At 41.5% G+C, this 116,163-nt stretch overlaps 3 protein-coding genes across 8 annotated transcripts in view; all 3 read left to right on the top strand.

Moving 5' to 3' along the window:
• Positions 1 to 20,268, top strand: part of LOC100467314 — a 47,777-nt gene extending 27,509 nt beyond the window's left edge. The window contains exons 9-12 of one of the 2 annotated variants that reach the window (XR_004625931.1): positions 4,444 to 4,579; positions 9,029 to 9,135; positions 13,270 to 13,436; positions 19,567 to 19,643. Coding sequence is in view for 1 of the 2 variants with exons in the window: in XM_034661763.1 (XP_034517654.1) it covers positions 4,444 to 4,579; positions 9,029 to 9,135; positions 19,567 to 19,679; positions 20,123 to 20,134 (368 nt within the window). In the remaining variant the exon portion in view is untranslated. Of the gene's footprint in view, positions 1 to 4,443; positions 4,580 to 9,028; positions 9,136 to 13,269; positions 13,437 to 19,566; positions 19,680 to 20,122 lie in introns of those variants that run through there. The other variant, XM_034661763.1, reaches the window with a different exon arrangement.
• Positions 20,269 to 25,219: 4,951 nt separating this feature from the next.
• Positions 25,220 to 31,865, top strand: RNF7 (ring finger protein 7). 3 transcript variants are annotated; one of them, XM_034661891.1, is made up of 4 exons: positions 25,220 to 25,489; positions 29,297 to 29,344; positions 30,620 to 30,739; positions 30,910 to 31,865. In XM_034661891.1, the coding sequence occupies exons 1-4, from the start codon at positions 25,315 to 25,317 to the stop codon at positions 31,026 to 31,028; spliced, it is 462 nt and encodes a 153-aa protein (XP_034517782.1). In that variant the 5' UTR covers positions 25,220 to 25,314; the 3' UTR covers positions 31,029 to 31,865. The 3 variants fall into 3 exon arrangements, with proteins under 3 accessions (XP_034517782.1, XP_034517784.1, XP_034517783.1); XM_034661893.1 differs by lacking the exon at positions 30,620 to 30,739 and having other exon boundaries at positions 25,221 to 25,482; XM_034661892.1 differs by lacking the exon at positions 30,620 to 30,739 and having other exon boundaries at positions 25,230 to 25,489.
• Positions 31,866 to 38,043: 6,178 nt separating this feature from the next.
• On the top strand, positions 38,044 to 88,322 carry GRK7 (G protein-coupled receptor kinase 7). Of its 3 annotated transcripts, none has more exons than XM_034661889.1 (5): positions 38,044 to 38,084; positions 58,339 to 59,690; positions 61,287 to 61,724; positions 79,761 to 80,035; positions 87,351 to 88,322. In XM_034661889.1, exons 2-5 carry the CDS (start codon positions 59,079 to 59,081, stop codon positions 87,682 to 87,684), a joined length of 1,659 nt encoding a protein of 552 aa, XP_034517780.1. In that variant the 5' UTR covers positions 38,044 to 38,084; positions 58,339 to 59,078; the 3' UTR covers positions 87,685 to 88,322. The 3 variants fall into 3 exon arrangements, 2 of the variants coding, with proteins under 2 accessions (XP_034517780.1, XP_002916905.1); XR_004625989.1 differs by lacking the exon at positions 38,044 to 38,084 and adding an exon at positions 81,821 to 82,477 and having other exon boundaries at positions 56,314 to 59,690; positions 87,351 to 87,467; XM_002916859.4 differs by lacking the exon at positions 38,044 to 38,084 and having other exon boundaries at positions 56,314 to 59,690.
• The last annotated feature ends 27,841 nt before the right edge of the window (positions 88,323 to 116,163 follow it).

Below are 116,163 nucleotides of genomic sequence, written 5' to 3'. Positions count from 1 at the left end.
GGGGGTGGGGGAATGGGATAGACTGGTGATGGGTAGTAAGGAGGGCACGTATTGCATGGTGCACTGGGTGTTATACGCAACTAATGAAGCATCAAACTTTACATCGGAATCTGGGGATGTACTGTATGGTGATTAACATAATATAATAAAATAAAATTAAAAAAAAAAAAAAAGAAGGTCCTACCAGGACGTGGCATTCACAGTTGAACATTTGAGTAGTCCTTAAGCAGAATAATCTGATGTCCAACAGAATGTGTGATGCCCACCTGTCCTGGGGGTCCCAGGGAGACCAGAAAGTGAGGGAGAAGATGAGGAACCTTTCCGGGGGGACTTCTAGTTCCATGAAAATTTACCCTTGACCTTTGAGCGCTGGCCCACACAGGAAATAGGGCTCTCTCTGGAAGGACTGAGAAGAGGTTCATCAACTGAGAAGGAGAGGGCGTTCTAGGCAAAGGGGATCACATGAGCAAAGGCTCCGTGGGTGAAAGTGCCCAGAATGTTCAGTGTATGGGGAGGTTGACGCTCACTGCAGAGTGGTCATTGGGAGAGTGGCAGAGGTGAAACTGAAAAGGCCAGTGGACCCACATGGCCCAAAGCCATGAATGCTGTTGAGTTAGGCTTTCTCATGTGCGCAAAGCGGGAGCCATGATTCCTCTGAAGCAAGACAGTGACATGATGAGAATGGGATTTTTGAGAAGAACCTTGGGCAGCATTGCAGAATATGTCTTAGAAAGAATGACATCTGGATGATGGGAGAACAGTTTGGAGGCTATTACAGTAGCTCAGACAAGACAAAAGGCAGAACGCAGAGTGCGGTGATAGGAAGATAGTCCAGGGGCGCCTGGGTGGCTCAGCCGTTAAGCGTCTGCCTTCGGCTCAGGGTGTGATCCCAGCGTGCTGGGATTGAGCCCCACATCGGGCTCCTCCGCTGGGAGCTTGCTTCTTCCTCTCCCACTCCCCCTGCTTGTGTTCCCTCTCTTGCTGGCTGTCCCTCTCTCTCCATCAAATAAATAAATAAAATCTTAAAAAGAAAGAAAGAAAGAAAGAAAGTCAGTCCAGATATATTTAGGAGGGAAATTTCAACAGATCCAGATAGCCGGTTCAATGAGGGTAGTAAGAGGGTTCTAAAGTTAGGGACAATTGGGGGATCTTGGCAACTAACCAATGAGAAAATGGGAAGAAACACAAGGATTTGTGGGTCCATATGGATCTGTAGAGGGGCTTCTAGGAGGTGTGCAGTTGTCAGAAATATGTACCTGATTCTCGGGAGGCAGTGGCAGAAGGGGAGCTTACACAGGAGGTCTTCCCCAGGGCGCTCTCATTCGAGTGTCTCAGTGACCTACAATATCCAGAAATGAAGCTGAGAAGATAGGCAATAATATTTATTGTGTACTAAGTTCCTCCACACCCTCATTTCACCATGCTTCCCAGTTGATCTTCACAGTGCATCTTGGGAAATGAGTATTATGACCTCTATTATACCAATGAGGAAATTTGGGTTCAGATAAGTTAAGTGACCTTCTGGGGAGTCACACAGCATTTTTTAGAGATTTTACACCCAGAGATTCTGCTTTCTCTACACCATCCTGCCCCTTAGGCACAACCAAGTTCTCTGAGACAGGGGGGTCAATTAAAGTAGTCAGGGACTACTGGGACGCCTGGGAAGCTCAGTCAGTTAAACATTGGACTCTTGATTTCAGCTCAGGTCCTGATCTCAGGGTTGTGAGGTAGAGCCCCACACTGGGCCCCAAGTCTGGCTCTGCGCTGGGTGTGGAGCTTGCTTAAGATTCTCTCTGCCCTTCCCTGTGTCTCTCTCCCTCTCTCTTAAAAAAAAAAAAAAAGTAGTCATTGTCATTGAGTTTGTTTTTGTTTTAAAGATATGTTAAGATTAAGTAAAAGGTTGGGGTGAATACAGCTGGGGTGGATCAAGTGTTACCAGGGCTGAGCATGTATTCACCCTTACTCTGAGGAATTTGTTTTCCATTCAGAGGAAAGAATTTGGTTCTGTTTGAATTTTGGTTGAAGGCCCAAAGCAGGAAATCCCTGTACTAAGCAGCATCAGCCTTCCTACCATCTAACAGGGCACTGTGACTCACTAAATTCTACAGAATGGTTTGGACTTGCCCTTTCCAAACTGGTTCTTTTTCATGGGCAAAGATGACATTTCAACCTTACTTACCACCAGTTGGAAGGAGATTTGGATTGTTTCTCCCCATGGGGATGCAAGTTGTACCAGGCCAATCACAGACCGGACGCTCCCTTCCTCTCCAGTGCACACATTTGTGCTATGCTGGCTAACTCGGTGGGTGGCAGGGGTAGACTGGCAAAAACCGTTTCTTTCCTTGCAGAGCTCAGCAACTGCACAGGAATGTGGACCGTGGCCTTAGCCCCACTGGCCTCATATGTCATCACCTCTGCTTTCTGGCAAAAAGGGGGCAAAAAGAAACTAGTGCCACATGCAATCAGTGTCCACGTCATTAATCATTCTGAGCAGCAAAAACTTTTCAAAGGCATTTATATTGGTAAAGAGATTTTATAAGTAGAAAAGACATATTCCATTCGTGTTCATGAATGGTCTCAAGGCAATATTAGGTACACTGTACATGGAAAAACAACAAACAGTGAGATGAAAGTTTCCACAATATGATTGCATCCGGCATCGATTATTCACGGATTCATTCATTTATTCAACAGTTATTAAACACCCACAATGTGCCAGATACTGTTCTAATCTATTAGCACTGTCAAATTATTCGTAACAGCTGTCATTTGTCATCATTCCCATGTCCTGGATGTAAGAACAAATACATTTGGACAAGTTAGGTTTATTCCCAATGAAACTAAATGATGGACTAGTTTTCCTCCCTCCAGCTGTGTTTTGAAGGAAAATAAATCCTGTCTATTTTATTCAGCAATCCAGCAGATTAGATTTGTAACCAAAGAAACCAATCGAATCTCTTTTTAAAGCATACTTAAAAAAAAAAAAAACTGGCAAACTAGAATGGCCCAAAGTCCAGATTTATCACCTTTCCCTAAAAAGTCAGTTCTCTTTCATGACTTGAAAACATACTTGGTTATCATTGACTCTTCTCTCTTTCTTGCGCTTCCTATACACTAGTTAACATTCTCTTCATGTCAGCTTCGAGAAGGGCAGGAAGTTTTGTTTCTTTTCTTCCCTGTTAGGTTCCCAGCACCTAGGACAGTGCCTGGCATATAGTAGAGCTCGAAAGTATTTGTTGAATGCTGAGTGAATTCAAGTACAAAAGAGTCCTATCTACCCCTTGGGATTAGGTTCGAAAGTCAGCCTATTAGGCGAAATTAGCATATAGCCCAGTGATTCTTCACAGTCCCTTAAACTGCCCACACAATAAACGTATAGGTCTGTGATGGCTAAGTCCCATGCAGCTTCTTGCCAGCTTTGGAATAGATCATTGTTTGTCAGTTAAGCCCCAGATGAAGTAGTCAGCTAGTGTTTAGGGGGTTATATTGCACACAAAGCATATGACTTCGAATACTTGGAGGATTTGGGGAAGCCATATGGCTTTGGGACCAGATTCAGATCTCTCATCTCACACTTACTGAGTGGATGAACTGGCATTATGTCCACAGGGGTTTCTCCTTCTCCATCCCCTTCCTGTCTTTTTCTTTGTCAAACTCCTAAACTTGAACTGGTATAAATTAAATGTGTACGTATGCCATGCCATAGCACTGTCACTGAACTTCATGAAAGCTGAATAGACCAATAGGGGTGAATCAGACTCCAGGACCACTGACCTCAGTCGGAAAGTCTGCAAATGCGAGATGGTTCTTCCTCCTTCAAATTTGCCCTTCTAGAGCTCAAAAAATCTGAGAACTTTGCAGGTTTTTTTAAAGAGCTGAATCCCTGGATAAGGACTATGACTTCCCCAGGATCAGTGGACAACTCATTTATTTCTACCAGGAAATTTCTAAAGACATTGATTTTCCTCTTTAGCCAACAATCTAAATCTTTTTTTTTTTTAAGATTTTATTTATTTATTTGACAGAGATAGAGACAGCCAGCGAGAGAAGGAACACAAGCAGGGGGAGTGGGAGAGGAAGAAGCAGGTTCATAGCGGAGGAGCCTGATGTGGGGCTCCATCCCATAACGCCGGATCACGCCCTGAGCCGAAGGCAGATGCTTAACTGCTGTGCCACCCAGGTGCCCCATAACAATCTAAATCTTAAGTGAGATTCCCTTTCACACAGAGCAATTTGGGGCTTGCTATTGTAAAGAATAAAGGATGTACTAAGTGCTTTTTTAAAGGACTTCTTAAAGTGTATGTATTTCCTTCACTATATTGCAAAATGCATCTACTCACACAAGTCAAATAAGTACAATCTTAAAAAATAAAATCAACTTAGCTGGTAGCAAATGAGGGAGCTGTTGTCTAAAAATAATAAAATACTATTATTTTCTTATAGGAATCAAGAAAAAAATAAAAGATTTGACTGAAGCTGGCCCATGGTTAGTGAAATTGTATTTGGCAGATAATGGCATAGACAGAAAAGGAAAAGAAGGAGAAAATGGCTTATTGGAATTCACTCAAATTTTAACATGGTGAGTAGAAAAGAGGTTTTATTCGTTCACCTCTTAAACTAGGTGCTTGGGTTAAGTCGTAGGGACAATGATTTGATTGCAATTTATTAACAGTGCCAAGTGAGGTTTTCCAGTTCTGAGAGGGAAGCAGTGACTTACCGTGGTCTTGGTATGTGATCTTAAGGAAAGGCCTGAACTCATAAAAATGACATGACAGACAGGTGTATATGAGCCCAGAAAGAGGCCCCAAAGATCTCACTAGAAACCCCATTTAATGAAGTTGGCAACCAAGGAAAGGCAGGAGTTATGACCTCCAGATTTTTCTTCCCTGAAGTCAGCTATGTGACTATGTAACCTAAGGAAGAAAGGCAGTCTACTCAAAAGTGAACACTGTTTTGTTTTTGATTGCAAAGTTGTCTTAACCTACTTAGGCAGAAAGAGCTTTTCTCAAAAGCTTCTGGAAAACAGAATATTTCCTTGCCATATTTATGCTACAACCTTGGACATCTCTTTGTCCAGCTCTCCTGAATCCCATACCCAGTGGGCCAAACCACAAGTGAGCATTTGCAGCACTGTAGGTAAGCTTGCTCAGTGAGGGCTCCAGGTTATACCATCTTAGACATCAGTACTTATACCACCTTAGGGTAATCAAGGGCAACAGAACATAGCTAAGATTTGAGACTGAGAGTTTGATTGATGGCTATTTATTATTTTAGAAGAAAAAGATTCTTTTTCTAATGTATTTATTTATTTAGGGAAATTGGGAATTTTCAACTTGGATAGCTTGGCTGCTATTTTTATAATATTAATAAATTTCATTTTATTACTCTTTTAATATATTGCTAGATTTAATACATTGCTGATATATTATCCTTTTAGTATATTGCTAACATTTTGTTAAGGGTTTTCACATCTGTGTTTATCAGGGATATTGGTCCCTACTTTTCTTTTCTTATAATGTTTTCCTCTGGTATTGGGATCAAGGTGATTTTGGCCTTACAGAACGAGTTAGGGAGAATTTCCTCGTTTTCTATTTTATGAAAGAACTTGTGTAGAATTAGCATTATTTTATCTTTAAGTATTTGGTAGAATTCACCAGTGAAGACATGTGGACCTGGAGTTTTCTTTAGGGGAAGATTTTTTAACTACAAATTCAATTTCTTTAATAGACAGAAGGCTATTCTGGTTATTTTGGGAGGGGGGGTGTTACGATTTGGTAGTTTATTTCTTTCAAGCAATTTGTTCATTTTGGCTAAGTTTTCATATTTATTGTCTTAAAGTTATAATATTTCCTTCTCATCCTTTTCCTATCTGGAGGATCTGTAGTGATGTCTCCTCTTTTGTGCTTAATATTGATAATTTGTTTTCTCTCTTTTTTTTCCCCAATGAATGTGATTAGAATTCTATCAATTTTGATCTTCTCAAAGAACTTGCTTTTGGTTATCTCTATTTTAATTTTTTCAATTTCATTGATTTATACTCTCATTTTTACTATTTCCTTTATTATGTTTACCTTTAGTTTAATATGCTCTTCTCTTTCTAGTTTATTAAGGTAGAAGCTTAAGTTATTGATTTTAAACTTTTTGTTTTCCTAATGTAAACGGTTATATTAACAATAAGCACTTTTTTATCACATTCTGCAAATTTTGACGTCATATTTTTATTGTAATTCAATTCAAACTATTTTCTAATTTCCCTTTTGATTCCTTTGACCTATGGGTTATTTAGAAGAGTGCTGTTTAGTTTCCACGTATCTGTAAATTTTTCAGCCATTTTTCTCTGGTTGATTTCTTTTTTTTTTTTTTTTTAAGATTTTATTTATTTATGTGACAGAGAGACAGCCAGCGAGAGAGGGAACACAGCAGGGGGAGTGGGAGAGGAAGAAGCAGGCTCCCAGCAGAGGAGGCCGATGTGGGACTCGATCCCGGAATGCCGGGATCATGCCCTGAGCCGAAGGCAGACGCTTAACGACTGCGCTACCCAGGCGCCCCTCTCTGGTTGATTTCTAATGAAATTATGCTGTAATTAGAGAACATACTTGTTTTATGGTCCAGATTATGATCTGTCTTGGTAAATGTTCCATGTGCACTTGAGAAGAATGTGTATTCTGCTATTTTTGGATGGAACGTTAAGAAATGTCAGTTAGGTCCAGTTGGTTGGCAGCATTGTTATGGTTTTCTATATCTTTACAAATTTTCTGTTTCCTTGTTCTGTCAATTATTGAAAGAGGGATAATTGTGACTTTGTTTCTCCTTGCAGTTTAATCAGTTTTGCTTCATGGTTTTTTTAAGATTTATTTTATTTATTTTTTAGACAGAAAAAGAGCGAGGGGGTGAGGGGAGCATGCAAGCAGGGGAGGCGGCAGAGGGAGAGAGAGAATCTCAAGCAGACTCCCTGCTGAGTGTGGAGCCCAATGTGGGGCTCAACCCCAGGACCCCTAGATCATGACTGAGCCAAAATCAAGGGTCGGACGTTCAACCAACTGAGCCACCAGGTGCCCCTTGCTTCATATATTTTTAAGATCCATTGTTAGGTGCAAAACATTTAAGATTAAATCACTTGATGAATTGACCCTTATCATCATTATGAAATCCCCAGTAATATTTTTCTCTTATCTCTGGTAATGTTCCCTTCTCTGAAATATACTTTGATGAATATTAATATAGCTACTTCAGCTTTCTTTGGATTAACATTAGCATGGTATATCTGTTTTTGTCCTTTTACTTTTAACCTATATGTATTTTTATAGTAACTTCTCTATAACTCAGTTTCCTCATTTGTAAAAATGGGGATAATAATAGTGTCTAACTCAAGAGATTGTTATAGGGTTAAATTAGATCATATATGTATGTGCTATATGTAGTGCATAGGACTCCAGCTAGCACCTTTATACAAATTAGAAAAAGAACCCCTCCGGACAGATAAATTAAGACACATCACCTCTGGCCAGTGAGCCAGAGGAGGTTACCCTTTCTAGGTAATGCTTCAGGTCCCAGAACTTGACAAACAAAGCTTGGCAGATTTCAGCCGCACTCACACCTTTGGAGGGCCCATTTGTGCTAGGCACGAGTGCTTAAGCATGTGGGTGGCCCTGATCACATCTGATGCATAGTGAATGCTCCATAAAACCTTAGCTCATGTGAGGCTGTGTAGTGTAGTGATTAAATCCATCGCCTCTGAAATCAGACTTAGATGTAGAATTGTCGAGTTGGGAAGTTTGTCTTCAACACTCTCCCTTCTCCTTCTAGAACCTCTGGTTCCTCCTCAAGCATCCCTGCTCTCACCCATCTTATCTGAAGGAATGGGACACAGACAGGCAGCTCAGGAAGCCGAAGCCAGACAAGTCCTGATTAGATAGGCTATTTCCTTGGGAGCAAGACCTTTGAGAGGGAGAGTCTGGCAGAACCATTGAGCCCCAACCTTGAATGCTAGCTGCTGAATCAACAGAAAGTGTGTACAGGGAGAATGACCTTGTATTTACTACTGGTCTTAACTGCGATTTCACATCCCCAGTGCATGGTAAGGACTCAAAATTGTTTTATTGAAAGTCATATGATAATTTCTTTCAGAGCAGAGGCCATGTGTTCAATTCCTTTCATCTCTGCAATGTTAGACATATCTATGCATTTAGTCAGCATGCACTCAACATAATAACGTTATTGGTACTGCATTTTGCAAGATACTTTCATAGGAACTGCTTCATTCTGTTTTCACCACAACCGTGTGAAACAGACAGAAAAGCCAGTTTGGGGTCCAGTGTTACAGATGAGGAAGATGAGACCCAAGAGGGCACATGCATGGTCTGCCCATGATTACACGGTTGACAGGAGGTAGAAGCTGACCAGGAGCCCAGGCCTTCACCCAGATTCCACGTCCAGTCATGATGCCAGAGATTCTCAAAGACCAGTTGGTAGGCCAGTGCTAGGACATGAAGAAATTTTCAATAATCCTCAAAGAGATTAGAAAAAGAAGATAGTTGGAGTGTTCATTTTTCATAAAGCTAAGCTTACTTAATTTTAAAAGCTATCCTTTATTTTGAGACTATGCCCTTTCTAATTTTGTGTAAAAGTATTTGTTCTTTTATAGTGTTGCTAGATGAGAATTGTTATTTGACATACTAAGAGTTGTCAAGCCAGTCCCCCAAGCTTTTTGACATTTTACTGGTGTGTAAAATCTAAAAGGCTGGGAATCCCTGCACAATACTACACCATATCTTCTGAATAAATAGATGAATGGAAGATTTAAGGCAACTAAAAGTCTTACTTAGGAGAGGCATCCAAACTAGGGATTAAATTGGAAAATTCTGGATTCAATTTCAAATTGGGTCAGTGCATCATCTTTGGAAGGGGGGTCAAAGAGAGTGTTGAGGACCTAAGAAGAGAGATCAGACTCCAGAATAAGTGGATTGAGTTTCTTTGAGTAACCATGCTCGGTACAATGCCATTTTGATTTGTCATTTTCTTTGGCCAGCTTGATCACATACTCCGCTCACTTAAGGGAAATTGACCTCGGAAACAATGCCCTGGGAGAAATGGCTGCTGCTGACATACTTGAAGCACTGAGAGCCAGAAAGACAGGTAGAGTGTTTGTGGTTTGTGTTCCCCTCCACTTGTCCACATCTACTTACCCCTAAATGCTATACTGCTCACAGCGTGCTTTACTTTTCTCATTAAATAACTGGCCTGACCTAAGTGACGACCAGCAGCACTGTCTTAAGCCACCTACCCTTGTGTCCATTTGCTCAGTGATTTGCACAGAGTTCAAGAACTTTTATGATGTCATATGTCGTCTTTGACCTAAGCACAGTAGTTTCCTCTTATGCATGGGGGACATGTTCCAAGACCCCCAGTGGATGCCTGAAACTGCAGATAGGACCAAACCCTATATATATTGGGGCTTTTTTTTCCTATGCAAACATACCTATGAGAGTTTAATTTATAAATAGGCACAGTAGGAGATTAACAATAATAACTATTAGTAAACTGGAATACTTATGACAGTACACTGTAACAAAAATTATGTGAATGTGGTCTCTCTCTTTCAAATATCTTACTGTACCGTACTCGCTCTTCTTCTTGTGATGATGTACGATGACAAAACCTGCGGGAGGAGATGAAGTGAGGGGAATGACGCAGTAGCATTAGGCTGCTATTGATCTGCTGATGATTCCTCGGAAGGAAGACCATCTGCTTCCTGACCATGAGTAACTGGAGCTGTGGAAAGAGAAAGTGCAGATTAAAGGAGGGCTACTGTAAGGAATATTCTCTGAAGACCCTCTCCTAGTCTCTATTCTCCCCCACAACCCAACCTGCGGATATTTCTCCAGACAGCAATTGGAAAACTCAAGCAACACCCCTTATAAGATTCTGACATGCTTGCTGGACCCTCAAAGATTGCTTAAATTGTGATTGACGTTGGGGAGAGCATGAAGGGCTCTTTAAGACCATATAATCCTTTGAAAATGAGAGAATCACATAAGGAATGAGTTATTTATTTAACATTGGCCAACTCTGCCCTCCTCCTTTCATTAATATGCATGACCAGAATTAACGATAGCCATTCTTACTGCTAACAGAGAAGAAGAGAGAGTGGCATTTAAAATAAAGCTCAATGAGGGGCGCCTGGGTGGCACAGTGGTTAGGCGTCTGCCTTCGGCTCAGGGCATGATCCCGGCGTTCTGGGATTGGGCCCCGCATCAGGCTCCTCTGCTACGAGCCTGCTTCTTCCTCTCCCACTCCCCCTGCTTGTGTTCCCTCTCTCGCTGGCTGTCTCTATCTCTGTCAAATAAATAAATAAAATCTTTAAAAAAAAAATAAAGCTCAATGAAAGACATTGTAAACACATGTAAACATCCAAATTCAGTGTTTAAAAAGGGGGAAAGAGCGCCTCGGTGGCTCAGTTGGTTAAGCGTCTGCCTTTGGCTCAGGTCATGATCCTGGGATCCTGGGATCGAGCCCCACAACAGGCTCCCTGCTCAGCGCGGGGAGGCTGCTTCTCCCTCTGCCTGCCGCTCCCCCTGCTTGTGCTCTCTCTCTGTCAAATAAATAAATAAATAAAATCTTTAAAAATAATAAATAAATAAATAAATAGGGGGAAAGACTTCTGTAAGACTGATGAGTCACAGACCTGTACCCCTGAAACTAATAATACATTACATGTTAATTAATTGAATTTAAATTTTAAAAAGTGGGGGAAAGAAGTCTAGGTGCAGTATCTGGCAGGTTACATGAAGAAAATTAAGTAGTGCAAGCATTGGCCTTTATCATTTCTTCGATAAAATTACCTTAGAGACATGGCATAGTTTTACATTGCCCTTTTTCCCTCACCCTGGCAGTTCTAGAGAGAAGAGTTACAGCATTACTGTCTACCGTGCTGCCATTTTTATACTGAAACCACTGCATTGTCATTTCTTCACAGCCAACCAAATGATCCCAAGATTTTTGAATTATCCCTTCATTTTGGAGAAACAGAACATCTACTTCCTAGTCCATTTGAGTTGAATTCAAATGCAATGGAATTATTCTTTTAAAATGAATTTAAATTGAACTTTAAGCTTAATAAGCTGAAAGCAGGTTAATGACTCCATTTGGTTTTCCTTAGCACCGAGGTCACTTTCTCACTATAGGCTGTGGCAGAAGACATTATTAAAGGCTGCAGGCAGTCTTCGGATCATTACTGTAGTGAGTGCTAATGATGGACAGTCTCAGCTGATTTGACAGAAAATTATCCTCATCGAGTACTCACTTGGAGCTGCGGAATATTGTGCTTGCTTAGTAAATGGTTCAGTTTGCATAAATGGGGAAGGTAATGAGGAAATAACCACCTGAAAATACAGATTCTCATTTAAAAAGCATTAAAAAACAATTTTCTAGCTCAAGAAAGCATTTTTTCCCCAAATATAGTAATATATATCATGAGTAGCTTGAATGCATCCACATTTTGAACCAAAATAATTATGGCATGTTTCTGATGGAGCACTTCAGGTTGTTAGTTTGAACGCCAAGAAAGACTTCTCAGCAGGGTTAGCTGGTTGGATTCTATAGGGAAATCTCTTGCCATTTAGCCTTAATGGCATCCTTTTAAACATTAAAAGCAAATAATATCACTGATTATAGAACTAATGTTCTTCTTTTGATTACTTGTGCCTTCTTATCATTTGCAAGTTAACAAGCTAATTTCTAATCCTAATTCTACTCTAACAGGCTAAAGTCATTTACTTGTCTACCAAGGAATTCTTAACAAACTACCTTTAATGATGGAACACACAGTGAAAGGTTTCTCAGAAACATCAGCAACGTCACTTGTTACCAAAAAAGAAAAAGGTTAGCAGAGGGAGAAACTGCTATCTACATCTTATAAGGTTGGTTTTTTTTTTTTTAAGATTTTATTTATTTATTTGAGAGAGAGTGAGAGCTAGAGAGAGAGAGCACACACAGAGGGAGAGGGAGGGAGAGAAGCAGACTTCCCACTGAGCAGGAAGCCTGGGCACAGGGCTCAATCCCAGGACCCTGGGATCATGACCTGAGCTGAAGGCAGACCCTTAACCAACTGAGCCACCCAGGTGCCCCAGGGTTGCTTTTTTACTAACTAAAACAAACAAACAGAAGACTTCAGGATAATTTCATTTATCCATTCTTATTTATCTGTTTATTTCAACATAAATTTATTAAATGCTATAGAACAAGGCAAAATGGCCCACAGACCACTGAGCCAAATGCAAACAGGCTCATTAAGTGACCCACCTTGAAATAGCCATAGGCCCTAACTGACCAATTACAACCAGGCACAATTCCTGAGATTACCAAGAAAAGGAAAATTCCATACATTCCCTGCCTCCTCACTCTGCCCTATAACTGTGGTCCCTACCACTGCCTCTTACCAGACAGTCTCTCCTTTGCTGTCCTGTCCACTACTCCCTTGCAGTGTATTCAGTAAACTTTTATCTCTTTTGTTCTGCCTTGAGTGAATTCTTTCACCACCCATGCTGCCAGCCTGCGGAGCACCCCATATTTGGTGGCCTGCACATCTGATCGGGACACCCCACAAATGCCAGGCCTTGTTCGAGTTGAGCAGTGAATCCCTACTTTCATGGGTCTTACTTCCTAGTGAATGACAGACGGTAAAACAACTATAAAGAGAAATAAAATATATTTTATTGTATGTCAGATGGGGATCATACTTAAGGGAAAAATAAAGCAAGAAAAGGAGATAACACATGTATGTCAGGGGATGGGGAGTTTATTTAGGCTAGCCAGAGAAGGCTGTATTAAGAAGAAACATTTGAGGAAAGACCAGAAGATGTGTGGCAGCAAGCCATATAGATATCTGGGAAAAGAGTGGTCCAGGTAAGCAGAACAGCAAGTGCAAAGGCCTATGGCAGGAGGCTGGCTGGTGTGTTCTAAAAGCAGTATGGAAGCCAGCATGGCTGGAGTGGAGTGAGAAAGAATGGGAGAGGAACAGGACAAAAAATACCAAGAAGTAAGCATGGAGGGAAGAGGGACTTCCAGGCAGCTATGAGGACTTTAGTTTTTAACTTTACTGAGGTGGAGAGGCATTTGAGAATTTTGAGAGGAGTGACCCAATCTGACCCACATCTTAACAGGATTATTTCAGCTCTAAGTTGAAAATAGATTTGAGGAGAGGTGAGGACAAAAGAAGGAAGACCAGTTGGGGAGTTGTCTCTGGAAAAATTAAACAGAAACTTTCCGCAGACCCAGGACACCCAGCATGGTGGAGAATGAGGGTGATGTAAGAAGCTGAAATGAAGAGGATTAGGGAAAATTCTACACACTGAACACTTGGGACTCCGCCTCTGCCGTTACCAGAGCCACTTTGTCTGCCCTGTTTCTGGAGCCTGATAGCCGTGTAGAAGACTGGGGTATTCTTTTTTTTTTTTTTTTTTNAGAGAGCGTGCATGCAAGAGCAGGGGCAGAGGGGGTGGGCAGAGAGAGAAGGGAGAGAGAATCTTAAGCAGGCTCCACACACAGCACAGAGCCTGACACAGGGCTTGATCTCACAACCCTGAGACCATGACCTGAGCCAAAATCAAGAGTCAGATGCTTAACTGACTGAGCCATCCAGGTGCCTGTGGGGTATTCTTTGATAGACTGAATAGCCCCAGAGAAAGGAGCAACAGGTGCTGACTCCTGGCCATGCCCTCATCATTCAAAAAAGCCCAGCAGGTAAGCAAGCCCTGCTCATACAGAAAGAGCTTCCCATCAGCATTTGGATGCCTCATGCTTCACTGTGAACAGAAATCTGAGAACTTCCCCCAGTAAAACAGAAGATAATGCTTCTGTAAAACAAGAACAGGATGCTATGAAAAAAGAATAATTGGGAAAATAAGAAAAAGTTCTTTGCAAATAAAAATGGTAGCCAAAATAAAAATTTCAAAACAAATGTTGAAAGATGAAGTCAAGCAAGTCTTTAAAAAGTAGAACAAAAAATTGATGAGAATATATAGAGAGGATCAGTCTGTGGACACCAGCATTTATTTAACTCATAGTTCAGAAAGAGAGGAGAGAAAAGTGGGGAGAGGGCATTATCAAATAATTATCAAATAAATCAAGAACTTTCCCTGAACCAACAGACATAAATCTGCATATTGAAAGAGTCCATTGAGTGCCCAGCAACAGTGAATGATAAAAGCTATATCACCATGGCATTTAGAACACTAGGAACAAAGGGGAGAATCTAACAACTTAGAGATAAATACTGTATATTCCATTGGAAGGACTGAGAATCAGAATGACATCAGACTTCTAACTGGAAGCTAGAAACTATGGGCACTGACATGACAACTCTGTGAGAACTCTATACATTCCCAACTCTTAACCAAGTATGACAATAAAGTAAAGATGTTTTTAGCACACAAGAACTCACACTGGGCCTCCTCTGTTTCCTAGGAAGCTCCCAGAGAACACACTTGAGCAAAATGAGAGTGAACCACAAAGATGAAGAATGCAGAACCCAGAAATCAGGAGAGTCAATATAGAAAAGTAGAAAAGGAAATCCCAGATGATGGTTGAGGGCCAGAACTAGTCCAAATTGGAGCCGAAAAATAGAAGACTTTGGAAAGGAGGAATACTGCAGTAAAAACTGAGTAGAGCATTGGAAATACTTAAGTATTTTGCAAGAAATATGGGTATATGACAAATAAAAGAAATTGGGGGAAATACTTAAAATAGGTACACAGAAAACAACGCAAAGGAAAAATTGAGACAATTATTAACTCAAACAGAAGAAAATTATATAAGTGGGGCACCTGGCTGGGTCAGTCAGCAGTGTGTGACTCCTGATGTTGGGGCTGTACATTCAAGTTGGGTGTAAAGATTACTTGAAATAAAATCTTAAAAAAGAATTATATAAGAAAGGGAAACACTGTGAACAAAATGTATATGACCATCCCAGTCAACATACCAAGTGTTGATTTAACTAAAAATTGTGAAATGTCACTATTGGGAGGTTTGGTGAGAGGAAATGATAACAGTTAATATGTAAAATTTTTACTGGAAATATCAAATAATATAAAAAGCAGTTTGTTTGAAATAAGGCAGTAAATCTCATGAAAAACAGCTGAGTGAGTTAAAAGTGGTTGTCTCTGGAGAAGAAGACTGGGGGTGTCGAGGGGAAAGGCAAGGTTCTGTTGTTTTTCATTAGGAACTTTTTAGCTCTGTTTAATTTTTTAGCTATATGTACACATTACTTTGATTATATTTTTAGAGAATTGAAAAGTGGATCTCTTTCTACCATGTGACTCATTGTTATATAATTCCATGTCAATATCTAATACTATCTCTTTTTTTTAGATTTTATTTATTTGAGAGAGAGAGCACTCGCACAAGCATGAGTTGGGGGAGGGGCAGAGGGACAAGCAGACTCCCCACTGAGTGCAGAGCCTGACTTGGGGATCGATCCCAGTGCCCCGAGATCATGACCTGAGCTGAAGTCAGACGCTGAATGACTGAGCCACCCAGGCAGCCCAGTATCTAATACTATCTTTAATCACCTCAGCTTCCACTAAGGGGTTGGAGGCCTCACACACTATATAGAACATTGACAAATGGCTAGAGTTTTATAAAGAGATAAAAAGGATGACCAAAAGTGTGATGTTCAGGGAATATGACAGTCTTTTGTGGGTGTGGCTGTCTCATGAATCCTCTGAGACCTCAAGCTGGCCCCCATACCACACTGCTGGCCCCATTTCAAGTGGTTTCTAGCCCCAACACTCCTCACAGCCTGAGCCATGCATCTCCCTCCTGACCTTCACACTGGTCAAGATGTTGGGCCTTGTTTTCTTATTGAAACTCCTGTCTTCCTCTACGTTTGAGCCTGTCTTCTTTTTTTTTTCAACCCTGAGGTTTGTTTTTCTCCCTGACGATGATTTCTTCCTATTTGCTATTAAATTCTGCATCAGTTAGAGATGATATTTGGCTGCATGGAATAGGACCAGCTATAGTGGCTTAATCAGGAAGAGGAAGACAGAGTGGGTACAGATACGCCCCAACATCATTCCTTTCTCTTTCTCCACTGTCAGCCTTAGCAGGTGGTTTTATCCTCATAGCTGTAAGGTGGCTGCTTCACTGAGAGCCTCCCATCTCTCTTCCAGACCAGAAGAAGGGGGAAGGGACAAGGAGGAAGTACTGGTACCTCTACGAGGAAATGGCAGAAGTCCCCAGCATACTTATGCTTTTTTCCATTTGGTCAGAAGTATGTCACATGCCCATCCCTAATTTTTAGCTGAGCACATTGCTGCCCTAAGAAAAATCTGAGCTCTGTTAGAAAATAAGCTCAGAAAAGTTATTAGTCGGGAAACTTGAAGTATTTGCCTCAAGCTCCTTTAGATGATGATTGGTAGGTCAGCTGGTCTACACTAGACCTGGTCAAAGGCCTTGAACGCAGTGACCCCTCCGGAGTGGCCCAAGTGAGACAGCAGGGTCTTTATTAGACATTCCACATGGCCCCTCAAGTCACCTAGCAGACCTACATCTGTAAAACCTGCTGCTCTGTAAGGAAACATGGAAGACACTGGGCCGAAATTAGACCTAGGAAGCATGAGTGCCTCTCAACCTAGGCACACCCCTGGGAGATGATTGCCTTAGATTTTATTATGGCCCAGCCCCACCCTGCAGTATCAGAGCAATGTTCTCCCTACCACCACACCTTTTTTTGTGATGACCCACAGGATGGAATGTCCCATAGGATAGAATGACCACACCAAGTACCAATAAGCACTGCTCACCAGAGGAAAACATCCAAGTAGGATGCTGAGGGGCGCCTGGGTGGCACAGCCGTTGGGCGTCTGCCTTCAGCTCAGGGCGTGATCCCGGCATTATGGGATCGAGCCCCACATCAGGCTATGAGCCTGCTTCTTCCTCTCCCACTCCCCCTGCTTGTGTTCCCTCTCTCGCTGGCTGTCTCTGTCTCTGTCAAATAAATAAATAAAATCTTTAAAAACAAAAAAACAAAAAAAAACAAATAGGATGCTGATGTTGCTTATCTTCCAGGCACATATGTACCACCAAAGGAAGCCCTCAGTGACACCGTTTCTGGCCCTTTATAAGTCCTGAAATTAAAAACTATATTGTCTTATACCTCCAGGTCCCTTATCCATATTCATCCACCTTACCCCCCACTTTGCTGTGCCCGGCCTGGTTTGTTCCCACACCCTGCCAACCATTTTCATGTTTCAACCTCAGCTGACCCTCTGGAGGGTCATGCAGTACTATTTTTAAGTACTTATTTTTAAGTACTTATTTATAGTACATACAACACTATTTTTAAGGTTCTTTTTTTTCCTCTCAACCATATTTCCTACCTACCTTTCTGCTTCTGGCCTCTTCCTGGTGTATCCTGACCTCCAGAAACTACAGCTTGCAGGGCCACAGAGGCCCTGCAAAAAGGATCCCAGACATCTGGCTAGATGAGAAACAAGAAGGGGGAGAAGGGCAGGTGCCATGGGAAATACCAGAAGGATGGGTTGACACAGGCTCTCCAAGTGGCATGCTAGGTATTTAAGTCTTATTATTCTGACCCCAATTTTGATGTGTGGGAGTCGGTTTTTCCACACACCACCAAGCAATTCCCAAATACTAGCTGGGTGGCCTACAGTTCAACTCAATTCTGACCCTACCTACCTGGAGATTAGCAGCAGAATCCACAGGTTAAGGGCTCAGTCCCACAAAACTGTCCCTTCCCCACCACCACCACTTCAGACATCAATAGCAAGTCCAGATTGTTACGTGGGCTTTCTGACTGACTGGCTATAAATCTCAGGTTCTCATGACCCACTCCTCGGGTTTGATTAATTGGCTAGAATAGCTAATATGACTCAGGAAACCAGTTTATTCACTAGATTGCTGGGTTATTACAAAGGATATTAAAGGATACAAATCAATAGCCAGGTGAAGAGATACAGAGGGCGAGGTCTTGAACAAAGCAGCTCTGTCCTCATGGAGTTTGGAGCCCAGCATGGTGGCACGTGGAAGCATTCTGGTTTCCCAACCTGGAAGCTCTTTGAATTCTGTCCTTTGGATTTTTATTACATAGGCATGATTGATTAAATCATTGGCCATTGGTGATTGATTCAACCTCTGGCCCCTTTCCCCTCCCTGGAGAATCAGGGGTTAAGACTGAAAGTTCTAACCCTCCATTTATGGTTGGTTCCCCTGGCAACCAGCCCCATCCTCAGGTGCTGTCCAAAAGTCTCCTCATTAACATAAACTCAGGTGTGGTGGAAAGGGGCTCCTTATGAATTACAAGGTACCCATTTCAACCTTTATGGCTCTAAGGCATTTTCAGGAACTGAGAACAAGGGATCCAGTGTAGTTAACAGGGAGTGTTATATTGGTGTCAAGTGTACAATATAGTGATTGAACAATTGTGTATCTTACTCAGTGCTCATCGTGCTAAATGTACTCTTTAATCACCATCACCTACTTTACCCATCCCCCCACACACCTAAGAAACCAAAAGATGCGCCCATTTCTCTTATTGTTCAGGAAATTCCAAAGGTTTTGGGAGCCATGAACCATGAACAAAGACCAAATATATATGAGAAATCTGAATAATCTAAATGTAATTTTCTTATAAATCACAATATTGCTGGTCTTTATAGGAAAATCAATGAGAAATCTTGGTTTCGAGTGATACAAGACCAACTCAAACTGATCTAAGTACAGACATACGAAATTGTTGCCCCATATAACTAGAAGTCCAGGGGTGATTCTAGGTACAGGGCCAGCTGGATTTAGGGGTTCAAGTAATACTACCTACCTTCATCTCCTGGAAGTTCTGCTTGTGTTGACTTTATTCTCAGACAGGTTCTTCCTACAAAGTAGCATTTTGGGCAGCACTGGCCATAAGTTTACATTGTACCCATTTAATCTCAAGAAAGAGTCTTTCTGCTGATTTCAATGGACCATCATGAGTCACATGCATACCTGTTAACCATTCACTGTGCCAGGGAGAATAAATCCACTAATTGGCCAGATCTGTGTTATGTGCCCATCTACCCCTGGAGGACAGGGGAGTGGAACCCCAAAGTAAACCCAAGATTCTGTTCCAGAAAGAAGCTAAAATGCAAGCTGGACAAGCAAAACCAAGAGAGGTCCACTAAACATGAAGAGCCAATAAAGTATTAGAGGTGATGAATGACAAGATCAGAATTTCACTTTCAGATGATTAATCTGGAAGTAGATTCCAGGATGAATTTGGGGGTGGGGAAGTCTGAAGCTAGGAAGACCAGTTGGAAGGCTACTACAATTATCCAGGTAAGCGTATGATAGTAGGAATGGAAAAGAAAGGACTAGAGTGAGAAGTTACTACAGAAATAAATTGTTACGGATCACTCACATCAAGAAGATATAAGGAAAAGGTATTAGGTGAGAGGAAAATTGCCCCGTTAATAAGAATGTGGGAGAATGCCCCTCTCAGAAGCTAAGACCCAATCCATCCAATGGAGTTGTGAGAGATCCTGCCTATTTACTATTATGTTCTTCCCCTTTCAGGTAAACTCCCAGTCTTAAAAATTATAATCACTCCTCAAGTCTCTTCAGACATCTTCAGATCTGTTTGGAAAAATAGCAAGAAATCTAGTATTACCCGTAAAAAGAAGAAAGAGGTATGCTCTTGGATGTCTGTGTCTGCGAGTTACAGCCCCCAGGGGAGCAGGTGTGTGGAGCCTGGGCGCTACATTGGGGTAGATGCTACCCTCAGCAGATTTTGCACTTGATAAAGTCATGAGCATTTTGGTTCTAGGTAACAGTATCCTAAACCATCAGTCCATTCTGATGGATGATGACTGTACCAAAGGACGAGTAGTAGGATTCCCTCAAATGTTAGTGCAAACCTTGCCTCCTGTCTTCAGCTTTCCCACTTCCCCCCAAATCCTGGTTCCTGTTAGCTTATTGTGGGTTTGAAATGGTGAATTTAACTAAACTATTTATGAAACATGTGGGATCTATTAGGTAGGTAATGCTTTACATATGTTTACTCTCTGTTGTATGAAGTTGAACTTCCTTTTTTCTTTTTATAATTTATGATTTTTTGTTCATTATTTCACAGGTTAAAAACTGAATATGGATGCCATTTATCTTTATGGATGCTATCTATTACCATGGCCAACCAGACATGTGTAAAAAGATATTGCTTGTTCTATAATAATAGTTTTCACTGGAACCAAGCCCCTTTCAAGTTCTAAAATTTGATGACTGATTTATGTAAGTTCAAAGTAGTGTTAATCCTATTATGCTTGTCATTTTCTAAAATGAGGGTTTCAGGGGCGCCTGGGTGGCACAGCGGTTAAGCGTCTGCCTTCGGCTCAGGGCGTGATCCTGGCGTTGCGGGATCGAGCCCCACATCAGGCTCCTCTGCTATGAGCCTGCTTCTTCCTCTCCCACTCCCCCTGCTTGTGTTCCCTCTCTCGCTGGCTGTCTCTCTGTCAAATAAGTAAATAAAATCTTTAAAAAAAAAATAAAATAAAATAAATAAATAAATAAAATAAAATGAGGGTTTCAGAAGCTGGCCTTAGTAAAAATAGGTAGGATTCTTCTCTGGTGCTTCTCATGTGCATGTGAAATTTATAACTTGAAGGAAGTCACGATCTTTATCTAAGAAAGAAAGAATTTTCTTTTGTAAGTATATCTATAATTGGGGACAATAGGCATATTTGGAAATAATCACTTTCTGAAAGACAACATCCCCCAAAATGGGGATCTTCCCCAAATGAGGTAATTTCTAATCACTTTAACCGCCCCCCCCAATGAAGATGTCTGCTCCATGGGAAAGAGAAGAGGTGTGGTTGACCAACGTATGGATGATAAATTGGATTAGTTCTAAGTTATATGGCATTACAATATGATGCAGGGACGAAAAGTGTGGACTGGGGAATGAAGTGGACTGGAATTCTCGGTGGAAAACTGCTGCTTTCCAGTTGTGTGACATTGGCCAAGTGAGGTTTCACTGAGCCTCAGTTTTCCCTGATAAGATACAGATAAGAATAGCACCTGTCTCATTTGGTGAGCTCTGAATGAGATGACACATGTCAAGAATTTTTGAACAATACTTGTTTCATAGTACATGCTCAAATATAAATGTTAGTGGCAGTTATTATTGTTGATGTTAGAATTGAATGATTCAGTTATTTCACTTGGAAAAGCTACACAAAAAAAATAAAAAAGAAGAAAAACAGACTTAAGACCTTTCCATTTTGAAGGAAAAAACAAAACAAAAAAACCCCCACAAAAAGCAAGTCTGGTGGGGCATCTGGCTGGCTTAGTCGGTAGAGCATATGACTCTTGATCTCAGGGTTGTGAGTTCAAGCCCCACATTGGGTGTGGAGCCTACTCAAAATAAAAAATAGAGAAAGAAAGAAATGAATGCACATAAAAAAAGGCAAGACTTATTCAACTATGTACAAATCAAGTTCTGGCAAGTCTGTGGAACCAAACTATGTGAAGGTGAGGGTGTTTATAGTCAATTATGTTCACCCTTAAATATCTTAGCATCTAGCTAGGAAGATAAGATCCTCATATGTTAAAAGTACGTAATTAACAGAGTGTGAGAGTTGAAATAATATAACAGATCTTCAGAACTTATATATCCAGTATATGAGGCCTCCTAAGAAATTGTACCTGCTTTTAAAAAAAAAAAAAAAAAAGATGATTTTCAGATTTGCCACTGACATCCACTGGGTGGGAGTATAAGATCTGTGTGCCTCTTTAGAAGCCTTTTTTTTTTTTTTAAGATTTTATTTATTTATTTGAGAGAGAGAGAGCATGGGGGGGGTGGCGGGGAGGCAGAGGGAGAGGGAGAAACAGACCCCTTGCCGAGCAGGGAGCCTGATGCGGGGCTTGATCCCAGGGCTCTGGGATCATGTTCTGAGCCAAAGGCAGATGCTTAACCATCTGAGCCACCCAGGCGCCCCTTGAATTCTTTTGACATTGTCCATCAAAATGAAAAATATATAACTTTTGACCTAGTTATTCTAGAAATATATTTTACAAAGATGCTCTCAAACATGTATAAGGAAATATTTATAATGATGTTTGATGTATCACTGTTTATTATACATTGGAAATAGTTTAATGTCTCTCAAAGGATTTTCAGAGAAATAAATCACAGGAAATGTATGTGGTGGAATACCATGCAGACATCAAGAATAATGTGGATAAGGAAGTATTTATGTGAAAAGCTGTCCCACTCATACTGTTAAACAAAAAGAGCAGGCTAGAGGGGCACCTGGCTGGCTCAGTGAGTGGAGCATCCAACTCTTGACCTCAGGGTTGTGAGTTTGAGACCCATGTTGGATGTGGAGATTACTTTAAAAAAAAAAATTTTTTTTAAAAAGCAGGCTAGAGAATAATATGTGTAAAAAACTCATATGAAAAATGAATTGATGTAATATGAGCCAGCTATCCCACTTCTGGGTATATACCCAAAAGAAATGAAAGCAGAATTATGAAGAGATATTGTATACTCATGTTCATAGTGGCATTATTCACAGTAGTCAAAAGGTGCATGCAACCCGGATATCCATTGACAGATGCATGGATCAGCAAAATGTGGTCTATCCATACAGTGTAATATTATTTTGCCTTAAAAAGGAAGGAAATTCTGACACATGCTGCAACATGGATGAACCTTCAAGGCATTGTGCTAAAGTGAAATAAGCCAGTCGCAAAAAGACAAATACTGTATGATTCTACTCATATGAGGTACATAGGGTAATCAGACTCAGAAACAAAGAATGCTGGTTGCCGGTGGAAGAAGGGGAGATAGAAGGTTGTTTAAGGAGTATAGTTTTGGTTTTGGAAGATGAAAAAGTTTTGGAAAGTGTTTGTATAACAGTGTAAGTGTCCTGGAGCACCTGGGTGGCTTGGTCGGTTAGGTGTCTGACTCTTGATCTCAGCTCAAGTCTTGATCTCAGAGTCATGAGTTCATTCCCTGCATTGGGCTCCATGCTGGGTGTGGAGTCTACTTTAAAACAAAACAAAACAAAAACAACATAAATGTACTTAAATACTACTGAACTCTACACTTAAAATGGTGGCAAACTTCATTATGTATATTTATCTCAATTAAAAAATTTTAGGGGCACCTGACTGGCTCAGTTGGTAGAGTGTGTGACTCTTGGTCTCAAGGTTGTAAGTTCAAGCCCCACTTTGGGTGTAGAGATTACTTAAAAGTAAAATATTTTTTAAAAAATTTTAATGAGTTGTATTATGTGTCTGTACATATGTAGGAATTTCTGGAGAGTCTATTAACAGCACTTGTTTTTTTTCATTGTATACTCATTTTACTATTTTAAAATTTTTATCATTTATGAGCTGTCAATTTTAAAAACTTGAAATTGTTCTATAAACATCAGTAACAGCACTTTTTGCTTACTATGTGACCCAGTGCCAAAAGAGTGGAAGAAACACAGTAAGTGCTGTGATTTCCTGGGAGTATATGAATATATGTTGGCAGAGAGCGAAGACGAGTAAGATTTCTCTAAGTGCAGAGAGCAATCCAGCTGGAGCAGGTAGGGGGAAGTTTTGTCCAGTTTCAGAGATGTTAAAGTGTAAAAGAAAAGAGGCCATCCTCTCGGCTTACATCCTCTCGTCTGACTTTCTCTTCTTTTCTCTTTCAAACTGGCTGGTTCCCAACAACTTAGTGCATTTTATCCTCATCTGATTCCGGCCTTCCTCCTTCGTTAGATATCTCGCATTTAGAACCATCTCTAGTCAGATGTGTGGTCGTTTAATATGAACAGAACATGTTCATCTGGGTTTGTTTATAGGCATTTTTATCTGGCTCATAAAGTTAGTGTGGTGAGTTTAACATCTGCCATCACCACTACTGCTCTGCTCTGGCTGACAGCTTGGAGAGGTGTGCTCTCTTCACTCATATCCTGGCCTTGAGGGCCTCCCATCTCCCCCCAGTTCAAACTTGACTTCTTCCATGAGGCTTTTCCTCATGGTGTCAGTCCTCAGGGATATCTCTGTTCCTCACAGCATTTAATATTTCACTCAACAAGCAGCACGCATAGCATCTAGCCAAATGTGACCCGGTGTCCATATTTCTATTTTTACATATTTATGCATTCTTGTGTCCTCTGCCTGACTGCTGGAGTTTGGTTAGCCTCCGTCCAGACACAAGGCCTGGCATGAGGGGACCAGAGGAGACTGAGAGTAAGAAGACGTGGGAGGCTTGGAATCCCAAACCCGACACTACAGGTGTCCACCACTAGGTGGTGGTGGTAATCAGTCATCTCCTTAGGCATTCTATGCCTCAACTTTCTTATCTTTCAAAATGAAGATGTCTGCTTGGCTTGAGAGAACAGTAGAACATGACCCCAGGCTAGCAATAGAAGAACCCAAGTTTCATAATTGTCACCTTCACGTAATAGCGGTGTTACTTGTACATATAAAAGGAGGAGGTTAAGCTACATCAGGTTCTCAGAGCGTGGGCCCCAGAGTTCTTGGCATCCTTTCAGGGTACCAACAGGTCAAAACTATTTGCATGCCAATATTCAGAGCTTTTTCCCTCTTTTCACTCTTTAGGAGTGTACAGTGGAGTTTTCCAGAAGCTACATTGTATGTGGCACCATTGCTCTAATAATTTGTGATCAGTTTATTACTGTTACTTTAAATCTTCCCCTCAATTTAAGTTGCTTAAAAAGCAAACATAAATCTTACATAAAGACTCTTTAAGGTCCTGTGGTTTTTAAGTATAACGGGGTGCTGAGCCCAAAAAGTTTGAGAACCACTGAACCAGGTTTCTCACAAGACCTGAGGCCAGACGTTTCCTAGATACCGAGGACAAGGTATCTTGTATAAAGACATGGTCCCTGCTTTGATGGGGTTTACATGGGGGGCGGGGAACAGTTACATTAACAAGATGATTTGTGAGAGTGTTAAGTTTCTTGGAGGCACACATCAGGACACCTGGTGCCTGCGCAGAGTGCTCCGGGTCGCGGGAAAGGAACACTCAGCAGCGAAGCGTCCAGGCTTCACACCGCAATCGCCCTGAAGGCCCTAAGCGCTCTCGGCTGCCCCAGCGAGCGGGGGTGCAGGGGGGACAAGCGGTCCGGCGCTAGCGTAAGATGACGTCACTGGGCCGCGCCAGCCAATCGGGGCGGCCCCTGTCGTAGGCGCTGCGGTGTTCCGTGGCCTGCAGGCGGCGCTGTGGCCCGCCGGGCGGCGCCACAGAGCCGCCATAGCCGCCCGCCTCCGCCGACTTAACGTCTCCGCTGCCGGCCCCGCGTCGCCGCCATGGCCGACGTGGAAGACGGCGAGGAGCCCTGCGCCCTGTCTTCTCACTCCGGGAGCGCAGGCTCCAAGTCGGGAGGCGACAAAATGTTCTCTCTCAAAAAGTGGAATGCGGTGGCCATGTGGAGCTGGGACGTGGAGTGCGATACGTGCGCCATCTGCAGGGTCCAGGTGATGGGTAAGCGCTGCACGCGAGGCCCGGGCCGCGCTACGGCCTCCGCGGGGCCGACTCTGGGCGTGCGGGACGGGGGAGCAAGGCTCGGAGAGACTCGGGTCGAGAGGAGTGGGGGCAGGGGCGCCGGGGGCCAACAGTGCTGCTTCTGGCCTGAGGGCTGCTGCCTCCGCCTGGAGATCAGCAGGCGCCCGGCGCCGGGAGCTGGTCTTCTCTAGGGAGAGAAACGGGCTGTGAGTAGAGGAATTAAGGTAATTTCAGGTAGTGATGGGTGTGGCCAAGGAAATAAAACTGGGTCATTTGATGGCAGCTAGGAGAAACCACTTCGGTTTGTGTGGCCAGCTCCATCTCTAAAAGCAAACCGCAACGGGGTCAGAGTAAAGGCCCTGAATAAGTAGGGCACTTTAATGGTTGTGGTCATCCACCAAAGTGATGCTCTGGAGTCCTCTTCCACAAAAAACGACACCCTCAGTTCGCTCCTGAGAGGCGAAGGGAAGAGTGTTCTAGCCATTGCATTTCTGGGTTAGCTACTGCTGTTCCGCAGGCTTTTGAATCTGCATGCCTCAGGATGGGTCAGATGGCACTCTCTTGTCTTGATGGGGATACAGTGTGGTTCAAGAATATTTAAGGTTCGAAGAATGTAAGCCCTTTATTCAGAAACATAAAATTTCATCTTCTCTGGCCCCTCCCTATCATAGGATGCCATTTCCTGAAGAAGATCCTGCCCTTCTCTGAGTCGGGCCTTTGTGAAGAACCCTCTTGTACAAAATAAAGTCTTAACTTCTGTGATATTTCGAATAAAAATACTGGACCAAGCGGAAACCTTTCAGAGCAGCTTCATCCTGTTACATTTTATATGCTTTCTGTTTTAAGATCTCAGACCACCTTGCAAAAGAGATGCTATCTAAATGCAAGTTGTATTTCTAAATAGAGCATTTAAAATACTGAGAGAGGATCTTAATGTTTCTTGGGGGTAGGTGGAAAAAACTGAGGTTCTATAGTTGAAAACTTTGTGTTTTGCTCAGAAAAATGAGAGAATTGGAGAAAATACAGAATTGATCTCTCAAGGGATGAAATTTAAACCTACCAGAATCAAGATTGATTCTCAATTTACACTCTCTTTAGTAACTACACTCTTGGTTTTTGTTCATCAGGACTTGTTTCAAAGAGGATTTACAAAAATGGGATCCAAATATTTTTTGTTTTTTACCTTTGAAGGAACTTAATTTCAGACATGATCCACTTATTTTGCGTATTAGGTCTTAAAGTGCCTAGTTTATTGGCCTGCAGTAAATCCCCCTTGCCCCACCCCTTACTTAAACTACAATCATAATTTCCAGTTTGTGTGGCATTGTTTACTTATCCAGGCAACTTAATCTTTTCTTCTTTTGCAAGACAAGCTTTGCTAAATATTTTATCCTCTAAATTTTCTTTAGTTTAAAAAGAAGAGTGTTCCAGAAAGTTTGTTTTGTATTTCTCCCCAAAGAAAAATTTTAGATTTGTAAGTAGAAATGCAGAATTCAAAGTAATAGTTAAAATCTTGCAACAAATAAACTTTACTGGGATATTTAGAGTAAGTCAGAGTATGGGCTATAAATGGTTCACATTCATATTAACCTTCTAATTATAGCAAGTATTCTGCTACTGTGGATTAATTTTGCAGATTTACAACAGCTGTCCTTTGAGTTCAGAAAAGTATTCTGGACTAGACCTCTGTATTTTGTTTATGAGGTGTTAAAATCCATTTAGTGGTCAGGTGACAGCAGAAGGAAGTTTGTTTTTCAGACTTCGCAAGCCTTACCCTAGTAGCATCATTCTAAAAGGTGTTACTGTTACGGTATTCCTTAGAAATGTTCTGTTTTAGATCTTAGGAATATCATGAAAAGAATTTTTTTCCTTTTATCTAAAACTTCAGGAATTTTTAGATTTAGGTTGGGTTTTGATAATGAGTCTAAATCAAAGCTCAATCAAAATTGTAATCAGATTTCTAGATTGTGCAAAAGAGCCCACTTAATTCCATTTCCTTAATATTTTGAATTCATTTCATACACCTAAATGATTTATTACGACTTCTTGATCCAAGATTTGCCTGTCAGCCTGTTCTGGTGTGGTTAACACTCTCTTCTTTGGTTTTCGCTCTTCTCCCTTCATTCTGAAAGGGGTAGATGGCACAATGAACAAATATTGAAGAAGGGGAAAATAGGTTTGCTAGTTCTGTTGAGTTCTAAAGAGCCAGAGTAACCCTTCGTGGCTATTTATGTTAACTTGGACATTTGACATACCTTTTGGAGTCTTGTTTTCCTAATTTGTGAAAGAGGTAGTTGGGATCACAGACTATAATTCTGTGATTATACAGAACAAGAGCCATGTCTTCACCCTTATATCATGATCCTTATGATATTTAGTTGTTTGCCTGCCTACCTTCCCATTTCCTGGTGAGACCAGGGACCCAGACTCGGTCATTATGGTGTCCCCAGTGCATAACTCTTTATACAGAGTAGATACTCAGTAATTGTGGGATTGAAGAAAGCCTCAGGAGGCAGTGGTTGTTTTTAATCCACACGGAAGAGGCTAGGGTGGTGTGTTTTTTTAGGGTAAGAGCATGCAGAGAGGAGCAAACAAACGCCTGAGCATAATCCATTGTAAGAAGAGGAGCAGGCTTCAGCTCTACCGTGTGTCTATTTTTACAGAATTCTTTTTCTCCAATTTATGTTAAAAACTTTTTTTTTCTTCTGTTGCTTTGAACTTCCTTTTTCCCATCTTGGACTCCTCTTCCAGCTAGTCAGTGAACCCATTTTATTGGTCCCTAAAATATTCTATATTAGTTCCTTCATCAAGCAAATAGTACAGAGTGAATTTTGAAAACTTCTAGTATATCCTTTAGGTTCCCATTCGTAGAATTTACTCCCAAGTAAATTATTAAAATACTTTGTCATTGTTGGATAAATGCTTTGGACTCAGACATATTTGTAAAGGGAGCGTTTTGTTTTTCTTATCTTTTCTTTTTTTTTTTCAAAGATTTTATTTATTTGAGAGAGAGAGCAAGAGAGCACGCGAGCACAAGCAGCGGAGAGGGAGAAGCAGGCTGACCATTGAGCAGGGAGCCTGATGCGGGGGTCCATCCCAGGACCCTGGGATCATGACCTGAGCCGAAGGCAGACTTTTGACTGACTGAGCCACCCAGGCGCCCTAAGGGAGCATTTTCTTAAAATAGAAAAAAAAAGAGAGAACCTACAAGTTCTTTAAAAATTAATTTTAATTTTTATGTAGATCATACAGTCACATAATTCCGAATTTTAAGAAAATATACAATGAAAACTCCTTCCCATTCCATCCCCTCTTTGGTAAACTTTATTATTAGTTACTTGGGTATTCTTCTAGAGTTTCTGTATGTGTGTATAAGCAAATACCAATATATATGCATGGCTTACTTAAAACGGTATCTTGAAAATAAACTGCCCCTAACATTGAACCATGTGAGCATGCCCAATCCATATGAACTTCTAATATATAATGGGGTATGGCATATTTTTCTCTAGTGGTTGCATGCACCTTTGGGACATCTTTTCATCAGAGTTTGTAAAAGTAGAGGGTCAGTAACCGTTGTGAAATTGCTCCTGGTCATAAGTAAATGAGTAGAGTGCCTTGTACTTTATTCATCTTTAAACAGTTATGTTCAGATGAGAAATTAATAATATGAGTCTCTTATCTCCATCTCTAACCCTTTGGGCTTTTATTTGACTTTGAAGTGTCTGGGTTTTAAAAATTGCATTCTGAGCATCAGAATGAGAATTGCTATTTGTTTACTTTTAGATGCCTGCCTTAGATGTCAAGCTGAAAACAAACAGGAGGATTGTGTTGGTATGTTGTAATTTCATTCTCTTGCTTTCTCAACTGAAGGTTTTCTCTCAGTGGGGATGTTTGAATTTGCAATTAAGATTGACTTTATCAATACACAAAAATAAACTGTAAAGCAGTGATCCATTATTAATATAAAATGTGTTCTCTAAAGGCCTTAGTGGAATTAATCTGCAAGTCTTTTTATTGCCTGTAATTAAGAATTGATTATACATTCTAGGCATGGGCATAGTAAATATTTGATATTCAAAAAAGAAATCACTCTTTTTTATTAAGAAAATTATAAAGTAAGGAATTTGCCAAAATATCATTTAAATTTAACTGTATTATAGGTCAGATGTGGTAGGGTTTTATTCTAATAAAGCACGTCAGTTTTCAGTACTCCTGTGATACAGTATTTAACTTTTCAACTAACGCAGAAAAAATTCTAAGTCTTAAGATTTTTTCCAATATCGTTTGTATATGGAAATCTATTAAATTTTGCTAATCGTCTGGGACTACAAGAGTTGTCTAAGGCTAAACGTTTTAAGCAGTTCAGAGGTTTTTATGTCCTAGTTCTTGAGGTCATCAGTTCTAGATTGCTATATATAAAAGCTTTTCTGAAGATGAGAGATTAACTTTGTACTTTGTGTCTGCATGGTTTACATATAGCTTCTTAATGATTTATATGGTATTTATCAAATCCTGTTTCTTTGTCCTGAAACACTTAGAATGATTTCCCCTTGCTTCCTACTTCCTATAGCTAATTTTCATAAGAAGATGTGGGGTTTTTTCATGGTTTTTTTTCTTTTTTTTTTCCTATTTCTTTCATTGTTTGTTATCATATAGGTCAAGCAAAGGACAAATAAAGCCCTCATTTGAGACTGTATTTCAGATTATGGGTGACTTCCCTTGGTTTAAAAAATATTAACGGAAATTGTGAGGCTCAGGCCACCTTTCTTTGATCACAAGGAGACCTCTCTTTCCAGCCAGCCACTTTGAAAAGTTAATGTGTTTGTCACATGAGGAATTGCACTGTTTATGGATGACTTAACACAGTTTATCACCACTTCCAGAAAATAACTCAGTAGATGTACAGCTGATAATGTTGAGAAGCATGTCATCTATTTATAATAGACTACTATGAACTGAAAACATTTAAAACTCATTATCTTGGTAAATAAAAATCAGGAGGATATTTTTCAATAAAATAAAGCATAGAAGGTCTCCAGGTCAGTGTATGACTGAGAAGGTCTGGGATCTAAGGAAGGCTCAAGTTCTTTAATCTCCTAACTTCAGGAAGACAGCATGTGGAGCTGTGTAGGGACTGGGGGCCACCACATCACCCACAGATTCTAAACAATGATGGAAAGTCCCCTAATCACAGCGCCTCATCTCACTTAAGTGTAATTTATACAGGTAAGTTTTTATTTCTTTATAGATAGAAAAAATGTCGACCAATTAGCCATCTTGATTCAAGATTATGAACCATGATTATTCCTTATAATATAAAGTAACCTATGATTTAAGTTCAGTAATTTAAATTAAAATATATAAATCAAATAATCTTTTTTTTCTTCCCCTTTCAGTGGTCTGGGGAGAATGTAATCATTCCTTTCACAACTGCTGCATGTCCCTGTGGGTGAAACAGAACAATCGCTGCCCTCTCTGCCAACAAGATTGGGTGGTCCAAAGAATCGGCAAATGAGAGTGGTGGAAGGCTTTCTCAGTACATTTGTTTGGAGCCCTGGTGGATCTTGCTATCAAGAGCCCTACAAAGGCCAGAACACTCCAGGGAACTAATTCTTCAAATAGGAGGAGATGGCTCTGTGGTATTTTGGTACTCATCAGAGGCATGATTTAGCATTTTGTTAGTTTTATTTTCAGAAATTCTCTACAATTAAGAAGATAATTTATTCAAGATGGTCTTTCCTACCTCTGTGGTATGTGTCACACACACTGCTTAGAAGTGCTTTAAAGGAGAGAGAACTACGAATTGAATGACTTTATAATTTACTTATTGATATCCAAGAGGCTGTGGAAGCAGTTCCATTCGGAAGAGAACTTGTTGCATGCTTATAGTTGATCAGTTAAAAAAAAAAAAAAAAAGACAATGTTATAGTAACAAATAAAGTGCCGTTTAAAACCCAATTCTTATCCTTAATTTGTTCCTGATATTTATTTTTGGCTGGGAGAGGGTGGTTCATGAGATCGTTATTTAATATAATGAAAATTTTAAGTTTGGACCAGTGAACAGGGTAAATAAAATTTGACCTTTGGACATATGGAATATCGATTGTCTTTTAGGCTATCATCCTCTGTTTTTGGCTCATCAAGACAACCTAAATCTACACTCACCTCGCAGTTCAATCATTAAGCGGTAAAGAACAGAAGTATTTTCAAGTTCTGGCCCAGATTATGTTGTAATTAAACTGTGTTTTAGGTGGAATGTTAATGAGGGAAAATGTTTACCACTGTAGCATTGGATCAAAAAGTTTATTTTATTACACGATGTTTTAATAAATGGTTTATTCTTTTTACTTCATTTGAATTGTCATTATTACAATTTTATGCACAACCTTAAACTTCATATTAATAAACTAATATGTCAAGTGAATGATTTTACTTAACTTGAAAAAAATATTCATATACTCTTATTTTGTAATAATAAAACTTAAAGTTTATTACCTGGAAACATTAAGTGTGAGAAAATACTTAAATTTTATTAAACTCATTCACACATAATGGAAGATATTTTGTAACAGTTTATGGACCACCAGTTTATTTTGTATTTTTCTGTAATAAAGGCCACAGCTATGAATTTTTTTTATTTATTTATTTTAAGATTTTATTTATTAATTTGACAGAGAGACAGACGGTGAGAGGGAACATAAGCAGGGGAAGTGGGAGTGGAAGAAGCAGGCTTCTCAGCGGAGGAGGGAGCCCAGTGCAGGACTCGATCCCAGGACTCTGGGATCACGCCTGGAGCCGAAGGCAGACGCTTAACAACTGCGCCACCCAGGCGCCCCCACAGCTATGAATTTTAAAAACTAAAATCTTAAGGGGCGCCTGGGTGGCGCAGTTGTTAAGCGTCTGCCTTCGGCTCAGGGCATGATCCCAGCAATCTGGGATTGAGCCCCACATCGGGCTCCTCCACTGGGAGCCTGCTTCTTCCTCTCCCACTCCCCCTGCTTGTGTTCCCCCTCTTGCTGGCTGTCTCTGTCAAATTAATAAAAATTTTTAAAAAATCTTAAAAAAAATAAAACTAAAATCTTAAAAATTTTATCATCCACTTCTGCAGTTGTCAATCTGAATCTTTGTATCTAAGGAATGCAGATACGTAAAAGAATGTTAAACACTAGAATTCATAGGCTTTCATATTGGCTACTATTAATCTGATTTCTCTGGGAATTACTGCTTTATTATGTATTTTTTCACAATTTACTGAAAAAATTACAATGTGGGGGTCAAGCACCTTTTTATCATATAATATCAAGGGTAATATTATCGACATGATTTATTGAAGTTCATGTTGACCTAGATTACTTGGCTAGATTGTCAAGCTTATTTTTTTAAGATTTTATTTTATTTTTAATATTTTTTATTTATTTGAGAGAGAATGCATGGTGGGGAGGGGCAGAGAGAGAGAAAAGCAGACTCCCCACTGAGCAGGGAGCCTAGTGTGGGGCTCAATCCCAGGACCTGGAGACCATGACCTGATCTGAAGGCAGATGCTTAACCGACTGACCCACCCAGGCACCCCAATTTTATTTTAGAGAGCACACAAACAGGGAAGGAGCAGAGTGGGAGGGAGATACTCTCCAGCAGACTCCGTGCTGAGCACAGAGCGCAGCACTGAGCTGGGGCTCAGTCTCGGGTCCCTAAGATCATGATGAGCTGAAACCAAGAGTTGACTGCTTGTCTGACTGAGACACGCAGGCATCCCAGTCAGGTTTCTTAACTGTAGTTACTCTTTCCCTTTTTCCATACTGCATTCTTTGGGAGAAAGTCACTAAGTGCAGATAACACTTAGGGAGGGGGAGTTAGGCTTCTACTTTTTGAGAGTAGAGTATTCTATTATTTGGAATTCTTTAGTATAGGATATTTATCTTCTCTCTATTTAATCACTTATCTATATCAGTAAATAGTGATGAGTCCTTTTGGAAAGATTAAAACTTACCAGTTCCATGGAAATGACTGGTTCTTAGACTACTCTGGATAGAACACCATTTATCTAATGATACCTGTGTAAGGAAGGATAGGGGGATAAAAAAGAAATACAAGGAAAACAGTTTAAGCAGCATATTCCAAATACATTACAGATTAAATCCCAAAGTTCAATCACACTTTCAACATCTCATTTTGAGGTCTCCAAAAATTCTTAGGATATGCATGCCAGAATTTCTTTCCTAACATACTAATATACACAAAATTGAACATTAGAAGGAAGTTCTAGGTGGTTGCTTTTCAAGCTATAATCTTTTACAGTTCAGACCTTCAAAATAGATTTTTGTTTGCCTTAGGTAAACCTAAACAAACATTAAATTGATGCAAAACACATGATGTTAATAAAAAAATGGTTTGGGGTTTTGTTTGTTTTTGGTTGGTTGGTTTTTTTAGAAAACAGCCATGTGATTAACATCATATCTTACAGAAAACTGAGACCTATAAGCATATTACTAGCAAAGACTTTTAAGAAGTTATTACATGAGTTTACATATGGTAAATGTGCCTTCATTGAACATCTGAAACCTTAGAATTGAGCAGATTTGAGGGTAAATAAGGAGGTAAAGACCTAGAGGAATGACAAAGTGGGAAAATCCCCCTACAGAGATGTAGTTATTTCAAGCCAGTATCCCTGTCCCAAACCATATATCACAACACATTCTACATACCCTTATTTTTTCAGGGATTTCCAATTGAAGAATCAATATAAAGAGAAGAATGAAAATAAAGCAAAATATAACATTAATGATTAGGCAACCAAGAAAAACACAGTAATGCATCATAAAAGATTAGAAAATATTACCTAAGGGCACCTGTATGGCTCAGTCGTTGAGCATCTGCCTTCGGCTCAGGTCATGATCCCAGGGTCCTGGGATAGAGCCCCATGTCGGGCTCCCTGTCAGTGGAGAGCCTGCTTCTCACTCTCCCTCTACTGCTCCCCCTGTTTGTGCTGTCTCTCAAATAAATAAAATCTTTAAAAAAAAAGAGAGAAAGAAAAATATTACCTAAAGATGTTTAATTTACTAAATGTGAAAGAGGGACAAAATTTGTTAAGCATGATGTATTGCATTCCTCTTTAGAGTATTAATAATTTAGAGTAGGTAGCACATAAAATGTTTGCAATATAGTGTAGTGTATACTATACACAGAATATAGATTTTATACTTTTAGTACAGATTTGTAATTTTATAGGTAGTAAATTTTATGTAGTACAATATATAGTACAATGAATTATAAGTAAAGGTAGATAGATAGATAGTATTGGTTTTTCCTTGAGATAGGACCTATTGCTTAGAGAAAAATTGAAGCTGATATGTCTATTCTTGACATTTGGCATTTTTTCAAAGATTAATGGCCCTGTGTTAACTGTTGAGACTTATGCTAAGAAAATGAACACTAAATAAGATGTTACATTGCATCTGAAATGAGGAATACATTTAGAGAGTAAAAACTGAATACATTTGTTTGTTTGTTTGTTTTTAAGATTTTATTTATTTATTTAACAGAGCACAAGCAGGGGGAGTGGCAGGCAGAGGGAGAGGGAGAAGCAAACTTCCTGCAGAGCAGGGGGAGCCCGATGTGGAACTCAATCCCAGGATCCTGGGACCATGACCTAAGCCCAAGGCAGACGCTTAACCAACTGAGCCACCTAGGCGCCCCTGAATGTGTTTTTTAAAATTGGCATTGTGTACTGCTGTTTCTTTTTCCCCTCTGAAGAAGTCGTTAGTCATGCTGTTTCCTCCTAGTAGACTTATGTTGACATTGACCATTCTGTTTTAGGCACATGTTCTGAAGATGCAGAGGAAGATTTAGGATGTGTACTAGTCAAGCAGCTCAGAAATTACTCTCACACAGATGAATGAGGACCAATACAGATAGCTTAGTGATCAGCCTTATATTTCCATCGTAGTAATTTGCCAGGGAGACAGTCCAGGATACTCTTTTCTCTGTATCTAGAAAAAAAATAAGTATTAGCTTTTCTTAACAGGATTCATTCTTTTTGCAGTGACTGAAATTTTTTTAGAAATCTCCACAAAAGCCAGTTATTACTGTTATAAACATTGGTTCACAATGGGAAAATAAAATTCCATTTCAGCCCCCCCCCCGAAAAACAAGGAACATTTTGATTCAAATTTTTTGAACTTAGATTTGGCTTACTTCAAGCACATGTGTGTGTATGGATAGGTAAGTGTAATATGACACATGTATACATCCATTCATTAATGTGCTTTTAACTCATTGCTCTCATTGTTCAGGTATGTAAAAGAATCAGAAAAGTAATTTCCTGGAGGATATTTTTGTTTTGTAAGAAGATGCTGGAGCTGCAACTAGAAAATGTGTGTACCCTATGCAGCAATCAGAAAACTTACATTTGCAGACGGGACAGTAAAGAGTTTTCAGATAGTGAAGTGACTGAGTAGAAATTGATGAGAAAGCCACTGAGACATAATATCTGTTTCTAGAAGAACAATGATAAGTAACCTGGGAAGGTTGAATGGATGGAAAGCTTGAGGAAAGCCCTGTGAGCCAAAGAGTGGGGAAGAATGACATCCTTTACCATGTAGTAGACATTGAGAAATCAGATATCTATAATTAATAATTCTTTACAAAAATTACATATGCAGAAATGTGTTCAAACAGAATACCTAATCTAACAAGACTAGTGTGATAGTTACATAGGAGTTGGGCATTTACAGTAACATTAGTAGAACTGTATTGAACAAATAAGGTACTGTAAATGGGTAAAAATAGTAATTATGGAAGAGTTTGTATAAATTATTTTATATTTATATTTAATTCCCTTTAGTGTGCCTAATTTAGACATCATGCCTCACTTTTATGTTTTTTAAATGGATTTGACTATTTTGTATTTATAACACACTTTTGAATTACAAGTTATTACTGCCCTTATTTGAAAGTCAAGAAAGCTGAAATGTCAAGAGAACTGACTTAGGAACATTTTAACAGATTCCAACCAAAATCCTTGTTTCAAATTTTTAGGGGCATCTTGTTTCAGCTTAGAGTGACAGCTGGAAATAGTGTTGCTCTCTTAATTTATCTGGCTTGTTTTTCTTTTTTGTGAATTAATGACAACACTTCCAAATAATTTTTTTCAGTTTTTCTTTAAAATTACATTTTTAGTTTGGGGTGTGTGTGTGCATATGTGTACGTGTGTCCTTTTTCAAGTTCTGTTATTGAAGATGCTTTTCCAGGTCATATTTAATGTAATAACTTTGCTTATATGGTTGATTTTGTAAAGTATATTGAAACATTTGTATATTGATTAGAAATGAATTTTCTTTCATGTTTTTAATAATCCTGGTTATGTAGTACATCCATATGAAATAACAATAGATTTTTTAAAATTAATTACAATACACAAATATGTTTGACCAATTGAATGTTTATCATTGTACAGTGAGCTATTCGAGTAGCTTTTTGCTTGTTGTTTTCAAAAGGATGTATTCATAAAATGTGAACCGACTATTTGGATTTACAGTGAAGAGAGAAATAGTAAGAATATCAAGTTATTTTAGTCGGTATGACAGTATATAATTGAAATGTGAAGGATGGTGGTAATAAGTAGATTTTCCACACAATAAAACCACAGGCCCACCATCTAACAAAGCTCTGTTTCTTCTACACATCAGCATCTGAAGGTAGAAAAGGAGGAGGGGCTGGGACAAAGCAGCACTGATCTACCCAACCAGGGATGATATCAGCTCATCTGCATAGCCATCTGAAAGTTTAGTACATATTATTTCATCAGAAAGAACACACTGTGACATTTAATTATGAGTGCCAAAGCAAAAAATTAAGCATTGAACAGATTTTTCTTTCCATTTCATTAAACGATGTTGAATTTTATTTTACTAGTATATTGGAAATACGTTCGTCATCTTTAGCTCTTTAATATTCCGTCTATGCAAGGTGCATTCTTCTATTACAGCTGACATCCAAAAGTAAATTGTACCCCATCAAACCCATTACTTCTTATACAATCCTGTTACTATTCCTGAAGTGCAATTCATAAATGTCACCACACATAATTAAAATANTTTTTCTTTCCATTTCATTAAACGATGTTGAATTTTATTTTACCTAGTATATTGGAAATACGTTCGTCATCTTTAGCTCTTTAATATTCCGTCTATGCAAGGTGCATTCTTCTATTACAGCTGACATCCAAATCAGTAAATTGTACCCCATCAAACCCATTACTTCTTATACAATCCTGTTACTATTCCTGAAGTGCAATTCATAAATGTCACCACACATAATTAAAATATGTATAATAACTTAATTGTAATATCTAAATATATGATATAAAACAAATTAATTGTAATATGAAATAGAAATATAAAGAAAGTAATTTATAATTATTTGCATTTCAGTATCTAAACACTTGGGAATAATTACCCCAGAAGGCATGAAGAGGTAGGCTGATGGCTGTATGGATGTGTGTATGTATGATTACTACGTAGAGACGGCAGTGACGCAGACTTTGTGACTCCACATGGGAGCATGTCCACTGATGGTAAGAATTCTCCCACCCAAATGGTGGATCACGCTTAGTTAAGTTCTGAACAAAACAATGTACAATCTTTTCATTTATATAGTTAATTTGTATATAGGTTGGACATCTCAATGACAGAGTTAGTGAATATTCACTTGGCAGTCTTCTAGGCCTAAAGAATAAACTCAGAATTTTTTTATTTAATTGAAGCTAATGTAGAAGTCTTTAGGTTAAAAAAAAAAAGTTTAAGTGTTCCTTTAGAAGTTTAGTAGACATCTGTTAAGAAAGGTAACTATTTTTTAAAAATGCTTTTTGCTTTTTAAAGTTATTCCCAAGGGCTAGCTTTTCAGGGTAATGCTCTGAAAAGAAAATTAGAAAATTTCCTAGTTTAGTTTAGTAAGCCCAGTTAAAATATATATATTTAAAGAAAAAATCTTGGGCGCCTGGGTGGCTCAGTGGGTTAAGTGACTGCCTTCAGCTCAGGTCATGATCGCAGGGTCCTGTGATCGAGTCCCACGTTGGGCTCTCTGCTCAGCAGGGAGTTTGCTTCTCTTTCTCGCTCTCCCTTTGTGTTCTTCTGCTCTTTCTCTCTTTAAAATAATAAAAAAAAGTCTTTAAAGGAAAAATCTTGCTGGTTTGAATGTAAGGAAAATTAGAAATAAAGTGCAAATGTATTTGAAGTTAGAAGCTATTTTATATTGAACATTTGAACGATGTAACAAAACACATAACAAGTGTTTCTGTAGAAGTTCCTCTTTTGCCCTTTTATGTCATTCCATTTCTGTCATGGTTAGGTTTTGTTCAAAAATAACAAAATAACGTCTTACAAGGAAAGTATCTTCTCCACATTTTGACATTCCAGTTAGTGGCTGAGAGCTAACTCTACAGCCAGGATGCCTGAATTTGAATCCCAGCACCTCCACTTGTGTGACCTTGAGCAAGTCACTTACCTCCAGTTTTCTCCTATATAATGCAAGTAACAATAATACCTTCCTCACTAGATTGTTTTGAGAATTGAAGACTAAATGAATTCATACAATGTAAAATGCTGAGAACAGTTAAGTAACTGTTAACTTCATTTTAGTCAATTTTGGAAGCTCCTCTAATAGAAGTGGCACTTAAAAAATAATGTATTTTTAGTTATGAGGTAAAGCATTCTTAACTGTTCTCCATAAAAATTTTGCAAGAAAAAGTTAATTGTTGTAAACACGGGTTACTTGTTGCACTGTGAGCTTTTGTGCAGAGTCATTAGTGAGGACTTTAATGACTTGCCTGTCACATTTTTTCTAATCATGGGGCCAACATGATTTCCAGATTTTATATTAAGAAAAGGTTTGTAAATATTGAGCTCTCTCTTTAATTTTAGTTTTTCTATCTTCATAGAAATAATTTATTGGCTTTTGCAGATAAGCATATGGGGTACATTTTTTGACTGCTTGATTTTGCGGGAAACCCATATGTGTTAGAAAATTTACCTTTTTTTAAGCCCTCAGTTATTATCTGCATAGCCTTTCAGAGCAATAGTTAAGTTTTACAATCAGCCTGCTGCTCTCTCTTTTCTCTGCACTCAATAAACCTGAGTCAGTGATCAGAACAGAACCTGCTTTTCCTAAGTTGGCTTCAGACAAGCTTTCCCTGGGTGGGTGGAGCTGTGGTATAAAATAGTAGAAAGACTGCAACTCAGGAGTCACTCCACCTGGCTTGGAATCTTGACTATCTGTTTCCTACCTGTGTGATCCTGCACCAAATTCTTAACATCTCTGTCCCTTATCTCCTCAACTAAAATGGGAACAGCAATATTACCTACCTCATAGAGTTGCTGTGAAGATTAAATGAATTAATACATGTTAACTACCTGGAACAGTGCCTGAAACATAGTAAGCACTCAGTAAATATTAGCCATTATTATAGATCAGTATTGCCACTGCTGATGTCTGCCTTAGAGAATGGCCTTGAGAGAAGTATCTTGTTTTCAGCGATGATTCTTGTAGGAATTAGGATGTTTGTGTGTACCCACAACCTGTGCGCAACTGCCAACATGAGTTTTTAGGAGAGTGGTTTTCAACTTTTTAAAAACCACCCCAACACATCTGAACATTTCCATCAGCAACAATGGGCTCTCCCACAGTGGTTTTCAAAGAAGGTGTGTTTGTATAAACCAGGCCGGGAGGAGAGTTAGGGAAAAACGCCCAGATGAAAATCTCAGTTAAAAGACTCTGGAACTATTTCAGTGCAGATGAAATGTTCTATGGCATTTGCATTTTATCCTAGCTTTTAAGGAGCTACCTACAAACTATATTTATTAGGACTTATATAAGAAGTCCAACTAAATTATATATACCAAAATTGTAGGTAATAAAATAATCAAAATTCTTGCCAGGCCACCCGTAGGGAGACTTTATAAATCCAAAAAACACATAGTATAGAACAAGCTTTGTGTGATTGGTATAAGACAGTTGTCAACCAACTCTTTAGTGGTGATTTTTAGAACTTCCTTGTCAATTAATATCTGCTATACTCACTCCTGCTCTGCTTTTTCTACCTTTATAGAAATTATGTATTTATAATAGAAATTCAGGCGCACCTGGGTGGCTCAGTTGGTTAAGTGTCTGCCTTTGGCTCAAGTCATGATCCCAGGGTCCTGCATTGAACCCCGTGTGGTCGGGCTCCCTGCTCAGCGGGGAGCCTGCTTCTCCCTCTGCCTGCTGCTCCCGCTGCTTGTGTGCACTCTCTCTCTTTCTCTCTCTCTGACAAATAAATAAATAAAATCTTAAAAAAAAGTATTATTCACTGCTTGCCTCCTATATATAAGGCTTTGCCTTAATGGTATAAAGAATTTGAATACAAGTAAGTTTCCTATCTTCAGAGACTGCAGGGTCTGTGAGGGAATGTTAGAATCACAACAGATTTGTGAAGTGTAATGTAACAAACTTTCTAAGAGACCCATAGTGCCTGGGAGGGAGAAGGGACAAACCACATTCGCTTGCAGCATATACAGTATATGATTACAAGGACCATCTCTTGTGTGGATTATGAAAACCCATTTCTACACTATTTAACACTACGTGTATGTATGTGCTCAATAGCACTTCTGGGGAGAGAAATGCTACGTGTCCCCTTGAAGCAAGCTGTTCACATTGCTTCCACTTCCTCGCCTGTCTACTTTGCCTTTAGTGCCATCTCCACTTTACAGACTCTCCTAAGTGCCTGCTTGTAACCTTCTGTATAGGGCAGGAGGAGAAGGGGGCCTGCCCACTGACAAAAAAACCTCCTAAAGAGGAAAATAACATTTAAAATAATTACTTTTCTTGAAGGGTATAGGTCTGTGCTATCTAATAATATAGCCACTAGCCACATGTGGCTATTTAAATTTTAACTTTAATTAACTAAAATTTAAAATTCAGTCCCTTAGTCACATTAGCCACATTACAGAGGCTCAGTAGTCACATGTGGATAATGGCTTTCATATTGGACATCCCAGAATAAAACATTCCATCATGGAAGAAAGTTCTGTTGGACAGTGCTGGTATAGATCATCTGTTTTTAAGGCCTATTCTATCAGAATTTAGGATTCACGGAGGCCTCAGTTATATCAAATTTAAATGACCTTGCACCCTCCTTTTATTTTATTTTTTATTTTTATTTTTTTTAAGATTTTATTTATTTGACAGAGAGTGAGACAGCAAGAGGGGGAACACAAGCAGGGGGAGTGGGAGAGGGAGAAACAGGCTTCCTGCTGAGCAAGGAGCCCAACGCGGGGCTCAATCTGAGGACCCTGGGATCATGACCTGAGTCGAAGGTAGATGCTTAATGACTGAGCCACCCAGGAGCCCCCACCCTCCTTTATCTTTGGGAACTAGAATGTTGAACATGAGCCTTATTTTACTAATTAAATCTTATCCTTGACAAAGAGAATTACACACTTTTAACTGGTCAATTCACTACACTTAGGGAAAAAAATTTACCCAAATACAAAGATCCAAAATTATATTGAAACACCTCAGTTTAAAAAAGGATTGTTGACGTAATTTCCTGTTCTTTACATTTTCTAAGAATTTCTTATTTTCAAAATGACTTAATATTTGAAACTATTCACTCATGTAGCTGCTTTTGTATTCTTGATTAAGATTTATAGCAGTGGTTCTCAGCCAGGTGATGATTTTGCCCCGCAGGGGACATTGGGCAATGTCTGGAGAGCTCTGTGGTTGTCACAACTGGTAGGGGTGCTGGGACCTATTGGGTGGGGCCACAGATGCTGCTAACCACCCTAAAGTGACGGGACAGCCCCCACAATAAAGAATGATCAAGTCAAAAATGTCAGTAGACCAAGGTTGAGCAATCCTGATTAACAGTAATTTATATACATTTTAATAATATTTTTGAGACATTAGAATTCCCTGTTAGAAACTTGCTGAAATATGGTCAGTAATGATAATAAAATTTATGTAACACTTACTAGGTACCAAATTATCTTCTAAGAGCTTTACATGTATTAACTCATTTAATCTTAACAAAACTCCCTTTCTATTATCAACTCCTTTTGCAGCTAAAGAAACATAGACATTCAGAAACTGAGTAACCTGCTGCTATGGACTGAATTATGTCACCTTCCCCCAAATTCATATGTTGAAGCCCTAACCTTCAATGTGATTGTAGGGTAGGCTTTAGGAGGTAATTCAGGTTAAATGAAATAAGGGTGGGGCCCTAATCCAATAGGATTGGTAGTTTATAAGAAACGTGAGAAATCTCCACCCTGCCCAGTTCACGAACTAAGAGGCTATATGAGAACTCAGCAAGAAAGTGGCCATCTGCAGTCCAAGGAGAGCGCTCTCCAGACACTGACCTTGCGGATGTCTTGATCGTAGACTTTCCAGTCCCCAGAGCTATGAGAAAATATATTTCTGTTGTTGTTTTTTGTTTTAAGGTTTATTTATTTATTTTAGAGAGACAGACCGGGGCAGAGGGTGAGAGAGAGAGTAAATCTCAAGCAGACTTCCTGCTGAGCATAGAGCCGGAAGTGGGGCTTGATCCCACGACCCTGACATCATGACCTGAGCTGAAACCAAGAGTCGGTCGTTTAACTGACTGAGTCACCCAGGCGCCCCTAGATTTCTGTTGTTTAAGCCACCCAATCAATGGCATTTTGTTATGGCAGCCTGAGCTAAGGCATCTGCCTAAGGTTATAAAACTAATAAATGGAAAGCAGGATATGAACCCAGGCAGTCTGGTTCTAGAATCCATGTTCTTCACCACTAGCTTACACTGTATTAATAGAATATGTTTTTGAACATATTTTCTTCCAAGATTGCTTTTCTGAGATTTGTCCACATATTTCTGTTTTTAATTTTCTAAAGCTACATACAAACCTCTTCATTTATACTTATATTTTAGAACTGTATGTTTTATGTTTTCAACTATTGGCCAAGCCATTTCATTGTGTTCTATACCATTTTATTGTGTTCTAGCATACTACTATCATATATGACCTAAATTTAAACATTCATTACACTGTAAAGGGAGTTTATATCTGTTTTCAAAGAATTGAAGCATATGAAGAGATCACTGGTAAAAATATATATATATTAAACTGTCTGGCATATTTTTTCATAAGTGCTAAAACAATTTTGGAGGAGGTTATTACTAGATTTTTCAGTTTTTTAAAATTTGGTTCCTAGAGTAGATAATGTGAAAAATGTTAAGCCCCTTCTGCTTAAATATAAGTGTAATTATGGCTCAATACTTGGAGTTCCTCAGAAAACCAATTATATCCTTAATAAAGCGAGGCTCAAAAGGAAGATATTGGTGCATAATACAAAGAGTTAATTCCATGTTTGGTATGATACCTTCTTTGAAACACTAGTGAATCAGCTGGCAGTACATTTTTCCCCCAATATCAGAAAACCTGACTACACTGGCTTAAACAGATAGCAGTTTATTGTCTCACACAACAAGAAGTCTAGGGGTAAGGGGGCGCCTGGATGGCTCAGTCAGTTGGGTATCTGCCTTCGGCTCAGGTCCCTGCATCGGGCTCCTTGCTCAGCAGGGAGCCTGCTTCCCCTCTGCCTGCCTTTCCCCCTGCTTGTGTTCTCTCTCTCTCTGACAAATAAATAAATAAAATCTTTAAAAAAAAAAAAAAAAAGAAGAAGAAGTCTAGGGGTAGGAAGATTAGGCTACTGCAGTGATCCGTGGTGTCCTCAGGAACCATGCTTTCTTCCTTCTGTTCTCAACATCTTCAGCATGAAGCCTTGTTCTCACACCTCTCAGTCACAGTCCCAAGATGGCTACTATATTTTCAAGTCTCATTATTCACCTTCCTAGGGAAAAGTGAGGGGCTAAAGGATTTTTTTTCTTTAGTAAGACTGACTTTTACTTGGGAAAGGGTGACCTTGCTGGTGTCTTTAGTCTATACCTCATTGGCCAGAATTATGTCCCAGAGCCACTTCTAGATGCAAAAGAAATAGGAGGTGAAGTATTTGGCTTTCCAGCTTTTATTTTATTTTTTATTTTTTTAGAGGTGGGGGAAAGGCAGAGAGAGAGGGAGAGAGAGAATCTTAAGCAGGCTCCACACCCAGCACGGCACCTTACATGGGGCTTGATCTCACAACCCTGAGATCGTGACCTGAGCCAAAAAATCAAGAGTTGGATGCTTAACTACTGGGCCACCGAGGTGCCCCTGGCTTTCCAGCTTTTACAGTAGAGGAAGAAAAGGGAACAGAGATTGGGAATAGGTGTTGAGTTAATCAACCTATATTATTATCTACCATTAGTATTAATGACTAACTTAGCAACTGTTAATTCTTGGAGCATTGCTGCTACATGTACTATGACTCTTAGAATTGGAAAGGGTCTTACAGATCATTTTATCTCTGAAACAAGATCTTTGTGTCTATATTTTTTAAAATGCTGACTTGTAAAGCAAAACTTTTCAATGAGCCTTTAGCATATGGTCATTGTGACACAAATTTGGAGAGTCCTTGAATAAAATTGTTTCAAAATATAACTCCATATGGAAAAAAATATGACGTTATATAGACTGTGGCACTGCTTTTAGATATTTCCCCCAACCCTGATTTTATGCTGAAGTTAGAGAGTAATTGTTCTTTGTGTTCTGAAAGAGAACCGAAATAGCATATGGAGCCTTTTACAAATAAAATGATTGCTTCTACAATTGTCCTGGGAAATTTAAACTGTTTGGAAAGATCCAAATCTCATGCTTTTACCCAGCTTATCTGATTTCTGCCATTGCTGCCTCAGTGTCTGCACTAAAGAATGTGAGCAGTCAACAGATTACTGCCTGAGGAGGCCATATTCTCAACAAAAGCTTTAGGAGCCAGATAATGGGCAAAAGAATTGAAAAGATGCTTCACAAAAGCAGACATACAAATAGGCAGTCACGAAAATGGCCTAGTCTAACGTTCCTCATCAGAAATGCAAGTTAAAATTACAACAAAATACCTCTACTCACCTCCTAGAATAGGTCAAGTTAAAGAACTGTTGACACCATGACTCGTGAAGTGGTGGAGGACCTGGAACTCTCATACATTGCTGATGGGAATGAAAACTGGAATAGCCAAACAGTAAGGCAGTATCGTAAAAAGTTAAATACACATCTACCCTATGACCCAGCAATTTTGTTTCTAGGTATTTGCCCAATAGCAATGAAAACTTATGTCCACAAAAAAAAAAAAAAAAAAAAAAAAAAAAAAATTTNAAAAAAATAGATGAATATTCAAAGCTGCGTTTTTTGTATGTATAATAGCCCAAACTGGAAACAACCCAATGTCCATCAACAGAAGAATAGTGGTATATTCATAGAATGGAATGCTACTCAGCAGTTTAAAAAAAAAAAAAAAAAAGAACAAACTACTGATACATGTAACAACATGAATGAGTCTCAAAACGGTATGTGGAACAAAGGAATCCAGACACAGAAGAGTACTTAGCTGTACAATTCTGTTTATATGAAGTTCAAGAACAGGCAAAATTAATTTACAGAAGTCAGAATGGTTGCCTCTCACTGGGGATATTAACTGGAAAAGAGCACAAGAAAGCTTTCAGCGGCCATGGAAATGTTGCATGTATTGATTTGGGTGATGGTTACATGAGTGCATACATTGTCAAAACTCATCGATCTGTACATTTTATTCTATGTAAAATAAACCTGAATTTTTTTTAAAGACAGGTGGATATTATTATTTGAGACCACAACCAACACCCTTTCATATTTGCCACTAAGTGGAAAATACAAGAAAATGCATTAATGGTTGTTCCATTTGTCTTATTGTTCAACTCTTCAAGAAAGCACTCAAATCAAAATAATTGTGTTTCTGATCTTGTTCTGGTCCCCTGTGGAGGTAATCTGAGAAAGCTCCTTGGAGTTCATGAGAAGTGTTTCATTTTCAAGAAGTTTATCAAAATGCAGAAGAAATCAGTAATGGAAGAGGTAATTTTTTAAAAGGGAAAATGTTTTATTCATCCCAACTCTCTTCTAAAAGATTTTTCAGGGTTTTAAGTGTACAAAGTCTTAGAGCTGCCATTAGTCATAAGGTGGAAATTTTAGTGTACCCTGCAATTCCTCACTGAACTTTCGGCACCTCACTGAAAAACACCAACTCAGAGTTTTTCTAACAATAGGCTTAGAACTTCAGGATAAAAGATATGAACTAGGGTCATTCACATACCTTCTGCTTTAAAAAGCCCTCGACGCTGCTAAGGCTATGGTTTCTGTCCGACAGATGGCCTGGAACTGAGGTCTTGTGAGTGAGTACACATAGACCCCTTGATAAAGCCTAGGCGTGCTGGAGCCCTCCCACCTCCACCTCAGCCCTGCTGTTACGTCCTTAGGTGGATGCAAAGTAAAAGGAGTTACCCTTGAAGTCCTGGTGTAGCCCTCAAACCTGCATCTAACCACAGAAATGCCCCAGATACTTCCAGCTCAGCTCTGACCATCCCTATGCCAGGCACAGGGACCAGGTGGGTGCGTGGGAGGTACTCCCCATAAGACCTCCCACAACTCAGTGGTCAGGTGGGTCCACTAGTGTCATCTCCAGCATCCTGCATGCCCACACCAGGCCAGCACCCCTCCCTGCTCCAAGTCTCAGGGCCTGGCCACCACCACTGAGTTGTTGAGCCATCAGTCTTATCCTGCCCTTCCTTCCTAGTGAGGTCCAAAAACACAAGAAATCCATACTTTCTAGGTCATCTCACATGCTCTCAAATCTAACCCCAAGTAGTTCTTTACATCCCCTTTTATTCCCTCCTCTCCCACTCTTCCCAACTTCTGAAACTTCCTCTGTGCCCTCTGGTAGTTACACCAATAAACTTTCCTCCATCCTCAGCCTTCTCTGAAAGTTCCCTTCCCTTTTTTTTTTTTTTTTCCGATTGACGTATAGTCGATACACAATGCTACATTAGTTTCAGGCATACAACCTAGTTATTCCACTAGTCTCTACATTATGCTATGCTCGCCACAAGTGTGGCTATTACCATCTGTCCTCATGGACTATATTTCGCATTCTGTACCTTTTATCCCCATGATTTATTGATTTGATAACTGGAAACCTGTATCTGCCACTCCCCTTCACCCATTTTGCCCAGCACTCCACCCCAGGCCCTTCTTGCCACCACCAGTTTGTTCTTTATATTTATAGGAGCTTGTTTCTGCTTTTTGTTTCTTTGTTTATTCATTCATTTTATTTTTTAGATTTCACATACAGGTGAAATCATATAGTATTTGTCTTTCTCTATCTGACTTATTTCACTTAAGATAATACCCTCTAGGTCTATCCATGTCACAAATGGCAAGCTGTCATTTCTCCTTATGGCTGAGTAATATTCTACCGTATATAAATACCACATCTTCTTTATCCATTCGTCTATTGATGGACACTTCAGTTGCTGCCCTGTCTTGGCTATTGTAAATAATGCTGCCATCAACATAGGGGTGCGTGTATCTTTTTGAGTCAGTGTTTTCATTTTCTTTGGGTAAATACCCAGTAGTGGAATTGCTGTCATACAGTAATTCTATTTTTAATTTTTTGAGTACAGATGGCCTGGAACTGAGGTCTTGTGAGTGAGTATAGACAGACCCCTTGATAGAGCTTAGGAGTGCTGGTGTATGTAGTCCTAATAGTTCATTTTTGCTTTTGTTTTCCTTGCCCAAAAAATGTTGCTATGGCTGATGTCAAAGAAATTACTGCCTATGTTTTTTTCTAGGAGTTTTATGATTTCAGGTCTCACATTTAGGTCTGTAATGCATCTTGAGTTTATTTTTGTGTGTGATGTAAGAAAGTGCTTCAGTTTCATTCTTTGGCATGTAACTGTTCAGTTTTCCCAGTACCTTTTGTTGAAGAAATTGTCTTTTCCTAATTGTATATTCTTTAAAAAAAAAAAAAGATTTTATTTATTTATTTGAGGCAGACTGAGAGAGCATGAGCTGGGGGAAAGGCAGCAGGAGAGGGACAAGCAGATGCCCTGCTGAGCATGGAGCGCAATGTGGGGCTCAATTCCAGGACCCCAAGATCATGACCTGAGCTGAAGTCAGACACTCAACCCACTGAGCCACCCAGGCACCCCCCTAATTGTATATTCTTGCCTCCTCTGTCAAAGATTAATTGACCATATGATCATGGGTTCATTTCCGGGCTCTCTATTCTGTTCCATTAATCTGTGTGTCTGTTTTTGTGCCAACACCATACTGCTTTAATTATTGCAACTTCATAGTATACCTTGAAATCTGGCATTGTGATGCCTCCAGCTTTGTTCTTCTTTCTCAAGATTGCTTTAGCTATTCGTGGTCTTTTGTGTTTCCATACAAATTTCGGTATTATTTGTTCTAGTTCATGAAAGATGCTTTTGGAAAAAAAAAATGCTTTTGGTATATTGATAGGGATTGCACTGAATCTGTAGGTAGCTTTAGGTAGTGTAGGCATTTTAGCAATAGTAATTCTTCCAATCTATGAGCATGGAACCTATGTCCATTTCTTTGTGTTGTCTTCAATTTCTTTCAACAGTGTTTTATAGTTTTCAGAGTACCAATCTTTCACCTCCTTGGTTAAGTTTTTTCCTAGGTATTTCATCCTTTTTGGTGTAATTGTTAATTGAAGTATTTTATTAATTTCTCTTTCTGCTACTTTGTTATTAATGTATAGAAACACAACTGATTTCTGTGTATTAATCTTGTGTCCTGCAACTTTGCTAAATTCATTTATGAGTTCTTGTAGTTGCTTTGTGGCACCTTGAGGGTTTTCTATGTATAGTATCATGTTATCCGCAAATAGTGACAGTTTAACTTCTTCCTTACCAATATGCCAATATGGATACCTTCTATTCCTTTTTTTTTTTTTTTTGTCTGATTGCTATGGCTAGGACCTCCAGTATTATGTTGAATGAAAGTAGGGAGAGTGGAATCCTTGTCTTGTTCCTGATCTTAAAGGAAAAGCTCTCAGTTTCTCACCATTGATGTTTTAGCTGTGTGTTTCTTATATGGCCTTCGTTATATTGAGGTTCATTCCCTCTAAACCCAGTCTGTTGAGAGTTTTTATCATGAACAGATGTTGAATTTTGTCAGATGCTTTTCTGCATCTATCGAGATAATCATATGATTTTTATCCTTCATTGTGATAATGTGCTATATCACGTTGATTGATTTGTGAATATTGAACGGTACTTGCATCTCCAGAATAAATCCCACTTGATGGTGGTGAATGATCCTTTCAACATATTGTTAAATGAGGTTTGCTACTATTTTGAGGATTTTTGCATCTATGTTCATCAGGGATATTGGCTTATACTTTGCTTTGCTTTTCTTCTCTTTTTTTTTTTAAAGATTTTTTTTTAATATTTTTTTTTAATATTTTTTATTTATTTGACAGAGATAGAGACAGCCAGCGAGAGAGGGAACACAAGCAGGGGGAGTGGGAGAGGAAGAAGCAGGCCCACAGCAGAGGAGCCTGATGTGGGGCTCGATCCCACAACGCCGGATCACGCCCTGAGCCAAAGGCAGACGCTCAACTGCTGTGCCACCCAGGCGCCCCTAAAGATTTTTTAAATTTATTTGACAGAGATAGAGATAGCCAGCGAGAGAGGGAACACAAGCAGGGGGAGTGGGAGAGGAAGAAACAGGCTTCCAGTGAAGGAGCCTGATGTGGGGCTCAATCCCGTAATGCTGGGATCACACCCTGAGCCAAAGGCAGACACCTAACGACTGAGCTAGCCAGGCGCCCCATTCTCTTTTCTTTTTTTAGTGTCTTTGTCTGGTTTTGGTATCAGGGTAATGCTAGCCCCATGAGAATGTATTTGGGAGCTTTACTTCCTCTTGTATTTTTTTTGTATAGTTTGAGGAGAAAAGGCATGAACTCTTCTTTTAGTATTTGGTTAAATTCACCTGTGAATCCATCTGGTCCTGGACTTTTGTTTGTTGGTCACTTTTTGATTACCAATTCAATTTTGTTATTACTGGTTGGTCTGTTCAGATTTTCTTTCTTCCTGATTCGGGTTTGGAAGATTGTATGTTCCTCAAAATTTATCTGTTTCTTCTTGTTATCCAATTTGTTGGCATATATTTTCTTGTAGTAGTCTCTTATAAACGTTTGTATTTCTGTGGTGTCAGTTGTTATTTCTCTTTCATTTCTGATTTTACGGATATGGGTCCTCTCTCTTTTTTTTTCTTGATGAGTCTGGCTAAAGGTTTGCCTATTTTTGTTTATCTTTTCAAAGAATTAGCTCTTGGTTTGATCAGTCACTTTGTTATTCTCACTGAAACCTGTCTCTCTCTTGAGGACACTGCTTCTTCTGCAACCTTCCTGCTCCCTCATATTACTGAAACTGGCAATGTGCAAGATATCTTCATTGTTTCCTGTTGCTGCTTCCCTCCCTAAAAACTCCCAGCTCTGACTCTCAGGTCATTAGACCACTACTCACCACAGTCTTCCTGTGGCCCCAGTCACTCTCCTTTGTTCTTTGAAGATGCTAGCTCTGCTCTCTGCCAGTTTGTCCATCACTTCCCTTTGGGTAATTCTTGGTAATTTCAATATTCACATGGATGATGCTTCTAGTAGCCTTGTTTCTAAATTCCCTGACCGCATCTCCTCCAGCGATCTTATCTTTCACCCCCTACCTTGCCCACTCACTCCAGTGATCATACCCTTGAGCAAAATTCCTCAGAAGACTAGCTTATACTGGCTGCCTCCAATTTACCTCCTTCCATTTTCTACTGAACTAATAAAGGTTTCATCATACCACACCATTGAAACTACTCTTTTCCAGCTGCCTAGTGACCTCCAAATTGCTAAATCTTTTTGAGTTTCAGTATTTTATTGAAATAGCACATTTACCAATTAACCAAGAATACACTAATTTTCGGGGGCACCTGGGTGGCTCAGTCTTTAAGCATCTGCCTTTGGCTCAGGTCATGATCCCAGAGTCCTGGGATCAAGCCCTGCGACGGGCTCCCTGCTCTGCTGGGAGCCTGCTTCTTCCTCTCCCTCTCCTCCTGCTTGTGTTCCCTCTCTCAATGGCTGTCTCTCTGTCAAATAAATAAATAAAATCTTTAAAAAAAAAAAAAAGAATACATTAACTCTCTTTCCCTGGCAACTCTCCACCCCCAGAATATGCAGCACAATACCAGAGTGACTTCAAATGTCCTTGATCATGAGAACCCACAGAAATATAACCATGTTATGTGATTCAACACTCTGACGGCCTTGAGTTGTTCTTAGGACAGAGCCCAAATCCTTAAAAGGATGGTTTGACTCTTGGCTGTCCCTGTAGCCTCATCTCGTACCACATGTCTTCCCTCTCATTCACGACACTCCACTGGTCTTTGGCATTGAATAGGCTGCTCCCGCTTTTAGAAATGCTCCTCTCCTCCCTCCCTTTCCTTCAGAACAACACTCAGCCCTCCCTGACCTGCCTGGCCAGTTCCCCTGCCATGCCTGATCATGGTATCACATAACTCCTGCTGGATCACCTGGCATAAATAGAAAACCATGCATTTAATTTTGTCTTCCTCACTAGATGATAAGTTCCATGAGGGCAGAGACCACATGTTCTTTGGCTCCCCACTGTGGCCAGAGCTCCAGCACAATGCCAGGCATGTAGCTGACCCCAATAAAGACATGTTGAAGAGAAGAAGAAAGAAGGCAAGTGGCGGGGCTCTCATTCATCATTGTACCCGTAGGACCTGGTTGTGATCTCTGATACACAGCAGGTGGTCACTCAGTATTCTGAATGAATGAATACATGTGTGAATGTTTTCAGATCGCGCTTGGCCGGGAGGAAGTAGTAACATACCCAAGTTATAAACGATTTTAGGATATGCTAAACTGGGTCGGGTAATAAAGAAACTCCTACATTTCAATGCTTAATACATACAGGTTTGTTTCTGGATAATAGATTATATTAAAGAATATTGGTAATTGTGTTGAGGGTGATAATGGCATGATCGTAGCGCTGATCACTGGCCTATTTGCTCACAGGTACTTTCTCTGACTTTGCCCTTTTCTGATCTGTATCCCAGGGGGCTCGCCTCCCATCCTCCCTTGCTGTATTAGCATGCTCTGGCTGCCATAACAAACCACCATAGACTGGGTGACTTAAACAACAGAATTTTATTTTCTCACAGTTCGGGAAGCTGGAAGTTCAAGATCAGGGTGCCAGTTGTGTTCTGAAGAGAGAGCACTCTTCCTGACTTGGAGGCTGCCTTTTTGCTGTGTTCTTACATGGCAGGCATGTGGGTCATGGAGAAAGACCTTCCTCTCCTTATAAGGCCATCGGTTCTATAGGGCCCCACTCTTGTGACCTCATTTGACCTTAATTACCTCAAAACAGCCCCATCTCCAAATACAGTGGCACTGAGTATTAAGGTTTCAACATATGAATTTGGAGGCACACATTTCAGCCCATTAGCACTTGCCTCTCGGCTTCTGGCCAGTTCTGCCAATGAAGACAGGATGCTAGGGCTTCTCTCCTGCCTCTCTCAGCTTCATGTGGCCTGGCTGCCAGTGGCTGCATCTCCTCCACTATATCTGCTCCTACTGGATTACACTCTGCCTCCCTGGTCCCAGCTTCTACCAGACAGCCCCTGTATTACTTTCCTGTGATTGCTGTAACGTGCTTCACAACAAGTGAAATTTATTCTCTCACAGTTCAGGAGACTAGCAGTCCAAAATCAAGGTGTCAGCAAGGTTGGGTCCTTCTGCAGCCTCTGAGGGAGAATCTGTTCCACGTCTCTCTCCTCACTTCTGGTGGTCGTGGGTAATCTTTGACATTCCTTGGCTTATAAATGCATCCTTCCAATCTCTGCTTCCATCTTTATATTGCCTTGTCTCTGTGTGTCTCTTTATCTAAATCTCTCTCTTCTTATAAAGATGCCAGTTATTTAGCCCCCACCCAATCTAGTATAACCTCATCTTAACTTGATTACATCTTGATTACATTCACAGGTACTGGGGTTTAAGACTTGAACATATTATTCAGCCCACTGCAGTCCATCATGGTTCTGTGGGTCGTTAAGCATTTGTGGCCCAAGTGCTTTAATAACACACCTCCTCTTCCCTTTGTCCCTCCAGTCCTCTGGTTGGGAGCAGTTCTCTGCTAAGAGCTAGTCTCTGAGCTGCCTTACCAACCCCTGCTTGTCATATTATATAAAATATAAATATATAATACATGTGTGTATATATGTATGTATACAAACATGTTTGTATATATGGTATGTATAGATACTAAAGTATTTACAGATACAACGACATGGGGTTTTCTTTAAAATAATCCAGCCGGGAAAAAAGGAATGGTGGGAAGACCCCACTCTAAAATATGACCTTTGGGTGATTATGATATGCCAGTATAGATTCATTAATTGTAACCAAAGTACCACTTGGCGGGGGGAGTGTGTATGTCGATAGTGTGGGAGGCTGTGCATGTGTGGGGCAGGGAGTATATGGAAAATCTCTGTACCTTCCTCCTAACTTTGCTGTGAATCAAAAACTGATCTAAAAAAAAAACAACTGGGTGGCTCTGTCAGTTAAGCATCCAACTCTTCATTTCGATTCAGGTCCTGATCTCAGCGTCTTGGGATTGAGCCCTGCATCAGCCTCTGCCCTGGGCGTGGAGCCTGCTTAAGAGTCTGTCTTTGCCTCTCCCTCTGCCCCTCAGCCACCCTCATGCACTCTCTCAAAAAAAAAAAAAAAAAAAAAAAAAAAAAAAAAAAAAAAAAAAAAAAAAAAAAAAAAAAAAAAAAAAGAAAGAAAGAAAGAAAGAAAGAAAGAAAGAAAGAAAGAAAAACAAATAAAACAAGAGCGTGTTAGATGAAAGTGAAAGAAAACTGGCAAAATGCTAATAATGCCAGTAATAACAGTTGGGTGATGAGTATGGGAAAGTTCATTTTACTATTCTCTGTACTTTTATGTATATTTGAAATTTTCCATAACAAAAAGATCTCCAAGAATGGTGTGATAAAATGGTGATTTTTATCTCCTGTATCATTTTTATACTTAGTCCTCTGAAAATACCTTGTGTATTACTCCTTTCTAATTTCACCAAGAAAACTTCAGATGTCTCTAGAACTCTGTTGAGGAAAATCCAGCAGGACTACCCATTGGTCTTACTATTCAGTATTTCAACAGAAAAGACAAAGTGCTTGAAAACTAATTTTTTGTGAGAAAATTCTGTAACCACATTGAAACAGCAGTCTACAATTTATCTAGCTCCCTCTGTTCTCTGTTTAGTATTCAACAAGTTTTAACCAATAAGATATCCTTGACTTCTTCAAATTATTAAAATACAAAGTGTGCTCAGCTATTGTTGGAAAGGTAAAGACCCTTTTGCTTTTCCTTCCAGTAGAGGGCTTCTACTAAAAGAGAAAAGCAAAAACTTTTACTATGGAAAGATTCAAGTCAGAAGTTGAAGAATAGGGGCGCCTGAGTAGCGCAGTCGTTAAGCATCTGCTTTCGGCTCAGGGCGTGATCCCGGTGTTTCGGGATCGAGTCCCACATCAGGCTCCGGGCTCCTCCGCTAGGAGCCTGCTTCTTCCTCTCCCTCTCCCCTGCTGTGTTCCCTCTCTCGCAGGCTGTCTCTCTGTCACATAAATAAATAAAATCTTAAAAAAAAAAAAAAAGAAGTTGAAGAATAATCCTAATGCTAGCCTATTAGTCTGCTTCAGAATTTACATTCAGTGTACAAAGTATCTTGTTTCTGAGATCACATCACACCAAGTTATATTATTTCATAATTCTCCAATACCCGTGCTATATGGCCATGCAGAGAACTGTAGATTGTAAAAGAGGGTCATGTTCTTTCCATGCTTTACTGTTTTCCTTGCTTTACTATTTTCTTTATCCTAGGATGATTTTCAATATTAAAAATCCTTAGAAAGAGAAACAAACCAAGCCTACCATATTGCTAATTTAACCTTATTTTTTTAATATTCTTTGAGTTTTAAATATCATTGGACATCAGAGCATTTTAAAATTTAAGAACATACATATCAGAAATAATGCTTTAAGGGGCGCCTGGGTGGCACAGCGGTTAAGCGTCTGCCTTCGGCTCAGGGCGTGATCCCGGAGTTATGGGATCGAGCCCCACGTCAGGCTCCTCTGCTATGAGCCTGCTTCTTCCTCTCCCACTCCCCCTGCTCGTGTACCCTCTCTCGCTGGCTGTCTCTATCTCTGTCAAATGAATAAATAAAATCTTTAAAAAAAAAAAAAAAAGAAATAATGCTTTAAACCACATGATACAAAATGTAATGGAGGTTGTGGGTCAAGAGCGTTTTTTTTCCTTTTCTCTAGGTTACAAAATTAGTCATAAAAGATAGTAAATTATTTTCATTGTTTTCCCCATCATAAAAGTTTATTTTTTTTCAAAATGAAATATCTCCTCTTTTCACATGACAGAGTTTAATCGTCTGTTTTTATGGCAGAATGTCGTAAATCATTTCGTTGCAATAGCTTATTGTTAGAAGTTGTGCTGTCACTTAACGAATCTGTTCTCTGTCTTCCAGCTGCACCAGACCCCACAGCTTTCCAAGGTCACATGAAACCCTGAGTTGGCTGTTCTATGCTAGGTGAACATTGCGCACAGAAGCCCACCTTCTTCCACATTGCTTAGGTCTCTCCTACCTCCCCTCTGCATATCAGAAAAGCATAATTTTAGATTGTTTTGTTGATAGGCATCATTTAAAAGCTAGTACTTTTTGATCAGTTCATTGTGCCAGGCATTATTTGACATTTAATTTTCTAAAGAACCTACTCAAGAATCAACACTGATTATTTCTGTTTTCAGATAATGAGACCGAAACTCAGAAAAGTTAAGTAACTTGCTGAAAATCACACAGCTAGGGCTCCTTACAGCCAAGGTGCAGCTCTCCCAAGCGGTGCTAGAGTTAGTGCTTGTAACCGTTGGGTCACATCTCTAATCCAAGTTTTCCTGTACTTTTCCGCATTGGCACAGGGTATCCTGAATGTGCCCAGTGCTTGGCTCCGCTTCTAAAGCTAAGGGTACGGTGCCGTTCTTTAATTGGATCTACAGTTACTGTTTCATCAAGTTGGGAAAAGCCCTGGACTAATTGTTAGTAATCATATAAAGTGTTCCATTTTAAACAGACCTCTTTTTTTTTCAGGTGGATAAAACTTAAAAATAATGATTCTCTGTTTTAAATTGCCAGTAGGCAACATGTAACTATTGTATAACTTCTAAACTTGGTGGTATAACTTCTAAACTTGGTGTTCAATATTATTTAAATTGTGTTCTCATCAGTCAGATAATTTTTAGTGAAAAAGAGAGTGAAGCTTTTTTTTTTTTTACACAGATGGTCTATGGGATTACTGATTAGAAAACAAACAAACGAACCTAAGAACAATTTCTCTTACTTAATAACAAAACTAGGCGATGAAGGGTTTAATTTTGTGCTGCCCGATAAGGTAGCCACTAGCCATATGTGTCTGCTGAGCATTTGAAATGTAGATAGTTTGAATTGAGATGTGTGGCAAGTGTCAAATACAAACATATTTTGAAAACTCGGGACATAAAAAAAGGATGTAAAATATCTCTTTAGGAACAATTTATATAAATTACATGTTGAAATGGTAATATTTTGCATATACTGGGCTACATAAAATATATTATTAAAGTTAATTTCACTTGTTTTTTTCTTTACCTTTTTTATTGTGGCTACTAGAAGACCTTAAATTCCATGTGTGGTTTTGCATATTTCTATTGGACAGTGCTGGGCGAAGCGATGACTAGAGGTAAAGGGGAGTCTTAGTTCAAGTGGAATCAAGCAGTTCATAGCATGTATGTTCATCAGTGAAAAGCATTATTTTTTTCAGTGATAAGGTTAAATAGCCATGTGATGACAATTCTACCATTTTCTCAAAGTTCTGCCCTGTTAGATTGCCATTGTATTCATAAGAACCACAGGAAAAGGCATTTCCTCCTGAAGAGCGATTCTCAGACTGATTTTTCAGTACTCAGAAATGTGGCCCCAGGATGACATACCAAGAACAAAAAAAAAGTACCAACATTTCTTATGTGAGATTCAAAGCCAGTGGTGTGGTTCTTTCTGACCAGTGGGCACTGGTGTGGCTCACCCATGTCTACCATAGGGGTGATGGTTTACAGCGCAGCAGTGCAAAGCCAAAGGGCACCCACGAGTTCATTACATAATTCTTGGTAGCGTGAGGCCAGGCGTGTATCTGCTCTGGAGAACGGTGGGCAGGCTCTGACAGGCAGACCGAGGCGGTCATGATGATGTTTTGACAGAGTGTGTGCTAGAAGTTGTTTGTTTGGAAAAAGGCTGACCGGCTTTATCCCCCTCCTCCTCTCTCTCTCTCTCTTTCTCTTTTTCCCTTTTAAACACTCTGGCATAATACTGAATGACTTTGTTTTTAAGCTGCCTTAGCCTTGCTTTGTGAAGAAAAAGCCTGAGTACTCTTTCCCTGTAGGACACAAGTGTTATTTTTGGAGCAGAGGTTCTTAGCCTGATCTCTGTCTAAACCAATTTCTGTTCTTTGTGAGGTCGTGGTCTGGGGCGGCTCTGAGTGATCTCCATGGAGGGAAGCTTCCTGGCTTCGTGAGGGAGTGTTGGCAAAGATGTGGAGGGGCCACGCCTGAAAGTGCACTGCCCCAGGTCTCAACACAGAAGGCTCCTTCACATCCAGATTCCACTCGATAGATTGTGCCGTCAGGACAGTTGCAACCCCATGTGGTGAAGTGGTGTTCTTTTTCTGCTTATGTCACTTCATGGGATGTTTCAGGTCAACATGACTCCCCCTTTTCTTAGCCTAGTACTTTAGGTCTCAGGCTCCTGGGAACGAGGAAAGCCATTACTGGACAATCTCTGCAGGCTGTTCAGCATGCAACTGGCTGTGGGAAAGCCACCGCCCACTCAGAGGGCCACAACGTTGAGTCCCCGAGGGCCTCTGGGAACACGTCTCAGGACTCAAACTTCAGAGCATCCCCTTCTGTAACCTGCTCTGAGTCGGGCTGCTAGACAAGGAAGAAAACCTCTCCGGCTTCTCACCGTTCCTCTTCCTGACCTGGCACTCCTAGGCCTTTACATAGCTGGAGCCTGGCAGGAGACATGTCAGATCAGAAACAGTTTAATAAAATAATGCTGTGAGCAACAAATAGCATACCACCTTATGATGACTCCTTTCCTTTGGAAAGTGGTAGCCGTGTATTCAGGGAGCAGACGAGTGTATGGAAAAGGCCCCCATGATGAACAAGTAGCCCCCGTGTGTGTGCCAGGCTGCTTTCCTCTCAGTGGATGGGAGCATGACCTGTGGTGTGCCCTTCTCTGGCCAGCTATACATAGCCAGCAAAGCTTCTTACCAGAGAAACCTCTTTCTGTACCCTCCACCAGTCCCACCCGCAGACTAGAAGACTCGCTGTAAATCCCCTGGAAGCTACTGAACCTGGCAAGGGAAACCAGCCAGCTGGCCCCCAGACCTGACCAGGTCCCCGCCGGACAACCTTCCAGCCTTCCTTTCCTTTTCCCGGGAGCATACCCTGTGTTCAGCCATGGTTGACATGGGGGGCCTGGACAACCTGATCGCCAACACGGCCTACCTGCAGGCCCGGAAGACCTCGGATGGAGACAGCAGGGAGCTGCAGCGGCGGCGCCGGAGCCTGGCGCTGCCCGGGCCACAGAGCTGCACCCAGCTCCGCCAGTCCCTGCCCCAGGACTTCAACAGCCTGTGCGAGCAGCAGCCCATTGGCCGCCGCCTCTTTCGGGACTTCCTAGCCACAGTGCCCCCATACCAAGAGGCCGTGGCCTTCCTTGAGGAGGTGCAGAGCTGGGAGCTGGCTGAGGAGGGCCCCGTCAAGGGCAGCATGCTGCAGGGGCTGGTGGCCACTTGTGTGGCTGCCCCTGCTCCAAGGCACCCGCACCCCTTCCTCAGCCCCGTGCTGGCTGCCAAGTGCCAAGCAGCTACCGCCGAGGAAGAGCAGATAGCCCTGGTAGCACAGGCCAAGACCGAGGTCATGGCCTTCTTGCAGGACCAGCCCTTCCAGGATTTCCTGGCCAGCCCCTTCTATGACAAGTTTCTGCAGTGGAAAGTCTTTGAGATGCAACCGGTGTCAGAAAAGTACTTCACCGAGTTCCGGGTCCTGGGGAAAGGTGGTTTTGGGGAGGTAAGTGTCTCAGAATGGCCAGACTGGAAGACGAAGTAATAGCATAAAAGGGGATTTGTTTTACCTTAAAAAAAAACCAAAAAAAAAACTTAAGAGAACTTACTTAGAACTAATTTCAGTGCCACCTGTGGAGAATTCTTAGCTCACTCGCACATCTTTTTTCTGGTCACCACGTGAAATAAAATGAGAGTGGCATAGGAAAGACAAACAAAATGTGGAGTTGGCCAAGAATCTTTATCGTGGGGGCTACGCCAGAAGCACACTGAAGTGCCCCGGACGCTTTGGAGAAGGATAGCAACACAGGACAGCGGGAGCCCTCTCTTTCCCTTTAATTGTGGTAATGGATGTAATTTGAGAAAAACTTCAGATTTCTGAGAAAACACTTATCTTGAAGTAAAGTCTAGAATCAGTTTTATACCACTGCTGTGATCAGCTCTTTCTTTTTTTAAGTAGAAAAACATTTTTCTAGTATATGTGCTGCTGAAGTGAGCACTAGAAAGACACGTTTTGAGGTAAAATTCACATAACATAAAATTAACCACTAGCCATTTTATTTTATTTTATTTTTTAAAGATTTTATTTATTTATTTATTAGAGAGAAAGACAGCCAGGGAGAGAGGGAACACAAGCAGGGGGAGTGGGAGAGGAAGAAGCAGGCTCCCAGAGGAGGTGCCTGATGTGGGGCTCCATCCCAGAATGCCAGGATCACACCCTGAGCCGAAGGCAGACGCTTAACGACTGAGCCACCCAGGCACCCCACCACTAACCGTTTTAAAGTATACAATTCAGTGGCATTTAGTACATTCATGCTAATGTGTAACCATTGCCTCTACATAGTTCTAAGACATTTTCATCACCCCTGTACCTGTTAACAGTTACTCCCCATTCCTCTCCCCACAGTCCCTTTAACCCCTGGTCTGTCTCCATGGTTTTGCTGATGTTTCCTGTAAATGGAGTTACAGAATATGTGACTTTCTGTATCTGGCTTCTTTCACTGAGCGTAGTGTCTTAGAGATTCATTCACGTCATACGTATGACAGTACTTCATTCCTTTTTATAGGTGAATATTCTACTGTATGGATAGACTACATTTCACTTATCCATTCATCTGTTGATGGACACTTGGGTTGTTCCCACCCTTTGGCTATTGTGAACAGTGCTGCTATGAATGTTCATGTACGTGTACTTGAATACCTGTTTTCATTGCTCTTGTGTCTATGCCCAGGAGTGGGATTGCTGGGTCATGTGGCAATTCTATGTTTAACTTTCAAAGGAACCACCAAAATCTTCCACATTTTACATTCCCACCAGCAGTGCGTGAGGGTTCCAGTTTTTCCACATCCTTGCTGACACTTGCTATGTCCCCTTGATTTTTCATTATGGCCCACCTAGGGGGAGGTGCAGTGGTACCTCATGGCGGTCCTAGCTCTTTCTTGAAGAACCCCAATTACTTGCCGCTTCTCCTTTCTCAGAAGCCTGCCATCTTTTCACCTCACCTGATTTCTGCCCTTCCACACCCCGAGTCAACCTTGCTCCCTTTCCTCTCCAGCGCTTTCTACTTCTAGCTCATCCTCGCCCTTTCTTTCTCTCCTTAAGGTATGTGCTGTCCAGGTGAAAAACACTGGCAAGATGTATGCCTGTAAGAAACTGGACAAGAAGCGGCTAAAGAAGAAAAATGGCGAGAAAATGGCACTTTTAGAAAAGGAAATCTTGGAAAAGGTCAGGAGCCCTTTCATCGTCTCTCTGGCCTATGCCTTTGAGAGCAAGTCCCATCTCTGCCTGGTCATGAGCCTGATGAACGGGGGAGACCTCAAGTTCCACATCTACAGTGTGGGTACGCGGGGCCTGGCCATGAGTAGGGTGGTCTTCTACTCAGCCCAGATGACCTGTGGAGTGCTGCACCTCCACTCCCTCGGCATTGTCTACCGGGACATGAAGCCTGAGAACGTACTTCTGGATGACCTCGGCAACTGCAGGCTGTCTGACTTGGGGCTGGCTGTGCAGATCCAGGATGGCAAGCCCGTCACGCAGAGGGTGAGTGGCTCTCTTTGGTCCCAAGGGTGGGGCACAGAGTTGGAGAGGAGGAGAGAGGGCTGATCTATTCCCCAGGCAAACAGAGCCTTGGACATAATTCTAATTTCCTTCTTCCTAAAGCCCTTATGTTGTCATCTTGCCTTAAGTGGAGTGATGTAAGAGGATTAGCTCAACGGGCTATTTGGGGCTACTTTGCTCTCTTTTCCTGGCAGGCACAGGGAGCCTTCTTTGTGAGTTGGAGATAATCTGTGCTTTCATGGTGAGATGGAAAGAGCTGAATCCATAGCAGGCATCTAGTATGTTCCACCAGTAACCACCTCCCCAGTGCCATGACCCTGAGTCAATAGAGTCTTGGTTTCCACCTTGGGAAAATTTTAGGGGCTGGGTCCTAAAATTCCAGGATCCTGGCAGGTTAACTTTAATAGGATAAGAAAAAGAAGAAACCTCTAACACTTAGCACATTAAGGTAAATATCTCCTTTCCCGCTGAGTGCAGATGGGGGAAGTTTTACTTCAGATAGGTGAAATTTTGAATGAAAATGTATAGAAGAGAACAAAAGCAACTGATATTTATTTTGATCAATTTGGTTCAAAGTGGCTTGCAGAGAATCCTTTGATTAAAAGGGTATTAATTCTTTGATTAATTTAGCAATTATGTTAAGTGAACCATACAAGTAAGTAAACTCTCTGGAATTCTGACAGGTCTTTACCACTGAGTTTCTGTGCATAAAGATGGGAGAAAGCTCAGGAAGACAAGGCCCAAGTCAGGCTCTTAAATAATCACTTGAAACTTTGTTTTTGTACAGTTTCCAACTTATAAGGCAGAGAGGATAATCAGGCAAGGAAGTGGGAAAAATCATGGCAAATTTGGGAAAGTGCAAGTGAGTTTATGTGGCTGTAACATAAGGGGTGTTGACAAGATATGTAGCGTTCAGATCATGCAAAGTCATTGGAATGCATTCTTTTGGGGGCCGAGGAGCCATTGAAGGCTTTTAAGAAGGGAAAATGACTTGAGTAGATTTGCATTTTTAAAAGACCAATTTGGGTTGTAAATGGAAGGCAGAGGACCTAGTTAAGAGGCTAATGCAGTGGCCCAGGAGGAAATTGTGGATGCCTATAGAAAATAGTAGGATTGAAGATGTGGGAGGAGATTGGCACCATTGGAAAAAGACCTGCTAGGACATTGAGACCAGCTGGGTATGAAGGTGAGGAATAGAGAGGATCTGTAGCTCCAGTGACTGGAAGGAAGAGCAGAACTGTGGAAAATTCAGTGATCGTTGTGTTGTATATGAGACAGGCAGGTAGAGATGTTCCCTGGGCATTTAGACCTATAGGTCTGGTGCTACGGAGAAAGGTCTAGGCTAGATATTGGGATTTGGAGTCATCGTGACTTGGGAAGCTTCAGGCACCACTGAGTCACATGGGAAACAATGAGGGAAGAGGACTAGGAATGGGGGGAATATCAATGTGTAGTGGCTGTGGAAGAAGAGCCTTGAAGAGGTAAAGAAATAGGATGAGAGGTAGGAATGGCATAATCATAGGAGCTGCATCGTTAAGGGTTGATATCAGCAGCGCATTGTAGAAAACCCAAATAGCAGTGGATTAAACCAGACAGAGGTTTATTTTCCTTGTGTAACAAGTAGTGTGGAGATTAGTGGCGCTGGCATTAGTTCAGCAGCTGCAGGATGATGAGATCAATATCTCTGGCATGTTGGCCTTTTCCATGTGCCATAACCATCTGAATTTGGAAGAGAATCCTGAGCTCCAGGTAAGAATACAGCCCAGCAGGTATCTTGACTCGGGTCTTGTAAGATCCTAACCAAAGAACCTTGCCATGCTGCGCCCAAACTTTTGACCTACGGAACTGTGAGCTATTAAAGGAAGGTAGCTGGGGGAAAGATTTTTGTAAGATGACATCAAAATTAATGAAAAAGATAGCAAGGTGCTGGACATTGTGAGAGGGACAACATTTTCCTTTCCAACAGGGTATAGAATGTGTACCATCTATTATAATAGAACTTGAGGCTGTAATAGAATTTGAAACTCTGGACTTGATTCTTCCAAGTAGCTAATTCTTCCCTAGGTAGGAGCTAGGGAGGGGCACAGGCCCTTTCAGGCTGTTGGAGGACACTAGGTAATGCACTTTGGACATCGCTCTATAGGCAATAGGGAGCCATTGAAGGTTTTTCAACAAGAAAGTGGCCTGACTGGAGTGATTCTTTAGGAAGATGATTTGGACACTGTGTAAGATGAATTAAAGGAGAAAGAGATTGGGAGTGGGGGACCCACAAGCAGCTGCTGGAAGGATCCACACATGAGGTGGTGTGGTTGAGGAAAGACCTTGGGCTCTGAACAGTCCTATGTCCACAGTTCAGCCCCCCTGGCCTCTCCCCTAGTCTCCATCAAGACCCACACCTAGACTTCCTTCCCTTAAAACGTGGCTGTCCTCAGTGGAGTGGGTGAGGAGAGCACAGAGCAACTCCTAGAATGTGGTGACAGAAGGAGGCACCTCAGAGAAGAAAGACCAGGTGGCTCTGCTCAGGTGTGAGAAAGATGGGGGCAGACACACCAGGAGAGGCAGGGATACTTAAGAGTGCTGGCTGGGGAGGCAGAAAACCTGGGTCCCTGTCCCAGCTGTGTCAGTGACTTACTGTCTGCCATCTTGGGTAGGCCTCAAGGCCTCCTTTATCTCCAAGTTTTATGTGTCTGTGAGATAGTCTTTGAATTATTTGAAAGAAAAGACTTGTAAATTCAGAAGATTAACATATGGAATAAGTTACTATGATTTACTAGACTATCAGTTAGGGTTCTTATGGGTGGGACAAAATTAAGTTACTTAAGAAATGAAATTGATGGTTTTCATACCTAAGAAGCTCAGAGGCTTGGCTTGATCCCAGTGCCTGAGCAGTAGATTCCCTGAGAATCTCTGAGCAGTGGAGGGAGGATTCCCTGAGAATCTCTTCCTCTGTTTCCCTGCTCAGCTGTCTTCCATGTTAGCCTCACTCTCACTCGGGTGATCCCCACATAAAGGCCACGAGCATCTCCATACATATCCTCCCAACTGAGCAACCAATGGGAAGAAAACACCTCTTTACAAACAGTTCCTTCACGTTTCCCAGGGAAGACTCTCAATGGACAACTCAGGTCATATGCCCAATCACAACCAATTCCACTGGCCAAGATGAGATCACTGCTGTTTGCAGGAGCCAGGTTGAAGGTCTGTCCCATCTAAATCTCATGGACTGACAGCAGAAGAATGCATTCTCCAAAAGAAAATCAGGATGGAAAAGAATGAGAAATGGATGGCAGCTAGGCAAAAAGAGTGGATACCCCTAGTAACTGCTGTTACCTTCATGGTTTGAAAGCTGTCTTTTTTTTTTTTTTTTTAAGATTTTTATTTATTCGACAGAGATAGAGACAGCCAGGGAGAGAGGGAACACAAGCAGGGGGAGTGGGAGAGGAAGAAGCAGGCTCATAGAGGAAGAGCCTGATGTGGGGCTCGATCCTGTAACGCTGGGATCACGCCCTGAGCTGAAGGCAGACGCTTAACCGCTGTGCCACCCAGGCGCCCCTGAAAGCTTTCTGACCCCTTAATCAAGACAGGATGGGATCTAGATCCTTTATAAGAAGATTCTATGAGGGGCGCCTGGGTGGCACAGCAGTTAAGCATCTGCCTTCGGCTCAGGGCGTGATCCCGGCGTTATGGGATCGAGCCCCACATCAGGCTCTTCTGCGATGAGCCTGCTTCTTCCCTCTCCCACTCCCCCTGCTTTGTTCCCTCTCTCGCTGGCTGTCTCTATCTCTGTCGAATAAATAAATAAAAAACCTTTAAAAAAAAAAAAAGAAGATTCTATGAGGTAGGAATACTATTAGCTCCATTTTACAGATGGAGAAATCGAGACTCAGAGAGGTTAAGTTACCCACTTAAAGTTGCATTGCTAATATGTGATATGAACCCAGGTACATCGATTCAAGGGCACTTACAATTTTGATTCTACCCTGTTAAATTCACACAGAGAGCAGGACATGGCCTATGGTTTTTAATGCTATAAAAGGCTTTTCTCCAGGAAAACTCAGAATAAGTACATGTGATGACATTAGCATATCTTCCTCAGTCTGATATGGATACCAACCAGAAGTCCTGTTGAACCTCTGACAGAGTTAAGACTTCAAAAAAGAGCACCCCCACCTACACAAGGAACGATGTGACTAATGTCTCAGAGCCAGCCTCCCACACATAGGCATAATATAAATAAACATGGTCCCAGCCACTGTCTGTGTTCACTTTTAATAAATGTGATAAGCACTCCTGCCTGTTCTCAGCTGACATCTACATGCATACAATAAAACTAATTCACATCACTTTTTCAGAGACTCCAGGAAAATATAATAGGAACTTTGGGCAGTGGGGTTCATGCTGGGACTTCCAAATTCCTCATTCTAAGTGGAAAACAGTGACCTTCAGATTTTATGGAACATGAATCCTTAGGACATGTTCTTTTGTCAGGAATGGGAACGAAGTTAGAACAGTGAGCCAAAAGCTTGTGACACATTTGGTTACCTTGTCCTGCTCTGAAGCTTCTGACCAACTCCTCACATTCAGAGGGACGATGGGTGACAGAGGTTGGGCATCCTATTTATTCTGAAGCTTCTACTGTCCTGAATACAGTGCTGGAGACACACTGAATAAGTGATTTTTAGGGGCGCCTGGGTGGCACAGCGGTTAAGTGTCTGCCTTCAGCTCAGGGCGTGATCCCGGCGTTGTGGGATCGAGCCCCACATCAGGCTCTTCCGCTATGAGCCTGCTTCTTCCTCTCCCACTCCCCCTGCTTGTGTTCCGTCTCTCGCTGGCTGTCTCTATCTCTGTCAAATAAATAAATAAAATCTTTTTTTTAAAAAAGTGATTTTTAAAGGGTCTCAGAATGTGTTTCATCAAAATTAACACCTTCATTCCTCACGATCACTATGACCCTGCTCCAAAATTCTTTCTCTTTGAGGATTTACTCCTGAGAAATAGGGTGAGAGCCTTGTAAGAGTAGAATTCTGGTTATTCCTTGGTCACACATTGGTCTACCAAAATTATAACCACTATCATTAACTAAATTTAGTTCCTCGTGATTTTTGACTACTACCAAAGCTTCAAATCCATTCTCAAAGTATCTATCACTTATTAAGGGCATTCAAAAATATCCATTAAAGCCTTAGAATTATTTTTAACATCCCTTCATTCAAAAGACCGTCATTTATCCACTCACTCCTTCACTCACCGTGTATGTACTGAGCATTTCCCACGTGCCAGGGCTGTGCTAAACCTAGAGGATAGAATGATGAGCAAAAAATGGACATGATTTCCTGCCCTCATGGAACTTAATCTAGTGGGGAAGATAGAACTTAATAATCACTCACAGGAATATAAAATTTCAGTTATGATAAATGCTGTGAAGATGTGGTACATGGGGCTCTCCAAGGAGGATTTGACTTAATTTGTGAGGATCCAAGCGTTAACCATAAGGGAAATACAACTTAACTTGATATCAGAGGGATATCAACAAAGTCCTTGGAGCAGTGTCTTAGGCTGGGTTCCCTGGAAACAGACTCGGAGACACATTTCCATGTAGCAGAGTTATTAGGGTGCATTCTCGGCAGATACACGCATGAGGAGGGCAGGATTGGGCAGATCCATAATGAAATGGAGCCAAGACCTCAGTCAGTCCTTCAACAAGCCCTTGAGCTGGGATGGCCCTTCAGAGTTGTCCCAATAGGGGTCAGAATTTAGGTTTTTGTATGCCCCCATGGGCCAGTCAGTGACCTTGGCTGGCTGCTAGCAGGGGGCAGCTTAGGCTAGGCAGTTGCCTGGGGTGGAGAGCAGGTCCCCGGGTGAGGTGCAGCTGTGAGCCATCAGCAGTCAGTGGTCCCAGCCAGGGTTGGCTACGTAATTTTCCAGGCTCCTCACGAATTGCAAACGGGGGACCCTCATTCAAATACCAGCAAAAAGCTCTTTCATTTCTTCCATGATTAATCTTGTTGAAAGTCTTAATGGTTTTTGCTATTCAGTGTCATACTCCCTTAGGCTTAGAGAGATAGGAGTAAGAGAAGACCCTCATAGGCATCAGGGCCCCACCCAGCGGGTAGGCCTGAAGAAGCATGTGCCTGACCCCAACCCTGAGTCCAACCCTGCACCTGAGTCCAGGCCCCCACAGGGGCAGAGAGTCACGACCGTTGCTGAGCAGCAACAGTGGAGGAGATAGCCAGGAGCCCAGGCTAGGAGGCAGAAATGTGGCGGGAGACAGGACTGTGTGTGAGCCAGGCTCCGCGCCGCAGGTACATGCGCCATTGTCTCACTGGACTTAATTGACAAGACCCAAATTCAAAAATGTGTGAGGACACGTCTGCACAGCACTGAACCTGAGCATGGGGCACTGTTCAGCAGCACTGGACGGAGACCAGCCTGATCCCAGCAGCGATGGAGGCCACACCTGTGGAGGGGACCTGGGCAGAGTACCACGGTCTCCACTGCAGGTGGCAGAGCCAGTGCAAAGTACCTGTTGCTTTTGGGGGAAATAAAGGGGAGCCAAGAAAGGAAAAGCACAAAGCAAAAGGAAAAGTGGTTAAAACAAAGCTGGAGAGGTGGCAGGGACCATACCAATCCTGGCCTTACAGGCCATGTTAAGGACTTTAGTTTTTTGCTTAAGAGCATCACAAAGTCTTTGAAAGGATTCGCCAAGGGGGCAAAATGCTTAGAATTCTGTTCTGAAAAAATTAGTCTGTCTGAAGTGAGAACAGATCAGAGGGGATTCAGGTGGATTATGGTCATTTGTAATCCAGGTGAGACATGGTAGCAGCTCAGCCCACAGAGGGGGTGGTGGGGCTAGAGCACAATGGCCGAACTGGGAAAAGATTTCAGAATGGATAGGCCTCAGTGATGGTTAAGGGAGTGAGAGAGGTGCAAGGCAAAGAGGGGTGTCAGGGATGATGTATTAGGTGTCACAGACTTGGGCCCTGAGTACGGGGAACCAGGCACACAAATGCTTGCCTTTGGAAAGCCGCAGGACAGGGAAGAGACTGACAGTAAAAGGGCAGTGAAAATACACGTGACCAAGCTGTCCACATTGGGTGCACAGGAAGGGCACCCAGCCTGACATAGGATCCCTGTGCCAGGAAGGGCTTACTGGAGGAAATGACAACCAAGTTGAGACGTACAAAGCAAAGAGAAGCTAGGCGGGTAAGGAGGAAGGAGAATGGGCTCGGCAGAGGGGTCAGCGTAGGTCTGGTCCTCAACTGAGGGCAATTCTGGCCCCCAGAGGACTTTGGCAATCTCTGCAGACATTTTGGTTGTCATGATGGGGGATATGCTACTGGCATCTAGTGGGTGGAGGCCAGGGATGCTGCCAAAAGCCTTACTGTGCACAACCCACCCCCCACCACAAAGAACAGCCCACAATGTCCATACTGTCACAGTTGAAAAATCCTGCCGAGCTAAAGGCCTGGAACGAGAGGCCTGGGGCTGAGGCACAGAACAGAGTGACTCTTCTGCTTAGAATGAGGAGTCACAGGGTAGGAAGGAGGTGACAAAGGGTACAGCTGGAGAATATAGCAGGTCAGTCCCTAGGAGGCCGGAGGAGTGTGACAAGGGCATTCGAATTCAGCGCCTAGAGTGTTGGGGAGCCATTGAAGGCTTTCAGGCAGGAAAATGACAAAAGCAGCCTTGGAAGGACATTCAGGAAGAGTGAGCCAGGATGAGAGTAAACTGAAGGGAGTGAAGCAGAGGGCCTGGGATCTGGGGGGCCCTGGCAGCACATTGTCCAGGGAATTGTAGGAACGACGAGAGAGACTACAGGGGCAGCAGGAGGGGACTAGCATGCAGGATGATATGATCAGGGACCAAAAAGTTGCATCATCGTTGTTGATATGGACACATGTTGGAAGCTCAGAGCGTCCATTCAGATCAAGTGCAGCTGATGAAATATGGTCCGCGGGGCCAACCAGAGGGAAGGAGTGTGTGTGCCAGTCCTAGTTCTGCCACTTCCTGTGGCTGCTGTGTACAGATGCTCAGGCTGACCCCTCACATGGGGCGCCTGGCCGTAGGGACACTGAGGACTGAGGGCCAACCCACGCTCTACACGCCAAGCCATGCAGAGTGCCTTCTTCTAATTGGCACAGACATGCCACTTAGTCTGACCATAGCCCTGCACTTGACCCCAGGCAAGTCATACCTCTTCAGTGAGCCTGGTTAATACCGCCTGCCTCTTAGGCTTGATGAGAAGATTAAGAAACAAGGCAGATAAATGCCTAGCAGAGGGTCAGCCCTTGGTAGGCACTCAAGGAATGATTGCTCTGATTATTCTACCAGAAGCCAAGTTCCAGACCCCTTAATTGCAATCCGTTCTGTGGCTCTGTTTCTGCCTCACCTGTTGGCACTGTAGCTTCTCGGGTGACCTTTGTATCTGTGCTTTGTTCTCTGAGAGGCACAGGGAGCCAGCAGGACCCCAGGGCTGCAGTGGGTGCCGTGGGATGGGGGCACGCAGCTCCCCTCTAGACTGAGCCAGGCAGGCACACGCAGTTGCCTTGCTTCCTCACATCTTAGGGACGCTATGGAAAACATGCCTCAGCCGGCCGCTGGAGAGATCCAGGGAACATGAAACCACCAAAGACCACACTCTAGTGAAAGAATCACAACTATTGATCTGTGCCCACATCAGGCCCTGCCTTTCAATCTGAGGGGTCTTAGAGGCTTTGGAGTTTTTCTTCTTGTGTAGCTTATCCCGCCCGAGATAAGCGGAACCCAGACCTGGTGACCATGGTCTCTAACACCTACTGAGGGCCGGCTGTGTGCCAGGCTTTGGGGAGGCACTCAGTGTGTTTTATCGCTTTAATCCTTATCATGGCCCTATGGTGTAAGAGCTCTGAGGCTCCGAGAGGTTGAGTAACTGGCTGGGGGTGACCAGCTAGTAATTGGTAGAGCTGGCATCCAAACCACAGCAGAATGCTCGCAGGCTCCACGGCTGTGGAAGGCATTATTGCAGAAACCTCTCTTGGATCCTTGCAGCGTCCTTCTGAAGTGGGTGTCCTCCCAGGGGTGTCAGAAAGGCCAGGAAGCTACCTCTGTTGAGGCTTCTGCTGCACCTCGGAAGTGGCTGGCAGAAAGCAGACAAGGAGCAAAAGCAGGCACTCTGGAGGCTTCAGCCTGGGGCTGAGCACGCAGGCGGAGCCTCGGAGCTAAATCCCCTGGGGTCTCCGGCCGCATTCCTCTGAGGTCTGCAAAGGCCACCGCTTAAAGGCGCAGAGGAGCAGCTGGGAACAAGAACAAAGCGGCCAGGCCCCCCTCGGAGGAAGGAAGGAGCGAGCCCCAGGAAACAGCTGATAGCGCTAAGCTCAGCTTGTTTTTTTCCTCTGCTCAACAGTTCTCCTGCCACGGCAAACAAAAGATGTACATTCTGATTCCCTCTTCTGTTTGGATTGTGGTGTCGAGTGGATCTGGTTCGTGATGAGCTGGGGGGAAGAGGCATCCTCAGGCAGTTTCTTGCTCCGCGGGCCAGTTTGCTGGGCCACCACCGACAAATGCAGAGGGCTTCCTTTTCTGCATCTTTCTCCCCATCTGGTCATCAAATCCAGGTTGGCTTGGACACATCAGGGGCACAATGCTGGCATTTCTTCTAATGAGTAAGCTTGCCACCTTTTCAGATTCAGTGGGAGGTGGAGGTTTACTGGTGACCGTGACCTTGACCTTGAAGGACCTGCAACATACACATGCCTGCGTTCACACACACACTTTTTCATGGATATATAAAACTATTAAGATGTGAACTGTGCCCTCTCAGTCCCACTGAAAGGCCCCTCCCTGTTCTCAGCACTGCCAAGGTCACAGTCCACTGCTGTCCAGAGTCACATTGGGAATGTTCAGAGGGCAGAATCCGCTCAGTCTGGCCCTGCCACTCGACTCCCATGGGCCCAGGGGTAAGAGTGACAACAGCTACAGGGTCAGTGGAAGCCAGCATCCAACAGCAAGAGCAATGTAAGGGGTGTCTGCATGGGTCTGGACAGGCTGGCTCTGATCCTGAGCCCACCCTGCGGTGTTCACCTTCCTCAAAGTTTCAACACCTGTAGGTGTCCGGTGGTCCTGATGGGCCTAACCAATACATATGTGGTGACTGAAGTAGATGGACTTCTTGCTGCCCCCGGGGGGGCAATATGGAAGGAGGCCTTATTATTGGCTTCCTAAACCCTGTGAGGTCTGATGCTTGATGCCCTGCAATGCTGGGTATACCTCGTTTTGCCTGACCAGGTGTTGACTATGTGGGTCTATCAAAAGGCACTATAAAGCAAAAGCAAAACAAAATGAAGGAAACAAAACAAAAAAACATATACAGAAACCTCCCCTAAGAGTTTTGTTGCTGCTGACACTTGGGTGATCCCTATGGCCCTAGCAATGGCAGTTCTGGTCATATAGACTGAAAGTGACTGTTTTGATGACACAGAGACTGATATGTGGAGGCTCTTTGTAACTGCAGGAGTTAAACTGAACTGTGAGAGGTCAGCGTGGTTGGACCCTGCCCCATGCTGTTTGGCCCGTTCTCTCCTCCCACCCCACTCTGAGGAGGCAGTTCACATGCAGAAGACAAATGGCATAAAGGGCAGGCAATTAATTTTTTCAGCTGGAGGCTGCGATGGAATTTGGGTGCTTAGAGTCTGGCGTATGCCTCTAATTCCATTCTTCTCTGTGAAATACCTCCACTCCTTAAGGAGGTGGTGCCCTTCAAAATTCCATCACTGACATTTTCTGTCTTTAGGGCCAAGAGGTAAATTTAGTCCTGAAAATTATTTGGAATGGATCTAAAGCTGCCCTGCATGCTGTCTTGTGCTCTTTCCATTACACCAAGAGGCTATAATGCTGTAAAGATGGCAGGCAGATTCTTCATTTATTTAGCTCTGGAGGGAGCAAGGTGGTCCTGGAGCATAGCTCAGGATCTGGTTCCCTCCCTCCTAGCAACCTCTGTAGTGTGGAGCAGCCCAGCCAGCCTGATTAGCAGAGATACAGGCAAAGGATGTTGGGAAACGGGGAAGGGAAACAGCTTAAGCAGGAATGGACCAAGATGAGGTGTTGGTCCTTGACAAATGGGGAGATGGAAGGAGAGGACTCTAAGGAGAGAAGAGAAATCCTGAAGGGAACTTGGAAAGGTAAGAAAAAGCCACATGACCTACTTCTATAGAGGAAGTGTAATGTAGTGGTTTAAAGTACAGACCTGTGTGTGAATCTCAGGTGGGTGACCTTGGGCAAGATTTAAACCCTCTATAGTTCAGTTTTCTAATCTGTAAAATGGGAGATAAAATAGTTTCCATCTCATAGGGTTATCATAAAGATGAAACAAGAAATTCACATAAAGCACTTGAGAAAATATTTAGCATGTAATAAGCACTTAGTAAATATTGTACATTATTATTTCCAATTTTTCCCCTAGCCTGTGTCTCACATCCTTTGTTTAGGACCAGGCATGTTCTCCACTTTCACCCTATACTTTCTACTGAGCAACTGATGTTTATCTGGTGTCCTGATTGACTTCTTAGTTGCCAAAGTCACTCGCCTCTGAAATCTGCTCCTGGGAAGGGTGCCACACACAGAGCAAGCTCACAATCAGTGTTGCTAAGTAGAATTTACCAAGCACCACCATCTGAACTGCAGTTGGTGGTGTTTGTAGTCTTTCTTCCTGCTTCTCCCACCCCAGCAGAAGAGATTGAACCAGAGAGAAGCGGGATCCAGGAACATATAATCCAACTGAGAGTTGTAGAGCGTGAAATATTACGTAAGGTGGGGAGACCCCCAGTCCCCTCCCCACCTTAGCTCCCAGAATGAGAGCAAGCAGGCTGAACCCTCTCAAGTGGGGTACTGGAGCATCTCTCTCTGGGGAAATGGAGTAGCCTAACACAAAAGGCCTGTGGATGCTCACAGGTGGGGTCCCCGCTGAAATGGCTTGGCAGGATTACCCTACAGTGAAGCTCATCAGCTGACAAGCTTCTTGGCAGCTTTTTGGTGTTACCTTCGTAAATATGAGTAGTCAAAGATCATTTGTTGTTTGAAGAAACCCTCCAAGATGAAAGACAAACATGCATAAACAAACAGAAGTAAGAAGCTTATAGAAAGTAGGAACAATGCAATAAGTAGAATGGAACATTTTTTAAAATGTATAATTAATATCTTATGAGATTTAAGAAGAGATATTGCATCCGTGAAGCAAGAACAGATGCCAGAGAATGAGGAACCTTCAGAGAAGAAAAAGGACATTTGGAAATAAAAGATTCATAAGTAAATTTGCAGAACAACATGGATAAATCTCAAAAACATTATGTTAAAAAAAGAAATCAGACACAAAAAGTATCTACCATACAATTCCATTTACATGAAATCCAAGAACAGACAAAACTAATCTATGGTGACATAAATCAGAAAGTGGTTGCCTGGAATGTAGAGAGGAGAGTGGACTAGAGACACAGGGAACTTTCTGGGTGGATGAAATATTCTATATCTTGTTTGGTCAAATGATGGAGAAATGACTTTGGGAGGACAGTGACCAAACTATATCTTGTTTGGGTGGTATTTATGTGGGTGTATTCAATTATCCAAAACTTATTGAACTGAATTTATGACCTGTGCACATTATTCTATGTTAATGATATTTTAATAAAAAACATTTCCAGAAATGAAATTTCAGTAGAAGCATTAAGCCTCTAGATCTAGCTATTAATACGGAAATACAAAGAATAGAGGAACATGTTAAATGACACCATAAGCATGCAGCCAGCAAAATCTGACCTGGGGCACTCTAGAATTTAGCCATCTTTTCCAACAAAATCTTCCAGAGGGCTGGGGAGGCAGACAGATGAGGAACTTATATATTCACAGAGATTTAAGAGACATACCAGACAGTGACACTGTGTGAACTTTATGTAGATCCAAATTTAAGCAAACTATTTAGAGGACAATTTTATAGGACAATTGGAGAAGTGTAAACATGTCCAGATATTTGATGACATTAAAGAATTATTATTTTTAAAGTGAGATAATGGTATTGAGGTGCTTTGGTTTTGTTTGTTTGCTTTTAAGTGGCCTTATCTTATAGAGATTCATAGTGAAATACAAATGATATGATGTCTAAGAGAGTCTGAGCCAGTGGGAGTGGGTAGGGGACACAGATGAAACAAGACTGACCATTTGTTGATAATTGTTGAAGCTGAGTGTAGCATATGCTGGGTTTATTATTCTAGGCTCTCTTTTGTATATGTTTGAAATTTCCCATAATAAAATACTTTTAAAAAAATAGGAGAGTTGGGGGAAAAATAGAGGAAGTCTCCTGGGGGGGGGGGGAGGAAATCCTAGAAAAAGACAAAGAGAAGGAAAATAGAAGCAAAAGATAAGAAGCAGAGGGGATAAGTTCAGGATTTTCAAAAACAAAAAGAGAGGAAAGAAAATGGAAGGGAGAAAATGATCAAAGAAGTAATATGAGAAAGTTTCCCAATTCTGACAGCCATTAGGTCCTGGATTCAGTGGCCTGCCAGTAGCCGGCATCACCAATGAAAAAAGCCCCACACCAAACTACATCACTGAGAAATTTCATCAAGTTGGTGTACAGGCCACAAAGCTCACACACCTTCTTACAGCCCCTCCCTGCCTTTTCTCTCTCTCCTGGGCAGCACCCTGTTGGCTCCACTTATAGGCCAAGTTGGTCGTCCTCCCTTTAGAATTGGAGCAAATATCATACTGTGCAATGTGAATCCTGATTTCTAGCAAGCTGCTGAAGGTCTGGATATCTGGAAATACAGACAAGTTAGCTTTTGGATACTCCTTGACTAATGGAAATAGGAGATGGGAGGGAGCTGGGTAGATGGATTTCCCCCTTCTTAACTCTCCCCTGCAGTTCCTCTTTATGACCCTTGTAGAAGATTCTGTTGTGCCTGATGGACCAGCAGGCACCTGGTAACGCCTGGCATTGCATCCCCTTTCCTCACTCCTTTTTCCCTCTGCATTTTTGTAAAAAGATTTTATTTATTTATTTATTTATTTGATAGGAAGAGAGCACGAGCAGGGGGAGCGGCAGGCAGAGGGAGAGGGAAAAGCAGACTTCCCACTGAGCAGGGAGCCCACAACGCAGGGCTGGATCCCAGGACCCTGGGATCATGACCTGAGCCAAAGGTAGATGTTTTACTGACTGACTCACCCAGGCACCCCCTTCCCTCTACATTCTATTATGGAAACTTTCAAACATACAGGAAAGTTGAAAGAATTTCACAGCAAGCACCTGTATACCCATTACCTACCTGTTTACCATGAACATTTTGAACAGCTTTATTGAGATATAATTAAAATACCTTAAAACTGACCCATTTAAAGTGTACAATTCAATGGGTTTTAGTATATTCATAGAGCAATGCAAACATTATCATGATTTTAGAATCTTTTCTTCACCCCAAAAAGAAACCCTCTACCGTTTAGCAGTCACTCCCAGGCCCCTGTCCCAACCCTAAGCAACCAGTAATCCATTTTCTGGCTCTATGGAATTGCCTATTTTGGACATTATATATAAATGGAAACACAATATGTGGCCTTTTGTGTTTGGCTTCTTTCACTTAGCATAATCTTTTCAGGGTTCATTGATGTAGCATGTATCAGTACTTCGTTCCTTTTTATGGCCAAACAGTAGTCCATTGTAAGTCATTAATATTTTATTAGATTCACTTTATCACATGTCTCTCCATCTGTCCATCCCTCTATTGATCCATTAATCTGTCTTACATCTTTTATGTATTTCTAAGTAGGCTTATTCCCCTTTCCCCCCAACCCTCAGCACCTTTGCTCTGCACACCTCTCAAATGAAGCTCATATCACATGGTCACCTTAGGTACAAAGGAAGCTGAGAGATGGAGTGCTCAGCCTTCTGACCTCTCTGGTAGAAGGATACAAGGGAAAAGGGAGACGGGAATGAATTTTTGCTATTTCGGCATACAGTGTTTCTCAACCTCATCAACATCTCTTCCTCTAGTCTGCCCTCCCACCATTGCATCCCACAGATCTTGTGTTCCAGAAATGCCAAATTCCTTAAAGCTCCCTGAACACCCCACATTACTTCTGGCTCCATCTCTTGCCTGTGCTCATTAGCTGGCTAGCCTTCTCTGGAAGACAGATTCTTCCCTCATGATTCAGCTCAGCTATCGCTCTTCAGTGAAGTATCCCCAACACACACGCCATTACACACACACACACACACACACACACACCCCCTCTGGCTTCCCTGTGCTTGTTTCATACTCTCATTATGGCATTTACCCTACTCTATTGAATTAACCTTTTGACCTGTCTCCACCAGCCTGTAAATCCTGAAGGACAATGGCCAGGTATCATAGGTCTTGGTATGCCAAGAACTCCCTGTAGGGCCTGGCTCAATAAATATTGGTTGGACAGTGAATGGAAAACATCTAGTTACCATCTTTACTGCTGTTTATTTAACAAACATTTTGTTGGGCGTGCACCACATGAGGCCCTACGTAAGTTCCAGGGCCTCAGGGGAGTGAGTTGAGTGAGACTACATCCTGGGCCTCAGGGAATCCTGACAGGACCTTTCTGTCTGGACAAATGCAAAACTGGACAAGATGCCAGGACAACAGATGTAACCTGGGACTGTACTGGGCAAACCAGAACATATGGTCACCCAAATTATATATCAGCTTCTGTGAAAACAGCAATGCCATGCTGACTCATGCCCGGCCTGTCAGACCCAGGCACTTCCAGAACAGGGCAATTACTTCTCATTAGTGCTTGGGTCATATATGCTTTTCATTGTTGCTACCCATGTAGATATTATCCATGAAATTTAATATTCCTAGGGCATTATATATATATAGTGCATATAAAAACAATTAGAAAAAAATCACCTAATAAACAACTGAAAACACTTTCCAACCTTTTTTGATGCCCTGGAATGCATGTTTGTAATCACTGTGTGAAATCCATTATATATATAAACTTGGTATTAACAATAGACTCTGTCTAGTCTGTTGTCTTTATTGATGGGCATTTGGAGGTTTCCAGCTTGTGACCATTATGAATAATGGAGCTATGAACATCTCAATGTAGATTCCTTTTTCTTTCTTCTGAGTCATTTCTTTGAGATATATACTCCAAAATGAAGTAACCTGATCGAAGGAGAGGAACAGTTGGTACATGTTATTTTCCATGACTCTGTATCTTACTGCTCTCCTAAAAGTCGTCAATGTACAGAGCACATCTGTTTCTCACAACTCTGCCAATAATTTATATGATCAGTTTTATGCACTAATAGAAGCTTGTTGTCATTTTACGGTGTTCTTTGAACTTTTTTCTTTTCTTTAAAGATTTTATTTATCTATTTGAGTGAGAGAGAGAGCATGAGCAGGGTGAGGGGCAGAGGGAGAAGCAGACTACCCGTTGAGCAGGGAGCCCAACGCAGGACTCGATCCCAGGACCCCAGTATCATGACCTGAGCTAAAGGCAGACACTTAACCAACTGAGCCACCCAGGTGCCCCAGGTGTTCTTTGAATTTTTAGTTGCTGCAGAGGTATACATTATACTTTAACCAAAATGGAAACCATAATGTGTTTGTGTGTATTCATATATATATAATTATAAGATATATTATATATATTCATTAAATATTTATTGGGGGCGCCTGGTGGCTCAGTTGGTTAAGTGTCCAGCTCTTGTTTTTGGCTCAGGTCATGATCTCAGGGTTGTGGGATCAAGTCCCATGTGGGGGTCTGCACTTGGCCTGGAGTCTGCTTGGAATTCTTTCCCTCTCCCCAGCCCTCTCCCTCTGCCCCTCCCACTGTGCACACACGTACACTCTCTCTCTCAAATAAATAAATAAATAAATAAAATCTTTTAAAAATTTTGTTGAATTAATGAATGTATTAAAATAACACTTTCGCAAAAAGACAATAACTGCATGATTCCACATACATGAGGTACCTAGGATAGTCAGATTAGTAGAGGCAGAAAGTAGAATGGTGGTTGCCAGGGCCTAGGGAGTGGGGGCAATGGGGAGTTGTTGTTTAATGGGTATAGAGTTTCAGTTTTGCAAGATGAAAAGAGTCCTGGAGATGGAAAATGATTATGGTTGCCCAATAATGTGAATGTACGTAATACCCTTGAACCGTACATTTAAAAATTACTAAGATGGTAAATTTTAAGTTATATGTATATATATGTATAAATATGTATTTTTTAACCCAATAGTCATTTGGCATGTATTGCCAGTAGAAATGTGCCTACAAAATAGAGTCATGCATGTTAGATGAAATTTCATGTGTGGAATTTTTTAGATTAAAATGACCGTGCTAATTTTTCAATGCAGGGACAGGAAGAGATGTGCAATATTAATATCATTATATAGCAAAGAGAGTAAGAATCACAGACCAGATAATATAATGAACATTCAATATTAACAATAAAGTGTTCAACCTTTAAAAAACCATGCATCTAATTTTCTATTACCTGTGGATAAAATACAGAGGCAGAACTTAGGGGAATCACAGAGACATCCACTTGAACTTTTCACCTTAATGATGAAATGAGGGGCTAGGTGACTCCCCCATTTCAAGGGCAGCATCATCTGTCCCTTTATTTTATTTATCTTTCTATATATCTATATTTATTTATTTGCCTCCATGCCCACATGGACTCAAGGCCCTGAGAAGACCTCAGCTGAGATCAAGAGTCAATTGTCTGAACCACCCAGGTACCCCTCGTCTGTCCCTTTCATAATGCACTCCAGCTAAATCCTCTTTACGTCTCATTGGCCAGAATGGAAGACATGGCCTGCCCCAAATGCACCAGAGGATGCTAGGAAAGCAGAGACTAGAACAGATTAGACACATTTCCACCCCAAAATACTTAGGATTCCCTTAACAAAGGAAAAAAAAAGGAGAATGGGTATTGGATAGGCAATCAGCATCATCTGTTACACTCACATTAGTGTTTTTGTTTTGTTTTGTTTCTTGTTTGGGGTGTTACAGGCTGGAACCAATGGTTATATGGCTCCTGAAATCCTAATGGAAAAAGTGAGTTATTCCTATCCTGTGGACTGGTTTGCAATGGGATGCAGTATTTATGAAATGGTTGCTGGACGAACGCCATTCAAAGATTACAAGGAAAAAGTCAGTAAAGAGGATTTAAAGCAAAGAACCCTGAAAGAAGAGGTCAGATTCCAACATGATAACTTCACAGAGGAAGCAAAAGATATTTGCAGACTCTTCTTGGCTAAGGAACCAGAGCAACGTTTAGGAAGCAGGTAAACTACCATATATCAGAGGTGATTAGCAATGTCAGCATTGTCCACTGAGATCTGGAAAATACTTTGGATTAGTGACTAGGCCTTGGGATCAAGTATTATTATTTTCCTATAATTTGCATATTATATGGTTAAGTATTTCTGATACTTTCAAACACTGTGAGCACTTAATGTGGAACTATCTCACAGATATATTTTAAAGTAAAAAAGTGAGGTGCAAAGCAGCATTCATTGAAAGAAAGGAGGAAAGAGAGGAAGGAAGGGAGGGCACAGAGAGTAGAGGAAAGGAGAGAAAAGAAAAGAAATCTATGATTCAAATAGTTGCATAGAATATTTTGGGCAGAGTATACAAAGAATGTGTATGACTGGTTGTCTCTAATAGAAAGAAATTGGGGGGGGTGCCTGGGTAGCTCATGTGCTAAGAGTCTGCCTTCGGCTCAGGTCATGATCCCAGGGTCCTGGGATTGAGCCCTGCATCGGGCTCCCTGCTCAGTGGAGCCTGCTTCTCCCTCTCCTACTCCCCCTGCTTGTCTCTAGCTGTGTATCTCTCTGTCAAATAAATAAAAATCTTTGAAAGAAGAAAGAAAAAAAAGAAAAGAAAAGAAAAAGAAAGAAAGAAAGAAGAAAGAAAGAAAGAAAGAAAGAAAGAAAGAAAGAAAGAAAGAAAGAAAGAAAGAAAGAAAAAGAAAAAGAAATTAGGGGGCGCCTGGGTGGCACAGTGGTTAAGCGTCTGCCTTCGGCTCAGGGCGTGATCCCAGCGTTATGGGATCGAGCCCCACATCAGGCTCCTCTGCTATGAGCCTACTTCTTTCCTCTCCCACTCCCCCTGCTTGTGTTCCCTCTCTCGCTGGCTATCTCTGTCGAATAAATAAATAAAATCTTTAAAAAAAACAACACAGATTAGTAAGAGAAAAGACAGGTTTTTATTTATGCACATATACACAGAAAAATGTGACTGGGATCAGTTAGAATTATAGACCATCTTAATAGGGGAAGGGGAGGAGGAGAAGGGTACTTACAGAAAACAAGTAATTTCTTAGAATTGCTGGGGGGAAGGGCACTTATGGGAGAACAAATGACTTTTAGGAGAGATAAATGGACCCTTAGGAGGATAGATGGGAGATTATGATAATTTTGTGACAATGTCTGTTTACGTGTGGTGCAGACTTCTGTCACTGGTGGTAAGAGTCAATGTTTCCTGTTCTAAAACTCCCAGAGAGAAGATTTATGAGTTGAGTTTTTGGGGGAGTCTCTGCTTCTAGGCAAATAAGGGGAGTTCAAAACCTGTATCTGTTGACTTGCAAATGCCTTCAGCTCAAAATAATTTTTATGCTACCTTGTTACATTCTGGACCCTTTCAACATCCTGTTGGTTCTGTTGTTCTAGAGAACCCTGACTAATATAGTGGAATACTTTGAGGTTTAAATATAACTTATGTAAAGTTAGATACAATGTATGTTAGGATTCATTCAATAAGTGATAGCAATTATTACTAATTTGTTCTAAGAGAGATATCAGATAATATTTTGACTGAACTATGAGCTTGAATGTCTTAAATTCTTAGATTGAATTTTCAAAATTTAAAAATATATACAAATATGAAAGCTACAACATGAAGTAATATGACTGAGTTTTACTATTATCCCTGAATGTAGGCAGTAAAATTACCCCCAGTCTTCCAAGTAGCTGCTAGAACAAGGCTCTAGAACAAGGCTGCCTTGATTCAAACTATTTGAGTATGGTGGTAAGCTTTTAATTTGCGACCTCATTTTTTTTTTTAAATAGCGAAACAAAATCCATTTGCAATAACTTTCAAAGCATGACAGACACCAAACTACCAAATGAGTATTTTGAAATTCAACGGAAACTCTACATTTTTGCGAAGTAAAACATGCAACTGATTTTCCTGTGTAGATTCCAACGTTGTTGCATTAGTGTGGTCAGAACAGGCCGTGCCAGGATAACAAGCAAATCCCAAAGTCTCTGCAGCTTGAAAGGAAGGGAATTTTTTCTCCCTCGCACAAAGTGCGTTCGGGTACAGCAGCACTCCCTTCGGGTACCTCCCTTCGGAGCAGAGACTCAGAGAGCCAGGCTGCATCCATCTGACAGCTGCGCTGGGGCTCCTGGCTGCCAGTCGCTGCAGCAGAGAAGAGAGCACAGACAACCCAGCGGAGCTTTGTACTGCCTCAGCCCGCAAGTGACCCACTCGCGCATCACTTACACTCACTTGTGTTTGCCCGGCGCAAGGTCGAAGGGTCTGGCTAGTGCTGTCTTCCTTGTGCCCAGCGAGGAGAGGAGAACCAGAAATGGTGAGCCCTGACCATCTCTACTGCCTGGGTTCTCAAGTGCATGGAGTCTAAGAGGGCAATACCAACAGTGGCGGGGGCCGTGAAGAAAGCAGTCTCTTCAGATGACCTCCCTGAAGGGAACAACGCCCGCTTGGTATGTTTGATTGAAAAATCTATCTGATGCCCTATAAACACATGTTGGGTGTATAAAATGAAATATTGACAAACTTCGTCAGGCAAATGCCACCTTAAAGCCCTGGATCATTGCCTGAAGCTGCTCCATCAAGCAAAACCTTTTTATAAAGCATCTATTGTTGTGACTGTTTTGAATAAAACTGTTTACAACATTAGAGAAAAGGCATATAAAAACCAGCTGTTCGGTACAAGAGAAAACCTTCCAACATTTTCATTTCAACTCTCTATACTTTTTAAAAATTCAAATGAGATAATGTTTGATTAATTTCGTGGTGTCCTTCAAAGCCAAGCAAATGCCTACACAACGTGATACACAGCAGAGAGGTCGAGTGCCCCCTCCCTCTTGCATTCAGAAACATTTGGAATAAACTTTAAAACCCTGTGCCGCCTTTAGACATCATTGAAAGGATCTCCTCCTTTGTCTTCGTAGGTCTGTGAGTTAATTTTGCATAGAAAGCGAAAGCTTTTCTGAGCTTCGCACAAGGGCTCCAGATAGGGTTTATGATGTTTTCTAATAAAATAAAAGCTGAAGACCACTTAAGCATTTTGTAGGTTTTCTTCTGATCAGTCAATGCAGCAGAACAAGCTCAGCTAACCATGTGAGTCTCTGACCTAATTGCTTCTCCAACACTTAATTTCATACCAACACGTACTGTGCTCGCAGACCAAACCCCACAGAGTGGTCATCGCATATGGTCAGGTAGTATCTTTTCCTCATTGACTGTTATAAGAAAATCCATTGTAATCTCAACGTGGGTTCAGTAACACAAGAGCTCCTGTAAATGCTCCGAAATAGAACCTACACCAATCAGCTGGAGATGTCTTCCTGCAGCTGCCGGGTTGGCTAGTGCAAAAGATGTTGCCTCCATCAGTAGCCTCTGCTATTTGTCCAAAGTGCACTGCCTAAGGATGGCCCAAAAGATCCCTGCGTGAAGCTGCCAGGGCAAGATTCAAGAGTCAAATAACATCCATGCTATTTCTAATTGCAGAACTGAGGTAGGAGTCATTAGTGCAAAAGATAAAGTGATCAGATTTGCAGTGGTCCAGACACTGAGTAAAAGGAATAGGGGTTGGAAAGCCTAGCCTTTTGTTGTTAGCATCAGCAACCACAGACATTTAGTGAGAAAGGGCATAAAGCCTGGGCCTTGCCCTCCAGGGTCATCTAGTTGGGGTGCTGAGGAACATAAAGAAAACCTTTAGTGGCCTATTGTTCCCTTATCCTTTGTGAGTAGTTGCAAAAGTTGAAGTGGCCATCCCTAATGGGCAAACCAAGGCCGTTTGGGCCTATTGTTTGAGGTGTTCCTTGAGAATTGTTCATCCTGATGTCAAGACTGGCTTGGCAAGTTTCTCAAGGTTACTGAGCCCCTGGGCACTCTTTGTGTATCCAAGTTAAAGCTGCTCAGAGTGAGTTTAAAGTGCTCTTGACCTGTGGGATAGTGTGTTCATGCATGCTGATGACCATCAAGGTGGTACAAGCTCCTTCCTCATGGCACCTGGTCCCATTCCAGCGCCTTTGTTTCTTTGAGACACAGAGTCTTGGGGTTCATTACTGATCTACATAGATGGAATTCTAGTTCTATCCTTGTTCTGCCACATTTAAATTNTTCATTCTGATGTCAAGACTGGCTTGGCAAGTTTCTCAAGGTTACTGAGCCCCTGGGCACTCTTTGTGTATCCAAGTTAAAGCTGCTCAGAGTGAGTTTAAAGTGCTCTTGACCTGTGGGATAGTGTGTTCATGCATGCTGATGACCATCAAGGTGGTACAAGCTCCTTCCTCATGGCACCTGGTCCCATTCCAGCGCCTTTGTTTCTTTGAGACACAGAGTCTTGGGGTTCATTACTGATCTACATAGATGGAATTCTAGTTCTATCCTTGTTCTGCCACATTTAAATTTTTTTTTTTAAGATTCTATGTATTTATTGGAGAAAGAGACCGAGATAGCGAGAAAGAGAGCAAGAGCAGGGAGGAGAGGGAGAAGCAGGCTCCCTGCTGAGCAGGGAACTCAACACAGAGCTCAGTCCCAGGACCCTGGGATCATGACCTGAGCCGAAGTCAGACACTTAACCAACTGAGCTACGCAGGTGGCCCTCTATCCTTGTTCTGCCACATTTAAATTTTATCTGATACCCTCCCCACCACCAAAATCTGATACCTTAAAATGGTGAATGTTGCCATGTAAATTATACTTCAATAAACCTAACTTAAGAGAAAAATCCATCTTTGAAGTTTTAAATTATCTCAGTAACCCTCCCTCAAGGCTCTGACTCTACAGGATGTAAACCACACAGACATTGGTCAGTAGGTTCTAGTAGATGGCAAGCCTGCGTTTTCCTTCCTTTCAATTGATGGAGACTTGGCGGCTTTGGGAAGAAAAGAGACACCTTGTGGTATCTCATGATGCAGTTCTCCATACCTGTTTTTCAGTTGGGTCATGATGAGATAAGTCCAAGGAGTCCTGCATCAGCCTTTCTGGATGGGGCTAGGCCTGAACCACAGAACATCCCAGGGAATGGCTGGACATCAGATGCCTACAGCTGGATTTCTCTTTTCCATACTAATATTTGATTACAATTTTCCTTTGAAAAATTCACCTATGTTTTTTGGCTTTTTCAGATGCACAGCTATTTATGAATGCAGAAGCAAGTAAAGGGGTTAAAAATACAATGAAAAGACAGACAGGCATTGTTGTGATGGTTAAATGTGATAACATAAGTGCAGAGCTTAACTTTATGTTAGCTGAGAGTAGGTTCTGAATAAATGCCGGTTATTAGTAATGTCATTATTGTGTTTTCACCTGTTAGATAGAGTCCTCTGCAGTAATTATCTGATACAGTAGAGAATCTGTAAGGGGGTATATGGGATAAATCCTCAATCCTTTTCCTAAAAGCATTTTGATAACTGGAATAAAAGTAAAAGGAGGGGCACCTGGGTGGCACAGCGGTTAAGCGTCTGCCTTCGGCTCAGGGCGTGATCCTGGCGTTATGGGATCGAGCCCCACATCAGGCTCCTCCGCTATGAGCCTGCTTCTTCCTCTCCCACTCCCCCTGCTTGTGTTCCCTCTCTCGCTGGCTGTCTCTATCTCTGTCAAATAAATAAATNAAATCTGTAAGGGGGTATATGGGAGAAATCCTCAATCCTTTTCCTAAAAGCATTTTGATAACTGGAATAAAAGTAAAAGGAAACCTATGAATGTGATGAATTTTTACCACAGTTGATTTATGACAGAAATTGACTTTTCCCTAAGGGAAGACATTTCTTTTCTTCTTCTTCATCTTCTTCTTTTTTTTTTTTTAAGATTTATTTATTTATTTTAGAGAGAGAGAGTATACAGGGGGAGGGGCAGAGAGAGAGAGAAAAAACATCAAGCAGACTCCCTGCTGAGTGCAGCGCCCAAGGTGGGGTTCAGTCTCACAACACCCATGCCAAAATCAAGAGTTGGATACTTAACCAACTGAGCCACCCAGGCACCCTCCTAAAGGTAGACATTTTTTTGTCAGACCAACATATCTATTCACATAAAAGAAAAAGGAAAAAATCATTTGAATCTGATGCCACAGTACAGCCCCCTTTTTATTTCTTTAAAACCTGGACTTAAGAGGAACCAAGAGAAATGTGCGGTAGGCTGTCCCTAGCATGGTCCCCAAAGATCCCCACTTCCTGTTATCCACACTCTTGTGTAATCCCTTCCCTTAAGGGTGGGCTGGACTTATTCATCTGCTTCTAACAATATGGCAAAAATGATGAAATATCATTTCCAAGATTTGGTAGTAAAAAGACTGTGCCTTTTATCTTGGGCTCACTCTCTCTCTTTCCCTCCCTCTCTCCCTCTCTGATAATTTGCCTTGGGGAAAGCCAGGTGTAAAGTTATAAGGTAGCTTTGTGGAGAGACTCATATGGTGAGGGATGGAGACCTGCCAATAACCATGTGAGTGAGCTTGGAACCCCTAGCCCCAGTTGAACCTTCAGATGAGACCACAGCCCTAAGGAATAGCTTTACTGAAACCTTATGAAAGACCTTGAGCCAGAGGCCCCAGTAAAGCTGTTTCTAGATTCTTGACCCACAGAAACTGAGATAATAAATGTTTGTTGTTGTAAGCCACTGAATGTCAGGGCAGTTTGTTACACAGCAATAGATAACTGATACAAGAGGTTACATAATTGGGAGCGTACATTCCCCCCCTTCCCCCTCATTCTAAGGCAAATACTGGCATAATTTCTAGCACAAGGAAGGAGGGCTTCATAACAAATAACCATAGTCTTGAGCGTTGAATGTATGCTCATTCATGCTACTAAAAATTACTAATGGATTTTTTTAAGTCTTTAAAAATATTGTGGCAGTTGGGGGAGGTAGGTGGAGCTCCTAAAAATCATGTCATATGAAGACTGAGGTGAGGGTGCTGTCTTTTAGAATGTGAGTGGGGCTGTGTGGGAATAGACATGCTTCCCTTGTTCTATGTGACCCTGAAGGGTAGAGCAAAATGCAATGACTGGAAGTTACAGGCAAGCGGGTTCTGGCCCCACTGAATTTTGCTTGTATTTCCACAAAACACTAAGAATAAAAGTCATGCCAACTGTTTGACTCTAAAAATTAGATCTACATTTGAAGGTTATCTGCAAACAATGAAAATGCTACTGTCTGCGTAAGCTGGAATTGTGGGTGATTTTTTAAAAGTTATTATTTTTCCAAATTATTCTTTACGTCGTTATATCGTCTTTGCAATTAAAATGAAATGTATTACGGGAAAAGAATGCTACACACTTTGTATTGTGAGAACATTTCCTGTTTTGGTTTGTTACTGTGTCTCAGGCTGACTATCTCCTTTCTTCACAGAGAAAAGTCTGATGATCCCAGGCAACACCCTTTCTTCAAAACCATCAATTTTGCTCGCCTGGAAGCTGGCCTAGTTGAGCCCCCATTTGTGCCAGACCCTTCAGTGGTTTATGCCAAAGACATCGCTGAAATTGAAGATTTCTCTGAGGTTCGGGGAATCGAATTTGATGATAAAGATAAGAAGTTCTTCCAAAGATTTGCAACAGGTGCTGTCCCTATAGCATGGCAGGAAGAGATCATAGAAACGGGACTGTTTGAAGAATTGAATGACCCCAACAGGCCTGCAGGTTGGGATGGTAATTCATCCAAGTCTGGTGTGTGTTTGTTATTATAAGTTGTTCTCTCCACCAGATGGGCAGCAGGGATCTCAGCTGACATAATCTTCGAATGTTCCTAACACATGAAAATCTGTTGAATGAGGACTGATCAATCAGGAGGGGCATTTCAGCCATAGAACAGTTCAAAGGACAGGTGAGCTCACCACTAGGACACATTTTTCTCCCCTCCCCTCACCCTCCCTTTCCCCTCCTTCTCGTCTCCCTTTCCCCTCCTCTCTCCCTTTCTCTCCTCTCTCCTTCCCTTCCTCCTCTCCTCTCCTTTCTTCTCCTCTCCTTTCCTTCTTTATCTCTCTCCCTCTTTCCCCCCACCTCTTTCTTCTTTCTCTCCTTTTTCATAAAGTTGAGTAAAAAGTCTCAGTTTTCACTGAGGCCTGGGAAAAGGAACACTCAGGTTTATTTTGATAAACTAAAACCATGAGCCCTCCACCATCATGTCCCTGAAAATTACACAAAGTCCTAGGAATAGAGAATGGAACGTTGTGGTATACTCAGAAAATGAGCATTTGCAATTCTTGGTAAATAATCATTTTAGTTTTGCTTTGTTTATATCCTTTCTTCCTTTCATCTTTCAGTATTTCTTCTGCTTCTGTACTTATAAAAAGGACTTGGGAGCTGGAAATAAATGTTCCTGATATTCTCCCCCTAAAAAGGAGTGGATTGTAATTTTTGGCAATATTTTAAATTACAGAATAATTTTTAATTTACCAAGAGTCTCTTTTTCATATTTTTGAAATATTTTACCATTATAATGTTGAAGCATTTTAAATGGAAATATTCATGAGATCTGGGAATTAAGGTATTCTGTAAGTTGAGTCCTTTAGGTAACATGCTACAGATTGCTTACATATGCCTTGGTTCCCAAACTTTGCCGAACTTTAGAATCACCTAGGGATCTTTTAAAAATACCAATGCCTGACTCCTACCCCCAGATTTTAATTGATCGGGGATGCAGCCTGGGCATCTAGATTTCCAAGGGCTCCCCAGGTGCTTTGGATGTGCAAACACGTTTGAGAACCACAGCCATGTCTGCTGAAATGCTGTTATGTACGGGTTCTTGCTTTGATTGCTCCACGTTTCAATTATACATTTGACAGCCACTTTTCAAATACCCCAAAAAACATGTAATTTTGGCAATTGCAGTATATATGAAACTGAACATCATCTGTATTCATCTTGTAGACTTTCCTGTCCTTGTACGCTTTAGTTTTTCACACATACCTTGTGAAGTAGATTCTTGGCTATTTCAAGACCTGAAGGAGAAATACGGCCTTTGGCAGCTGATTTGAACAAATGGTAGCTCTCAAGTGGCTGCCCAGCCAGCACTTTATTGTAGAATTAGCACTTCCAAAGAGCACAGCCAATGTGAAAATTCTAAAGGTGCAAAAAAATATTTTGGACACAATCATAAATCTGAAGTGATTATACTTAAAGAAAAAGGGGGGGGCCACCTGGCTGGCTCAGCAGGTAGAGCATGTGACCCTTGATCTCTCGGGGCCGTGAGTTCAAGCCCCATGTTGGGCATAGAGCTTGCTAAAAAAAAAATAATAATAATAAAATGAAATTTTAAGAAAGGATTAAAAAAAAGATGTATGTGTGCATAAGGAAATCTCACGAGTGCCAGTGGTGACAAACCTGGCTGAAATCATTCTAAAAGTTTTATTTCTTGAGTACGGGAGCCAAGAGTTGCAAACACACTGGTCCAAAAATATTTGGTTAACTGGAACCCAGCCAACAGTAATCCTCAAGTACAAGGCAGCATTAGCTAGACCCTGCATGGTAAGTAGGAAGTAAGAAATCCTCTGGGACTGGGGTCCCGGGTGAGTGCATCTGCCCCTCACCCTCCTGCTCATTCTCTGTCCTCAGCAGACTCTTGACGCTCCAAATCCTGCCCTGGAGATACTGCGGAGTCCCGGGTCATCAAAGCACATACAGGTGTGTCCAGCAAATTCTTTTTCCTAAGGCAAGAAAGGAGATTAAAATTTGATAAAATTCATAACAAGTCTATTTTAACAAAAAACAAATTCACAATTAACAAGTCCAATTAACCAGAGCATTCTAAGAGTAAAGGTCTTAGTATTTAGCTTTATAATTAGACATTTAAAAGTAATGTCTTACTGCATTGGTTCCTTAATCTGCATGTCTACTGCTTTTGATAAACTTTAATACAAATCTGTGTTTCATTTCTTAGAACTAACTCAGGAAAGTAATCGAGTAAGAAACTATAATCAAACGATCCCCAAGTAAATACGTGTTGAGCTAAGTTACACATTGAGCCCTATCCTGGACATTTGGGGGACACCATAGAAAAATAAGAAAACTGTCTAAGAGAGGGTATATGGTGTAGGGTATAGAATGCAGATTCCTGCCATTGTTATTATTCATATTTTAAATGAGAAACTGGGGTGCCTTGGTGGCTAAGTCAGTTGAGCATCTGACTTTTGATTTCAGCTCAGGTCATGATCTCAGGGTCATGGGATCGAGCCCCTCATCGGCCTCTGTGGTCAGCAGGCTCTGCTTGGGATTCTCTCTCTCCCTCTGCCCTCCTCCCCTGCTCCCTCTCTCCCTCTAAAATAACTAAATAAATCTTTTAAAAATGAGAAGCTGAAGCTCAGAGATGTTCTGTAGCTTGTCCAAGGTCGCACAGCTTTTCAGGGGTGTTGCAAAGACTAGAAATAATGTATATGAAACACATAGCACATGACTTGCATATAGTAGGGGCATAATAAATTGAAGACTATAGTCAGTAAGTAGCAGCTGGTCAAATGATTCTAGGTCAGGAGACAAACTTGTAAGAGCTAAACTTGGCCACCTTAATTAAAAGTTCCAAAGGAGGTGAAAGAAGGAAGAGAGCTGGGTCCTGGGGTGCAGTTTAAAAGGAAAGTTTTTATCCTCAATGAAAGAAAAAACTAATTAAAATAAACGGAGACATTGGAGTCCATCCCAGTCCCCATTGTCACCACATGCTAAGTACAGGACCCACCTGGGCCACATCAGAGTGAAGGGGGCTTCTGGTTACAAGAGTGGGGCATGTGAGGGATAGAACTGATGGGGAGATTAAATACCACAGATGGAGAGAAATAAGTGAATGCAGGGCCATCTGCCCAGGTCGTGGGTGGGATTCAAGGAAAGACTTAAGACAAAACCAGATGTCTCACCAAAGGGAGAAAGTGATTTTTGAAAGGGGATGATGCTTGCTTATTTTCCAAAAGTGAAAATGAGCTTACGTTTTTATAGAAAAGTTTCATAAACATAATGAAACATCAGGGGAAATGAACACATCTGTGAGTGAGGTGTTCAGACAAAGAAGAACCACAGTGAAGTCATCTTTATTCTTCCCGTTTGTCAGGGGTTATCTGGAATGTTTGTTTCCTACAGGAGGAGGTGATGAATTACTGAGTTTAAGATTGCACGCCACAAAGAGTTAAAAAATATTCTCAATTGTTTATTTTCAATATCAGATTTAAGATGTTTTTCATTTAGGTGACCAGGCATGGAAGTGAAAATTCAATTAATTGGGGTTCTTAGAAATTGCATGTCTTGAAATCATGAGAGTCTACCAGATCAATTTTTAAAGGTTATTATATTGTATGTATCATTAGGGCAGTTCAGTAATAAGACTTGATTTATTGTTTGTAAATTGTCTGGACGTGAAAACTAGTGAAAATACATAATCCGTGTTTCTTAAAGAGTTGTCCTGGGCAGTTTTAAATCTTAAGAATTGAAAAAAAAAAAAAAGATACAAGGAAAAAAATAAATGCAAGAATGGGGGGGTCCTGGGAAGAATATCATATTAGCCATTTTGATGATCAAAAAAATTTTCAAAAACTTACTGAGTTTTCTTGGATCATCTAGGAAAAATAATTGCAGTTATTTAAGTATTAGTTATTTGTTCGATACATATTGCTACCTGCTGTGTGCCAGGCTCCATTTTGGTTTGGGGAGAGATGCTGGGTTTTCTCCCTTCAGGATTTTTAGATTGGAAAGTGGTTTTGTTGCCCCTGTGTGTCAGTAAACCTTTGTATCTCTCTGGGTAGACATGAATTTTGTTCTTCCACTTTTTCTCAAGTTTTCTGTACTGAACACATTTTTATTTTAAAAATCAGGGAAAAGTATATTATTTAAAGCAATTCAGGGCTCATCATAGCTGGACCTGGATGTGTGGGGCATGCCCAGGCTGGCTATGGCAATACTCGTCCCTGAGGACCTCTTTCTGGCTGACGGGTATGAGCCTGGATCCTGGGAGTAAAGACCTGGACTCCTGGTCTAAGCCAGCAGAGTCTCCCCGAACAGAGCCAGCAATTGGTGTCTAAGGTTGAGCCAGGTAATTGGTTCTACAATCTAGACCATGAACTGTGATGGTCTGTGGTGAAGGTATTACCAAACCTCAGAGAAATGAAAGCACGTACTACAATGCAGCAAAGTTTCTCATGCACTATTCACTTCAAAATATTTTTTTATGCAGCAGCTATTTCTGCCGCGGTTCCTATCCCCATGCTTTAGTAAAATCACCTTTTTGCATATATATATATATAATGACACACATAATATCTTTTATGATATTAAAATTGGAGACCCTCTGACCATTCCTCAAATTTTTTTTTTTATTTGAAATTTTACTGACCCATGAGATCTCAAATCTGGGAACCCCTGGACCAAATGACCTTGAAGGGAGCTCTGATTGTAAGGAAACACTTGTGCTTCAGTAGAAAACTATGCATTGCCTGGAGGAGGATATGCAAACTTCTTCTGTAAAAGACCAGAGTGTAAATATTTTAGACTTTGGAAATGGCAACTACTTATCTCTCCCTTTGTAAGAGGAAAGCAACCAAAGATAATGTGTGAAGGAGTAAGTATGGCTGTGTGCCAGTAAAGTTTTATTTATAAAAAGCCAGTAGTAGGACTAGATTTGGCTCACAAGCAGTAATTTATTGATCCTAGTCATAAATTATCTTACTACTAACTGACGAGGTTATCTGACTCTAAAGGAGCTATTTTACAACTCTATAAAATAGATAACTAAAGGGAATGCAAAATAATTCTTGTCTATAGACCTTACCCTGCATTAGTTGGTCAGGGCTAAGATAACAAAGTATTGCAGACTAGGTGCCTTGAAAACCAGAAATGTATCATCTCACTGTTCTGGAGGCTCCAAGTCCAAGATCAAGGTGTCAGTGCGGTTGATTTCTTTTGAGGCCTCTCTGCTTGACTTCTACAAGACTATCTTCTCCTGTCTGCCCAGGAGATCTTCCTGCTGTGGGTCTCTGTGTCCTAATTTCTTCTTATAAGGACACCAGTCATATGGGATTAGGGTCCATCCTAATGACCTCATTTTAACTTAATCACCTCTTTAAACACTCTATCTCCAATACAGTCACAGTCTGAGGTATCGGGGGTTAGGACTTTAACATAGGAATTTTGAGAGGTACAATTCAGCCCAACACCCCCAAACCAGTTTTATGTATATTTGCTCATTCATTTCAACATTCCTTTATTGCATACAAATGTATGCTTTTCATTACTCTTTTCAACTGGTTGTAACACCAGTTTCCTCATGAATGAGTTAAATAAAAACCTTTAACATGTATTCATTTTTATTTCTGTATGGCAGTCATGATTTTACTTTTTTTTTTTTTTTGGAGGATTATCCATTGACAAAACCCAGAATGTCATAATACCATCAAAGAACCTGAGGCGTATTTTTGAAATTCTGCTTCCATTAACAGAAGTTCTCATCAAGAGCCCTTTCTCTTTTTTTCTATTATGAAACACAGCAGAAAGAAGCTTCCCCAAATAGGGGGCTGGTGGGAATGGTGGCAAGCCCAGAAAGCAGCTAGCATTTCCCCAGCAGTTTGGTTGAGGTGCGTGGGGACAGCTGACTAGTATATATTTTTAAACCAATTCTCCTCGCCCTGCCTCTCCCATCTGCACCGCCAGTTGTCAAGTACATTCCTGCCGTGCCCATATTTCCTGCATGCCGCAGGACACGCTGTTGGGGAAAGAAGCAGAGAGGAGAAAGCCGGGAGCCGGAAGAACCAAGGACCGCTTCAGAGGTTCACCTGCTAGTACACAGTGTGCTGAACCACTGAGGCCGTCAATGCAAACATGCAGTCCAGAGACACACCCAGCGGGAGGCACCGTGTTCAAGTCCCTGTACCAACAACTCCCCGGCAAGGTTTGCCAGGTCAAATGCAGGATGTCCAGTTACATTAGAACTGCAGAAAACAAACTAATTTTTTTTCTAGTATCATTAGTTCCCCAATGTTGCACCAGACATACTTACGCTAAAAAATTACCTGTTGTCCATGAGTCTAGATAATCAAGTAAGCATAGCCTGTGGTCAGAACTAGAGAAAATAACAGGAAAACCAGCCCAGCTCAAGTGAGAGCTCCACCTGCGTTTGCCCAAATCTATCAATTCTGTCCTCTAATACAGCTTCTGCAAATTTGTTTTGGCCGCTCCACATGTGTGCTTGCTCCCACTCGAGGAGTTGGCCAGGCAGTGTTGCCAGCATCACCACTACTGCTTCCAACAATAATAATAATGCAATAAAAGTTTCCATTTGCTGAGCACCTACTATGTGCTGGGCACTGTACTTGGCATTTTTTTGTGTATTACTCCCAAGGCTCACAGTCATCCTGTGAAGTAGGTATTATTTTCTGCATTTTATTGATGAAGAAAAGAAAGCTCCAGAGGTTAGTAGGCTTCTCCAAGTACACAGTTAAGTGCTGAGTAAACCCAAGTCCACCTGACAACTCTTGGCTCTGAGGTCATTGATTTCCCGAGTAGGAACTGCCTCTGTTCCTGTTCCCTGAAATGTCTCCTGTGGGGCTCAAAGCAGACTTGGAGGACCAAACTGAAGGAAGAAATAATTTCTAAGAAATATTCTGTAGTCCCTAGATGGAGTAGCGGGGCTGAGACTAGAGTGAGGTGAGCAAGGCACCCTGGGCACAATATTTACGGCAGCACTCAGTCTCAGGAGCACACAAGTGTAGCATGGAAACGTGCACAAAAACCGAAAGTGAATGCTCCAGTCTTGTACCTTGGACCTTGCATTTTACTCACCCAACTTCTGGTCCTATGGGCTAATGGCTCGGATGTAGATATTTAGAAAAATCTTTATGAAACTATACTTCTTTATTTCTTCGTCTCCTCAAAAATAACCATATACGTTCATTCCTTCAACAAATATTAATTCAGGGTTTACCATGTACTAGGCCTGTGGTAGGAGACAGGAATTGAGCCCAAGACAGACCATGCCCATCCTGAATATTTCCCCCTTTGGCTGGATATCTTTATGAGCCAATGTGGATCAATAATTTTTCCTGCTTCTCTGTAGTTGATGCCAAGGAGCATAATGCCTAGGGGGATTTAAGAACCAGAATCCAGTTTTCCCTCTTCCTTTCCTCTTTATTTTATTTTTTTTTTTTAAAGATTTTATTCATTTATTTGACAGAGATAGAGACAGCCAGCAAGAGAGGGCACAAGCAGGGGGAGTGGGAGAGGAAGAAGCAGGCTCATAGCAGAGGANGCCTAGGGGGATTTAAGAACCAGAATCCAGTTTTCCCTCTTCCTTTCCTCTTTATAAGAATTTCTCCTAAGGTTTATGCTTTAAAATCCTTGTTCTTAAAAAGCTGTGCAATTAGGACTTGTAAACTCCTTATTACATCTCCCTTAAAGTGGAAAGTTACAGGCAGGCTAAAAGACACATCCAGACNGAATTTCTCCCAGGTTTATGCTTTAAAATCCTTGTTCTTAAAAAGCTGTGCAATTAGGACTTGTAAACTCCTTATTACATCTCCCTTAAAGTGGAAAGTTACAGGCAGGCTAAAAGACACATCCAGACTGGATCTCGGTAAATGTTTTTTTAATAAATGCCAGTGGAATGAAGGGGAGAAGGCTGCTTGGGCACATGTCATAACTGGTAACAAGGCAGACAATGGTGAAATAGCAACTCAACCAAACAAACATTCGGATGCCCTTGTCGGCGCCCTGCTTCGTGGGGAGTGGTGTGCCCTCCGGCCCTCACCTTTGCTTGGTTATGTTCCAGGCTAGGCCCGTAAAACAGAAGAGCAGATACTGCGGGGCAGAACTTTGCCCAGGCATGTGGAATTTTCACTGTTTTTATTACTTTATGTGTCTTTACTGGCAACATTTCATAGTCCAGCATTTGATCAATTCCGTCACTTAGTTCTGACGTGCAGTGTATGGACTGTCCAGTCATCTTGCCTCTCCCTCCCACAGTGCACTCTCATCACTTTGTCACTTGCCCTGCACTACTCCACCATGTATGGCGATGCACAAAGGATGTGAAATAAATCCCTCCATTTGATTTTGGAAGAGGGGTTTAAGAAGAAGGTAGAAACCATTAACCGACATCTGGATTCTCTGAAAATTTAAGTGATCTACTATATCTGCTCACCTTCTCCCACCCACCACCTCCCCCCACTCTTTTTTTCCCTGTAGCAGAGAAAGCTCAGCTAATTCGTCTCAAATGTTTTATGAAGTTGAGAATTTTCTTGTGTGTAACACTGGAGATGCATAGAAGGAACCCATTGCTTTTCACCTCCCTTGCATGGTGACTGTCCTGCCAGTAAAAGTGACTATAGGCCAATATTACTCCACACAAGGAACAAGGAACAGTGGAGAAGACAATGAGTAAAATGCAATTCTAACTCAAAGTTTACTTTCAGTTATACTTCCATGCCAAAGACTGACTTGGGGAGAATGTATGTGAAAAGTTTCCTTTGCAAAAAATTCCAGAGGGAATGTTTGACTAGTTCTTCCCTGTTTGGAAGGTAGCAGACTACTACAATATTGTGTCATGAGGACAGACCTGCACTTGGCCCCATGGCATACTGGAACGGATGGTGCGCACCTCTTCTCAACTCCACTTTCAGCCTCACCTGACCTCACCTTGGTAGCTTGAATTAGGCCACCGTGGGTAGATCTGCAACCCAAAAAACAGCAAATCCTACAATTCAGGGTTTGTTTTCCTGGAGAGTGGGTTGTTATGCATTTACCAGCACTTCACTGACTTGCCCCTGAAATAAACTGTGGTTGGTTAGTTGTGACTCTGTCCAGAATCTGGCAAGGTCTACCCCAAGATTGGTTCCATTTTTAGGAGGTAGACAAGGTTGTAGGAGAGAAACCAACTAGAGTCACAAGGCACAGCCCATGGAAGATATTCACCAGACAGAAAGGCTAAGAAGTGCCAGGGAAAGCTGGATACAAAGCTACCAATATCTAAAAGATGAGAGTAAGAGAACATGAAAGCTAGGGGCAAGCGCCAGAAACAGAACAGCCACCAAAAAAGAAATAAATACAGAGATATGAAAATGGACTGAGTGGTCTATAAACTCACTACAGAAATTTTACATAATGTTCTGATAGCTTGAATCATCACTCCACAGTGGGGGTTCATTAAAAGTGTGATGAAGCTCATGTTGGCATCTGATTCATTTGATTAAAATTACTTCACATTAATGGGATCTGCCACTCCTTCCATATGCACTGATTTAAAGCAAACATGATTCATTTACCTGCAAAAATATAAAACAGAGAGAGTTACAAGTGTCCCCCATAGGCTCTTGAGAAAGACTTCCTTCTAATGAGAATTCTGTCCTTCAGGCATAAACACCACCCCAAGCACCTGCTACAAACCTAAGCCATAGACACCCCCCCCCCCCCCCCCCCCCCGCCCCGCAAACCTGCAATTATGAGCTGCTGGCCTACTGAACATCACTGAGAAAACATTAGTATTCCCTCCTGCCCTGAAGTTCCCCCTTCTAAAAGTTTTGAGATTGGAGGATCAGGTATTGGAGTGTGTGGTAGGCTGAATAATGGCCCAAAAGATATTCATGTCCTAATTCCCTATAAATGCCATATGGCAAAAGGGGCTTTGTAGATGTGATTAATTTAAGGACCTTGAAATAAGGAGATGATCCTTCATGAATAATCACAACTCTGCTTCTAAGAGGAGGAATTGGTCAGAGAAAACTGTGCGATGCAGAGAAGCTGTTGCCATTGGTGGAGTCATGCACACAGAGGAAAGGGAAAGGGCCACAAGCTGAGGAATAAAGGAAGTCACCAGAGACTAAATAAAGCAAGGAAATGGATTCTCCCCAGATCATTGAGAAGGAACCAGCCCACAATCAATACCTTGACCTTTAGCCCAGTGAAACTTTTGGATTTGGGATTTCTGGCCTCCAGAACTATAAGAGAATAAATCTGTGTTATTAATTTTGTGGTAATTTATTACAGCAGCCATAGGAAACTAATACAGGGTATAACATATTTTTTCCAGCCTTGGAATTAAAGAATTTTCTGAGGCCTTAAGGGAAGTAGGAAAACACAAGGTTAAATTATTCTGCAAAAGGATAACTATGAATTTTACTAATGAGTAGACTATGTTCCCTGTTCTCCAAACCTGACCTTGACCCTGCCCTAGGCCTTCTACCTTTTAGGCCTTTTCAGAGGAAAGACATGAGCAGAAGGAGAAAGGAGTTATATGTCAGCCTATCCCCAAACCATCTCTCCTTCCTTGCACGCAGATGCCAAATATTTCCGAGGGAAGCTACCTGCCCTTACCTAGAGGATGAATTCTGATCGGTCTTTTTGCCAGTAATTGGTCTAGGCATGGTCATGTGATCTCACCCTGGCCAATGAGAGTAAATAGCTGCTTGTTGGGCTGTTTTTAGATGGATTTTTTTGGCCTAATTAAGAAAGCCACGTGAAAGAAAGCCATTTTGACCCCTTCCTTTTTTTATGTTTGTCGTCTTATAAGAGGATAATGATGCCTTGCCCTGGGGCAGCCACCTGCGATCCTAGGCTTGAAAACAAGAGCTAACACACAAGGGGGCAGAGATGCAAGATAGAAGGACCTGGGTTCTTGATGACATCACTGAGCTGTCACAGCTACTGAGTGACCTTCCTTCTTTCAGACTTCTTAAGATCATAGCCTTGGGATGCCTGGGTGGCTCAGTCAGTTGGGCGACTGCCTTTGGCTCAGGTCATGATCCCGGAGTCCTGAGAGTAAGAGAACATGAAAGCCTTGCTTGGCAGGGAGCCTGCTTCTCCCTCTGCCTGCTGTTGCCCCTGCTTGTGCTCACTCTCTCTCTCTCTGACAAACAAATGAGTAAAATCTTAAAAGAAAAAAAAGGGGGGGGGGAATCCTTTAAAAAAAAAAATCATAGCCTCTTTAAAGTTTAGATTTGCACTGACAGTTGAGTTTCTGATTACTTGCTGCCAAACATGTTTAAAGATTAAAAGAGGGAAGGAAGGAAGAAAGAAGGGAAGCCAGAGGAATGCATGTTAACCTTTGCAGAAGTGAGTTGTCAAGTCTACAGCTGCTGCCAGAACTCCAGAAGTGAGTCCCCAAAGTGGACTGGAGGACTTCCTGTGGGGTCAGGGGGCACCCAACTCACCTTTGGCTAGTCAAACTGCATTTGTGCACTGCCTGCTTGCCACAAATCCCTTCTCAAACCCTGGGGCCAGTTATCCAAGTGACAGACAGGCAGTGTTACTTAGGGTACCAGCACCAAAACCATGAGAAAAACGTGTGATAATAGCCAGAGTAGTCATAGGAAAAATTAATTTTTTTAACTTTCTTACCCTAATCCAGAATTTGATGTGATTTGGATTTGGATTACATGTGGTAAGAGGCGCAATGTTTTTGGTGCTCCAACTCTCAAACAATGAAATGAAATTACGAAGTGATTCATTGTACCAGCCCTAGGGCCAGGCTGCTTCAGTTTGAATCCTAGTTCTGTTACTCACTGGTTGTATGACCAGGGGCAAGTTGCTTGGGTATTTTTGGTCTCAATTTCCCTATCTCTAAAAAGGTAATGAGGCTGGTAATTGCACCTATCTCCTAGGGTTATGAGGCTTAAATTAGTATTAACATATAACATTTAGACAGTGCCTGGCACAGAGCAGATGCTATATGTTTATAAATTGCTGCTGTTATGATTATTGTTACTGTTAGAACCTCTAAATATCTCAGCATGGTCCCCTTGGTCACAGGGAAATGACTGGACGCAAGGTCCATCAGAGACTCCCCCTGGTTGTATGACTGAGAGTTATGGAACCTCTCCCTCCCTTGCTGAGAGGCTGTGAGTTAATGTGCCTGGGACTCAGGTCAGTAGCATGACAGTAATAAGCCCGAGGCCCTAGGGACGCTCTGCATCCATCAGCCACCTTCACCTCTCCCTGCACTCCAGTGGGATCGCAAGAACCAGCTGTTCCCCACATTCACTTGTCAGAGGTGGGTTTCTGACACTTGCACCAGAAGCTAGTCTTGACTTTGATCTCGGTTTGCCTGATGAAGAGCTGGCCTAGGTCTGTGCAGAACTGCTCTTACTTGCTCCTGATACGATTAAAATTGGCAATNAGAGGCCCTAGGGACGCTCTGCATCCATCAGCCACCTTCACCTCTCCCTGCACTCCAGTGGGATCACAAGAACCAGCTGTCCCCACATTCACTTGTCAGAGGTGGGTTTCTGACACTTGCACCAGAAGCTAGTCTTGACTTTGATCTCGGTTTGCCTGATGAAGAGCTGGCCTAGGTCTGTGCAGAACTGCTCTTACTTGCTCCTGATACGATTAAAATTGGCAATGCTCTGGACCACTATGAATATTGAACTAATTTTCTTATTATTTGGCCTGTAGTTGGAATGAAATGAAAAATAATTCCTCTTATACAGTCTTGAAAAAAATTTTAAGTAGTTTTTTCCTATTAAAAAATAGAAGATGAAACAAAATTGGTCATAAGCTAATAATTGCTGAAGTTGATGGGCACATGGCCACAATGGGAATGGGGGTGGAGTAGGTATCACAATTCTTTCTCTTTTTATGTTTTAATTTCTCCAAAACAAACAGTTCAGAAAAAAGCACATGTTCATTGTATAAAATTGGTTAAAAAAAAAAAAGGAAAATACCAATCAGTATCTTGAGAAGCACTGTTCATACTTTGATGGATAGATTTAGTGGACTGGTCATAGATTTGGTTCATTTGATGGATTTTTGGTGGATCTATCCATCTACATCTATATTGGTTTTTAACCTTCTGGGGTCATAATGTATATATTATTTGATAATCTGTTTTTTCATTAACAATATATTGTAAGCATCTTGCCATGTCAAAAAAAAATTCCTTGTTAATCATATTTAGAACTGCATTTCATTACATAGATGCACCGTAATTTGTCTACCCAATCCCAAACTTCTAGGAGTTTATACTGTTTTTATTATCAGTATTTTCCAGTTTTTCCTTATTACAAATAATCCTGTAATGAACATCCTTGTAGCTATCTTGCAGCATCCTTTATTATTTATCATTGTCCTAGTATAAACTCCTAGAAGTGGAATGTTGAAGTATAAATACTTTTAAGGCTTTTGATAAATATTGCCAGATGACCTCCAGAAAGGTTGTACTGGGTTGTACTCCCAGGAGCCCCGGGTTGCGATCTTCTGATAAGATAATAGAAGACAAGCCACACCAGAAGTGGGTGGGCGCTACCCCCTCAGCCCATCTTTGCTGGGTTGCCTTGTGTCAAGGACAGGTATTACTTGTAGGCCTCAATATTTCCATTAGGAAAATACAAACAATGTAATTCCAGGCTTTGAAGGTTAGTTTGGACCTTATCTGGACCACTCCCTCATTTTACAGATAGGAAAATTCAGCCCCAAGACTGCACAGCTAATTAAAAACTTTCTGGAATTTCTGTAGTACAGAAGAGCTATTGTGATGTTGTAGCCCTGATGACAATAATAGCTAACATCTGTTGACCACTTATTCTGCTTTCCATGAATTAATCATTTGATCCCTCCCCAGCCCCATGGTGTTGGTACCATTATATGCCCATTTTACATTTAAGTTGAGGGGGCACTAAGAGGGGAAGTAACTAGACAAAGGATGTGCAACACCCTGAGAATCCCAGGTTCAAATCCAGGTAAACAATGTCCAAAGCCCAAATTTAACCATAGATTGTCAGCACGTCTGTTATTTTTGATCAGGGAAGGGAAATTTAATCTATAGCTCCTTTCAGGCCAGGCTGGTCCCCACCCAGTTTTCCAAGTGCACATGTGTGACTGGAATCTTGTCCCTACTATTATAACCTCCACCTACCCTCATGCCTGTCATTGGTCACCTCCTTATAATGGAAGGATTTTTTTTTAATCGAACTTCATTTTTGTAAACTTCTTTTCTGATCAATGATAGAAACTACTATTCTTTTTTTTTTTTTTTAAGATTTATTTATTTATTTTAAAGAGAGAGAGACAGAGAACAAGAGCACGAGCCGGAGGGGCAGAGGGAGGAGCGAGAATCTTCAGCAGACCCTGCAGTAAGCTTGGAGCCTGACCCGGGCCCGATCGTAGGCCCCTGAGATCATGACCTGAGCCAAAACCAAGACACAGACACTCAACTGACTGGCCCATGCTGACTCCCCGAGAGACTGTTATTCTTAAGCAGACCATTTCTAGGTACAGATTGAGGAGACAATGTTTGTGATTTCCTTCTCCTTAATCTGGTCAGAGTTGGATGTCCAAATTTTAGCTCCTCAGTAGCACTGGAAATGTCAAACACCCACCAATTGTATCTTGTGAACAGTTACTAATTGATAGCTCTTCCTGGGGTCTTCCTGTCAGAAGAAAAGAGTCCTGGCTGCACCTGGACTATTATTTGCTTAAAACAATGAAAGCACTTACAATAGCAATGAGGAAAAAGTTACTGGGCTGGAAAATAATGTAACCTGCAAATAATCCCAGGTCACTTTGGAGCAAACCAAGGCAGAATTTTAAAAGTTCTTTCCTTCTCGTGTCTTCTAAGGCAGCAAACATAATGAATTGTACTGCCTGGACAGGGGCAACCATGACTCAGTTGTAGGGCAGGTCTGCAGCCCTCGCAGGAAGGGAAGGCAGAGGAAATGGACCCGCTTATAAAAAAAAAAAAAAAAAAAAAAAAAAAAAAGCCCTTCATTTCAACTTTTCCCCCCTTTCCAGCCCTAACCTACACTTAGAATTCGGAAACAGAACATGGTCATTAAAGAACAAGACAGCCACCAGCAGATTACAATCTTATATCGGGGGTTTTTTTGTTTGTTTTTTGTTTTGTTTTTTGCCAGAAAGGAGTACCCCACCTCATGAATCATCCAACCACTATTCTTTGTTTGGCTTTTTCTCAGCTCATTTCCTTAGTTCTATCAATTGCCTTTTTTTTTTTTTTTTTGACTGCTTGAGGAAAAACCTCACTTCGGGTTAATACCCTGTCCCTGGTGCCAAAGCCTGCCAGCCCCACAACCCACTTGAGGTAGGGTACGTCTAATTGTCTGTGGAGAGAGGAGCAATGGCGGACAGGTTCTGTGGTGTCTGGGGCTGTGAGCTGGGGGACAGAGAGCCTGGACACCCTTGACTTGCTCCAGGGTGTCAGCAGAGCCAGCCACACACTCACTTGTTACAGAGCAGTCAAACCAGCGACGTTGTGTTTCCTTATCTGAGTGTTCTGGTGGGCTGTTCTAGCAGAACTTAATGGTTATGAGTGAACCATTAGTATTTCTGTTGGTGTGCACGGTGCCGTCTGCAGCACCCCACATCACAGAACACTGTGCCTGTTCCTGGATTACAGCTCCTCAATCCTTCTGCCAGGTCAGGCCGGCAGTTCCAAGGCTCTGAATCATTCCCAGGTTTCTTTCTTAATTTTTCCCTCAATCTCTACCTCATCACAGCGCTCCATTTCCATCCCTGCCAGTTGTCTCTCTCTTCAGTGGTTTCATTAGGATTTCTCAAAGTTCCTAAACCTGGGTCAGCCAGTTTTTATACTTTTTAAAACTCTCAAAACTTTGAACAAGTAAATAAACATTCAGAAACACCTTTCAGAGATACAGGTGACCCTCACGAACATTCCATAGGCTGCACTGAATTCAAAGTAGATGATGAGTTTGACTTTGAGGAGGGTGGATTCCAGGCTGAATTTCAAAGAGATAAAGTAAATAATCAAGAGGGGCGCCTGGGTAGCGCAGTCGTTAAGCGTCTGCCTTAGGCTCAGGGCGTGATCCCGGCGTTGGGGGATCGAGTCCCACATCAGGCTCCTGCGCTGGGAGCGTGCTTCTTCCTCTCCCACTCCCCTGCTGTGTACCCTCTCTCGCTGGCTGTCTCTCTGTCACATAAATAAAATCTTAAAAAAAAAAAAGTAAATAATCAAGAGTCTCTTCTTGTAAATGGTCACTATCATGAATGAATTAACCTGGCTAAAAGACAGTAGAGGGAAATGGGTAAACACGTGGACTAGAACCAAACCTGCCTGAGTTTAAATCCCACTCTTACTAGCTGTGTGACTGTGGTCACATTACCTAAGGTCTCTCCATCTAGAAAATGGAGGTGTGCAAAGTAGCATATCTTACAGGATTCTTGTGATGATTAACAATGTTTTTATAGGGGCGCCTGGGTGGCACAGTGGTTGAGCGTCTGCCTTTTGCTCAGGGCATGATCCCGGCGTTATGGGATTGAGCCCCACATCAGGCTCCTCTGCTATGAGACTGCTTCTTCCTCTCCCACTCCCCCTGCTTGTGTTCCTTCTCTCGCTGGCTGTCTCTCTCTCTGTCGAATAAATAAATAAATAAATCTTAAAAAAAAAAAAACGATGTTTTTATAACTAATTTTTTTAAAGATTTATTTATTTATTTTAGGGGGAGGGGCAGNTAAATCTTAAAAAAAAAAAAACGATGTTTTTATAACTAATTTTTTTAAAGATTTATTTATTTATTTTAGGGGGAGGGGCAGAGGGAGAGAGAGAGAATCCCAAGCAGACTTCCCTGAGGCAGGGCTCAATCCCACCACCTGATCTCACAACCGGGAGATCACAGCCTGAGCCGAAACCAAGAACCAGACGCTCAACAGACTGAGCCACCTAGGTGCCCCTATAATTATTAACTTAACAGTAAGAAATCATATAAAATACTTAAAAAAGTGTCTGACACGTGGTAAGCAGAGAGGAAATGTTAATTATTAATATTTTCAGACGATCACAAAGTGCCAGGAGGATGTAAGTGACTTTACAAATGAAACTTAGTCTTTTGTTGATAGAGTTTTCCCAGAAGATGGGTTCATCTTTGCCTCCTTAAATTTATATTTGCTGCAAGCAGATTCTGGACCTCCTAGAGTTTGTGGCAAAATTCCATACTTATTAGCAATAAACTGTAATCACCAAAGTTTGGCCTAACATTTTATTTGTATATAATAAAAATAATATGTATCTCCTAGGTTTTATTGGATGTGCTAAGTATCTTCTAGGTTAGTATTCCCAGGAATTTCCCTTTATTCTCCTATGCTCCAGGCTTGGGAGTGGTCTCTATAGGTCAGAAGGTAAGGTCATGATTCCCTCTTTTAAGCACAGACTTAAGCCAAGGGTTAAATTTTCCTGGGACACACACACAAACACGTACACACACACAATCTTACATTTGCATAATGCTGAAGAGTTTGTAAAAAAAACTTTCAAATACACCCACCTTCTATCCCTGGAATAACACTTTGGAATAAGTGGAGCAGCTCTTCTTGCCTTCATTCCTGGAAACTGACACTTAAGAGAAGTTCAGTGACTCAGCTGTTCGTGCACCATTCCCCCTGTGATTCTACGAATTTTCACACCTCCTGGGTTGATCTGTGCTCCCTTTTCTGCCTACCATGCCTCTTCTAGAAGGGTCAGCTCCAATGCCACGCTGCGGTATGCCTTTGCTCCTAGCGCATGTAACTGCTCCCTCCCCTGAGCTCACAGGGAATACTTGTGTTATAATGGGGCTGGTGGGGGTTCCATGGGCTCAAGAGGGAACAGCCCAGGTTTGAATTTCTGATCCTTCCTTTGCTAGCTGGGTGACTTCAGGCAAGTCCAACCCAACCCAGGCTCTGTGTCTTCTTGAGTTAAATGAGAAAAAGATTTCTACTATTTATTATGTACATATGTCAAGCACTTTACAAATTAGGTCATTTATTTCTCCCCAAAGTTTGGGCAGATTTTGACTCCAGGCTATCTGACTCCAACCAATTTCTTTTTAATAGATTATCCTCTACCTTTTAAACTGAAATGACTCTTGGATGCCTGGGTGGCTCAGTGGGTTAAGTGTCTGCCTTCAGCTCAGGTCAGGATTGAGTCTGTGTCGGGCTCCCTACTCTGCAGGGAGTCTGCTTCTCCCTCTGCCACTCCCCCCACTCATTCTCTCAATCTCTCTCACTCTCAAATAAATAAATAAAATCTTTTAAAAAAATAAAATAAACTGAAATGATTCTTTTGTGATTCCTGCTGCCCCAGTCTTTGAGAAGTTTGAATAGACAAGTATGTAAACAGCTTTGAGACTCAGTAGATGGGTTGGTCTTCTTGTTTCTCTGCCCAAGTTGCACCATCTTGCTTGTTCTTCACCAGAACGGCCTGACAAGGTGCAGGCTTAGAGGGGTCCTCAATATACATCACATATATTCATCATACACTGCAGATACAGAATGTTTGCATCAACTAGTGACTGATTCCAGAAAATACTGACCTCAATCTTTGTAAACACACAGGCACAATTTTTAAACTGGGAAAAACAACACACTGTTAAAAAGAAAACCACAGGCCCAAGATGGAGTCACTCATGCTAGGCCAAGTTGACAAATCTGGACTTAATACTTACCCAAATTGCACTTCAACCTCTCCTAGAAATGTAGGCTTAACCAGTCAGGAATTTTCTGGTCAGCAGCGGTGAGGTAATCTGTCACATGGGTCCCACCCCACCTCCCAAATAGAGATGAGGTAGTCTGCCTGATAAGACCCTCTGTCCCCCTCCCCCCTCCCTCCACCAAGGGAAAGTGGCCTTTCCAGAAACAATTCTTTCTTTTCTTTTGCTAATAACTTCCTTGCCCCACCCTCCTGCCTGTAAAAACCTTTTTTTTGTACAACCCTTTGAAGCTCCCCTCTATTTGCTAGCTGGGGTGCTGCCTGATTCATGAATCACTTAATAAAGCCAATTAGATCTTCAAATATACTCAGTTGAATTTTGTTCTTTAACAACACGTACCTAACAATTCATAAAACATAAGAATGCTAGCTTAAGGAATTATTATAAAGTAAAAACCCATGTAAATACCCCCCAGGTCAAGAAATAGCTTATCACCAGCACCCAGAAGCCCCCCTCACGCCATTTTCTAAACATAGCTCCCACTCTCTCTTGCCAGAGTTAACCACCACTCTTTCACAGAAATCACTTCTTTACTTTTCTTAATAATGCACTGCCTAGTAAGCATCCATAAATACTACAGTCACATCTTGCCTATTGTTGGACTTTATGTAAATGGGGTCAGAAAATATGTATTCTTCTGTGTCTGGTTTCTTTCACCCAACATCATGTTTTGAGAGCCACCCATGTTCTAGGTGAAAGCAGTTTGTCCTTTTTCATTGCTGTATAGTATTCCATTGCAGGAAAAACCATATATACCACGCAGCTGCTGTGGTTTATTTTAGATTTCCGTTGTTTCATATATATACATGTGTATATGTATGTACATGTATACATGTGTGTTTATGTGTATGTTACAATTTACTTATCACTTCTACTGCAGATAGATACGGGAATCCCTCCAGCTTGGGGCTAGGTGAATAATGGTGTTTTGAAGACCCCTAGTGTATTGAGTCTAGTGGTCTTTTTCTTTAATCCACAGGTGTGTTCCGTCTCTCCACTGTCCAGAAGTGATACTTTCTCCCCAACACACACTACCCCACCCCTACCACTTCGCCTGCTGTTTAGCTTGGAAATGTTAACGCGTAACAGTACAAGCTGGAAACCAAAAGCTATTAAAGAAATGGGAGGTCAGAGACTTTCCGGAGGCCTCCCTTCCTTTCTGCTTTAGATGTGACTTCTGATAACAATAGCAACAACAACAACAAAATACTTAAAAGCATGAAAAGAATTCTTATTCATTTCCTCCAGGTCTTAGGGGGAAGTAGGGGAGAAAGTGCTGATCTTATTGGAATTGCTGGTAAGGCTGGGCCTAGGTTCTTAAAAACCTCAAGCAGTGAGGTGGTTCCACTCTGCCCAGGGACAGGGCAAGGGAAAAGTGGCTGGGCTTCCAGCTGTCTGGGCTTCTGTTCCTGTGAAGGGCGTGCTCTACAGCCAGTTTTCAGATAATCTGGGGGGAAGAACAGTGAGACCAGCAGCAAAGGGACTCATTCTAGCTACAGACCGTGCAAGAGGCTGGTTGGGCTATCTGGGCCATCAGCTCGCTCGATCAGCTTGGCTCAGAGAAAGTGGGCCTACGTGAACTGGAAGGAGGGTCTCCTGCTTCTGCCAAGAGGTGCCTGAGTGAACCCCACCACAGTAGAGGAGGTATATCTGACCACACGGGCTTCTTACTGGGTAGATCAAATATGGAGGGCTAGATATAGTTTGCAGAGGACAAGGCTTGAGCAGAGTAAGACTTTTCTACAGGCTGTGAACGTGCCTATGAATCTCTCTCCCCAACTCACAGTTTCCTGGGTCATCTGACAGAGATATCATCCAGTTACTATGATTTATTTTGGATTTCCATTGTTTTAGTGTGTTGAACTTAAATTTTTTTACAAAATAATGCTGGCAGAAACATAATTGGTACCATCTTTCTGAAGGACTATTTGGTAATAAGAATCAGAAACTGGAAAATGTGCTTTCCCTTTGACCCAGCAATTCTACTTCTAGGAAGCCATCCTAAGGGAATAATCAGAAATAGACACAGGAATATTCATCCCAGTATTGTGTATAATATGGGAAAACTGCGGACAACCCCCATAGCCACAATAAGGAACCAATTAAATAAATCTCTTATAGAAATGTCATCAAAGAGTTTAATAGCATGGGATGATGTTAACTCATATGATAACATGATAGTTAAGTGTTCTCCCAAAGGGGAAAAAGATTGAAAAGATACACATCTTCATAGAAATATATCTATGGATTCATATGTAATTATAGAGTCAGTATATACTATATGTAATATTTTTAAAATCTTTATTTATTTATTTTACTGCAAAAGTAATGCACAGTCATTGAAAAAATTTAAAGTAAAATCAGCACTCACATCATTAGTCAAGGTCACTCCTTGGAGGTAACCACTGGCAACAGTTCACATTTACAGTTTCAAGTGCTTTATAGTTCACAAAACAAACATCTCTTCATCTCACAACAATCCCTGTGGTAGAGTAGTTTTATTTTCCTGATTTTTACAGCTAAAGAAACAGGCTCAAAATTGGTTAAATCTGAAACACCATCACTATTTTCTAAAATACAAAATGTACATCAACGTAAAGAATCATGTCCATGGCTGGTCCTACACCACCTTGTTATGTCAGTTCTGTGGCCCTTTGGAGAGTTTTGAGGTGATGGCCTTCAACCCCCTCATGGTACAGGAGTTCCCTTTGCTCCACGCGGAGAGGTGGCCCTCCAGCCACTTCTTGCACATGCCCAGGGACAGGGCCCCTGCTTTCCAAGGGAGCCTCTTTCACTTCAGGGAGGTGAAACCTACCCATCTGCAACTTGAATTCTCTGGCCCCAGCTTCTCTTCTGAGTCCAGGTCCAACTGGTGAGTCCTGGCAAACCTGGCAGGGTATTTACCCAGAGGGCAAGAAGCAGCATTCCAAGAGGGGAAATACAATCATGATAAAGAAAAAAGGAGCTAGACCACAGGTTGGACCAAGGGTCAGGTTTGAGAGCCAGCTTCTCGGCCACAAATAGAAAATGAGTCAAATGGACTGGGGGCTGAAGAAATAAAAAACCAGTTTGGAAGCTGCCTGTATATTAGGGCAGGCATGCTCGTACTGGACTGCTTCCAACAACTAGCCCTGCATAGAGTTGGGCTAGACACTGGAAGGGTGCGGAAATCCATTCACTCTTCCATATAACGGCACTCCAAATATTTGCACCCCTGCCATCATGATTCACTTTAATCTCTACTAAACACCCCTGCAAGGTTCTGTTGTCCTTTCCCATCCAGTTGATATTTATGGAGATATGGTACATTGAATCCTTTCCTTGTCAATTTGGTCTTAATTAGCCACATTCACTGATCAGTAGAAGAATGTCCTATCCTTCACTCTGTTCACTAGGAGTGGCACACAAGGGACTTCACTAAGGGATGCATGAATAAGGGATGGTAGATATATGAGCATTTGCTGTGTTATTCTTTCTATCTTTGTGTTGTATTAAATATCTCATTAAGAATATTCCGAGTCTCCTTAGAGGATGTGGGAGCACAGCTGATTCCACTCACGCACAAACTACCAGGCTTGCTAAATGGCAGCCTGGTAAGCCTCCACTTTCTCTGGAGCTACAGAGGAATCCACTTCACACGCTAAAGGCTGGATGACCTCCACTTCTAAGGAAAGCAAAGACTCTTTAATGAAACGGCTAGTTGATCTTTAGGTCTTGCTCTTTCCTTGGGCTTCCTCCTAATTTAGTGGAATTATAAGGAAGTTTGTTGACTATACCAAGCCATAGAGTGAAAACTTGATACTGAGCCCCAAGTGGTCCTTTCCACACACACACACACACACACACACATCTGCCTGATGGGCAGTATCCAAGTAAGATTGAATATGTTAACTTGATAATTTGGCAAGACTAGTAAAAAATTCCAAGTTACATTCCTTTTATAAATAATAAAATAGAGAGTATGAGATCTAGTGATATCCAGATTAAATATTCTAGTCCCTATATTTCTGATTTAAAGCAAACCTCCCTAGGGGTACCTGGCTGGCTTATTTCATGGAGCACGTGACTCTTGATCTCCAGGTTGTGAGTTTGAGCCCCATGTTGAATGTAGAGTTTATTTTGAAATATCTTTTTAATTAAAAAAAAAATCAAACCACCCCTAACATGGAAAATGGTCATCAACCTAGCTATTTGGGGTCTTGAAGATGAAAAATCCCCTAAGGAGTTACTTGATTGAAGCCACCCTTTTCATCTTTATATTCAAGATATAGGCTAGTAAAAAAGAAGATATATGGTAGTAGCATAAAACTATTACATTTACAAAAACATATAACTTTCAAATAATCTGTTCATTCACTTATTCACTCATTTGGTTCTGAATGATAAGGAGCCGGCCATGCACAGATCTAGGAAAGAAGATTCCAGAGACAGGAAACCGCAAGGTCAAAGGCTGTCAATGCAATTGAGCTTGGTAGTTCCTGAGAGAGCAAAAGATCAGTAAAGCTAGATTATAGTAAGGTGACCAAAAGGGAGGTAAGGGATGAAGCCGTAGGAGTGGGCAACTTAATATAGGTCAGGGGAGAGGTCCAGGCTGGAGGAAGAAATTTGGAAGTCAGCAGCCAGTAGACGGTATTTAAAGCTTTGAGACTGGAAGTGAACACCTACTGAGTATGTTCAGAGCACTGGAGTGTGTCAACCACTAGAGATTCAGAATGATGAGGCTGAGGAGGAAAGGCCTACAAATTAGGAGAACTGAGTCCAACAAAGGAAGCGCTGGAAAAAGGAGAAAGGGATCCTGTGTGTCAGACGCTGCTGCAAAAGTCTGGTTAGAATGAAGACTGAAATGCCCGGTGGATCTGGAAGCTTAAAGGCCTGGGGGGGATTGGCAGGCACTATTTCTGCAGAGTAGAGGAGATAAAAGCTTGGCTGGTGTGGACTCAAAGAGGAGAGGAAGTAAAGACAAAATATAGATAATTCAAGAAGTTCTGCTATAAAGCGGGGCAAAGAAATGAGACTGAGGTCAAGGAAAAAAAAGTTTTAAGACGAGAGGCATGGCAGCATGCTTGCATATTGATGGAAACAACGTGAGGGAGGGAAGAGCTGATGATGGTGCATATACCCCAGAGAAACAGGAACTCACATCTACCAAAAGACACAAGACTGTTCACAGCCACTTTATTCACAATAGCCAAACACTGGAAACACCCCATATATCAACCAGTAGTTTTCTGGCTACCAATTGTTGTATAACACACAATTCCAAAACTTAGAGGCTTAAAATGAGAATTTATCGGTATGATTGTATCTTATGGTTCTGTGGGTCAGGAAATCAGACCACGCACAGCAGAGACAGCTCATCTTTGCTCTGCGGTCTCTGGGGAACTCAAGGGGATGACTTGAATGTGTAAGGGCTGGAAGATCATCTCTCTTTTTCTACCCCCAGCCTGCTCACATGGCTAGTTGGGGCTTCCTTGTAGCATGGCACCTTCCAAATAGTCAGTGTTCTTACATGGTGGTTCCAGGCTCCGAGGGGAAGGAAGCAGAAAGTGTCCAACCTCCAGAAGCTAGGCCTGGAATTAGCATAGGCTCATCTCCATCAGGTTCTATTGGTCAGGGCAGGAACAGGCCAGCCCTATCAAGGAGACACAGAACTCACCCTCAGTGGGATAAAAATCAAAGAAGCTGCAGTCATCTTAAATCTGCCCTAATTAGTAAAATAAGTAAATAAACTCTTGTATACTCATACAACAATGGCTGCACAGCAATAAATGAGAACGAACTACTGCGACTTACAGTGAGTGAATCTCACAGACGTAATTCTAAATGAAATGTCAGACACAAAAGAATACGTTCCGTCGTATGTCATTTGTATGACGTTTTCTTTGCATCGCTGATGTAGAGTGGTAATGGAAGTCGGAATGGAGTACCCTTGAGGGGCGCTTACTTGGATGAGGCCTGGTGGAGATGTCAAGAGTGCGGGAAGTGTTCTGGATCTTGATCTGGGTGGTAGCAACACAGGTATACACGTATGCAAAATTTTGCCAAACAGCACAATTAAGATTAGTGTTCTTTACTGTATTACTAGGTAGACATACATTTTTTTTTAAACAACTCTAGAAGAAGAAAAAAATGATGCGAGATAGAGGAGATCATTGCTGGAAGATGGTGTCAGAAGTAAGAGGGAGTGCACAGTGTGCTTGGTGTGGTAGAAGTGCGTGGAACTGCTCTTTGGATCGCAGCTATTTTCTCACTGGAAACAGGAAGTGGGTCAAAAGCTGACAAAGAGGAGAAGTGGAAGTGGAGGGCTAAAGAGAAGAAACATTGGGAAAGGGCAGTCTGAAAAGGAAATAGAGGATTCCCAGCATTACTAAACACCCAAGTGAAGTATTTGCTCATGAATTTGAAGGGAGGCAAGGGAGATGGGTGAACTTAGCGAAGGGGATGAAGAGTGCACTTACTGTGATGAGCCCTGAATCCTGTATACAATTGTTGAACTACTCTGTACGCAAGAAACTAATAAACACTGTGTGTTAATTATACTTCAATTAGAATATTTTTAAAATAAGGGTGACTGGGTGGCTCAGTTGGTTAAGCATCAACTCTTGGTTTCAGCTCAGGTCATGATCTTGGGGTCATGGGATTGAGCCCTGTGTCGGACTCTGCGCTCGGCATGGAGCCTGCTTGGGATTCTCTCTCTCCCTCTCCCTCTGCCCCCCACCATGCTCTCTTTCTCTCTCTCTTTCTCTCCTTCTCTAAAATAATTTCTTTTTTATAAAAATAAATAAGTGCGGCAAATCAGCATGGTTCTATGTGTCCACATTCATGGAATGCAGGCAGGGAGGTGGACTCCATCCCAGCTGGGGTTTTGCTAGGAAAGTACAGGGGAAGGAAGCAGGGACAAGGGAGGTGAGCATATATGCAAGGGAGTAAAAATCAGAGGATGAGAATCCATGAGTGAGGAGGAAAGTGAGGCTGACAAATTAGAGTTTCAATATTAGAAGAAAGTAGCTGAAAATATAGCAAGTGAGGAAAGGTTATGGAGGAGCCAGAACTATTGGTAATAACAATGGCTAAACAGGGTGGGTGACTGTGGTTGGTGTATTGGTCAAGCTAGCTGCTGTAACAAACAACCCCTAAATCTTAGTGGCTCAGCACATAAGGTTTACTGTTTGCTCTCCCCACGATCCCATGCTTGTTGGTGGAATGGGGGGTGAGAGTTGGTTCCCTGTAGTCTCTTTCCATGGCAGCTCACACTCTTGGGCTACACTTTCCAATACTGAGCATTTGAAATGTGCCTCATGCAGCTAAGAAACTAAATTTAAGATATTGTTGATGCTTAATTAATTTACAATTGTGAAAAAATTCTTGGGACAATTCCAGTGTGTGCATCTACGTTATGAAATTACAGTAGTCCCCCTTACCTGTGGGGGGTGCATTCCAAGATCTCCAGTAGACGCCTGAAACTGCAGTTAGCGTCAAACCCTATATATACTGTGGTTTGTCTTCTACATACATACCTATAATAAAGCTTAATTTATAAATTAGGCACAGTAAGAGATTAAAAACAAGAACTAGCAATCACATAGACAAATGATAACAATATACTGTTATAAGAGTTAGGTGAATGTGGTCCCTCTCTCCCAAAATATCTTATTGTATTGTATTTGCCCTTCTCGTGTTGAAGTGAGATGATAAAATGCCTATCTGATGAGATGAAGGAAGGCAAATGATATAGGCATTGTGGCACAGCATTCTTCTACTACTGACGTAATGATTCCTCAAAAGGAAGATCATCTGCTTCCCGGCCTGATTGAACTTGGGTACCTGAAACCATGCAAGGCAAAGTCGCAGCTAAGGCGGGGGGGTCTATTGTACATAGAGATCAAGTATTTTTGATGAAAACTTAGCATCCGAATTGATATGTGCTAAGGTATAAATTACACATTAGATTTCAGGGTCAGGGCCTTAGTGTAAAGAAAGACTATAAAATATGGTTGACTCTTGAGCAACACCAGTTTGAACCGTGTGGATTCTCTTATCCATGAATTTTTCACAGTATAGTACTGTAAACGTGGTTTCTCTTCCTTATGATTTTCTTCATAACATGCTCACACTAGCTTACTTTATTGAAAGAGTATATAATACATATAACATACAAAATATGTGTTAATTGACTGTTTATGTCATCAGTAAGGCTTCCAGTGAACTGGCGGCTTATTAAGTTTTGGGGGAGTCAAAAGTTAGGCATGGATTTTCAACTGGGTGGTGGTCAGTGCCCCTAACTTCCGTGTTGCACCTCATTATAATTTTTATATTATTACATGTTGAAATGATAATATTTTTAATACATTGGGTTCAACTAAATGTATTATTAAAATTAATTTCACGGGTTACTTACTGCATTTTTTCAAGCAACTACCAGGAAGTTTAAAATTACATATGTGGCCCACATTACATTTCTGCTGGACAGTGCTGTTCAAGGACCTCGGAATTCTCCATTGGATCTTCTCCATCAGCTGGCAGATAATGAGTGGGAGAAAGCAGAGGGCTGCAGGGGTGGTTTCCCTATGGCTTTGTGCAGAGCTCAGTTATGATGCCAGACCTAACTACGAAGGAAGAGGGAAAACGTAGTCTGCTCAGGAAGGAGAGGAAGCAGACTTGGGAAGCAGCAAGCTGGCCTCTGGCACAAGTAGGGTGGAAGGATGAGATCACTGAGGAGAGGCTGCTGAGGGGCAGACAGGCTCTTGGCAAGGTAGCCTCCATGGGTTTGGAGATTACCATGAATTTGGAAGAGTGACCAGGAACAAAAATCTTCAAGACCTCCAGGGACTACAGTTGAGTCAACAAAGGGGAATATTTAATAGATTCTGATAACATGTGCATCAAAGCTCAGAGCTTTTGAGGAAAGAGGAAGAATGATCTTGAAGAAGCAACTGGGGGACATGAGGACACCTCTCCCACCCTCAGGCCCAGTGTCCCAGGGTGGGCAGGGAAGAGAAAAGATGCCCCTCCAGAAACGGGTTCTGGTGAAGTACTGTCTTTACCAGGCACTAGCGTTCAGTGTGTGACCTTAAGGAAGTTATTTAACTATTCTGCTTGAGGCACCCTTATTTTAAAATAGGGATAATAATAATACTTCTCCTGTGGCGCCTGGTGGTTCAGTTGGTTGAGTGGCTGACTCTTGGTTTTTCTCAGGTCATGATCTCAGGCTCATGGGATCAAGCCCCACACTGGACTCCACACTCAGTGGGGAGTCTGCTTGAGATCCTCCCTCTCCCCCTCCCTCCATCCCTCTCCCTGCTCACGTGCTCTCTCTAAAATAAATTAAATATTTAACAATAATAATAATACTTATCTTACAGGGCTGTTGTATTAAATACTGACACCTGTATTTAGCATGTAGAAATTACTATATAAAATAATTTCTGAACATTGTACGTAAAGCACACTGGTTTCTCCTTTCTTTATATCTTCTTCCTTTGTGTATTTACTTTCCTTTGTGTGAGCATTCATCTGGCCATGCCCTCACATAAATGAAAGCAATCTGTTAGTTCTGCCCTTGTTCTAGGACATGATTCACTAGCAAAAATCATCAGTTTCATGTAAATTTATGTTGCCATTCAGAAGAAACGGTCAGCTTTGACGTGAGGTGAAATGGATTTGATCTTAGACTATAGTTTGGGAAAGGAGCACACGTTTTTTCTATAAATAGAACAAAAATCTCATTTTCAAAAGGAAAAAGCTTTGTGTGTGAAGAGGGAAGTCCTG

The sequence above is a fragment of the Ailuropoda melanoleuca genome, chromosome 6, assembly GCF_002007445.2.
Source record: "Ailuropoda melanoleuca isolate Jingjing chromosome 6, ASM200744v2, whole genome shotgun sequence".
NCBI lineage: Eukaryota > Metazoa > Chordata > Mammalia > Carnivora > Ursidae > Ailuropoda > Ailuropoda melanoleuca.
This window is presented reverse-complemented; position numbering and strand designations above follow the sequence as displayed.

Coding starts and splice junctions, on each gene's coding strand:
- RNF7 (XM_034661891.1), top strand. CDS start 25,315: ATGGCCGACGTGGAAGACGGCGAGGAGCCCTGCGCCCTGTCTTCTCAC. Junction 25,490..29,296: donor CTGCAGGGTCCAGGTGATGG/GTAAGCGCTGCA, acceptor GTTTACTTTTAG/ATGCCTGCCTTAGATGTCAA. Junction 30,740..30,909: donor CTTAAGTGTAATTTATACAG/GTAAGTTTTTAT, acceptor TTCCCCTTTCAG/TGGTCTGGGGAGAATGTAAT.
- GRK7 (XM_034661889.1), top strand. CDS start 59,079: ATGGTTGACATGGGGGGCCTGGACAACCTGATCGCCAACACGGCCTAC. Junction 59,691..61,286: donor GGAAAGGTGGTTTTGGGGAG/GTAAGTGTCTCA, acceptor TCTCTCCTTAAG/GTATGTGCTGTCCAGGTGAA. Junction 80,036..87,350: donor GAGCAACGTTTAGGAAGCAG/GTAAACTACCAT, acceptor CTTTCTTCACAG/AGAAAAGTCTGATGATCCCA.